Source organism: Tursiops truncatus, chromosome 5 (assembly GCF_011762595.2).
Source record: "Tursiops truncatus isolate mTurTru1 chromosome 5, mTurTru1.mat.Y, whole genome shotgun sequence".
Taxonomy (NCBI): Eukaryota; Metazoa; Chordata; class Mammalia; order Artiodactyla; family Delphinidae; genus Tursiops; species Tursiops truncatus.
The window spans coordinates 73,835,149-73,979,327 of record NC_047038.1 but is presented as its reverse complement, the minus strand read 5'-3'; the positions used below and the strand labels follow the sequence as shown (position 1 = coordinate 73,979,327).

The 144,179-nt window shown below is 42.6% G+C and overlaps 2 protein-coding genes across 6 annotated transcripts; one reads left to right on the top strand and one right to left on the bottom strand.

Moving 5' to 3' along the window:
* Positions 1 to 38,596: 38,596 nt before the first annotated feature.
* Positions 38,597 to 42,040, top strand: LOC101323276 (transcription factor E2F6). Of its 2 annotated transcripts, XM_033857035.2 has the most exons (2): positions 38,597 to 39,695; positions 40,597 to 42,040. In XM_033857035.2, exons 1-2 carry the CDS (start codon positions 38,853 to 38,855, stop codon positions 40,639 to 40,641), a joined length of 888 nt encoding a protein of 295 aa, XP_033712926.1. In that variant the 5' UTR covers positions 38,597 to 38,852; the 3' UTR covers positions 40,642 to 42,040. The 2 variants fall into 2 exon arrangements, with proteins under 2 accessions (XP_033712926.1, XP_033712928.1); XM_033857037.2 differs by lacking the exon at positions 40,597 to 42,040 and having other exon boundaries at positions 38,597 to 39,821.
* A 2,963-nt stretch (positions 42,041 to 45,003) lies between these two features.
* Positions 45,004 to 130,640, bottom strand: KIT (KIT proto-oncogene, receptor tyrosine kinase). Of its 4 annotated transcripts, none has more exons than XM_019928160.3 (21): positions 130,495 to 130,640; positions 93,277 to 93,546; positions 89,307 to 89,588; positions 88,097 to 88,233; positions 81,417 to 81,588; positions 77,351 to 77,540; positions 74,811 to 74,926; positions 62,216 to 62,330; positions 60,368 to 60,561; positions 59,081 to 59,187; positions 58,860 to 58,986; positions 58,478 to 58,582; positions 57,857 to 57,967; positions 56,464 to 56,614; positions 54,505 to 54,596; positions 53,846 to 53,973; positions 52,649 to 52,771; positions 49,071 to 49,182; positions 48,857 to 48,956; positions 48,403 to 48,508; positions 45,004 to 47,278 (listed from the first exon to the last, which is right to left on the bottom strand). In XM_019928160.3, exons 1-21 carry the CDS (start codon positions 130,559 to 130,561, stop codon positions 47,150 to 47,152), a joined length of 2,934 nt encoding a protein of 977 aa, XP_019783719.1. In that variant the 5' UTR covers positions 130,562 to 130,640; the 3' UTR covers positions 45,004 to 47,149. The 4 variants fall into 4 exon arrangements, with proteins under 4 accessions (XP_019783719.1, XP_019783721.1, XP_019783720.1 ...); XM_019928162.3 differs by having other exon boundaries at positions 60,380 to 60,561; XM_019928161.3 differs by having other exon boundaries at positions 81,417 to 81,585.
* Between the last annotated feature and the right edge of the window lie 13,539 nt (positions 130,641 to 144,179).

Below are 144,179 nucleotides of genomic sequence, written 5' to 3'. Positions count from 1 at the left end.
GTTCTGTTATATTGTGGGGGTTGGATGGGTTGGGGAGAGTTTCTCCAAAAATGCATAGGTGATGACTTAAGTGACACCTATCATGTACTAAGTGGTTATTATGTTTAGGGTCCTGTTTAGGATGAAATTTGACTGCAAGCAACAGAAAAATAATACAGTACTTAGATGAAATGTATTTCTCTCTCCCCTGCCAACTTCTGGAGGCAAAAATCCAAGGCAGTTATGGTGCTCTGTTATGTTAGGGACTTGAGCTCTTTCTATTTTGTTTAATTGTCATGTGTGGATTTCATTCACTAAGTCTCCTCATTGTTTAAGATGGCTTCAGGAGCTCCCACCATTGCATCCCAATTTTATACAAGACGAAGGATGAAAGGATAAAGTACAAACCTGTGACTTCCCTGGTGGCACAGTGGTTAAGTTTCCACCTGCCAATACAGGGGACATGGGTTTGAGCCCTGGTCCGGCAAGATCCCACGTGCCGCAGAGCAACTAAGCCTTTGCACCACAACTACTGAGCCTGAGTGCCACAACTACTGAAGCCCGTGCACCAGAACCTGTGCTCTGCAACAAAAGAAGCCACTGCAATGAGAAGCCCACGCACCGCAATGAAGAGTAGCCCCTGCTCACCACAACTACAGAAAGCCCGCACGCAGCAACAGACCCAACACAGCCAAAAATAAATTTAAAAAGAAGTGCAAACCCTCAAGTTAAAGGCACTTCAAGGAAATTACCCACACCTCTTCCACTTGCGTTTCTTTGGCCAGGACTTAGTCCCATGGCCACACTTAGCTGCCATGGAGACTGGGAAATATAATCTTTATTCATTCCAGACTGCCAAGAAGCCAGCTGAAAATCCAAGATTCTATTATGGAGGATAAAAAGAAGAAGAGATATTCAGTAACAACAATTGATCTCTGTCACAATGGAATGTGTGTGTACTTATGAAACAGCCATCATTATTATGTTACCTTTTTCGGATGAGGAAACTGAGGCTTGGTTTCTTCTTCAAGGGCCATAACAGCTAGGAAGTGGCTGGGGTTTGATCTGATCCCCAATATTTTTCTGCTACAATCTGTCCTCTTAACAAATAAGAGCGACTGCTTCTCACACAATCAAGGGTCCTCAAGGTGATGACAACAAGCTCCCAAAGTCCCACTGCCATCAGGTGGGAGATTATCAAGTTAGACGGCCATCACTTGTCAGACATGAAGAAGAACTTTCCACGTCTTACCACAATGATGCGTGGAAACGGGTCTTGAAGAAAAGTCTAACATCATCTTGCCCTTCCTGGGAGATGCTCAGAGATGGGCAAGAGAAAACTGCCTGGGATCTGGGGGTCCCTCTCCCCTGAAAGTTAGACTGCTAGTGAATCTGTGATTAGAAAGAAAGGGGCATATATACATGAAGAAAATAATAATAATAATGATTGCTGGATCTGGTTAGTGTAAAGGTTTCCAGGGAAAAATAAGTCTGACAGAAAAGCTGAAGGGTAAATGTTAAATTGGAATAGGAAAAAAAAAAGCTTTCACCAAAATGCCAGGGGAAAAAGAAATGCTGGGAAGTGAAGCCATTAACAAATGAGCGCTGGGTAAAGTTGGCGACAGTTCTTCAAGGGGAGAGCTCCTGGGCTACTTTTCTTGAAATGCTCATTTCTCTTGCTTTTTCTTCAGTTCATTTATAGGTGTCCATTACAGAACATCTACTCTCTTACAGGCAAATAGACTAACTGGAAAACATGAAAGAAATCTCACTCTGATGAATTAGGACAAAGCTGCAGCTCCAGGCAGCCCAGGAGACTGTACGGGGTGTTGGGAGTGAGAGTCTCAGAAAAAGAAAATTCTTGCCAACTCCAAAGCCATCAATGAGGGCAAAAAACCAACAGTGACGCATTGGACTAAGGGAGGATGCGTGGGGTGGAGGGTGACTGAATCCAGACACTGTCAAGGTACATGGACAAGAAAGAACAACCAGAATCTTGCCGGAAAGCTAAGATCTTTGTTGGACTTTTGTTTTAAGGTTTATTTTATTTTATTTTATTGAGGTATAGTTGATTTACAATGTTGTGTTAATTTCTGCTGTACAGCAAAGTTACACATATATGTAGTCTTTTCATATCCTTTTCCATTATGGTTTATCACAGGATATTGAATATAGTTCCCAGTGCTATACAGTAGGACTTTTTGTTTATCCATTCTACATATAATAGTTTGCATCTACTAATCCCAGCCTCCCAATCCTTCCCTGCCCCATCCCCCTTTCCCCTTGGCAACCACAAGTCTGTTCTCTATGTTTGCTGAGTCTGTTTCTGTTTCATAGGTACGTTCATTTGCATTGTATTTTAGATTCCACATATAAGTGATATCATATGGTATTTGTTTTCTCTAAGGGGTTCTTCAAAAAGGCCCGGACTAGCATATTCTTTCATTGGCTCAGAGGAGAGAAAACAATGCTAGGACTCATGGAACAGTGTCCCTCACATGCCAGGGATCCTTCAAACGGTGGCTGGGTGGCCCCGATGTGGTCTGAGGGATAGAGAGCAGCCAGTACCCCACACGGATCTGTCTCTGGCCCTGCCCTAGTGTCTGATACCTTCTTGTGCTAACCCCTCTTTGGGGTAAAGTGTTGTTCATTCAAAGCGCCTGTTGAAAGGCAACGATTCCCCAGGAGGCTAAGCCATTAGCCCTGCAGGGCATTTAGCAGGCCACTGTTTCTAAGATTAGAGAGCTATAAAGGCCTGAAGTTGGGTGAGTTGACCTGATTGGAGCATTGGTGAGGAGTAGGGAAAAAGGAGGGGCAAGGGAAGGGTCCTTACAGGGAGAAGCATTGGGCCCTTGAGGTGGGAGGGACTGGAAGAGGGTGAGATCAGTTATAAATGGGAATATGTGGGGTTCCTGAAGGTTTCCTATTTCTCCCCACAAGTTCTACCAGGGTTAGACCTGTTCCCATCTAAGGGCTCTTATTCTTCCTCAAGCCCGCTTATGAATTCACCTTGGGGGAGTCCCTGGAGAGCAGATGCCTCGCTTTCTTTTAATTATTAAAAGAATAAAATAACAGCACAATCATCAAGCATTAGTTCTTAATTTGGGAGGGAAGTGATCGATCATTCAACTCCTCTGGGAATCTAACGAAAGTTATGTTTTCACTTCTCAAAAAATGCATTTTATGTACAGCCACACAAAATATTACATATTTTCACTTGATTTATGGACACTGTGGGAGCCCATCTCTGGATCCCATAAGAAGTATAGTCCCCTGGTTAAAATGCTCTGATTTATTTTTTAATAACTCTAACAGAGGTTTCATTTTTGCACATTTCTTCTAAGTCTTCCATATGCATGCATAATTGTTAGCATGCAATCATAATCTACATACAATTTATGTGTTCTACTTTATAAAATCTAACATTATCTTGTAAACAATTTTCTGTGTTGCTGTATAGCTTTCATAATTATAAATTGAGTGAATGCATAATATTATATTGAATTGTGCAGCATACTTTTCTTAACTGTTCCTCAATGATTAGGTGTTTAAATGGCTTCTAATTTTGTAGTGGAGATAACGCTGCTTTGAATATCTTTATACATTTATCTTGCTTCTGTTGAATGTTTCCTTAAGACCAAATCAAAGATTAAAAGCATTTATACAGCTCTTGAAATATGATGTCACACTGGTTTCCAAAGGGGTTATAATTTTTGCTACTGCAAACAACATAGAAGTGTCCCAGTTTCACTATACCTTTTCCTATAATGGATATTGTTGGGAAAATTTTTATTCTAATTTAATGTTTGTCATACCATCAAGGGGACAGCCTGATGTTAGGTTACCGAGGGGTGAAGTGGAGAATGAGAAGAATGGGTTGAGAGAGTGGGAAAAATCTGAGTCTATAATGGGAATGGGTAAAACTTCTCTATTTTTAAAAAGAGCTGGATCCAGGCAGGAGACGTGCCTTAAGGAGAACATCTACTCACTTAGGAAACAGTGTATCCCCGTCGCCTGCTTGTTCAATGCCTTCTCAAGCCTTCTTTGTAAATTCCACCAGTCAGAATGGAAACTGGGAGCTGAGGTTCGGGCGGGACCAGCAGAATTACCCTGGATCGCTTTATAAGGCTACTATGATGTAGTCCATGTTAATGGTCTATCCTCATGGGTATACTGTTCTCAAAAAATTGCCTTTTGCTAGATAGCAATACTGTCCAATAGAAACATGCAAGCCACGGGTGGACTTTTCAATTTTCTAGTAGCCACATTAAAAAAAGGAAACAGGTGAAATTAACTTGACTAGTATATTTTCTTTAACCCATCATATCCAAAATACTATCATTTCAACATGTAGTCGATGCAATGATTAAGTGGATATTTTTCATTCCTTTTTTTCATACTAAATCTTCGAAATCTGATGTATATCTTTTTTTTTTTTTTTTTTTTTCTGTACGCGGGCCTCTCACTGCTGTGGCCTCTCCCGTTGCGGAGCATAGGCTCCGGACGCGCAGGCTCAGAGGCTGTGGCTTACCGGCCCAGCCGCTCCGCGGCATGTGGGATCTTCCCGGACCGGGGCACGAACCCGCGTCCCCTGCATTGGCAGGCGGACTCTCAACCACCGCGCCACCAGGGAAGCCCTGATGCATACCTTATACGTACAGCACATCCCAGTTCCAACCAGCCACGTGTCCAGTCGTCACCACTGCACTTGATGTTGGCCTGAGTGCGGCTCTGAGGGTCAGCCCATCATGGGCATGTGAGTTGCACCTTTTAATGTTCTGAGCTACTGGGAAATCAGAACCACGCTCTTTATTAGGAAGGAACACCTCATTAACAGTATAAAATATCCTGGATCAGAAAGTGGAGTGGTTGTAGGGGAGACCCCAGGAAACACTGGCCATGGGCTGTGATACTGCAAAATATAGAGACTCAGGTCCCACTTCAGACACTGAAACAGGATCTTTGGGGGGAGTCTGTACTTCTAAAGCAGATTTTTAACTGCAGATTTTAACACGATAATACATGGTACCTGTTATTAATAGGAGGAAATAGAGTCCCAGAGACAGTGAGTGACTCACACGTATTCTCACAGTTGAGGGTCAGCCAGCCCTTGAACCTCAGTGCAAACTACCAGGCTCCTTTCCACGCCAATAGCCCACCCCTGCCCCGCCCACTCTTCTGCCAGCACAGATCCTGCCAACAAAATACCTGCTGGCGTGTGACAGGCATCAGTGGTTTTCAGAACAGTCAAAATAACTTTCTGGGAAGGTAAAATATGTTTACCCAATTAACCCAAATAAGAGGGGGAAGAATGAATTTCTTCCTCTAATCTGGCTTTGTCTCCGGTTGAAATTGCTCTCTTGTCAAACAGTAATAAACAGATCACGTCATGAGATTAGTGGGCCAACAATGACACTCATGGCCTGTCTCAAACAAAATCTGTAGCCCTAGCCCCTCTTCTTGTTTTCACTGTAGAAATACGCAGTTGTATGCTTAGATCATAAGGTTTGAAATAACTGCCTCAGGGAAGTTTCAGTAACGACTTAGCCAAATTGCCTCTTTGGCTAGGGCCATGTGGGAAAATGCTCTTCAGACCCAAGTGTGATAATGAAACAAGAATGGCCACAACAGCAGGTCTGTAAACATCCTGAGGACAATGGGGGACAAACAGCTGGGCTGAGACCAAATCAGTTCAGGCGAGTGTACTCATGCTTTTGATCCAAGTGCAAGACGAACGGATACAGGGGAGGCGGCAGCTGCAACACAGCTGGACTCGGGATACATGTGATGGCGTGACTCGCAAATCATGCTTGAAAAATTCGTCCTACTGAGCTTGGACATGAACATGGCCACATGGGCCCCCCATTAGCTTACACACTGCAGCCAAGAGGGAGACAGAAATGCAACCAGGCTGATGAGAAGCATTGGCCCTCACTTTGGGTTGGACATGGCTGTCTTTCAGGGAAGGAACTGCCCAGGAAATGTACTATGTTTGGAAATGACCCTAAATTTAGAGTAATTTGAATGATGGACTGGTTTGGGTGGAGAGAGAGCTTGACTGAGAGATGCTTAAATGCATTCCCGAAGCATGTAAGGCATTTATGGGGGTCTCTCTCCCAGGGTCTGAAGTGAAAGGTGATTCTGAGCTCATCTATTGGTCCAGCACTTGGGGTCTGCAAAGAGCCTCACATTAACTTTCACTTCACAAATGAGGAAATGAGGCTCAGGGAGATTAAGTAAATACTGGGTGTTGTGTTGAGGGGGGTGGTATGCACACTGTTATATATTCACCCCATGAATATACACACTGTATTATACACACAGTTGACCCTTGAACAACACAGGTTTGAACTATGCAAGTCCGCTTGTATGTGTTTTCTTTCAATAAATGTATTGGATATTTTTTTGGAGATTTGTGAGAATTAGAACAAACTCACAGATGAACTGCATAGCCCAGAAATATCAAAAAACTTTAAGAGGGCTTCCCTGGTGGCGCAGTGGTCGAGAGTCCGCCTGCCGATGCAGGGGACATGGGTTCGTGCCCCGGTCCGGGAAGATCCCACATGCCGCGGAGAGGCTGGGCCCGTGAGCCATGGCCGCTGAGCCTGCGCGTCTGGAGCCTGTGCTCCGCAACGGGAGATGCCACAGCAGTGAGAGGCCCGCGTGCTGCAAAAAAAAAAAGAAACTTTAAGAAAAAATTATGTCATGAATGCATAAAATATATGTAGATATTAATCTATCCTTATGTAGGCATAAGGTGAGTGATATTTAATATAAAATGAATAACGTTTTAGTTTCCTTACTGTTTTATAACTTTCCTTTCAAAGAATTACATTAACCTACATATACCTCTCTCTAGTAACTGAAGAAATTGCATATCAGCCTATCATCACAGGTAAGTAGTTTTTTTAAAAAAATGTACCAATGTTTTCAATGCTATATTATGAATATGACTGTGATGTCATAAAAATTTTATAGTGATTCATTCATTAGTATATAGGCTAGGCTACCATGAAGCAACCACATCGATTACGTTAGGCTACCACAAAGCAATCATATTGCTGCTTCTTCGTTATCAGTGCATGAATGTTATACCTGTAAATATATATGAATTTCTTTCTCATATTATCTTTTTATTTTGATGAGTAGTGTTAATAGTACATACGGCATCTACAGTGTTCTGTAGCATATAGGACTATATTGATGTAGGTACTGACAGACAGACGATTCATCTTGTAAACGGTATCAAAAAGACAGTACAGCACTGAAAATGTATTTTCTCTTCCTTATGGTTCCCTTTATAACATTTTGCTTTCTCTGGCTTACTTTAAGAAGAGGGTATACAATACGTATAACATACAAAATACGTGTTAACCGACTGTCTATGTTCTCGGGTAAGGCTTCCTGTCAACTGAAGGCTATTAGTAGTTAAGTTTGAGGGGAGTCAAGAGCTATACACAGACTTTTCAACTGCTTGGGGGGGGGGGGGTTGGCGCCCCTAACCTCCACATTGTTCAAGGGTCAACTCTATTTATGCCTCCTACAGTATAGGACTATGTGCATACATGCTTATGTATAGTAGTATAGCATTCATTCAACAAATGTTTATCGAACAATTACTACATCGTAGGACCTGTGTAACTGCTGTCTCAACAAGGGTAAGAGATACAGGTATGGCCGCAGCTCTCATGGAACTTGCGATCTAGCCGGGAAGAAACCATGACATAAATAATCGCAACCTAAATATATAATTAGAGACTGGAGTAAATGCTCCAAATCAAAAGCACAGGGGTCCTGAGAATGTATCAGTATAAGAAGAGGGGTCTGGCCCCGCCTGAGGGAGGGGCCTTTGAGCTGAGATGTCAGGATGAGCAGGTGTTAACTACAGTCTCTACGTTGTGTCTGCTGAGGATGTAGAAATAAAAACCACTGGCTCTGGGGTTTCACCATGGATGAGGCAGGAGATTCTCCGCAAAGTTCCAGTTTCACAAAGCAAAATCGTAATTCTTAGCCCAAATCAAAAGGTAGGGCTTCATGGAAAACGAGGTTAAAGCCCAATCAATTTACTAAACACTAAGAATGGGACGCACTATAAAAATGGAAATCTGCGTGCAGACGAGGCGTCCAACTTGTTTGCTGCCCTTAGAAGTTGCAAAAAGATACTAGCAAGAAGCACATTGCTTAGTTCTGGTGCCCAGAGCTCTCCTAGTTTTGATGTGGTCTGTTCTCTCTTCTCTCCTTCCCTTCGTTTCTCTGCTTGTCTCCTCTTCCCTCTACCTTCTTGTTCACTTTGATAGATTCACGTCAGCCAGTCTATTCATCTTGACTATAAATAGTCATTTTTTCCATATTAAATGCTTATCAGGTGTTTCTAGGTTCCAAAATTTCAAAATGTGTATACAACATGGCAAAATTTTTATTTTATCACAAAAGCAAGTTTTATTTATATTTACACATGCACGCGCGCGCACACACACACACAGAGTAAATTAAGAAGGTTGCCTAGGTAGAGGCTAGAATCAAATAGTTTCTTAGTGTTCAACGCTTTGGGCCACACAAATTCTAGTTAGCTCAGCCTGTTTCTAGATGGCTATCTAATTAACCTTGAGGGTCTTTTTAAGCAACTAGTAAAATCAACATACTATCACAGCTATTTTCTCAAAAATAACAAGTTCGAATTCTTGTTGTAGTCTTCCTAAATTAAGGAGAGACTTCCTGCCCCTGGTTGCTCAAATTCAGCAGTTTCCAGAAAACAAGGGATGTCAACAATCTGGCAGAAGCAGAAGGAAACAAACCAAACAAAACAGCCAGTGGAACCCAAGTGAAGTTTCAACACAGTGGTTGCCTTGGAACCCATTTAGAGGTTAACTTGCTCTTATTTCCCCAGCATTTCCTTGCTTAAGGACACTTGTACTCCAATTCCAGCAAAAACTCCAATAAAATCGAGATAAGATGCCCTGGAGGGTTGAAGGCAGGACTGTGGTGTGAGCAGGGTCACATCATATCATGGGAACTAATGAGATGGGATTTTACAGAGTTTGAGTGTTAGCTGTTTTTCACTTGCCAACAGTGGGTTGTTTGTTCTAGTTGTTAAATAATTAAATAGGCAGTTTGTATTCATTTAACATACAGATTCTAGCCAATTCCTGCTGACAGCTACCAAAATAACCCCACATTCCCTAGCTCCGAATTGCTCAGAAAACTGTTTCCTGACCGCAGAGGCATCACCGCAGAGCGAAACTCGCCTCCGAGTCTCCAAACACCCTTTTTCATCACTTCAAACAATAAATCAATTCACAGTCTGTGATCCAAAAACAATAGCCCAGGTTTATTGGATGAGGATCCTTCTCTGAGGCTCTTCCCACTACCAGCGCTGAGCTGTCATGAAACTATGCTTGGCTGGGGACAGATGAAAAAGTCGCCAAGTTTTCCTCATTTGTGTGTGTCCAGTAAAGAAAGTGAATTTTGACCTAATGATTTAAAAAAGGAAAAAAAGGATGATAACTTGAAGCAGAAAGTAAGGAGTTTGGGAGAAGCAGACCGATTGGAGAGTCAGGAAAGGAAAATATTTAAATGCCACATTGGGTAGTCTGGGGAGCTTTGGAACAATCTATGGTAAAGTAAGGGCTGGTTCCCTGATGGGGTAACGGGAGAGGGAAAAAAACTGAGCCGCCAAAGACAGCATCCTCTTCATTGGTGGAGGATGATGGTAAGAAACATACTGGGAATATTTATATATTATTAAGGCTTTTACCCTATCACATGTGCAGAAACCGTTATCAAAGGAAATACAGACCAGACCCCTCTTGAGGTTTCCTGGAGCTCATACATAGCGTTTGGGGTATTTAGGCAGTACGAATTAAAGAGAGGTCTTTAGTAGGGGAAGGATGCTATTTGCCTTGTCCTATTGGCTACCCATCAGCCAGCAGCATGGCAACGTGTGGTACCACCACACTGTACCATCTTCCTCCTGATGCCCTCACTAAAGTGGGCACCAAAGGACCACCCTGGGGGAAGAAGCAACCAAAGGCATGAAGCAGGAAGGAAGATTCTTTTCCTTCTCAGTCACCTCCTCCCTGACTCTTGAATGGTCTCTCTACTGTGCAATTTGCCTTTGAGTGATTCTCTCGACTGGCGGCCGCTATGAAGGCCTCTGTGTGGTCAATATTAAAACCAAGCATTGATGAGTCAACATGGCTCCACTCTGGAACTGTTCAATTTCAGGAGCACCGCAGAGATTGGAACTCGGGTAAAGAAAACCGTTCACACAAGTAAGAAGGAAGCAGCCTGTTAGGGTGGCATCCACATTTCATCTGGACTGTCTGAAGCAGGAGGTCTCTCTCCCTATTATCTGTGCATTTTCAACCATCTGAACTCAGTTTCCTCATCTGTGAAGTGGGTCTGCCCCACTTGTCCTTGTCACTGCATTGTTCTGGGGGTAGAAATGGAAGAGCTCTGCCCTCTGTTATTCATCGTTAGTCCTGTCCTGTTAATCAAGCTTGAGGCAACACAGAGTTCATTCTACCTCTTCCAGAGATGCAGAACTATGGACGCAAGCTCAGAAGTCGATTATTTTTTTTTAATTGTCACTCTGCCCCTCATTTTCCATTTGTATTATAAAAGGAAGAAAGTTTTTAGTAAGATCTCCAAGGTTTCTTCCAACCTTAAAAAAAAAAATGCCAGCAGTCCATCCAAACATGTCAGTCATGGAGTCTTGACCTCCTTTGGAATAAGAGGCAATGTCTAAGTAAACTTCAGCCTAATCTCTATAACTCAGCCACAGAAACAGGTATTCTGGGCTTGGATGTCTCAGGAGCTGGGGAAGAGATTTTGGCGTATTTCTGAAGCATAATCAAATGGGTGTAGATAACAGAGAAGAGTGTCATCCCTGCTCGTTATTTGGGGCCATATTCCTAGGAGGCTAATTCAACTATTCAACAGCCAAGAAACATTTCTGATCACAGTCTCAAGTCTCCCACCAGACACCTGCTCCTGACATATCACCTAAGGTACTGTAATCCTTTCAATTCCCTGGATCATGAATCAAGTGACTGCTGTCGGAAGCAGTCAAGTTGCTGATGGTAGATTTTCTGGAAGGGTCCCTCACCTCTCTCTGCACCTGATTTCTTCTCTTCACCCCTTCTTGCCCCAGCCCCCGGGACCCTCTACAATCTTTATCATCCCCTTTCTCCCCTACTCCTTTCCCTCTGCTCCATGTCTTTCCTTCCTCAGCAGCTCTGATGGCAGATACTATCTTCCATAGTTCTAAGTTTCCACTGGGATTGACATAGCTTCGCTCACACTGCCCTCCACCCTTCCTTCCCTGTCCCATTTCAATTCCTTCCCATGGAGGACAAGGGGACTGTATCCAAACTGGGACTGAATATAATCCACAAGGAACCTAATGACCCAAGTCCCATGTCCACAGAGCACTATATTCCAGTGCAATATTCGGCAGATCACAGGACCAAAGATCAAGCCCTTATTAAGATGGAAGATTGTGGCTCCCTGTGGGGAATTAGCCTCTGTCAATTGAATCCCTGGACATCCATGATACAGAACTGGATAACGGGCAAAGAAAAAAAGAAGATGGCAAGTTGGACGTTATGGGAAAGAAGGCAGAGAAAGAAACCAAGTTAATCTAGATACTGAGGGAGAGGGCTTCCCTGGTGGCGCAGTGGTTGAGAGTCCACCTGCCGATACAGGGGACGTGGGTTCGTGCCCCGGTCCGGGAGGATCCCACATGCCGCGGAGCGGCTGGGCCCGTGAGCCATGGCCGCTGAGCCTGCGCGTCCGGAGCCTGTGCTCCTCAGCGGGAGAGGCCACAACAGTGAGAGGCCCGCGTACCGCAAAAAATAATAATAATAATAAAAAATAAATACATAAATACTGAGGGAGAGACAAAAAGCTGAATGAGATGGAGAAGCATTTTGTGGGAAGAGGGGCTGTTAGTGACTGGGAATGCAAAGTAATATGTGGTGCAAGAGACTCAGGGGAGCAAAAAGGGGAGATGAGTAGTGTCGCTCAGTTATAAGTTGGATCCTCATAACCTCTTTTTAAAGAGATACAATTTAGAGCCTGGTTTCCTTCTTGATTACCTTTGGCTGTTTGATCCATAAATCCTTGAATAAAAGTCTCTGTATAAACGGAGCCACGTGGGTCAAGGAGGCATACAGGTTACACACCGAAGTTCAGATAAGTATAGGGACTTCTGAGTTGTCTTTGGATTAAGGTCAGACCACTGAAGTTTAGAAACAAGGATACTTACAGGAATTTCCCCTACAGTACTCTCTCATCAGACAGATTTTTCAAAGGGCAGTCATTTCAGCAGAATTGGAAAGAGATAAATGGCAGCCCCCTGCATTTGATATTTGATACATTCTTCCTCCACTGAGAATCTAATGCTTTAGTTCCAGACTTACCTGAAGCCATCAGGAGACTCTCAAAGATGTAAAACTCCTGTGCTATGCTGAAAGGAAGTAGGTTTTAGAGTTAGAAGAATTGTCTCTTTCTGTAGTTCAAATGCCATTCAGAAATCCAATTAATGTTTGGTTTTTAAAGCAGAATCTGTAATTGTGTTCAATACTGCCAGCTGTTCAGTTTGATAATAAAATGGGCTATTCTAAAGATGGCTTATAGTCATTAGGGAAAGTCTCGCTCTGTAGGATAAACTTTCTCTTTGGAATAATAATATTTTATGTTTTTATAATGTCTTTCATCCAAGAATTTCAAAGCATTTTAAAAGTTTGGGGTGATGGGAAATGTAATGCTTCATAAGTTAAGCTACATATGTCAATACTTTGCCTGGGGACAGAAATTAATTATTCCATGGAAGTAATGCTGGTACCTAATTTTATTCCATTTACACTTTAAAGGCATCATTATTATTAAGTATGATAGCTATTATTTATTGAAAGCAGAATGCTTATTCAGTTAGGCATTGTGTTGTTTTACATGTAGTATCTCATTTAATCTTCATATGGATCTAATTCTTAATCTAATGTCATTCTAATGTGATTCTTTGAGAAAAGTACTACTTTTATCCTTCTTTCACAGTTCATGTAAATTAGGTTCAGAGAGGTTAAGTAACTTGTTCATTGTCATAAAGCTAGTAAAAATGATAGTGTCCTTTATTGAGTGAGGATCAGTTAGTAAACGTTCTGGTAGTCAGTTTCCTTTCCAAATGTCATTTGCATGGCATTTTATGATCACGAAGAGATGGTTTTCTTAATCCTGGAACAGTGTGGTTGCAATCTTTGCCGATCCTTGAATGTGTCAATGGTTTTGTTGTTCCTCGACACCTAGTAAGTAGAGAAAACTCAAGGGTGATTTAAAAAATGTAGTAAATGACACCCCTTCTCCACTGTCAGCCAGGTCTCTAGAATTACAATAACAGCACACACCATAACCAAAAATTCCAGGATTTAAAGATATAGGGCCATCAACTTTCCCCTGGATTGTTGCAACGTCCTCCCCGTAATCGGTCTCCCTGCTTCTACACTTGTCCTCTACAATCTAATTTCGATTGAGCATTTAGAATGATCACCTTAATGTGCAAAACCAAGTCAACTTCCCTGCTTCAAATCCCCCAATGGTTTCTCATCACATTTAGAATAAAACCCATGGCTAACTGCTCTCTGTGATCCAGCAAAACCTACCAATAATCTGATCTCATCTTAACATCTTTCTTTTCCTGGCTCGCTCCATTCCAAGCTGACTCACTCAGCCTTCTTCAGATCTTCAAGCACACCAAGTTTGTCCTGCCTAAGGGTCTTTACACATGCTGCCACCTCCTGCTGAAATCCCTTCCCCCTCCTCTTCTTCCGATTCCTTCCCCCTGTTTCTCAGGGCTCAAATGTTATAGTTGGTCTTCAGTGATACACACATCCCTCCTCACCACCATACACACAGACACACACCACATCTAAATTACATCCTTGCTACACTTTCTCCTAATACCCTGTGTTTTCCCTTCAGACCTCATTCATACGGATCATTTTCTATTTTTTTGAGTACTTCTTTGTCTCATGAGTGTCTCCTCAACTGGACTGTAATCTCCACGAGGGAAAATTCCTTATGTCTTTGATCACCATTGTATTCTTAGTGCCTGAGACCTTGTCTGAACATGTTAGGTACCGATGAAATATTTGATTAGTTGAGTGACTCTTAAGTCTGATTCCTTCTCAACCACCTCATTGTTATGTGACCTTTGGAAATATATTCAACCTCTTCTCTAAGTCTCAATCTTTTCATCTGTGAATGGACTTCATAATAACCATGTTACAGGATCTGTAGGGAGAAGATATATGATAATGTATACAAAATGCTTCATAGATCATTAAACCGTATTATAAAATTTCACACATTAGATCCAGCATCATCTCTTTGAAGCAAAGGGCATTCCCTCCAGTCTACCAAGCTAAACTTGCAGAAGAAGCAAATGTGGACAACACGTGGGCAATTTTTACAAGGCTTGTAACTGGGGTCCAGGACACTCAGAGGTTCAGTAAGGAGAGAAATTGACCCAGCTCGTGCCCCAAGGAATAAACTGGTCCCCTGACTGAGCCTACAGGCTCATGTTGCTGACTCAGTCTTCATAAACTCAACCACCTCCTGTCTGACCTTTTGTCCTCTTTCCTAACTGACTTCTCCTCCAAAGCACAAAGCCAAAGGGAAACCCGCAGGGGCATGTGTATCGACAGAGCAAATGCCCTTGGAGGATCAGAGTGGCTGGTGATTTCTTTAAGGGACAACAAAATGGAAAAGTTCTGCAGGTACATGACACATATGGTTTTCATCTGTCCTTAAGGTAGACATCACTCTCTTAAATGCTTAGCGAAGGAAGGGCTGTGTCCGATGTAACCTAAAACTTTTCTCAGGGGCTTTGATGAAAGTCTTCTTCCTTTTTGTTGATCTAGATTTGAAAAAGCAGTAGTATTTGTAACTATGTTAGGGAAAATGTCAGGATGGCTAGAGGTCATCTTCTGTGGGAAGGATCAGAGTAGGTAGAAGTCACCTGTGGAGACCAAAGTATAGGATATATGTTTTCCTTTGACTTCCTTCTTCTCAGCAGTGAGCAGACTGGTGACCTGGGCATCAGCATCCTTGGAACCTTCGAGAAGTTCTCTAATACCTTCCAGTATTTTGAGACGAACAGAGTGCCTCAGAACAGGCTCGATCCAGAGTTCTCCATTCCCCATGGTTTGGCTTCTGAAACAGGTAAGAAAATAATCCACAGTACAAGTGGTGTCCCAAATAGCTATTGGGGGTTCTTTTCTGGTATTGAAGGGGGGAAATCTTGTGAAGAGCCCCAGGGTCTGCTGGGCACTGGGAATCAACTCTTTCTTTTCTACCACCCCGAAACCTCATTCCAGGACCTCTCCTGACCCAGGCTCCCATCGTCTCTTGCCTGGGCCACTGCAATGGACTCCTAAGTGGGCTCCCTGCCTCTGGTCTGGCCTCTGCTCCACGCCACCCCCATCCATTCTCAACACTTCACCCAGAGCACTCTTTCTGAAACTTACCCAATCACACGGCTCTCCCGCTTCAAACACCTCTACTGTTCCCCATTGCACTTGAGACAAAATCCACGCCATCACATGGCCTAAGAGGCCTGGCTACCTCGCCAGCATTATCTCTTGTTAATTCTTCCCTCCAATCACCCCCCACCTCTGCCTGTCTCTATTCCAAGCCATGATTCCCTGCCCGCAGGTCCAAAACTGGCTCTCGTTCAAGAGTCTGGGGCTTCTCAGATGCTACCGTCCATGAATTATAAAGTCCATCTTCTCACTGCTGTTTATTCCATATGTTTTCCCTGAGCCCCTACGCTGCGCCTAACACTGTGCTTGCTAATGAATAAGGCAAAATTCCTGCCTTGAGGAGATTGCAGGCCAGCAGGGCAGACAGGTGGGTAAACAAAGAATAGTTCAAATGGGATAGAGGGAAATAGGTACAAAATGACAGGAACCCAGAGGAAGGGGCCACTGAGGGGTCAAGGAAGAGTCAAGGAAAACTTCACAAGGAAACTATAAGAAGAATACAAATCATAATAACATGCATTTATTGAACATTTCTTTAGCTCTGTGCTAAGCACTTTAGGAACATTATCAAATTTGTAAAACAATCCAATGAGAAGGGTGCTATTAGGAGGCAGGGGAGCATCACTGTTTAAGCACATGAGCCAGACCTGGGCTCAAACGGTCTCTTTCGTGTATCAGGTTTATGGCCTTTGGCGAGTTATTTAATGCCCAAAGCATTCCATTGTCTTGAAGATGAAGATGATGATTTTAAAATAAATCAGTGTTGCTTGTGTGTATTAAGAGAGAAAAATACATGTAAATAGCATGGTTCCTGGCACTAAGCGAGGGTCCATTAAAAGTTGGCTACTACTAATATCCTTCTTCTTGGTTTACAGAGAGCTTAAGTAATTTCCCAAGGTCACACAGCTAGTAAACACCGGAGCCAGGGTACAAACCCAGTATCGTCAGACTCTAGAGTCCAGGCTCTAATCCAGGATGTTTCTCGTGAGCCTGAACAACGAGTAGGACTTTGGGCTGAGTATTTGAAAGTATTTCTCCAACTAGGAGCCATAAAGAAAAAAGAAAAGGTGGTGTTGACACGGCACCAGCTTGGGAACAAATACTTGGAACTGAAATCTGCCAAACGGTGTGTCCTGCCTAGAGAAGCATGTGCTGAGGCTGATCCAGCTCAGGTGGGCCCACACCTGCTGGGCAAGCAGTCCGCAGTTTACACTGGGCCCAAGGCCAGCTGTGCGGGGCTTGGGCGGCCTCCAGGAACGCAGGACCAACTCTCTCTCCCGTCCCTCCCTCCCTCCCTCCCTCCCTTTACCCAGGCTGCTGCTGCTAGGATCTACCTTAGTTCGAAACAGCTCCCTCCTTAAATACCAGGCTGTGCCCTTCCCTGCTACTCTGGCTGTAATAAGAGCTGGAGGGATGCACCAGTGAAACAGCAGAGCCAGGCATCCATTCCACAGACTTTAATTGCTCCAAAGGAGCGGTTATGGTGTGTCTGTGTGAAAGACCCTAATTATCTGTTAACCCAATGAAACAAATTTCAGAGGGCCCACAAAGACCTATTACCCAAATGTGTAATCTGTGATTACAAATCATCCATTGGGCAATCAATAGACATTTTAACCCATTGTTTGAAAGTTATGCCCTTCCGTGGGAGAGGGTTTTCCTGAGGACTTTTATATTTGTTTATAAACTGAAATATACACAAAAATTGATCATGGGTATAAGTTACCCATTTTTTTTGAGCTGTATTTAGTTTATATTTTTATTTTTTTTACATCTTTATTGGAGTATAATTGCTTTACAATGGTATGTTAGTTTCTGCTTTATAACAAAGTGAATCAGTTATACATATACATATGTTCCCATATCTCTTCCCTTTTGCGTCTCCCTCCCTCCCACCCTCCCTATCCCACCCCTCCAGGCGGTCACAAAGCACCGAGCTGATCTCCCTGTGCTATGCGGCTGCTTCCCACTAGCTATCTGCCTTACGTTTGGTAGTGTATATATGTCCATGCCACTCTCTCACTTTGTCACAGCTTACCCTTCCCCCTCCCCATATCCTCAAGTCCATTCTCTAGTAGGTCTGTGTCTTTATTCCTGTCTTACCCCTAGGTTCTTCATGACATTTTTTTTCCTTAAATTCCATATATATGCGTTGGCAAGATGTGGCACATATATACAATGGAATATTACTCAGCCATAAAAAGAAACGAAATTGAGCTATTTGTAATGAGGTGGATAGACCTAGAGTCTGTCATACAGAGTGAAGTAAGTCAGAAAGAGAAAGACAAGTTACCCATTTTTATGGAACTCGCACATCAAGATGGAATATCTCAGCTCTGATGAGTTTATTGAAATAGATTATGATGTTGAGAACAGTCCCTGAATCATACTGAAAGCGATGGATTTGGGGCCTTGAAAGTTGAAATTGAGTCTGCACTAATAAAATGCTGGTCGTAATCCAAGAACTAGCTGCTTTCAGTGTGTCCCAGAACATGCAGTCCAGGCAAAATGATCCTGGCTCTTGGGCTAGTAATACCCCTGTGAGGCGGTTTCATTCACATATTCATTCATTAGCCCAACAAATCGCTCCCACTGTATCGTGTATTGTGGCCCCACTCCATGCCAGACCCTACACCAGGTAAGGAGGATTAGATGGACGAGGTCCTGCTCCCATGGAGCTTATATTTGGGAGTCGGAAAGAAATAAGTAAATGGATGAGATAATTTCAGAGAATGGTGGTGGCTATTAAGAAACTAAAAAGGTGATGAGACGGTGACTACCCAGTAGGAGGCTGGAGAGGGCCTCATTTAGATTGAATAGAAGGCCTCTTTGAGAACGTGATTTTTTTAGCTGAAGACTAAGCGATGAGAAGGATCCAGTAACATAAAGATCAGCTGCGAGCTTGCCATGTGTGAGAAGCAGAGGCCAATGTGGCTGGGGCATAGTGAGCAAAGTGGCAGCAGACAGTAGTGGAGGGGCAGGCAGGGACCAGCTCATCTGGGATTTGTCATGGTAGGGAGTTTGTATTTCATTTTTATTGCAGTGGGAAACTGTAGGAGTGTTCAAGTAAAGGGATGACATGGAAATATACATTTAAAAAGAACATTCTGGGGCTTCCCTGGTGGCGCAGTGGTTGAGAGTCCACCTGCCGGTGCAGGGGACACGGGTTCGTGCCCTGGTCCGGGAAGATCCCACATGCTGCGGAGCGGCTGGGCCCGTGAGCCATGGCCACTGAGCCTGCGTGTCCGGAGCCTGTGCTCCGCAACGGGAGAGGCCACGGCATCGGGAGGCCCGTGTACCGCAAAAAAAAAAAAAAAAAAAAAAAGAACATTCTGGCTGCTGAGTGGATAATGGATTCTAGGAGAGCAAGAGTAGACAGGGAGACGGCTGAGAGACAATTGCAATCATCCAGATGAGAAGAAAAGCATAGGCTTGGATTACAGTGAGAACAGGGGAGATGGTGAGAAGTGGCTGGATTTGGAATTTGTTTTGGCATCAGAGCCAACAAGACTTATTTTATACGGAAAGTGAGGAAGGTGACAAATGGAGGCTAATCCTTGAGATTTTTTTTTTTTTTTTTTTTTTTTTTTTGCAGTACGCGGGCCTCTCACTGTTATGGCCTCTCCCGTTGCGGAGCACAGGCTCCGGACGCGCAGGCTCAGCGGCCATGGCTCACGGGCCCAGCCGCTCCGCGGCACGTGGGATCTTCCCGGACCGGGACACGAACCCGTGTCCCCTGCATCGGCAGGCGGACTCTCAACCACTGTGCCACTCCTGAGATTTTGACGTGAGCAATTGGGTGGGTGATGGACGGAGTCACTGAAATAGGGGAAGATAGAGGAGGATGAAGTTTCAGGGATGCAGCTTCAGGAATCAACAGTTCTGTTTTGGAAATGCGTTGTAGTGCCAGTTGGACTTCTAAATGAACATGACAAGTTGCGCTAAAGGACTTAGAGCCCAGACGAGAGGTCAAGGCTGGAGCTTTAGCATATTGAAAATTATCCCCATTTTAAGAAAACTGAGACTTAGGAAGGTTAAGGGATTTACCTAAGGCCATGTGACTCATACGTGTAACCTGTAAAGGCCCCTAGAATATGGTCTCCTTCTGCCCCATCAGCCACATCCATGACTCCCTGGCCCGTGCTGTCTAACCTCTGGCCACACGGACTTTCACTCCATTTCTCAGAGGTATACAGCTCTTTCCTGCCTTGGAGTCTTATACACAATCTATCTTCTGCCTGGATGTTCTTCTAGTTTTCCATCTACATCTACCACAAGGTCGCTTCTCAGGAAAGCTTTTTCTGACCCCCTGAGATAGATCATGTATTCCTAAAACATGCATGCATGGCTCCTTTTATGTGTCACATGGCATAATCAAATATGAATATGTGTAATTATTTGATTAATTTCTGCTCATGTACTCCAATACAGGCTTCATGAATGGTCTCTTACTACTGTATACCCAGAAACCTGGGTAATCAAGAAATATAAGTTGAAATTGATCATTGATAAATAATGGTAATCAATAAATATGTGTGAAAGAATAAATAATTTTAAAAATTAATTGATGACTAGATAGATGGATGGTTTTATTATCTGGATAATGTTGGGGGAGTTATTTAGCTTATCTTCATCTTCTACCAGATGTATAAAATTAAAATGAAAAACAACAAGGAGCTACGGTATAGCACAGGGAACTATACTCAATATCTGGTAATAAGCTATAATGGAAAAGAATCTGAAAAAGAATATATATATATACATATATATATAAAACTGAATTGCTTTGCTGTACACCTGAAACTAGAAAACATGGTTAAAAAAAAAATTAAGACAAAAACATCTTCTTTAACCTTTTGGGGATATTAAAAGGTTAAAGATAAAGTGCTTTGCTAGTTTAAAGATAAGAGCTATATAAATACAGGGTATTTTTAAATCCAGAGGAAATACCAAGACATCAATTACTTAATAGCCACTCTACTTTACCAAACCTTTTCTTAGAGTTGCAAACAAATCCATTTCTACAGATTCCCATTTCCTTTGCCTCTATTCCTTTGTTCATTCACTTTTAGGAAGGAGAAATACTTTTAGAAAATGTACCAACTAAGAGCGGCCAGGAACGTCCCAAGTAATCCTCTAATAACTGCAGAATTAATCTCCAGCCAGAGGTTAGAAAAGCTGACTGCATTTTCCTCTCCTGTTACTTCTTTCACTGATGTCCAAATGACCTGGGACCCAATAAAGTTTTCATAGGGCATCTGTGGGCCATGAGAAATAAAGTGCCATTTATTTAATAAATGAAATGAATAGAAATAAACAGCCAGTTGGAACCAGTCCAGCTACCCTGCCGGAAGACCATGTGCAGAGGGAGAGGTCCTGAGAGTATGTGGAGAGTGAGAGAATGGCCCAGCCATCCCAGCATCTCATCAGAACCCAATCTTCCTGCCGTCCCTACCAAGTTACCAGAAATGTGAGAGAACAAAGTCTGGAGATTTCAGTCATCAACCCCCCAGGACTACGGGCACAACTGACACTATATGTGAAGCAGAAAGACTGCCAAGTCAGCCCCCAGAATCATGAGAAATTAAAAATTATTGTTCCTTTTACCCTCCAATTTATGTAGTGATTTGTTAAGCATCAATAAATAGCAGAAATAGAAATTGCTACCGGCAATGGGATGCTCCGTAACAAAAGCCTAAAATAGGTGGCTTTGAAACCAAATGGCAGGTAGGTACCAGAAGAGCCTTGAGAATACTTTTAGAAAAGGCTGGACGGACAATAAGAACAATTTTTACTGGAGCCTAGAGAAAAGGTGACCTGTGTTAAGCAGTTGCAGAAAGTTTGGCAAAACTCTCACCCGCTGTCACAGGGAAGACAGAAAGGGTATGTAATTAGTTAGTAGTTGGTCAAGGAAATTTCCAGGCAGAATGTTAAAAAAGCGTCAACTTGTTTCATCAAGCTGCCAATGGTAACGTAAGAAGAGAGGGTTTAAAGAAGGAACTGTGCAGTTTTCAAGCAGAATTTAGAGGAAATACAGAGATCCCAAAATAGTTTTTCCAATCTGAAAAAGGTTCCGAGAAATTAAGAAATGTTCTCCAGGAAAGATCAAATCCAAGGCACTGACTCAGATCAAACGCGGGGTAAGACTTTTTTGTTAAGACTCTGAGGAAGATATAAGGTAGTCCCTCCTAGATCCTCCCAGCTGCGGAAAAAAGAACTTCTATTCTTCAAGCACTGGGAAACAAAGGCAGGTTTTTGAGTGTGTAAATGGTGAGAAGAAAGAGAGGCTTCATAGCAATTCCTCTGGCAGTGGAATGTAGGATGGAAAATCCTGAGACATGAGGAGACCAAATAAGAAATAGCCACCTTGGTGCTGGAGGTTCCTTCTCAAAAACAGTTGCATGCTGTTTATAACTCTAAAAGAATACAGAAGCTTCAGCACCTATTGTAGTGCCTAACACATAGTAGACATGCAAGAGATATTTATCAAATTGATGAATATATGAATTATTCAAAAATATTACACAATATTAACTGCGAAGGATAAATGGGGCTAGATTAGCGCTCACAAAGACCCAGCTTCAAATCAGCTCATTGGATTAAGGTGATCCAACCCTAATCTAACTGCCTGCAGGAGCAAAAACAAACCTTCAAAATTTATAAAGCAGAATCTGACACAACTAAAAGAGGAAATGGAAAGGTTCACAAAGACAGTGGGAGACTTTAACGCATCTTCCCAGTTATTGATAAAATAAGCAGACAGAAATATTAATACAGATATAAAAGATTTGAACAACACTAATAAAATTGACCTAATTTATAAATATAACAGATGTAAATATATAAGTGGATAATGGATCTAAGTTGACCATTTGTATATATATACATACTCATATGAGCATACACGTATGTACACTATACCCAATCGTAGAATACATGTATTTTTTTTTTTTAAATAACTCCTTTAGGCTATTGGAGCACTTTTTTTTTTTTAATTTAAATTTATTTATTTTATTTTTTTGGCTGTGTTGGGTCCTCGTTTCCGTGAGAGGGCTTTCTCCAGTTGGCGGCGAGCGGGGGCCTTTCTTCATCGCGGTGCGCGGGCCTCTCACAGCCGCGGCCCCCCGTTGCGGAGCACAGGCTCCAGACGCGCACGCTCGGTAGCTGTGGCTCACGGGCCTAGGCCTAGTTGCTCCACGGCATGCGGGATCCTCCCAGACCAGGGCTCGAACCCGCGTCCCCGCATTAGTAGGCAGATTCTCAACCACTGCGCCACCAGGGAAGCCCCGAATACATGTATTTTTAAAATGCACATAGAATATTTATTTAATGTATCCAAATACTGAGCGACAAAGCAAAGTTCAAAAATTTCAAAGGACTGAAATCATATAGAGTATGCTCTCTGACCACTGAAGCATTAAGCTAGAGATCAATAACAAAAATACCCCCAAATGTTTGGAAATTAAGTGACTTGATTAGAAAAAAAGAGCAAATTAAAACTCAAGAAAGTAGAAGAAAGGTAATAATAAAGACAAGAGCAGAAATTAATGAAAGAAAAACAATATATAATACGAAAGATTAAAAGTTGAATCTTTGAAAAGACTAAAAACTTTATAAACTTCTTGATAACTGATTAAGAAAACAAGAGATGATGCTCAAACAACCAATATCAAGAATGAAAAAGTGATTGTCACTTATCTTACAGACACTGAAAATATAATAAAAGGATATTATGATCAATTTTTTGCCAATAAATTAAAAAATTTAGATAAATGACAACTAGAAAAGCAAAACCTACCCAAACTGATTCTGGAATAAATAGAAAAATCTAAACAATTCTGTATCTGTTAAAGTCATTGACTCTGTAGTTAAAACCTTCCAGATGGCTTCACCAGTGAATACTTCCAAATATTTAAGATATTTAAGTAAGAAACAACATCAATCTTATACAAAATCTTCCTGAGGATAGAAAAAAAGGGAGCATTTCCCAACTTGTTTTATTAGACCAACAAAACTTTGATAGTAAATCCTAATAAGCACATTGTAATGTAGGTCAGAGTGTTTCATAAACATAGATACAAAATCCCAAGACGATTATTAGCAAATTGAATATAAGAAAGAAAATACATCAGGACCAAGCTGGGTTCATTCCAAGAATGCAAAGTTGATTTAATATTTGAAAATCAATAGATGCAATTTACTACATTAATAGAACAAAGGAAGAAATAATATAAATTATCTGAATAGAAGCAGAAAAAGCATTTCACAAAATTGAACACTAATGCAAAATAAAAACCTCTTGCAAACTACAAATAGAAGTACACTTCCTTGATTCGGTGAAGGGTAGCTACAAAAATCCTACAGAAACTGTACCTTGAAATCAAGAGCAAGATAAGAATGCCCGCTTTATTACTTCAATTCAACATTATTCTGAAGGTCCTAGCCAATATCATGTAATAAATGCAATAATGTAATAAAAAGGAATAAAACGTAAAAGAATTGAAAGACAAGAAATAGAACTGTCAGTTTTTACAGATGATGTGATTTGTATCCATACCCAAGAAATCTTCATATAAATTATAAATAAGTTAGTTTAGTAAGATTGCTAAATATAATTATTTATATTTTTATATACCAGTCATAGTTAGCAAATAAAATTTTTTTCAAATATCATTTACAAAAGCATCAAAACAATCAAATACCTAGGACTAAATATAATAAAATCTGTTCAAGATCTACATTCTGAAAATTATAAAATTTTCCTGAGAGAAATTTAAGAAATCCTAAATAAATTGAAGCATATGACAATTTTCATGAACCAGAAGATCAATTTTATAAAGATGTAAATCTCCTCAAACTGATCTACAAGTTTAATGCAATGCCAATCTGAATTCCCATAGGTCATTTCCTTAAAAATTGATAAGCCAATTCTAAATTTTATATGAAAATACAAAAGGTCAAGAATAGCCCCTTGAAAAATTGGGAAGAAGATCAAATTTAGAAAACTTAGATTGTCAGACATCCAGACTTACTCTGGTGATAAAGACTATGTAATGTTTGCACAAGGATTACAAATAAACTGAAGGAACATAATTGAGAGCACAGAAGTAATCTATACATATATGGATAATTTATTGACAATAAAAGTGGCAAAATAGAGCAGAGGGGAAGACATTCTCTTTTCAGTAAAAGGAGCCAAGACAATGAGATATCCATACAGAAGGAAATCCTGCTTGACTCTTACACCACACACAAAAATCAGTTCCAGGTGGATTCTAGTTTTAATGTAAAAGGTAAAGCTTCTAGAAGATAAAATATGAAAATATTGTCATGGCCTTGAAAGAAGAAACTATTTCTTAAACAGAACACCAAGAGTAATAACCATAAAGGAAAAAATTACTATATTAGACTGCATTGAATCTCTGATTCATCAAAAGATATCATTAAGGGAGTGAGTGAAGAGGCCAGCCACCGGATAGAAGAAATTTGCAATATAGAAAACCAACAAACGACTTAGTCCAGACTATGCATAGACCTCCTACCAATCGATAAGAAAATCTCAGAAAAAACAGTAGAACAATACACAAAAGACTTAGACAGGAAGCTTACAAAAGTCGATGACCAAATGGCCTAAGGAAAGGTCCTCAGTAGGGAAGATGCATATTGAATCCACAACGAGGTTGTGTTATTAATGCACCAGATTGGCCAAGTCTTTAAGCTATAGTCAGTAAATTCTAAGTGTTAGGTGAGATGTGGAGCAATGGGAACTCTCACACACTGCTGGTGTGAGCGAAAATTAATATAACCCCTTTGCAAAAATGTTTGGCAATATCTACTAAAGCTGAACGTATTCAAAGACTATGAAGCAGAAATTGCACTCCTGGGAATGTGCCCAACAGAGGTACATGCTTAGTTTCAACAACTATTACAACTATTACTAATAGCCCCAAACTATCAACTCAATTTGTCAATCAATTGTAAAATGGATGTACTGTGTTGTATTTTAAAATGGAATATTATACAGCAACATGGATGGACTTAGAGAATATCATACTAAGTGGTCTGACAGAGAAAGACTAATATCATATGATATCCCTTATATGTGAAATCTAAAATAATGATACAAATTAACTTATTTACAAAGCAGAAATAGAGTCATAGATGTAGAAAACAAATTTATGGTTACCAGGGGGGAAAGGGAGGGAAGAGGGATAAATTGGGAGATTGGGATTGTATATGTCAATGTATACTACTATATATAAAATAGGTAACTAATACGGACCTACTGTATAGCACAGGGAACTCTTCTCTGTAATGTCCTATATGGGAAAAGAATCTAAAAAAGAATGGATATATGTATATGTATAATTGACTCACTTTGCTGTACAGGAGAAACTAACACAACATCATAAATCAATTCTACTCCAATAAAAATTAAACAAAAAGTAAAATGGAATATTATACAGCAGTGAAAATGAATGAACTACAACTATATCAATAATGTGGATGAATCTTACAAACATAATGTTGAGCCAAACAAGACAAATGGGTCAAAACATATATACGACTCCCTTTGTAAACATACAAAAATAGGCAAAACTTATCTATGATATGTGACGTCAGGTTAGCAATTACCTTTTGGGAAGGGGGAGAGAGGAAGGAGTGAATGAAAGGAGACCCAGGATGGGGTTTGGGGTGCTGCTAATGTTCTACTATGATCTAGGTGGTGACTATATGGGTGCAATCACTTTGTGATCTCCAACTGAGCAGTCCATCGATTATTTGTGCACTTTTGTGTATGTATATTATGCTTCAACAAAAGTGTTGCTTAAAAAGTTGCTTTGCCAACACGGGACAGATGGCTCTGCTCTGCCTTCAGATGTGCATCTTGAGACAAGCATGACATCACTCAGTAGCAATCCAGCCTGGAATGCGACCATGAATCTAACCTTGGGGAAATGTCACTCAGACCCCAAATGAGGAACAATCTACTAAAAAGGGGGAGGAAGGATTATATTATTTAAAAATATCAGTGTCATGCAAGAAAACGAAGGCTGAGGAAATGTTCCAGATCAAAGGAGATCAAGGAGACACAATGGCTAAATGCAATCCCTGATCCTACACAAAAGGAGTCCAATTATGAAAGGTATGAGGTCAACTGAGAGAGAGAGAGAAAGGGAGGGAGGGAGGGAGAGAGAGAGAGAAGAGCCAATAGATGGCAAATGGGGCAAGTATTAACAACAGGTAAATCCAGGTCAAGTATATTAATTGTGTTTTATATACCATTCTTTTTTACTATATACTATTCTCTTTTTTGGGGGGGCTGTGCCGCCTGGCATGCGGGATCTTAGTTCCCTGACCAGGGATCAAAACCGTGACCCCTACAGTGGAGGTGCCGAGTGCTAACCACTGGACTGCCAGGGAATTCCCTATATGCTATTCATATTCTTGCATATTTTCTCCAAATTCAAAGTCGTTTCCAAATAAAAAGTTTTCAAAATGCATTGGCTTATTGGACAACTTCACTGCACTGATGCTAGTTGACATGGTTTCTGAGTTTACAAGTATTATGAATAAATCAACGACTGAACGTCCTGCACAGCCCATTCTATTCCATTTATGTTACTGAGAAATACGCCAATCCCAGCCATACAGCGAAAGTTAATGAAAAAATTGTCCCCAGTAACCCTGTCAGACTCCTGCCAGGAGAATTAGCAACGATTCGCGAGTCATTTTTAATATCGCTTAAGTCTGAGAAAATGTAATGTCTGGGACACTTGAGTAGCTTTTCACACCATTTATTAATTCAATTATTGAGCAGCTCCTATGTATGTGCCAAGCCCAGTTTTAGGCACCAAGTGTAGTGCTGAAAAGTAGAGAGAATATATGCTACCTGAAGTCCAAAAGGGAACCTAAGAATGTAACAATATAAGAACAATAAAATGCAACCAGTATTTAATTTACAAATGCTTATCAACTGAATTCCAGCACAATGCAAAAGGTTCCAAGTGACAATTAAATACAAAGACAGTAGTGTTCTAAAAGTTTTGTTTCCCTAACTCTTACGGATCCAGAATTACCGTGCTAAGGAAGCATGTGTGTTGTCATTGTTGCTTTCCACCAGTATGTTCAGAACTACCCCATCACCATAGCTTCCCATGGAGTCCATACCAAAGAGAACGGAAAGAATAGGAGCAATCATTTATTGAGCAACTATTATGGACCAGGTAGTTAAAACAGTATCCCGTGTTGTGAGATAAATTGTGTTCCCACCAAAAGATAGGTTGAATTACTAACCCCTGAACTGTGAATGTGATTTTATTTGGAAAATAGGATCTTTGCAAACATAATCAAGCCAAGGTAAAGTCTTACTGGATTCGGGTGGCCCCAACCCAGTGACTGGTTTTTTTTTTTTTTTTCTTTCCTGGATCTATACCCAGGAGTGGAATTGCTGTGTTATATGGTAGTTCAATTTTTATTTTTATTTATTTATTTTTCTATTTTATTATTATTATTTTTTATTAAACATCTTTATTGGAGTATAATTGCTTTACAATGGTGTGTTCGTTTCTGCTTTATAACAAAGTGAATCAGTTATACATATACATATGTTCCCATATCTCTTCCCTCTTGTATCTCCCTCCCTCCCACTCTCCCTATCCCACCCCTCTAGGTGGTCACAAAGCACCGAGCTGATCTCCCTGTGCTATGCGGCTGCTTCCCACTAGCTATCTATTTTATGTTTGGTAGCGTATATATGTCCATGCCACTCTCTCACTTTGTCCCAGCTTACCCTTCCCCCTCCCCGTATCCTCAAGTCCATTCTCTAGTAGGTCTGTGTGACTGGTGTTTTTATAGGAGAAAGGAGAGGGAGATTGAACACAGAGACACAGAGACATACAGAAAGGGGAGAAAAGAATGCCATTTGATGTCAGAGGCAGAGATCAGAGTGACGCAGCTGCAGGCCAAAGAATGCCAAGGTTTGCTGGCAACCACTAGAAGCTAGGAAGAGGCAAGGGAGAATTCTTCCTTGAGCCTTCGGAGGGAGGCTGGCCTTGCCTACACCTTAATTTTTAACTTCAAACCTCTAGAACTGTGAGAGAATAATTTCTGTTATTTTAAGCCACCTGTTTGGTGGTACTTTGTTAATGCAGCCCCAGGAAACGAATACAACCCTGCTTTATAATTGAGGACACTGGAGCTCAAAGATCTTATGCAAGTTGCTCAGGATCGTACAACTAGTAATTAGCAGAAACAAAAGTCCAAGCAAAGCTGTCTGGCTCCCAAGCCCATCCTGCCAATTGCTATCTCCAATCTTGCCTACTCTCCTGAATCATACCTGTAATATAATCATACCTGTAATGTCTACTTTATATTGTCATTTGCATGAAGATAGGCATCTCTTCCATGCCATGCTCTGGGACAGTGTCTTGGAGATTAGTCTTTTCCTGCCTTCAGACTTGGACTGAAACTCATGCCACAGGACCTCTCGGTTCTCCAGCCAGCTAAGTGTAGATCTTGGCATTTCTCAGCCTCCATAATCATGTGACTTAATTCTAGAATACAATAGAATAGATAGACATCCTACAACCTATTGGTTCTGTTTCTCTGAAGCTTGCTTCAGTGACTGCAGGGACTCTCTCTGGAAGGCAGCCAAAGTGGCATTGGCTGCTGTCCAGTGGAAGTGTCCAGTGACAGGGATGGTAGCACTAGAAATGTCAGTGTCCAGCTGCTGTCCCTTGCTCTTGTCACTTTTCCACATATGTCCTTGACAATCCTGTGGGCTACCTAAGTTCCTTTCAATAAATTCCTTTTCTGATAAAATCGTCCAATCCGTCTCTGTTACTTACTATTAGTTACAAAGGGACTTGTAAATGTGTCTGATAAAACCCGGTCGTTTCCTGCTTATCCAGTTTCATCACATATCACCTCTCCACTAGGTCCCTACACGTCATCCCTCTGGGTCTTTTTCTCCAAACTCTTCCCACCTTGAGTCTTTGCTGCTCGCCTTTCCCCGGGTGTATGTGGAGGCTCCTTCACGTTATTAAAGATTCAGCTCAACGGATCCCTTTCAGGGAGAACTTTCCTGATTGTACGATTTAAAGTGAACACTTCCCCACCAAGATGCGTTTACTAATTACTCTATTTTATTTTCTATATTGCACTTGTAACTACCTACAAGTTTATTAGTCATGCTTTTACTCGTTCATGGTCTACCTCACCCATTCGAATTTATCCCAGCAGAGCAGGGACGCCCTCTCCCTTCTGTCCTGTCAGTGCTGCCTCCTTAGAGCCTGGAATGGTGTTAGGCACATGACCAACGTGCAGGAATCATTTGCAGAATAGAGAAAAGGGAGGCCCCTCAAGGGAGATGCCCAGGCCAGACTTCTCGGTGAGAAGGGATCACTCTTCAAGCTTGAGCATTAATTTCTGAGTGCAGTAAACTCGTGAATTTTGTCTTTCTGTGGAGCCAGGCTTTGTCCCCCTCAGGGTGTCAGCAGGGGTGGTTCTGTCCATGTCGACTGCTGCCATTTAAACCCTGAAAACTGCTAGAGTGTTTGACAGTAAAACGTTAGCAGGCCAAAAGCCGTGATCACCCCAAGCTACAAATGTCATCAAGAGAGCCCTGGCTGTGTTGGCAAGAAACACAGGCCTGTGTTGGCACCCGGGGCTACTTTTCCCTGAGAAGCAACAATAACAACAACAAAAAAGATTTATTTCTTTGCTCTGGTCTGCCTTCATTCTATTCTGATGCCGCTTGCTAGAGGAAGAGGGACGGACGAAGAGCAGAGGAGGGTCTGGTTTTCCATGCTTTGGAGAATGTTTGTAGGGCCAGCTGGGCTGGGATGGGTAGGGGCAGGAAGACCAGGGATACAGGGAGAGGGGTGGTGGGGAGAAAGGGAGGATGAAAAGAGCAGATATCAGAGGGCTGAAGGGAGTTGAAGGGAAGGAGAGGAGGGAGCAGAGAGAAAAATCAGACAGAGGGAAAGAAAAGAGGATGGAGCAAGGGAAAAAGAGAAGGAAGGGAGGTGAAAGAGGAAAGAATAGGAAAGGGAGAGCTGGGAAAGGGAAGGCAAATTCAGGGAACTGTGGATCGTGGGCCAGGTATTTTTGTGTTTTTTGTTTGTTTGTTTGTTTGCTTGTTTGGTACGCGGGCCTCACCCGTTGCGGAGCACAGGCTCCGGACGCCCAGGCTCAGCGGCCATGGCTCACGGGCCCAGCCAGTCCGCGGCATGTGGGATCTTCCCGGACCGGGGCACGAACCCGTGTCCCTTGCATCGGCAGGCGGACTCTCAACCACTGCGCCACCAGGGAAGCCCATGTTTGTTTGTTTTTGAATGCTGATAAGAGCAAGTTCCCTCTGGGAGTTACTGAAAGGAACTCCTGCGTTTTTAATCTGGATTCCATCTTCCCCTCCTTTCTCTACCCTACCAACCCCTGTTCAGTACCCACGGTCATTGGCACTGACCCACTGACTGCGTGCCAAACATTGATTTGAGGACCCCACCTGTGTTGACATTTAATCCTCATAGCAACTCTGTGAGGTGAAGTCAGTACTATTAGCCCCATCGTTTTTCAGATGAGAAAACTGAGACACAGAGGGGTTACGTAACTTGCCAAAAGTCTCATGTCTGATGAACTGAAGGAGCTGAGATTCAATTCTAAGCAAGTCCACCTTCTCAAACACCCCCTCATTCAGTACATATTTACTGAGGAGCTACTATATTCCACGCACCATGATTCCCCTTCCAATTCCCCAGGCAAAGCTAACTGAGCCCTTTGTGCTCCCAAGGCACCGTGTGTACCCTGATCCCCTGGTAATGGGTTGTACACGTGTGATCCATCTCCTCCAGGAGCCCAGACGTTTCTTGAAGGCAACATCCACGCTTTGTTTTTTGTTTGTTTTGTTTGTTTGTTTGTTTTTGCGTACGCGGGCCTCTCACTGTTGTGGCCTCTCCCGTTGCGGAGCACAGGCTCCGGACGCGCAGGCTCAGCGGCCATGGCTCACGGGCCCAGCCGCTCCGCGGCATGTGGGATCTTCCCGGACCGGGGCACGAACCCGCGTCCCCTGCATCGGCAGGCGGACTCTCAACCACTGCGCCACCAGGGATGCCCACGCTTTGTTTATCCCTGTATGCCTGGCACCCAGTCCTGAGCCTCCTACGGGGGAGGTCCTCGGAAAATGTTTGTTGGATAATTGGGGGGGGGGTCAATTATTGATTAATTAATATCACCTGCTGTGACTTTGAAGCCAGTGCCTCCGGTTCTAGAATGGCAGGCTTCACTTGGCTAGTAGGGAAACGCCAAAGCAGCAGCTAAGGTAGCCAAGAGAGAAAGCTGACAGTTGCCTGTCTGAGACCGGATGCATCTACTTCGAACCTGCGCAGCCCAAGGTAAGATTGCGGATGAGGGTGAGGCAAGCAAGGGAGAGCGATCGGATCGCCAAAGCCAGGCTAGGAGGCACTTTTCCAAAACTTATGTTTCCCAGGAAGCCGTGCACATCCCAGAGGGTTCAGTCCTGACATTGTGTGTCTGGGTTCTGAAGCCATGGCTGGGGCTGCACCTGTTATTTGCTCACATCTCAGAGAGGGCCTGGGTGGGACAACACACAAAAGAAAAGTCATTGCCCATTCTTAGCAGATGCTGCTGCATTCACAGAATCACAGACCCCAGAGATCAACCAAGCCAGTGGTTTTTACAACCTTTTCCTTGCTTTGGGTAGCAGACATCTTTCTTCTAACCAGATATACGGACCAGATAAACGTCAGGTAGTTCTGGTTAAACCAAGGGTGGGAACTCAAAGTCCCCCCCACTCCCATCCTCCTGTTTACTGAGTATTTTGGAAATCGCTGATACATTGTGACCATCTCATTTCAAAGATGGTGAGTCCAACCCCCCCCCGCCCCCCCACAAACACAGAGTTTAAACGACCCAGCAGAAGGCACCTGGGTGCCGAGCAGCCTTTGGTGGGATTGGGATTCGACAGATCTGAAGAGGTTTCCTCCATTATGTCCTGCTTCTTTTGTAATCAATACAAGTCCACTAAAAACAATGATGGGGACGGTGCCGTGTACTATCGAGCATGTGGCTGGCAGGGCCCACAACTGATGTGCTGCTGCTGGTTGGGACCAGCCGACAGACGGGTTAGACAGATAGTGAAGCCCTGAGTTATATTCTGTGCACTTGCAAAACACTTGACAGGTCAAAAAACTCTATTTTCAGATGCGGCAGTATAATTCGTTAGAAGGTTAATTTGTGTGACGGGCAGAAGCTGCTGGAAGAAAACATCCCCTCCCTTTTGGAGCCTTCCTTTTTTAAAGCCTAGATTCATAGAAGGCATTATGCTAGGTTTTTCCTGAAAGGGTGGGGAGGCAAGCGGGGACCTGCCAGGGAGGCTGGGGACGTATGTGGGGAGACTGTCTGAGACCCACAGGGTGGAGGAAATGGAAAGCCAGGCCCTCCAGGTGCTCCAGGAAGACCATGAATTGAGTACTGTCCTGCCAACACTTAACCTGGATTATCTCATTTAATTCTACAAACAGCCAGTGAGCTAGGAGCTGTTCTTATTTCTATATAATAAATGAGGCAACCGAGGCTCAGAGAAATTACATGACTCACCTGAAGTCTTAGAGCTAATAAATGGCAGAGCTGGGATTAACATTCAGGTCTTCTCAACTCCAAACGCCAAACATTAATCACAATAATGTTCTTTTTACAATTTCCTTAATCTAAGGTGGAAGCTGATGGAATATCCCAAAGTGTAATTTGGCAATGGTACGATATAGTCTCGTCCATGCACATAACATTCTTATGTTCATGGATAGAACTTGCATTTCCTAGGGGAGGAGAGATGAACTGATTATTCTTCAGACAATTGTGCATAAGCACTGTTTCCATCAACTAGGATTTTGATGGATTCAGAATGTCAGGGAGTTGGAGGTTATACGGCCTGAAAGTACCTGGCATACAGTTGTTTTCATCGTCGGTTAAAAGTGGGCTAAAGCTTTACTAATCAGCCCAGACAGGGGTAAGGACTGACATTCTTGGGGATAGGGGACTTAGAATCATTGGAGAACAGTTCAAAGAGAAAGTGATAGCCCATTGTTGTCTGAGCAGTGAATATCTAATGTAACCCTGGTGTGGTCTGGCTTTATTTATTTTTTTGCGGTACGCGGACCTCTCACTGTTGTGGCCTCTCCCGCTGAGGAGCACAGGCTCCGGACGCGCAGGCTCAGCGGCCATGGCTCACGGGCCCAGCTGCTTCGCGGCACGTGGGACCTTCCCGGACCGGGGCACGAACCCGTGTCCCCTACATCGGCAGGCGGACTCACAACCAGTGTGCCACCAGGGAAGCTCCAGTCTGGCTTTATTTTAATCATAGGCAAATGAACTGTAGATGCATATGTGTAATTGGAAAATAACTCCTTCTCTTCCAATTTCCTTTAGACATCTGAGAAAAGCTAATAATCTTCCTTTTAAAATTCACTGAATAAAAATCAATCCAGGCACACTAATATACCTTCTACTTTCTCAGCCCTTTTTTACTTACTGAAGGATATTATACTTTCAGATTTAATTAACCTTTAATGAGCACATGCACCTTACCTGGCACTGCTCTAGGCCTTCACATGTGGATTACCTTTATCTAATAAACGGACTAAAATCTATTATCACATACTTCCCCCTGACTCTGCTTTTAACCCAAACAAACAAATGCCTTCCCACCTCTACATTTGTTAGAAGTGGGCCCCAAATATAAGGTCTTAAACTTCCAGTAGCTAATGTGACGTTTCTTACCTGAAAATGCCAGGCTTTTGGTATGTCCATGCAATGCGAAATTATAAGTTTCATTTACATGTAGTGATCTGGAGTGATAATCATGATACAGTGGAAATTAAAAACATAAGTTGCAGAATATATAATCCCATTCCTTTAAAGAACAAGAAATATATATACAGAGAGAGAGATGAGAGACAGACAGATGATAGAGGTAGAGATATATTTGTATGAAATAGAAAGTTATGAAGGAACCATATCAAAGTTAACATCGATTACCTAAGAGAGAGTAACAGTTAATTTGAAAACAACAGCCTTTGTGCTGCAGAAGACTGGAAAACTTGCAGACAAGGAAGGTGTACTTCCTCCAGTATCTTTCTGTTGAGTCAAAAGAGGAGTCTCTGTTTAATGGCTGGGAAATGCTCCCCAAGTGCCCTTGGACAGGAAATCTTCCAGCAGGAGGAGACATCGTCGGCCAGTCCAGAGTTGGGACGGGATTTTTAAGCTGCTAGACTGCAGGGAACTTTCAGGGGTTTCCCAAATGTGGTCTGTGATGGACTAGAGAGTCTGGGGGCTTGCTGTGGGAAAGGGAGGGTAAGAGCCTGCCAGGTGGGCCCCTGGGACCCCATTGCCACTGAATGTTTTGCTTACTGGGATTTCCATTTAACTGGGGATTCAGCAGCGACCCAAGCAAAAGAAATTGTAAATTTCTGATTCCATTGAGAAGGACTTTGGAGTCAAACAAAATTTGCTTACACTCCCTGAGTCTTAGTTTCCTCACTTGTGTAATGCAGATGAAGTCCTACCTCCTAGGGCTGTTGCGAGGATAAGATGAAATAATGCAAGTTAAGTGCCTAGTGCTTGATAATTGGTTATGTGAAAGGAAAAAGGCTCACCTGAGTGGTAAATAGAGGCATGGGTAGGGCAAGTGACGGGCTTGGAATACATTCCATGGTACAATTATCTTCAACTTTTCCTGTCACCTTTAGACATTATTCATTTCAGAGACCTGGGTTTACCTGGACCTGTGGTTGTCACCCACACATGCTGTGTGCACCTGGGGACTTCCGCCTTCACTGTCTGTTTAAAAAAGCCATCTCGTTTTGCAAGGTCAGATATCTAAGTCCTGGTCATCCTGGGAGGAGGGAAGGGCCATAGAGACCCACAAAGTCCAGTAAGTAAGTATCATGGTGGAGAAGACCCCTTCTTGTATGTGATGCCAGGAAAAAATGTGAAGCTTTTATTGAGTGAGGCTAACCCAGGTAGTCTGACTTGATTATAATAGGACAATAGAGGCAGTGTGACACAGTGGTTCAGAACCTAAACTCTGATGCTAGACTCCCTGGATTCAAATCCTGCTTTGGCAATTTACTAGCTAATGAGCTTGGTCAAGCTACTTTATCTCTCTATGCCTTTGTTTCCCCATCTATAAAATATTACATAGGGTCGTTGTGAGGATCAGATTAGTTAATGTACGTAAAGCGCTTAGAACATAATTAGAGCTATATAAGGATGCTGTATGGGTTAGCACATATACTGCATTCCCCATACCAATGTCTAGGCAGACATAACTAATCAACAGCAGCATTCTTTTTCACTCAACCTGTTTGAGGTCCCTGTATCCTTCCCAACAGTCGCTCCAAGTAGTTGTTGATTGATTAGCTCACCCAATGAAAACTGTTTTCACATCCTAGTCAACTGGAATATTTGGATATAAGCAGTGGAGAAAGTCAGTTTACCCATACCAGTTTTCTAGACCACACACTCCCCAAGGATAAAGCGTACCCTGATTAGCGGCAAATGATGCCATTTAAGGGCTGTTTGGCCTTTAGGCCCAGGAACCTGTTGTGTCAACACAAGTGTTTTCAGCTGCCCTAGAATACATTCTGAGACAAGCAACCACGACAAGAGTGCTTGCCTGTCCTCATTCTTCATTACCTATAGAACAAGAGCAGCTGCTAAGCCACAGACCACAAAGAAAAAGTCAGTCTCACAAAATACACCAGGGTCCTGCTGATATGCCTGAAAAAGCATACACAGTTCAAAGCCAACCACGGACGGAGACATCTAGACGAGCCACTTGAGAACATTTATTTCAATTAGGAGCCTTTACCCTGAGGACCTAGCCCTTGTGAGGTTAAACCCCTCAGTCGAACCCACATCATAAAAGCTGCATTTAACCAACAAAAGTGGAATCAACAGTGAAGGAGACATATGGGCGACAGCTTAATTTATGAGCAACAATAACAACTGTTGAAGCAAAGGCAAGGTGGTATGTTCACCTACACGCTCACTGATCTGCAATTCTTGATTTGCCCTTTCTCCAATGCCTCTCTCTGCACTTCAGACCCCAGCCCCTTCTGCAAACCCAACATTTTGTTTTTCTCACAAGGCTCGAATGAACAAGACTGTTCTTTGAAATATAAAGGCAAAAATGTTCTTGAAGGATATGAGGAAGGTCCCATGGTGCATAAGGGAGGGGGCAGATCATGAACCTGGGAAATCAACAGATGATCCTGGAGCCTCACATTAACTTCGACTTCAACCACCATTCTCACCAACATTTAAAGGAGCTGGTAATAGGGAGCAAAATGGTTGATTTGCTTTCTCTACATTTTCTTGTATTTTTGAAGGGGAACTGAAATGGCTAAAACATCATCCAGAACCCAGAGAAAGACCATAAGGAGCTTGCCTATACACCAACTAGTTTATAGTGATTCGGATTCAGAGATCAAACAAACTAGAGCTTGCCTCTCAACTCCGCTGCTCATGGCTGTGAGGTTTAGGGCGAGGCAGTTTTCTCACCTTGAGACGGAGATAAATCACACCTACCTCCTAGTGTTATTCTGAAGCTTAAATAAGGTAAAATGTGTAAAACATCTGTTGGAGGACAGGGAGAACAAAAAATGCCCATCGAAATGAGAAATTGTCTTGAGACCGAAAAATGAGGCAGGCAGCTCGATTTAATCAACGGATCAGTTTATCATAGGGTAGCTTACTCACGGGGTGGACTGGGCAGACAATGATCTAGAAGCATTTGCAGCTGCACTCCACACTGCCGAGGGGCCACTGGGATACTTTTATAGATAACCTAGGGTATGGGGGTACGTGCTTGGGAGTGCATTCCTAAGTCAAGATTTATGAATGGGTAAGTAGTCTCACGGGCGCCGGGAATACATCAACAAAGGATTTCATCATGGTTTGGAGACTACCAGAGCATAGAGGCCACCTGGTTGTAATGATTAGTAAACGATATCTATTAACTACAAAGCCCTTAACAATAAAGAAGTGATTTACCGCACAGCATAATCCTGGGTAGGGACAGTGGAAGAACAGGAGGAACTGTGTGGGCCCAAGATGGCATCAGTGATGCTAACAGTCATACAACATCCGATGTAGGTCCAGGTAAAGAGTAGGCGTTCAACAACTGGTAGCCATCATTATCTTCATCACCATTGGCATCATCATCACCGATAATACCCAAACAAGGCAACCTATCAATTGTCACTGTTATTTATATGACCGAAACATCTAATCTAGAAAGATCCCAGAGACATAAATGACTGCGTGCGTGTGCTGTGAGCAAGGCAAGAATTATTGAAAATTAATTCATTTAAATTATTTGAATACTCATTAACTGCAAACAAGCATGAGGTAAAATTTTGGGATAATGTTCTAAAACTGTATCATGGGGATGGTTGCACAGCTCTATAAATTTAATAAAATCACTGAATTGTACACTTACAATGAGTGGATTTCATGGTATGTTAATTATACCTCAATAAAGGTGCTAAAAAAAAAAGTCTCCCTAGGCAGGCGCTGAAGGGGGATTCAGATGACAGGAAGAACAGAAATTACCTTGCATGCAGCATAGGAAGACAAAAAGAAGGAAAATATGAAAGATTAAGAGACATGGAGGGCAGAGTGAGGGGCTCTAAGATGCAATGAATTGGAATCCTACATGGAGAACTGAAACAGGATGGGCAGAGGCAATTTTAAAAGGGCTAAGGATTTGCCAGCATCAGTAAAAAACACCAATGCATAGATTCAGAGTCCAAAGAATCTCGAATAAGATAAATAGAAAGAAATTCGAGCTTAGATATATAATAGTGAAACCAAAGACAGAATGTTAGAAGCAGTAAAGAAAAAAAGATAACGATCTTCAAAAGAACAATAGACTGACCTGGCTTCTCAACAACAATGGAAACCAGAAGAAAGCATGGAAATAAGCATGCTGAAGTTGCCAACCTTGAGTTTTATATCCAGTGAATATATCTTTCAAGAATGACGGTGGATGCGGGAAGATGGCGGGCCTGGCGTCCTGAGAGCCGTGGGTCACCCTGCTCTCCTCCCGCCCGCGTTCCAGCTCCCGGGGTCGTGGGGCAGCTGCGCGCCCGTCCGAGGGCCGGCCTAGCCAGGCGGCGCCTCCGGGCAGGCCAGGAGTCCAGTTCGTGCTTGGCCCCCGGGACCCGGCGGGTCGGGGGCGGCGCCCGACCCGAGCGGGAGAAGGCGGGAGAGCTCGCGGGGTGCGAGGCGAGAGGCGGCCGGCTGGGCAGCATGAGTCAGCAGCGGCCGGCGCGGAAGCTGCCCAGCCTGCTCGTGGACCCGGCGGAGGAGACGGTGCGGCGCCGCTGCCGAGACCCCATCAACGTGGAGGGCCTGCTGCCATCAAAAATAAGGATTAATTTAGAAGATAATGTACAATATGTGTCCATGAGAAAAGCTCTAAAAGTGAAGAGACCTCGTTTTGATGTGTCACTGGTTTATTTAACTCGAAAATTTATGGATCTTGTCAGATCTGCTCCTGGGGGTATTCTTGACTTAAACAAGGTTGCAACAAAACTAGGCGTACGAAAACGAAGAGTGTATGACATCACCAATGTTCTGGATGGAATTGATCTGGTTGAAAAGAAGTCTAAGAACCATATTCGATGGATAGGGTCTGATCTGAGCAATTTTGGAGCAGTGCCCCAACAGAAGAAGCTGCAGGAAGAACTTTCTGATTTATCGGCGATGGAGGACGCTCTGGATGAGTTAATTAAGGATTGTGCTCAGCAGCTGTTCAAGTTAACAGACGACAAAGAAAATGAAAGACTAGCATATGTGACGTATCAAGATATTCATAGCATTCAAGCCTTCCATGAACAGATTGTAATTGCAGTTAAGGCTCCGGCAGAAACCAGGTTGGATGTTCCAGCGCCCAGAGAAGACTCTATCACGGTCCATATCAGGAGCACTCAGGGGCCTATCGATGTTTATCTGTGTGAAGTGGAGCAGAGCCACCCAAGCAGTAACGTGTCGGACGGTGTCGGCGCCTCTTCATCTGAAAGCAGACATCCAGAGCAGCCCGCCCCTGAGAAAGAAGAAAACCCTCCACAGCAAAGTGAAGAACTGCTTGAAGTGAGCAATTGATGGCATTTGAGGATTCGTGCATTGAGTCTTTTGGGGACATCCTGTGTGGATGAATTATGCATTAGATGTGATTCTCAGAGCAATAAATCATCCCAGACATTTTCTCAGTAGCAGCAGTAAGGCCAGGAGTACCTTCAAGTAGTTCACTACTTAGATTACTGGATAATTACGGTTTCTTCATTTGGAAACAACTCTTTTTATAATTATTCACTGCTTTTTGTCAGTGAAATAGACATTTTGCCTACTGAAATTACTAAATCACCCAGAGTATCACTGAAGCAGACAGGCAGGCTGGATGGACTGTTCTCAGTGGACCTTTTTGCCCTTTGCTGCGTGAATCATGTGTCATTATCACAAAAGAAATTGCCTTACACGGGTTCATGTCTGCAGTGGATGGGTGTACGCACGCATCTGGACATGATGTCTTTGTATATATTTGTATAATGTTTAGATCACTTATGAAGTACGTCGAAGCGAAACTTTTCACCTTTGTACAGCCAAAATGATGTATATATGGAAAGTAACAGACATATTCTCTAATTTCTGTGGTATCTATAACTTATTAGAATCCTCTGGATGAGGGTTAGAGGAGAGTTTTTCCCAAACTTCTACATGTAGAAGTATCATAAATATGCTATACATTTAAAGTTCATGGATTTAATGAAGGTATTTCAGTATGGTTCCCAGCGCTAAAATTGGACTTTAAGCTCCCTACAGAGTCATTGTGTCTGAACAGACTGGTGGCATGCGCCAAGCTTTAGGGGCGAGTGTACAGATGCCATCAGGTCATGGCTTAATTCCTTGCAAGACATGAATTCAATCATGATGAGAATTGGGAAGTATTTTAACCTTCCTTGCAAGCAGGGTTTATGTATGTTTCTGTATGCAGCCTTGCTCTTCAATCAAAGGGGATCTTTTACTTACGATGAGTTAGTGGTACCTGCCCTCTCTTCAGCTCCAGTCCCACGTTTCCAAGTACCTAGCTATTTCTACCTCATGGGTAAGTCATTTACCACTCTGTGCCTCAGTTTACTCAGTAGTTTACCATTAGACTGTGAGCTCCTTGAGGGGCTTTGTCTTAATCATTGTTAAACCCAGCGACTGGCACCACGCCTAGCACATAAAAAGTGCTCAGTATATGTTTGAACAAATCAGTGAGTGAGTGAGTGAGTGAGTGAGTGAATGGTCAAATTAGACTACAAATCCTTGGCTTATATAACGTACAAGGGTTTTGTGTCGTTCAAATTCATATTTTAAACTTCTCTTACTTTCAAAGAAAGAATTGAAGCAACGTGAAATTAAGACCATGTGTAAAGAGTTGGCATAGGAATCAACAATCAAAATACTGAAAAATAATGCTGAGCGTTGAGGACTGGCACGCCTCTGAGCGCCAGCGGCTTTTGCGGCCCTGTCCCTCTGCTGAGCTCCAGCCTCTCCCCTCCTCACAGACCGTGCCGGCTGCCTGTGTCGGCCCGGGACTGCTTGCCGTGCTGCTCCTCCTGGGCGCGTGTGGTGAACCCGAGAGTTCAGCAGAAGGGGCATGTAGAGATCAGGTGCTCCGTGCAGAGGTCCAGGCTCTGCCTTGTAGATTTGGCAGCTGTCGGTCATATGTGATGCTAAACATGAGAGTGGGTGAGGTCACCTAATGAGAGGGTACAGCAGAAGAGGGGGAGGCCCGTTAACATTTATTTTAAGGGGAAATACAGAAGAAAAGGCTTTTCCTGAGAAGGAATAATGAGAGGAAGGGAAAATAAACAGCTAAAGAAGGCGGTGCCCCGAAAACCAACAAAGAAAGCAGGGCCACAGGTGATAGCATCGTTTCTAAGCAGCAGTTCCTTACTTGTGAAATGTGACAAATGTTCTACTTTGCAAATTGCTCTGAGAGTAAAATGAGATCATGTAAACGAAAGTCCTTTGTGAACTGTAGACGTGTTGCATAAATGAATCTCTCTCCTGTCACTCCCACTGCTGGTGTTGGTTTCTTCTTTCTACAGCTGCTAAGGTACGCATCCCCAGAACTAGCGTCCAGGGTTCTTCCTCCCCCACTCTGCCCTGAACATCACTACCCATCTCTCTGTGCGTACAGGCGTACCTCATTTTATCGTGCTTCGCAGATGCTGTGATTTTTAAAAATTGAAGGTTTGTGGCCATCCTGTGTCCAGCAAGTCTGTAGGCGCTATTTTCCCAGTAGCGTTTGCTCATTTCATGTCTCTGTGTCACCTTTTGGTAATTCTTGTAATATTTCAAATGTTTTCGTTATTATTATGTTTGTTATAAATATAAAACTTGAACAGAAAAAAAAAAAAAAAAAAAAAAAAAAAAAAAAAAAAGAATGACGGTGAAGTAATTTAGACAGCAAAAACAAGATTTCCCACCTACAGACCTTCACTAAAATAAAGTTCCTCCTCTGTGTTTTACAATCACTTTAACTCTTCATTTCTTCCACATGCTGGACCTTGAATATTCCCAAAATCTAGACAAGGGTTATTAGATTTAGCAAACAAAATACAGGACACCCAGTTAAATTTGAGTTTCAGATAAACAACAAATACATCTTTAGCATCTATGTGTCGCCAGTATTGTATGGGACATTTAACTGGGTGTCCTCTGTTTTATCTGGCAACACTAGTATATACAAGGGGAGAAATGTTAGAGACAGAATTGGAATCGTCTGTTTGTAGGTGATGGCCACATCCCAGGGATGAGATGAAACAGACTAGGGCTTGATGGGAGATGTCAGATGAAAAGACATGAAGGGCCAGACTCTGTGCAACTCTGACCTTTGAAGGGGTGATGGAGGAAAACAGAGAGGAGGAGAACCAGTGAGGGCAGGCCAGGGGGCAAGTTCCAAGGAGAAGCATAAAACTTCATTCATTCAACAAGTATTGAGTGTCTGCTACAGACCAGGTACTATTCTAAATAATGAAATAATTGAAAAGAGTGCTCTGAAATCGGCACAATGAAACGTAGTGATCATTTAAGGGTTACGGGTAAGTCTCTCCTTAGGCTACCTCCAATTGCGAAGTACAGGCTTCCTGGAGAAAGCTGAGACTTCGATGCCAGCATGGGAAGACCAGGTACTTGCCGCCACGGAGGTGCAGAGACTTCACATACCACTAAGCAAACTTGGGCAAGTCTTTACCTCCTGCAAACTCGTGAGCAATTTAACCTCTGGAGTGTCTAATTTTAACAAGTGAATGATAACCAGAGAAACTAGTGACCCACCACATATAGGTATTTTATGTTAATTAATTTTAACACTGACTGTAGTATCGGTGGGGAGCAGATAACACAAAAAATCAAAATAATTACAGTACCAGGCAGAATAGATTGATAAGAGCAATAAAAATGATGGGTACCAAATGTCATGGGGATTCAAAGGCAACTTCCAATTGAGTTTATTTCCCTGGTCTTGAAGGGTGGGGGGCTTGTTGGGAGAGAAGAGACAACAACATAAAGTCAGAATGGATGGAAGCAGAAGAGTGGGGCATATTTATGAGTCGAGGGTAACATGAGAGAAGCGTGGAGAGAAGGCTGGAGCAAGAATAGAGAGCCTTGAATTCCTGGCTAAAAAGTTGGGATTTTAATAAAACACAGAAATCTCTATAGCAAAGTCAATTTTCACCAGCAAACTAGTATGGTACTGTTCGCATTTTAGAGAAAGACAACAGGTAGAAGCACATTTTTGACCATAGAGTTCTATGCGGGGTAACCGGGAGCATCTTCTTCCTTCCTAACGAGCCTCATCAGCCAGGACAAAGGTCACCATTTTTTTATTTTTATATTTTTGCGGTACGCGGGCCTCTCACTGTCGTGGCCTCTCCCGCTGCAGAGCACAGACTCCGGACGCGCAGGCTCAGCGGCCATGGCTCAAGGGCCCAGCCGCTCTGCGGCATGTGGGATCTTCCCGGACCGGGGCACGAACCCGTGTCCCCTGCATCGGCAGGCGGACTCTCAACCACTGCGCCACCAGGGAAGCCCAAAAGTCACCATTTTTGAATGCTATTTATGTAATAGGCATATGAACAAGGTGGTCTGACAGCTTCATTTTAGTACATTGAGGCAGTTACCACGGTTTTGGAAAATGAGATTTCAGGAGTTCATCTGCCCAATGTCACAGAGCAATAAGGGGTCGAGACAAGGCTGGCACCTTTGAACCCAGTGAGAGACTGGACACCAAGCATCTACTTTGTGATTAAAAGCTGGACCAGTGAAGGTGACAGCTACATTAATAATATAAGGGCCAGGGATTGCTTCTAACTCTTGATTACACACACATGAGAAAGTCTAAATGACAATGAAACCATTCATAAAGGATTTCTTTGTTTTGTGGTCAATTAGCATTCATTCCTGTCAGTAATAATATAATGGAAAAACGCTTGACTGAGTTGTGGGTCTGTTTTTCATTGATTATTGATGTTTCTGGCCACACCATTCCCTCCTGATTTTAAAAGGATTCTTCTTCATTACAGTTCACCGTTCACCCCTTTTCCCTCTCCTTCCAGGAGTTACTTCTGCAGATGTAGATGCCATGTCAAAAAAGAAAATAAAACTGATGGTGTTTTGTGTGCTTAACTCATTTTTAATAGGATTTTGTGGTTCGGGGTGATTCTTTGTTTTAAGCTGGAGTAACACTCAGGCTCTATGCAGGTTCCAATGGTCTGGACAGTCCCTGCTGATCACAAAGGTTGCTCCAGCCAAAGGACAGTACCAAATTAAAAGGCACAAGTCACCTCCCTCCAAGCAAGTGATAGAACTTCATTTTGTTCCAGAAGCAAGTGAGAATGAAGATGAAAGGGTGGAACATGGACATGTCAGAAGGGATGTTAAAAATCCAAGCCAACAAGAATACAAACCACGTTCTTGGGATTCCTCATGTCAACCTTGTGAATTACTTTACTGTTCATATTAATTTTTAGACAATCTCTTTTAGGAAGAAACATGCCAGTTATATTAGATTGAACCACATAAAATTGCTGCCAACCAGGATGGTCATTTCACATGAGTCAACCTAATAATCATCACAGCACTGTGCAGTCATCTCAATGTGTTCTACATTTATTTCTCAATTTAAATGGAGACCTTGGGCTGTAGAGAGACAATGAGAAAATACAGCACATACAAATTCTTAACAGATGTCTGTTGAATCTTTAAGTATATGAATCCTAGCAATCTGGTAGCCTCGCGTGTATCTTACGCATCCTAGGTACAAACCATTCTAATGTCAGGGTGAATGCACTTTAACACTTTCAAGTTTAATTTCCCTGAGTCTGAAATAATTAAAAATTCCACTTGATTTATATATTTACACTTTTATTAGAATTCTTCAGAACTGTGAACAATTGGACAACATATCAGAGAAAAAACGTAGAACATCAACATCCTTTAAACTTGCACCGCTTACATATTTACACATAAAGTTACTTACTGTATATATAAAAAATATTTTCAAGGACTCATGGGCTTGGGAATATTCAAAAGACATTATTGCTACATTTCAATATTTACCAAAAAAAGCCACAAAATAATTTCAAACATTAAGCCACTGCCAAAGAAACATGGGATGTAAAAAAAAAAAGAAAAAAATTATAAAAATATAAACTTTCAAGAATATCCAAGACAAAACTCTCAGTGAAGTGCCCCTGAAGTACCTAGACATCTACAATTAACAACCATTTTTCTTACTATAATCAAAGTCAATAGAAACACAAAGGAAATTTTCAAAGTATGGCAAACAGCGACAACTTCTTACGTGACAACAAAACGCCCCAACCTGTTACCTTTGGAAAGGTGCGAGAGCATAGAACTCCAGTGCAAATGGTTACTTCCAGATAAATGGCCACAGTTCTCTAAATGAAAGCTAAGAGACCTAGGAGGAGAAAACCGTGAGGGCAGCATACCTGAATCTCACGAGACAACACACAAACCTTGCCATGTACCCATGGATCTCTTCCAGTTGGGTAGGAAAAAAAAAGGTAAACTCTAACAGTAATATCCAGGCTACAGCCTAAAGTGTAAAATTTAAATCTGTTTCAGTGGGAAAGTAGCATTAATAAGGTCTAAGGAACAGGTAGAGTATGTTGAGTATAAATAACAGAGTGCCTTAAGTGCAGGTGGATTGCAAATCAACAGGTCCTTAAGCACTGCACTTCCTATATGCCTCTATGTAAGCTTTGGTAAGCTTCTCTACACAGCTAGGTGGAGTGGAACAAGAGCTGTGCTGAAGAAAGCCAAGCGACTTCTTGGGTACTGAAGGACCCTCTTGGGCTCAAGGCAAGACTACTTCCAAAATATTTGTCTACAAGCATACACACGCGCGCACGCACACATACATACTTATATAGATACTGGCCCAGTGTCTAGGACATGTCTGTGATGGAGGCTGAATCTGAAGTTTATTTCCGGCTACAGAAGAATCCAACTGAGACAGTACTGTTTTGTCACTTCTGCCGGAGTCATGCAGTAAATCGGTCACTTTTTCAAACGGCATCAAATCCACTGAACACAATGCCATTCTGAAGCCGGTCAGCTTGTTCTGGACAATCTCTAGAGCAAGTTCATCGGCTACAAAGGAGATCTCTGTTAAGACTGTGCTTGGCAATTATGTGTTTTCTTTAAAAAAGAAAAAAAAAAAAGCACTAACGGTTTCCTTCAAACTTGTCTGGCTCTTCAGCTATCCCTACACACAGCAGACTCAAGCCAGAATCGTATCCAGAAACTACATCGTGTGGGTTTCCCCCCTCAAATATGTGAATCTGTACAATTTACAGATGAGTATATACAAAATGCAGGCTGGGGAGGCCTTCTCTCCAATTCAGCTCCCTAATTGTGAACTCTATTTAGAAAACAGGTCAGGACCACAAAGGCTCACACCCAGCAGTCTTTATTCGTGCCTGGAAAGCATTTTTCCAAGGCCTACGTCTCACTCCCAGCATGAAATTCTAGATTTCTTGAGCCCAGATACTCATAGGCTTCTGCCCTTTGAATAACATTCTATTTTCCACATCAAGGGATGAGCTTTCGGTTTCTAATCCTGCCGCATCATCGTATCATTACGGATGGTTATGAGGAATGAAGGTGACTACTGCCATGTATTCAAATAAACTATCAACTATACTTTTCAGGCAGAAATTGGAGAAGCCCTGGGAAGGACTCAGGGTGTCTATAGCCCATCCCACCCACCCTTTCTCCAAGTCTGAAGTTATTCCGTTAACGGGGGCTAGCTTGCTATTGGGAACATATGCAGCTCAATGGTAGCGGATGACAGAAATCATCGGCCACTAAAGTATGCTCATAAAGACAGGAGTACAGTGGGGTGTCCATTACCCTGGAGGAGGATTCGAGTCGAAGGAAAACAAAATAACCATTATGAAAACCAAAAGAATGGGGGCCGTTCTTGTCGGGGAGCCCCCCAACACCGACCCCCAGATGTGCATTCTGTTTCAGACGTCTTCGTGGACAAGCAGAGGCTGCGTGGAGGATGTGCTGCTGCCCACCGAGTTGATCCGCACGGAACGGTCCACCGAGGGGGTCTCCCGATGGGGGCTGCAGTTCGCTAAGTTGGAATAAATCTGAGGAAAACAAGTCCGCAGTTAATACACCAGCCCCCATAACGAGCACAGCAACAAAGGGGCACGTCTGCAGCCTCAGAATCACAACTCATGAAGACTCCTAAAGCCAGAAGGTTTACAAGACCTTACAGCCAAGAACCAAATCATATTGACCAAAGACAAGCTTTGTTCTATCCCTCATTTTCCCCAAGGTCTGACTACCTAAGAAGTGATGGTGCAAAATGTGCTTTTCTGCTGGGACACATCTGGGAAAGAGAATGATCTAACTTTTATAAAAGGTGTATAAATCTCTACAGCCAACTCCAATCCAAAGGCCGATGTCAGTCACTAAGAAACCGGTGGTCCTTCCGGGGGTCTTCCATTGAGAACCGGGCTCTTGGGTGTGAAATGCTGTTTAATTCAAAATGTGCTTTGACACCCGGAAGAGCAAGCTTCAACCCAAAAGTATCAGTGGTATATGCTGAAGAAAAGACAGTTCTAAACACACAAACCAGAAAAAAAGCAGGTTAAAAAAAATCTGAGTCAAAGTAAGGATCACTCATTCTTCCTTAAAAGCCAAACAAATGATGGATTTGAGTTTTGATTTCCCCCCTCCTCAAATCACTGGGAGGGATCTCCCAACTTCAAACAACGTCTTCATTCTCTATGGCTTGTGGCCATGACAGCTATCTGCCACATTCTGGCTATGCTTTCTTGAGCAGAAGGTTTATTTTACTGCAGCAACAAGCTGTCTTTTCTCTGATTTTATTCTAGTGCACATCACCCCAACCCTCCAAAGGCTGAATAGCCTGACACGTGAGGCAGAGCGCATGCCGACCCCATGACCAGCACTTGGGGTGGAAGAGGAAATGTGGCAAGTCCTTATGGAAACATCTATGTCCACACTTCTGAGTGCCAAGCCCTCTACTCTTTCACCTCCTTATTTCATAGCCCTTGGCCCAGAATGGAGGGGTTGGGTAAAAAGAAACTGTTTCCATTGCTTTACTTTCCTACCCAAAGCCCAATTTACAGCCCAAGCCAAGGAGAGAAGGGGTGGGTAGCTTAGTCCTCACCCCCAGAGCCTGAGAAGGACACGCTTGGAACCAAGAGAGCAGAGGTCCTTTGCCCGGCTAGAGTGTACTCACGTGATTGGTGCTCTCTGAAATCTGCTTCTCAATCAGCTGCACAATCTGCTTAAATGTCGGCCTTTTCAGGGGATCAGCATCCCAGCAAGTCTTCATGATGTCATACCTGCAAAATGAGGGCCATTTATCACTCCTCAATGCCCTTAACTGGTCCTCAGGTGTATGCCATGCAGCAATTTCAAAAATAATTCCAGGGCTACGCAACTGGACATAGTGAATGACATGGGCATAAAATAAAACTGTGTCTATGAGATGCTGCCAAACTTTCTGTATATTTGGTGACAAGAATTATGAAAATCAGCTACAGAAACGACCTTTGACCAAGATGTCATAAAAAAGGAACCAAGCGACATTTTAAACTGTGCTAGTGAAAACCCTCAACATCTGAGCTTGTCTTTAAAAAGGAAAATAAAAGGGGAAACATTATCTGAAGGAAGAATGTCCGGGCCCTTACATTTCCGCAGGTGCGTGCTCAGGGCTGAGCATTCGGAAACCTTCCTTGATCATCTTGTAGAATTTAGAATCGACTGGCATTCCAGGGTAGGGGCTGCTTCCTGAGGCACAAACAGTTTGCAATCAGTGTAACAATACGCAAGCAGGACGCTGACAACACCTTAAAGAAGATGCTCTAAGTCTGATCAAGGAGGCTTTGGCAAGGCTCGTTTTACCTAAAGAGAACAGCTCCCACAGAAAAATCCCATAGGACCAGACATCACTTTCAAACGTGTACACACAGTTGAAAATGCTCTCTGGTGCCATCCACTTCACAGGTAGCCGAGCCTGCAATGGAAGCATAACAGAGTCAACAATGTTAATTATGAAGCTCAAAAAAAAAAACAAAAAAAAAACGGAACAGAATATATTCCTATAAATGTTGCTTCTGCTGAGAGGTGGAGGTGAGAACTTGACGGGCATCTCACGAAGGCCTTCCACCCACATAACCTCAGATGACCCCGACTGCCTCTGAAATAGGTGGATCACAAGTACAGCTGACCCTTGAACAACGAGGGTTTGAACTGCATGGGTCCACTTACACATGAATATGTCTCAATAATAAATTCTACACGGTCTGCGGTGAGTCGAATCCAAGAATGCAGAGGAACCGTGGATACGGAGGGCTGGCTCTAATTTATACTGAGATTCGTCCCTGCATTGTTCAACTGTATACTATCCCCATTTTCAAGATGGGGACATTGAGTCTGTACAGTGTGGTGGATAGGAGCACAGACAGTCAGACACAGATACATGGGTTCTAACCCTGGCTCCACCACTGGCCTTGTGTAACACAGAGGTTAGTTACCACTGAATGTTATTTACCCTCTTCCCTTGATAGAAACCTGGCCTCCCACGGTAAGGACTGCATGGCCCAGCTCCTTCCCAGCTGCGTGCAGCCATGTGGCTCAGTTTTGGCCACTAAGGTATATAAGTGTTGTGTGACAGCTTTAGGAGAACTTCCTTAAAATGAAGCTGGCATGTGCCCTGTGGCCTTTTCCTTCTTGTCTCTTCTGGATGTGTTGGCTGGCTCGCTCATGGCCATATCATGGACCATGAAGATAAGGGCTACACCAAGGATGGTAAAAAAAAAAAAAAAAGAAACAAAGGTGGAGGAATTCGCTCCCCCTAGTACATCATGGAACCTCCATACCAGGCCCGGCCTGCTACTCCTATATTTGTTTTACTTTTTTGGGGGTGTTCTGTCATATGCAACCAGAACTATCCCTTACTAATACAGTGGGAAAGTCACTTATGCATCTATAATTAAGCCTCAGGATATTCTTCTGTAAAGCAAAAATAATACTTCAGATTCCATGAGTTGTCTTGGGGGTTAAATGAGATAATATGGGTACCAGTGCTTAGCTGGGTACTGCTGACTCACTAGCGTCTGAAAACTTGCCCTGTACAAGCAAGCACGTGATAGAGAGTAGCGGATATGCTGACTATGACTATTCCAATGTGGTGAGTGGCAGATTTGGGGTTGAAATTCAATGGCCGAACTTCACATCCTGAACTCCTCCTGCTAACCTCGAGCCAAACTTTCCGTGACTAGTCCTCTTAGAGACATTTCTGAATTCCTGGATCTTAATTTACCGTAAAAAGCTAAATCAATCCTTCGCTTAATCCATTTAGGATTGAAAACTGGGAAGACAATTTTTTCTGGTCTTAAAGTTATTTTAGTCAGTAGGAAAAAAAAATGCTTTCCAGTATCCCCTCCCAGATTTTATGCTAAAACTCTTATAGAGGCCCTTAACCTGAGATTTACAATGTGTCTTGAATTCAGGAGCTTGTGAACTTGGAAGGGAAAAAATTACATTCTTGTGTTGACTAACTAAAGTTGAGCATTTCCTTAAATTATAAATTCAGGCAATAAAGCACCAGGTCTTAGCAGTGCCTGTGACTTTGTCACCAACAGTAACATAGATACCTTCACATTACAGTTTTATATTCATCACTTAGACATTACAGTAGTTGTTAGACCCACAGTTAGAACATGTTATTCTGTGTAACAAAGAAGCACGTGTAATGAATATCACAGAGGTACTTTTTAATATTTTAATAACTTCATTTCCATTTAATGGCTTTTCTCAGTATCCTATGTATTTTATGCATTTAAAACAGTGTTCTGACAAGGGATCCACAGCTGTCACCAGACTATGATAGGGGCCACAGCACAAAAACGACCAAGAACGTGTGTGAAGAACTTTCAGAGAAACTGACACAACGAGGAGGTCTCAAATGACTATGATGTAAATTTGGGGCCAATAACATGTTGTGTGAGTTTCCCTGCTTTTAATTTTGTCCCATTAGGTCTCCTTACCCAGTAGCCTGGTGAAGGGTGATATCTGTGACTGGTTAGTAGAACTGGCTTAGCTGGAGTCCACAATCTGAAGCCTGGTGGGACCTAACCACCTGACCCATCCTTGTTAATTCCAACTAAGGTCACGAGCCAAGAATGGGCTATTAAGAAGCTGCAGCATAACCACTGTCATGATTACTTAGATTCTAAATAAGACATCTAGCCATAATAATAAGTGCCTCATATAAGTATTAGCCACAGTGTGCCTGGCACTATTCTAAATACCCTACTATGTATATTAACTCATTTAATCCTCACAACAACTTCACGAGGCAGGTGACAGTATTATTACCAAAAGGAGAAAAACGAAGGTTCAGAGGTGCTGGGGTAATCCTTGCCAAATATCACACAACCACTAAATGATAGAACCAGGTTCGAACTCAGCAAGACTGGGTCCAGAACCCAGTAGCCTTCTGTCAATACTCAAAGGCCTGGATAGAGAACCACCTTTCATTCTTCCTTCCAATAGTGTACCAGGACGGAGAGGACTTGGTGTTATTAACACTCCTAGCCTTAGGGAGTTACTAGAAACGCATGCTATCATCAGGAAGTAAATCCAGGAACATTTCTGCAAAGCAACAAGTCTAGTACAGCCCACCCACAGAGATGCCATAGTGATGGAGAAGGAAATATTACATCATTATAAGGCACACAAGAGCTACCTCCAGGAACAGCTCTGGACCATAGGTATGGGCCTGGGAAAATAGATACAGAAGAATATATGTTCAAGACTATTCGCTTCCCATACTAATGGGATATTCCTCAGGAAATCATAGGCTCCGGTTTCAGCCTCTACTGACCCGTGTCATCTCAGACAAATATCACGAAAATACACTGTTTTTAGTTTCTCCAACTTTTAAAATGTGAAGACTTGCATTCTAATGCCAAGGGTTTGTCCTGATGATACAATGAAAACTGGCAATGAAAGCACTTTGAAATAAAATCACTATGTTCCGTAAGCCAATTATTCCTTATGAATGTCTTTAATAAGCTCTTGATTATAAGATTCAACATTCTATATACCTAACTCTGAACATTATCTTAGACTTAACATTATCTTTTTCACATAGCATGTCAATCTCAAAATAAAATTCTCCTGCTGTGACCTTCAGGTCCACATTTGTTTCACTTGAACAAAATCAAGTTCATTGCTATTCTCAGGCTATAATGAAAATTAAGGCTATTTCTGTTTCCTTCACATGCTCCATAATTACACAATTAGAATTAGGAATTCTATTATCGGAATTTTGCTAAAGTACACTTAATTTGACTGCTAAAATGCATGGTACCGCAAAGGTAGGATTTGCATTATGAAAATCCTAAAAAGCAATACTTAAGAAAACTTGAAACAAAAATCCTTCACTGGACTGTCAAGAGAGAGTGGGTACTCACATTTCCTTTGACCACATAATTAGAATCATTCTTGATGTCTCTGGCTAGACCAAAATCACAAATCTTTGTGATTCGACCATGAGTAAGGAGGATATTTCTGGCTGCCAGGTCTCTGTGAATACACTATTAGGAGAGTGGGAGACAAAAGAAAACCATTTACATTTATTTTAAACTTTTAAAGAGTGAAAGCTATGTTTAATACTAGAATGCTGCTCATGTCATACAGTGCCAATACTTTTGCTTTACGTTTAAACTATTCAGTGCACCAAAAATAAATATCTAGATTACACTTTGAATGATGTTCAAATTTGTGTTTCACATTGTTAGGACCTTAATTACTATAATCACTTTCAAAACCAACTTGAATAAATGCTTCTTTTTTTCCTTAGGACTACTTTCATTCATAGGAAAATACATTATAAATAGTCCCATCATTTTTTTAAACGGAAAACTCATTTTACATGCTTCTCTTTGAATGTCCTTTTAAAGAGTTTCTAAAATGTCTACAACTTCAATCTGATACCTCCTAAGGACAAAGGGAAGAGGCTCTTTATCTCAGCCATCCTATATCCTCTTTGAGTTTGGTAATTGTTTGGAAATGTCACCAATGATAACTTAAGGGTAGGTTCTGTAACCTCATTCTATTCTGCTTGTCCCATTTCCTAAGGAATTCCTCTCACCCTTCCGGAGACCATGTTCCTTGTTTTGGTTCCATCATTCTCTTCCCACCCCCAACCTTCTGATCAAATGTTTATCGCTCTCTCTTGATTCCTTACTCCCCTGCACTTTGTAAACCATACATGCAATATTTGAGGTCTAACTTCAAAAAGACCCAAGTATATGCTTCACCGAGCACTGCAACTACATGAGGTACCCCCTCCTTTGGCTGATCAAATAATTCTCTCTTTATTTTCTAAGAGCAGCTCCTATATCCTAAAAGCCAAGTTTTAAATGAATTCATTGCATATAAAAAATATATTCATAGAAAGCTTATTTAGACAAGCTTGCACTTTAAAGCTTACAAATGAGAACATGAATTCCAAAGAGACAGCAGTTAGAACATGAAGAAACTGTATTTCCTCTGCTTTTGGTTACCACATTTCAAATGACACTCTGCCTTCTAACTATGGCTCTAAAATGCCCCTTGGGGGCCATGGGGGCAAGGAGAGGACTCTTCTGAGAATCACCCTCACTTACATTCTTCGAGGCGAGGAATGCCATGCCCTTTGCCACCTGGTAAGAAAAGCTCAGCAAGTCCTCCAGGTCTAGGGCCAACTCATCATCTTCCATGATGGCAGGAGTCACGTCTCTTTCTATGTATGAACCTGGTAGGAGGAGAAGGGATTTTCCTAGCAATTAAAACCTTCAAGTAAGGACAGTAAAAGACAGTGACAACAATACCTCCAAGGGCTGGTAATCAAGGAACTGATGTTGAACTTGCAGGCAAATCACCTCCCCAATGTTAAGGACAGGTAGGTACTGAATCACAAAGCTAATATTCCCAATCCTGGGCTAAGTTACAAAATCTTCAGGGAACAAGAACAGTGGATGAATACAAAAGTCTCATATTTTTTATATGCAAAATATGTATTTGATATATTTTGATATGCATGTTATCATATATGCAGTAAAATGCTCAGATACAATAACACACGCTCTGACCCCAAATATCCACTTGCAACCCTTAACTGCCATTGACCACTGGCATTGCCACTGGATCCCGTGGCAATGGATCCTAGGCCATTGGATCCTATCCTAAAGGAGAACCGGTCACTACAGGAATGGTGTTAGATTCCACAGTGGTATGACAAACCCTCTGTCAATGAAGTTGTTTTTATTGCTTGATAGGTACCCACCTATTCTCGAAGATCTCCTTTTGTCTGCCTTGGTTGGTACAACATAAGAAACTCCGGGTTTCATGTCCATGTACTCATTAGTACTATCACCACTGGGAGAGATGAAACATGCATCAAATCATGATTAAATAAAATGGGAAATGGGGGAGCACACAAGGGCCAGGCTCTATCTCCCCATCCCTTTTTGAACATAAGAGGCTGCTTTTATTTAAAGAAAGCATTGCCAAGTTTCAATAAGGAAAATCTTGTTCAGTAAGATACGAGTTTTTAATATTCAACATTCGGGTCCAATCCCCGGGAATTAGATGGCCGTTTTTGTGTTCAATTGTAGATGGAACTCAGGTCAGAAATTTCCCATCTCTTGACGCCAGGGATTTAATGAGAAGCAGAGAACCAAAAGCATTATCCCACATTTCTTCAAACTCTCTAAATTAGCCTCGAGAGAGACAAGATGAAAGAGACAAAGAACCAGAGCTTCTGAGATGTGTTATTAGTGGGGGAAGACAGAGATCACTAACATATAGCAACTGATGGAAGAAGGGTTAAAAAAACCAAGTTTGGTTCAGATAAACACCAATAATTTGGATGATTTTCTGAACCATCTGGACCTCTTGAATCTGCAACATTTGGCTGGAGAGTCTTCAAGATTTCTAGTACTTCCTGCTTCTGATTAGCATAGAAACACCATGACAACAATCTCCTTCAGAGTGTGCTGGTGGTTCCAATCCCATATGGGATCCCAAAGCACAGAAAACACTACACAGGACTGAACAATTTAGGCCATTACTTCAGAAAGTTAAAAAATATACAAGGGGCCAAGGTTTTAGAAATAAGGCAAAGTAGCTCATTTATTCATATAAAGAGGATGTGCGCTAGAGAAACTAACAAAAGATGGTTTGGTTTATACTGTATTTTACTTCCACTTGTCACTACTCAAAGTTTACAGGATTGAAAAAAAAATTAAAAAGCTTCACCTAGGATTTAAAACTTTAGCCAGAGGTATAGAAAAACACTTTAGGAGGTAACCGCCTATCAACAATATTTACCAAGGTTTCCTTGAGGGCCTGGGGTTAAGTTTAGGAGACAAGTCTTGCCTTCTCAAAATGTAGGGGATATAGCAAATAAAAAGGAAAGAGGAAACCCACCACACAACTGCAGAAATATAAAGTATAAGGGATTAGGCACAATTACTAGGATTTCTGTTGGGCAGGGTGATCTAGGAAATCTTAAATGGCAGATCTTAACAACACTTGGAAAGAAAAGGCAAGACGCGGCACAGAATTCTATTCTGGTTGTAAACTACACCGATTCTCCTTAAAGGAACTTGAAGCCCTTGACACATCATTCAAGTTCAGAATGGTATCAAGGATGAAAGAGATGAAAATAAGGCACAAGTTTTTAAAATGTGCTGGAGCAGTTGTGCCTTTGAGAGCATGAGTTAAGAAAAGAAAGGGTAAGGTATACAGAAATAATTCAGAGGTGGATGGAGAGAAACCTATGTGCAGAGAGCTGTCTGGAGCTCTTTGCCATTCTGTTAAAGGTTTTAAAGGAATTTACGGTGACAATTTGGCAGCCCTTCCCACTTTCCCTATAAACAGTGTCTCACTGTAAAGACGCATACAGTACCCGGCTCAACAGTATAAAGAGAATGACACCAAGAACAGAACGATGAGAAGAGAAATAGGTACAGAATTCACTCAATTGAACAGAACTAAAGCTTAGAAAAACACTAAAGATGCATTTTTAAGAATCAACAGAAATTTAAGTTCAACACTATTTCAAGCCTTAAAAACACCATTTGAACTTTCTAAACCGTTCATCACATTTAAATGATTTACTAATTCTGATTTTGTACCTCCAAGTACCTCAGGTTCACTTTTTTAAAGAATCAACCTTGATTGTAAACCCTCAGACTCCATGAACTGCCTGTCAACAGCTATTTATGTAAATCAGTCTTACCAGGAAGACTCCTTTGAATGGAGAAGGTTTTTATAAAGCGCCGCTTCTGCGTGATCTTCCTGCTTGGAGCAAATAAATGAATCACGCTTTCTTCTCAAAAAATTCAGAAGATCACCGTAGCAACAATATTCTGTAATGACCAGGGTAGGCCCTACGAGCATTTAAGAAAAGGTTAGAAAAAGGTGAGATATACAGACCATCCAGCCTCCCATAAAAATACCCAAGGGTGATCACGGCCATTCACACTCAGGTTCAAGGCTAAGCCTACTTAGTACAAGTACGATCCTATCTATTAACATTGCTTAGCAAAAAGCAGCAGAGTAACCTTTTTACCTGAATTTTTAAGTGATCAGGGGCCAGGCATGACTGCTGGTTTTAGACAAGAGTTATAGCTTTCACTGTTATATTATTATCAAGCCTGCTATTTGAAACCTTTGATTCACTTCTGTTTACAGTGGGGGCTCCATGCCTCTTGGTAACGTTATTATGGAAATGATGATGAGCACACACACGCACACACACACACAAAACTGTGGCATAATAGGAAAACCAACCACCAGAACCACCAGCTGAGACGAGGAGGTGGGGGAAACCCTGAAATGACAGGGCATCGCCTGTGTTCCAGGGCCTATCTGTCGAACTTTTTTTTTTTTTTTTTGGTGTTGTGCACACCTAAAGAACTGTAGCTCTGAAGTTAACAGGCAACTAATTAACTCGGGCAGAAATCTCTCAGGAACAATTGGTGATGTGGTGAAGCAACATTTATGGGGGCTGTTTTGAGAAATTATATAACCCTGTCAACTTGACAGTGGGTCTCTCCAGACCTTGAGGAATGGCTCATTTTACACATCTTTGTTCCTTCTGACCAAAATGCCTTCTGGCAACATCCCAGAAAGCCTTGATGAGAGGACTAATGACTGCTTCCGAATTGGAAATTTCTTTTTTATAGAAGTGAAATGTTTGCTCATTTGGTGTATATTTGAGGGCTGGAAGGCTTAGAGGACTATTTTTAATGACGGTATGTATATGAACATTAACCCTTTAGTGGCTAAATGTCATCCAGCAAAATATAAAAGCTCACAAGGTAAAAGAAAAGCTTTCTGGAGGAGATGAGACATTCTCGAGGTATTCAAGAGGTCAATGTCGGTGAGACATACACGACTGTAACTAGGGTATGTCCTGGGCTGTCCTGCCCCATGATGATAAAACCTGAAATATACATTTTTAAAGTACAATAGCTTGGGTGGTGGGGTGCAGGAATCCAGCAAGAGGTTAGCCGCCTGGGTCAAAATCTTGCAAGGAGCTTAATCAAGCATTGTCAAAAACCATATCAAAATCTCCCATCTTTTGATAATTTGACCCATAACAAGAGTCAGGTTGGCCATGGCCTTACCTCCAATGGTGCACGCTCCAAGAAGATTCACAATATTCACATGATTACCGAGGTAGCTTAAGACTTTGAGTTCAGACATTAGGGCTTCGCGTTCCGTTAAATGGGCACTTGCTAAAATTAGAAACATCTTATTTTAGCAAAAAACAAATCTGGAGGGGGGGGGCTTGGGATGAACTGGGAGATTGGGATTAACACGTATACACTAATATGTATAAAATAGATAACTAGGGCTTCCCTGGTGGCGCAGTGGTTGAGAGTCCGCCTGCTGATGCAGGGGACACGGGTTCGTGCCCCGGTCCGGGAAGATCCCACATGCCGCGGAGCGGCTGGGCCCGTGAGCCATGGTCGCTGAGCCTGCGTGTCCGGAGCCTGTGCTCCACAACGGGAGAGGCTACAACAGTGAGAGGCCCGCGTACCGCAAAAAAAAAAAAAAAAAAAAGATAACTAATGAGAACCTGCTTATAGCACAGGGAACTCTACTTCTCTTTGCTATATGGTAGAAACTAACGCAACGTTGTAAAACAACTATATCCCCCCAAAAAAACCCAAAAAACAAAGCCCAAAAAAAGACAAATCTGGGACACTGGTGGTGAGCACGCACAGTAGCCTGCGGGAACTTACGTTTGAGCATCTTCACAGCAACAGTCATGGCCGCATCTGACTTAATTAGGCCGTATGCAGTGGCCTCAACAACTTTCCCGAAGGCGCCGGCACCCAAGGTTTTCCCTATAGAAAAGAAGACAAGGAAGTAAGGGGCAATGGTGTGGTGGGACTGAAGGACTATTTGTGTCATTTCAAAACCAATAAAGGATTTGGGACAAATTTGTCCAGATACACTTCCTTAAAGTGTGCTTGATGCCAAATCTATCAAAGGTGGTGACATCTCACAAAAAACACTTATTGTTTCAGGTGGAATAAAATAAAGGAAGCTACTGGGGTTCCCTAAAGTCACTGTTATGTGTACACAGAAAGGTTATGTGGAAAGCCCCTGTTGCATACTGACCAAAACTCAGCCTGTTTCTGGGAAACTCCCATTTGTGATCATAAGGAAGTTGCGTTGGGTCTATGTAAACATAATTGTTTCCATTTATCTCCTCAACAACCTTCCACTGTACTTCATACATGGGTTTCTGGTGGAGGGAGAAAGGGAAAGAGGCATCATCTTTTAATGGTTAATGGTTCAGCCATTCCAGCGTTCAAGGCAGAGAACAAATAAATGGTTACCTGCAAATATTTGTATGTAAGAATCATCACGATGATACACATCATACCAGCTGCGATCACAAAACCAATCAGCAAAGGCGTGAACAGGGTATGGGCATGGATTTGTTCTAAAATGAAGGAGGAACGTGGAATCACAACCTGTTAGTGGGGTCGGATCTTCACCACGACCACCTTGCCCCCAACTCGCCCACCTCCCACCTTACTGCCCATCACGGCAGAAGTCAAACCAGTTGCATCTGAGCTCCTGGCTTTGATTATTATCATACTCTTGTTATTCAAAGGAATCTTTTAAAATAACAGCTTTAAACCAGACGACTGTGGAAAAGAAGTTGCGATTTCCATAGCACAAGAATAACGTTACGCTGTTTGTCAGTGAAAAGCGACATCTCAGTGAACTTTGCACTTCAAATTCCTGCCTTGAACTTTAAAGTGTTTCCTTTATGGATATCTTATAGTTTCTTCTTTATGTTTTCCTGACTTTCCAAATTTTCTACACTGAACATTGAGCTTCTTTCACAACCGAGAAAAACACTTTTAAAGTGTTCTTTTCGCTGCACTCCCTGAAAAAAAACCTATGATGAAGAACAATGTAAGATTCTTCCCCTCGTTACTCAAAAACTGAACAAACACCACTTTCTGGCACTCATCTTTGCCAGCTCAAGAAACAAAAACCGAGCCCTAAGAATGTAGGTGTCTAGTTCCTTTGTCTTCTGACTTCATACCAATTCATCAATTCGTCCACATGCATGGTTCAACTTGTTAGGAGAGCTGGTCACTCATCAATCAAATTTTCAAGATGGTAAAGAAATAGCTCACTAACATGATTCCATAAAAGGTAATGTTAACTTTGTGATATGATGTCTGGCAATCTGTTAAAATAACTGATTTTAAGTCACAACTTAAACAATTTTTCATTGAATTTAAATCTTTAAATTGTCCCAATTCTGTTTCTGTTTGGATATAAAGTAAGTCTAGTTCTCCTATTTTCTGTCTCTACCCCTTCCTAATGGAAACCGCTGGAAATACACCATTAATTTTATACAGATACATATGCACACACATACATACGTGCACGCACGCATAAAATACATATAGTACATGGTTACTGCACACATTTTATTAACAAACTAGCACAGGATGAAACTGAGTAAGTTTGATGACAATCAAACGTGCAATGTGACTATTACCAGAAATGACATGGCCAGGGATGGAATGGACTTAAAATCATGATGGACATGGCAGGCCGAGCCTAAACATCCCCTTAAATTGGATTAAAAAGAAATATACCTTTGCTGTTACCTTTAAATGCAAAGTTAAAATAGGCAGAACTCTTGCCCACATCGTTGTAAGCCCTGCACTCCACCGTGCCATTGTGCTTAAAGGCGCTGTCGTCAATGGAGCTGTAAACCACTAGTTTTCCAAACGGTGACACAGATGAGTTTTGGATCTGCACATCCACTGGCCCAACAGGGACAGAACATCTAGCGGGAAAAAAACAGCAGTGCGGACTTACTCCAGGAAAAAGAATCAATCGATCAAACACATTGGATGTGGCATACTTTTAAAACTAAGTCAGAGGTTTGTAATCAGACATTTCCTTTTACAACTGAAGAGTGTGACGACGGATGAGCACGTCTGTGGCACCGTGAACAAGAAAAGCGCTTGGAAAAGAAGAAAGAGGTTTCAGAGTGAGATGTGGGTTCGAAATCTGGACTCAAACACCTATTCTGTTGACTTCCGACTAGTACTTACACCCTCCAAGACTCAGTTCCTACAGCTGCAAACTTGGGGTGGTAATACCCATCTTGGAGGGTTATCGAAAGGATCAGAGATGAATTCAATAAGACGGTTGGTTCATATCCTGGCACACAGTAGCCTTTTATAAATAAATGGTGAAAGAACGTATGAAGGATTGAAAAGGAAGAGCGTGGAGGAGGAAAGCAGTAAAGTCTATGAGGATGAAGACAGGGCCAGCTGCCAAACACCAGACGTGAGGACCCTACGGCTCGAGGTACGATCATGCCGCTGGGCTGGACTCCAGGTGGCAAAGACTCAGATGACCCTATTTTAAATTATCCCCCTCATATGCCTGGCAATTTTCTATCCCTTACCTTGCTCTTTACTTTCCCCCTTTAGCACTTAACACCTGCATATGGTAGTTATTTATTTCATCTTCTGCCCATCTCTGCCCATTAGAATATAAACTCACAAATGGGACTCAGGTGTTTTGTTCACTAGACCCATGTCTGGCCTAGAGGTGGAACTCCATAAATATTTGCTCAACAGATGTCTAAAACTACTGTGGTTGCTTTCCCTGTGGGCATACTTTCCAGGGGTCTTGAACCCCCTATTACTCCCCAAAGAAAACACTCCACTAAAACTCAGCTGAGAACAACAATCCTATGTAACCTCTTCCAACTTGGTGTTGATAAAAAAGGTCTATTCCGTGAAAAATGAAATTTCTATTATTATCCTGACTATTTAAATGATCGTGACGTTACACTGGCCTGAGTGTAAAATAGCATTTGATGGATAAAAACAGCAATGCTGACCCCATTTTCATCTCCAGGTAATGTGAAAGGACAGTTTAAGGTTTAAGTGTGGATTGTGAGGGAGAGGAAGTACAATGCCAGATGTGCTCTGCTCAGGGCCTGGGCACCTCAATCAAGGAGAAAACCTTTTTAAAACACATAGCTCCCAAACGCCGCATGTATGTGGTAATTGTGCGATCATTACTTTTTGGTAACTTGGCAATTAACTTCCGAGGTAATTTTTTTCATGATAACTACAGCCACATTTCCCACATATATTACCTCCTGTGTATAGATTGGAAATCTAATTACTCTGTCCTGGAAAATTGCTTTATCTACCTGCAGGGTGGAAATTGCATGATAAATCCAAGAAGATAACCACCAAAATAGAGAAGTCATTCAGTAATCATGTTTCAGCAAACAAAATTCATGTCTACCAAGAAAAATATAGCAATTATGTCCTTTAAAAAGCCACATGGATAGAAAAAAAATTAATCAAAACAAAGTTTGGTTTTTTTTAAAATCTGAAAACATATTTGAAACTCAAGTGAATTGCAGTCCTTTCCTTATGCACGTTAAGTAGTACCCAAAATAATCATCTCACCTCTGCTCGGTTCCTGGACAAAAATACCAATCAATGGTGGGCTCTGGGAATCCTGCTGCTACACACTGCAGCATGCCATTCATGAGCCTGTCACGAGTCAGGATTTCTGGCTTTGCTGCAGGGAGAGAGAAGTGGCCTTATGTCAGACTGCTGGAAAACCTCACCAAGGCTCACTCCACTATTTCTGAATCCTCAAAAACTTTCTCGAGGCCGAAGGGGACCCCGAGGAGCATGTTGTTCAAAGGGGAGAATCTGAACCAGTGAGTGGAAGGCACAGGGAAGGCAGATGTGAGGGTCTGACCAAGAAAGGCTTTCCCGGTTAGAGCTGCCCAGTCCACATGTGGACTGTCCATCCTACGGATGCCGGGGTCTCCGAGATCTCCCTGTCCCGGGGATGGCTGAGGTCGCAGGACCACCGGGCAGGGTTTCTGTTTCCAGTGAGGGGGAACCTGAAAGACGGCATCTAATCAGGATTCTAGGATTCCCAACTATCTTAAAGGTGGAAATCCGGTTTAAAGGTTTCCTGCCATCAGGATTTCAAATTATTGAAACTTTCATAGGAATTTCAAGTTATTGCAGGAACTAGAATACTTCCCCTTTTTTTTGGGCGTGGGTGTGGTGCAGATAAGGAGCTGAATCACCCTTTTACAGAGAAGTCAAAACATAAGAGTAAAACCCAATATGGGCTTTTAACTCCAAACTTTTATTTCAAATACAAAACAGGAACAGAAAATGAGAAGAGGAAACCAGCTCAAGAGTTTTATTTATACATATGTCTAAACCTGAGTATAATCACTGAAAAAGTAAACTGTATCATCAGCAGGAATGCTCTAATTTGACATTTCTGTGTAACTATAATAATCAACTGATGTTCAATCAAGGGTGCCCTAAAGCACTGCAAATTCTTGAGATTATTTCTAAAGTGAACGGAAGATGAATTTACATACAGTTGTTCTACTGGTAATATATCTGAAGGATTCTAACCCTTTGAGAATGAGTAAGCTCCACTGTGAGCACCTGATGGCAGGGATGGTGACGTGCTCATCCTGCATCCCCGGTACAGCATCGCATGTGCCGACGCCAAGCACGAGCACAGAGCTACAGGCGGCGGCGTGCGGCAGACAGACCTGCACCCCAGCTCTGACACTTAGAGGTTCTCTGCCTTCCACCAAGTCTCCTCGGGTGTCCAGTGGGGAATAACAAGAGTACCCATTTCATAGGGATGCTGTGATAACTAAATGAGATGGCGCACACAAAGAACCAAGAATGATTCACAGAGGTGAAACAATAAATGTATTAATTACTAATTTATTAGTTATTCAGTTACTCTTTTCTATTCAGAGTACCCACCCTCCTCGGTTAATCAAGTTTGCTACCAATTAGGTTAACTGTATTTGCCACTCTAAATATTCTCTTCAATATCTAAAAACTGCTTCAAGATAAGCATGATAACGTGTGTGTTTTAACCCGATGCATTGGGAATTTGACATTGATTATGTTGCAACTGACAGGAAAAATATACATGGTCAGAGGAAAAGACTGACAGATCAGAAGCTTATTTCCTCGAAGGAAGGAAATAAGCTGATAAATGACATCTTTGTAGAACGACCTCTCAGCACCTCACCTCCTTGCAGGCAAATGGCTTGGCAGGGATCAGAGTGTCTGCATGCATGGCACACCCACCTGTCATTCAACCTGGCCCTGCTGATGCGCAGGCCATTTGGCTAATACACACAAAAGAGCAACAATCCACAAGCAGTCTCAAGGTAGGGGCATCCTTGAGAGTTTGGATCCAATGCCAGCTTTCACAAATAGAGCAAGAAGACAAGCCATCGTCTTGCGAAAGCATCCATCTGGCAAGTTTCATTTAATTATCATGGGCAACTGTGTGATCGGGCTGAAAAGTAGGACGTAACACAGAAAGCAGCGGAACTTTAGGAGAATGCTATTTGCTGAAGACTGCAGGCACCATACGGCAGGTCTCTCTGGACTCAATTCAAGTGTCATCTTCTTTTCCAAGCCGTCCTCAACTCTCCAAAGCCAAGTTGGTCAGTCTCGCCTCCCTACTCCTGAAGCCCTTTAGAGCACCTGACGCGCTTATACAATATCCTGGTGTGTCCCCTCCTCCGTCAGACTGTATGTTCTCAAGGGCAAGGACCATGTCTCACTGACTGTACCTCTGACTCCTAGCAGAGTCTGACCTATGGCAGACATACAGTAAGAGCTGTTGAATGATTAAGTCCCCCCAGAGGCACAAGTCCCTCATACTCCAAAGGAATTCAATTAGAGTCACAAAAAGGGACCTGGAAGAACAGCCTAATGGTGATTTTCCTGTGTAGCGGCAGGATTTACACTATGTTTTCAACAGTGGGCCAATGACATAAGAAATCCACACATATACCTGGCTGTGTGATTTTTTTTTTTTGCATACTGAGATTAATGATGAGAGGGGAAGGTCTACACATAGACAGTAAAGATAACTGGATAGGACTCAAATGGGAATCAAGTTCATAAGACAGATCTCCTCATACCAACCTTCCTTTTGTCACTCATTCTTCCTAACGCTACATGATGGATTTTTAGTGGAATTAAATATTACTCAGTACGGGGGAAAGGGCTGAAAGGATGCCTGATGACGTTCACAGTGGTTATCTCTGAGTAGCAGGGTTATGGATAGTTTCTATTTCATTCTTTTGACTTTGTTTCTAAATTTTTTTTCTTTTTTGACAGTGAACACATAGCTAATAACAAACCTATAAGACATTTTTTAATTAAAAAAAAATTGGAACAGCTGAAAATTACATAATCAATTGCACTTAGCTTTGGTTACAAGATCCAAGCCTTCTAGCATGACACCTGGTAGCAGTTATACAATGGCCAGGGCTGGCAAAAGGCACAGTCAGGCTGACCTACTTGTTCCTGTGTGCTGGTTAATTAGGCAGATGTTTAAGCTACTATCCCAACCTAATCTAAGGCTAACAGAGCAGCTTTTGTCCTGTTGGACCTTAGGCTGGCAAACCAAGCTCAGAGGGCTCCTCAAACTTCAGTGTGCATTTGAAGCATGAGGAGATGAGGTTAAAATGCACGTTCCTGGGCCCCATTTCCAGAGATTTAATAAGTTGAGCATCTGACCAAGCAAAGGGCTTTTTTAGAGAATCTTCAAGCGACCCTATCAGGGCTGGGACTAGAGTGAGGCAAGAAGAGCACCTAAGGCGAGGAATTTAAGAAGCTTCTCACCCTCTAGGTCTTGCAAATACAGGTTGGCACCCTGAGCGAGCACCTCCTTAAATTTGGCAACCTAGGCATCTCTCCTGCCTCATCCTAATTCCAGCCCTGTCCCTAATGTTGGTGACAAGAGACCTCATTGTGAAAAGGCTAAATTACATGAGTCCAGTTTGGGCTGTACACGGCAAGTTGCACTACAAAAAAATGTTTAATGCATAAAGAATGAGCTAGGTATAATTCTGATTCCTAAAAATGAAAATCTGGGCTCATCTGCATTTTGTAAGTGCCTCAACGCACCGTCTAAGGCATTAAATATACATTTTGCTTTTAAAGACACATAACTCCCTGCAATTCTCCAGGTTAAATCTGAGCTGTGTTTCCTTAGATATTCTGCAATCAGCAGTATACCAAATGACACATTCCTTAATTCCTCCCAAGTTGGAGGTTTAGATAAGCCTAAGAGGTGTATAAGCTACGTATTTCCCGTGGAGATAAAAATTAGCCTTGTCTCCTTTCAAAGCATTGTGGACCTCAGTCATCTGGCGTCTCCGACAACACTGATCAGCTCGTAGGCAGATTTCAGAGTGCTTATAACTCTTCTGAGAATTTATTGCTCATGCAATTAAAAATCCCAACCATTTCCTGACTTACCCCCCAGATATGTGATCTTACAAAATATTCCTTTTCACCAACATCGTGTCCATACGGAAGGCAAGAACAAATCGAATTTTAAAGAACACAGCACAGACAACAAGAGCTGGGGGGTGGGTGGGAGGAGGTGCACAGGTAACTGGTGGGGAAGCACTGAGTATAGTTCTTGGCTCAACTTAACTACCTCCACCAACTCCTGCTACAAATGCGTATCTGCCCACACTCTCTAATCAGCAAAGAACACAGACTTAAGTGTCCATACAACAAAGGACAAAATGAAGAGGGATCTTACGGATGAGTATGTTTTTACAGTTGTAGGTCCCATGATATTTAATGGCAATACAGCAATGATTTGTAGCAATTTGTCACTATCATGGTTTGGGTCTGAGTCAAATCTACGTTCCTGCCATAATATCGTTATAATAAAGGAATTTAAATCAACTAAAATAGAAGTATTAAAAAACTCAGGTTAACTTTTACTTATGAAAGGAGTATCATACTTTTTTAATACTTGAAAAAAAAATCCCCAGAACAGATATTTTGAAAATACATTTTGGATACAAACAATCATATATAAAATGGATAAACAACAAGGTCCTATAAGGGAACTATATTCAATATCCTATAATAAACCATAATGGAAAAGAATATGAAAAAGAATATATGTACTATATATGTATGTACAACTCAATCACTTTGCTGTACACCAGAAACACAACATTGTAAATCAACTATACTTCAATAAAAAAAAAATTAAAGAAAATACATTTTGTTTTATACATTCTTAAAGATATCCAGCAACTGGTGTATGGGTACTTTAATAGAAATTTGTTTAACAAACGAAACAAAACTTCAACTATAGTGTCCTACATCCAGTTCTGTTTAGCAGAGTGTCTATCATTAAAAAAAAAAAATCATTCTCCTACTGAACTGATGTCCCAAATGAAAGGTATGCAAATTTTTAATGTAAAAGGTGAAACAGTAATATTTTACATTTTAGAGGCCATAGGTCTCTCACAAATACTCGATTCTGACACAAACATAACATGTAAGCAAATGTGCAAGGCTGTGTTCCAATAAGATTTTATTCATGCACACTGAAATTTGACTTTTATTTTCACATCTCACAAATCTTGGTTTTTTTTTTTTTTTCCAACCATTCCTACCACCCACCCGCCACCCCAAAGAAAGAAAGAAAGAAATTCTCAGCTTATAGGCCATTCAAAAACAGGATACTTGTCAAATCTGGCCAGAGGGCTATAGTTTGCCAATCCTTATTCTAAACAGCCATCAAAAAAGATCTCCCTATCCTGAAAGTTAGCTTAAAAAAAATGATGGAACTACTTGGAGAAAGGCTTCCTCAGCCAGAATCACTGCGCCCAATTTACAGGAGCACCATCGCTAGGTGACCTAGACGGAGGGGGGATGTGTACACATATCACAGTGCAACCCTCCCTGCTGCCAAGGAGTGCAGGCATGTGATAAAGTGCTATTTTTCTACTCTGTATGACTAGTGAATTCAATGTGCCACATAATTCAGAAGTGGAAGAGAAGGGTTACTGACACAATGCCCATGGAAAGATTATGTACCTATTCTTGGATTAATTTAAATCTCCACTACATTATAGATGACGCTGTATACATTTGTAACTGAAGGGGGCTAATCTGATGTAAGAACACATGTGGCTCAATTGGGAAGGAAATTTCCATAGAGCAGAAGTTCCACTAATATGAAAGGGACTACTCATGTTATTTTTACAAAAGTATATCCCAAGTCCAGGGTCAATTCTAGCTGAAGCTTACATGGTTCCAAACCTAAACCTCTTCTGCTTTTCCACCATAAACATGAAATAATGGCTAGACCACACCAACAAAGGGCCTAACGATCTAGATGGGTTACCTGTCCTCCAATTGGTTCAGTGTTTTAACAGATCTCCAAATTACCAAGAGACCCCACCAGACCAACTTTCTAATGAGACATGAAAGAAAAATGATACCAACACGTTTCCTAAATTTTTTCAAAATATAAGAGAATCAAACTCTGAAGTAGGTTGCCATGATATTCCTTTTTTCTTGCAATTTAAATGTCTATAGCAATTCTTACATCCACAGAGATCCTCTTCATAAGAAGGAGATATTAAAGTGCCACATCAAAAACAACACTCATAACTCCCAAGCAATTTAAGAACAAAAACTCATTTCAAGTTCAGGAAAAGAAAATAAAAACAGACTTTAGATACTGTCAAGTATCTCAAATCACCTATAAAAAAATTAATGTAGAAAGATAAGAAACTATTTTTACATAGATTAACTACCCATACTAAGAAGATCTGAAAATTATTCCTTAATTTGGAACTGTCCTGCAAGCCAGCACAGTGTATCTTCCGTGACATATGTTCGAGACATAAGAGCATGAAAGATGACAGATGATAACCTTATCAACTTCCAGGCACTTAGCTGAGGTCGCTCATTTGAGATTAAACAAGATAATTATAAACTTTAAATAATCATTTGGTTGGTTTCTTTAAAAACTCAGTCACATCATTTCAGAGTCCCACCCTCACACACCACAATGTCTCAAAATGGTATCAGATACGGGTTAAAGAAATTATGAAATAGCCATGCAGTGAGATTACCAAAGCAATACTGTAGAAGAAATATTATGGTATGGAAGATTGCTTACAATGCATTCACTGCTCAGCACCGAAGCACACAAGGTTAGCAAAAGAACCTCATTCTTGTTCCACCCCCGCAAAAAAAAAAAAAAAAAAAAAAAAAAAAAAGTTTTAAAAATGGTCTGTAAAGATATATATGAGATATATTAGCACTGGTAATCCACAACATGTAAATAAACTTCAAAAGGTACATTAAAACTTGTTTGATTCTTATTTTTGCCTATTTGTATTTTCAAGTTACCCCATCCTTCACATAACATTTTTATAATAAGAAAAAATTGTTTAAATCTAAAAACACATGTATACAAATGTTTGCACAAACCAGGCTACATTCTGGTTACTGTGGTAGCCTTACAGCAAACTCTCAAAAGCCAGTAAATAAATCAGAGAAAGGAGGTCTACTTAGCACTAGCTTTATTTAATGTTGAAGAATTCCAGTAATTTAGTATAGGAGTAGGTCTAATAGAATCCACCTAGTAGGAAAAAAGAAAAGAAAAAACAGAAAAACACTAAACAGCAAAGCTTCTCAAGTAAAACTTGATAAGTGTGTTAGCGGTAATTTAGCCTCTACCGCAAGTATGGTGTGGACACCCAAAGGTTTGGAAGGCCCTATCATCTTTAAAAAATGGAAACAGAAAGGCTAACAGGTTAAGAGGTAGGAAGACATTTCCACCTTCCCAAAAGGCAAAGTCCTCGTAACTTTGTTCTCTTGACGCATGAGGATCTGGAAAGGTGCCCCAAACCCCCAAACTGGCACGGCCACCCCGGGTATTATTTCACCCTGGATAAAGTCACTGAAACTTCCAGCCAGGTGGATGACCCAGATGGCTGGCTGGCTGGCTGGCAGACTGTCCAAAGCCATCTAGCTACACGGCTGTCCTGTTAGGTCTGCCCTCACCTACGGCAAATGGTGGGCTGCGCGTGTGCTGTATTTGCACAGTGTTGCACTCAGGGTGGCTTCTCCCTGGAAGAAGGATAGTTTAGCTATCCATAACTGGATTTAACTATGACCCCAAATAAAAAATACATAAAGGGCAGCTCAGATTCTGTAGATGTGGTCAAAGGGAAACATTCCCATGAAGAAGCCTCGTTCCGGATGATTGATTACTTTGACCGATTTGGGTATATTGTATGATCTATAAATAATCGCTTACAGCAGACAGGATGTTAATTATATGATGCCGTGGTTTAGAAATAATACAGTATTTAGCATTTCCTTAAATTGTTTCAATCCCCTGTTAACACTCTGCCATAAATGGAGGGAAATCGGTGATTTAGAGAATTAATTTGGTGTAGAGTTCAGCAGTTGTTTGGATATCCAATCGAGCTTAACATTCCCTGTGTTCCGTGTAATCCCAAAGATGAAAGGCAAGCGCTTTCATTCTCTAGACCTTACTTGTCCTGATGGCCTTGCTGTACCACCACCTGAGTACCACCACACTCTCACTCAACTGATAGGTCTGTCATTAAAGGATAGACCTTTGAGATTGGAGAGGGATCTATTTATGGCTCCCAGATAACATTTGCTACAAATTTTATATGCATAATACTGATCTGGAAATGCTACCAGATAACATTTTATAATGCTACTAGTGTCATTTTAAGTTACTGGCCAATCAAAACCATAATGAGATATCTCCTCACACCTGTCGGCATGGCTATTATCGAAAAGACAAGAAAACAAGTGTTGGCGACAATGTGGAGAAAGAGAACTCTTGTATCCTGCTGGTGGGAACGTAAATTGGTATAACCATTACGGAAAACAGTATGGACGTTTCTCGAGAAATTAAAAATAGAACTACCATGTGATCCATCAATCCTACTTCTGGGTATAAATTCAAAGGAAACAAGACTATTATCTCGAAGGATTATCAGTCCTCCCACGTTCACTGCAGTAATATTGACAACAGCCGAGGTATGGAAATAACCTAAATTTCTTTCAGTGGATGAATGAATAAAGAAAATGTGGTGTGTGTGTGTGTGTGTGTGTGTGTGTGTGTGTGTGAGAGAGAGAGAGAGAGACAGGGGGGCCAAGTGGATAATCAGGGTTAAAATACGTGTTTGGCCTCTTATTTGTCCTGGATCTGATAAAAACCTTTACTGTATGACATTGATTGTAACCAAAGAGACCATAGGTTTCTAATCCATTATCACAGGCTACCTACAGAATCTTGGTGATGTTACTTTTTCTAAACATTTGCAGGAATTTTGGAAAGAGTAGCGCCTATTAAGAAAGCACTTTTGGGTAGTTTTATAGTTCTTAGAACTCTATTTTCCTCCCGATTTTGATCTGAAAGGGAAACAAATGGCCATTTTCACCGAAGATATCAAACTTCTTTTTAGAACTAAGAATCTGATTTCTGTATATACCTTCAATAAGCAATTCAAGACTAATTATAGTAATGCAAGTTCAATGCAAAGAATCACTGATTTTTTTGGCCATTATAAACCACCTTTAATGTCAGTGAGCCTACTTACCAGACCCACGTAAATCATGGCTTGTTAGAGAAGTTAAAAACAGTATTAAAACATTTTCAAGGAGCTTTCCTGGTGGCGCAGTGGTTGAGAGTCCGCCTGCCGATGCAGGGGACACGGGTTCGTGCCCCAGTCCGGGAAGATCCCACATGCCGCGGAGCGGCTGGGCCCGTGAGCCATGGCCGCTGGGCCTATGCGTCCGGAGCCTGTGCTCCGCAACGGGAGAGGCCACAACAGTGAGAGGCCCGCATACCGCCAAAAAAAAAAAAACATTTTCAAGTTTAACATGTACATATTTCTCTCTTAAAGGTTACACGTAAGTGATTAGAACACAAACACACACACACACACGCACGCACGCACAATATCCTCAAATCTACATGTGGAATTTTCAAAACAAATGGGTTCTTCAACCACCAAACATTTAACTCTTCAAAATCAAGGATCTTCCTGAGCATTTCTCATAGCTGAATCTATTAAGCAATTATGCATCCCTGTCACTGAGTGAAAGTAGCCTGAATTCCTACACTAATAGCATGCATTTATTATTCTGATTTTTATTCATTCTAGTTTTTGCAGAGCACAATTCCTTTCACCCTTGGGGCTAAGCTTATTTACAGAATAAAACATGCAGCAGATCTACATACGTAATTTGGCTCAGCTAAAACGGTATGTCAAAATAGACACAACTGGTCCAAGTTTAAATTTTAAAACTATTTTTAGCTTTTGATTTTAAATGTAACATCTTGCCCCATGATACATCAACTAGAATTTTTTTTTCAATCCAAAAAATAAAGTCAACAAAGAAATTAGCTAACTATATCTGTGAAGAGCAATCGGGACATACTTCATAAGAAACAGATAAAAGATTCACACAAAAATGCTAGCTCTGTCAAAGCATTTGGAGGTCAAGAAATCCAACATGTTAGGTAAGTGAAATAAATGCCTTTAGCGTCAGCTTAGTGTTTGTAATAAACTGACATCAATGAAGAGACTCCCTGAAGAGCTTAACCTACGAGGGCAGACACTACACACCCTCATCCGTGTGCCCAGTGCCATGAAGCAGGAGCTCAAGTACGTGCTGGGAGGTATCTGCGACCCAGGCCCCAGAATATACAATAGAAAAGGCCTCCTGCGCTAACAGGGAATCCAAGAAGGGATCATTTGGGACAGTTCAGGCCATTTCCTCTCTAGTTTCAAACAGGCGTGAATTCACCAGCAGAGGTCATTAACACCGATCCTATGGATGGCAAATTAGGCTGGTAAGTAAAAAGGTAGCAATTTTGTCACCCTGAGAAAAGTAAGGGTGACTTCAGAGATGTCTTTCTAAGGTCAGTGACTCATGACTGACTGGCAGACCACACACACTGGCAAATGGAAGCAGGAAAAAGGGGGAAAGAGACAGATCTTAATGCACCCTGGACCTTGAAGCCAGGGAAAGAGAAATGCAAACGACATAACTTTATAAAATTCCCAACTACTAAGCTTCTCAAAGTGAGGTCTGTCGAGTAGGCCATGTCCATGATCTACTGGTACTGGGGACCTAAGCAGAGAAACCGAGACTAAGCAATTTGACTTAATTGTATCTGTTGAATCTAATAATAAAAAAAAATCCATTCTTGGATTTTACATATCTTTGCTCTTTTCCATCTCACTTTTCTAGTGGCTGGTTCTTTCTGTATTTTATAAGAAGTATTGATCCAGAAGGAACTGGAAATTAAAAATACAAGGTCCCTTACCACAGACAGTTTGAGAAGTACTGCACTACAACACCCTAAATAAAGTTTTGTACGGACAGTACGGATATGACGCTTGCAAGGATACTGATTTACCTGCAATCATCTCTTCAATTACTTGAACAGTAAGCAGGTAGTTTTGCCCATGTGTAATACACTAAACTCTTCTGATTAACATCTGAATTAATCTAGAGATATTTGAATTGCAGGCCAATGAGATACCACATAATCAAAACTGTTCCCGGGAACTGAGATGTTAATTAACGTGTTTCCCTTGGAAAAGGAGAGTTCTGTGGTCATACAAATGTGAGAGATATGCTCATTTCCATGCCTCCTCCTGGGCAGGCAAAATACACGTTAGCGTATGAAGGATGCCGAGAAGGTCTGCAGTTAAGAAAAATGTTTATGCAGATGTGATGCTCTTTGTCTAAATACATGTTAACACCTTGTTCAGGAAACACAATTTTGGAAATGCTGGAATTGACAAAGGACTCCAGATTAGCAATCAAAAACCTGTCTTGAGTGTCACTTGCTAGCTGCTTCCTGTCTTCATTTGTAAAGGGATCACGCTCACCACCCCACCACGCTAGTGAGCGGCTGCATCAGTGAAGGAACGATGGAAAAATCACTCTATGCAGCAAGTAATAAGCTCCTGGAGGACACGGAACTGGCTCCCATCCTGCAGCCCAACACACACAAACTGTTACTAAGCTGCTCTCTAGGGAATGTTCCAGGTTGTCTCCTCACGCCCCCCCGCCCCTCCCTGCCATGCCCCGGATGGCTAATTCCGATGGTCATTTTGTGGGCTGGTCCCTTGAGATTCCGTGCCTCTGGAGGCCTCCTGCCTCTGGTCCCCTGGCTGGTGTGGTGTGGTAGGCACCTGCCACCCTTCCTGGGAAATGCAGGGGGCCCCAGAGCAGAGCCAAGAGCGGGCCCTACACTTGGCAAAAGTCCCAGCTAGTGAGCACAGCCCCAGGCATCAGCCTCTGTGCAGAGAAGCTGCCCCAAGACATTGTGGGATGTGGGCCACACAGGGCTCAGGTGTTCAGGTTCCCACGTCCACTGCCATCCTCCCACCCTAAACCACCTGCGCCCTTCTCCCACAGCCTCCACGTGACACGCAGTAGGGACCCACTGAGCTGAGCGATACTGCATTCATCTCACACAAAGAATACCCCAACGTGGGCTTCCCTGGTGGCGCAGTGGTTGAGAGTCCGCCTGCTGATGCAGGGGATGCGGGTTCGTGCCCCGGTCCGGGAAGATCCCACATCCCACATGCCACGGAGTGGCTGGGCCCGTGAGCCATGGCCGCTGAGCCTGTGCTCCGCAACGGGAGAGGCCACAACAGTGAGGGGGCCCGCATACCGAAAAAAAAAAAAAAAAAAAAAAAAAGAATACCCCAACCCGAAAGAGAAAGCGTTGTAACAAGAAATTGTTTGTCAGGGCTTGATAGCACTTCTTTCCCACCTGATACCATAATCTAGCTCCTATTCAACCTCCGGCTCCCCATTTCAACAATCAGTAAGAATACATTCTCCCTCAAACTGTTTGCTATTTTTAACTTCTATGGCTCCTCTGTTGACTTCAAAGGCAACACCCAGCATCTGAGCACCAGCTACAAGGTCATGTGGTTAGTGAAATGTAGGACAAGGAATTGGTTTTTGTACACAGTCTTCCAACCACCAAACCACGAGGTCTTTGTTAAGGTCAAATTATCATGAAACGTTATTGACCCAGTACACAATGAACTCAGTGCAGCAGCTGTTACAAACACTAGCCACAACTTAAAAGAATAAAAAAATAAAAAGATAAGCAGCCATTCGTTCTACTCACTGTTCACGTAAACATTAAATGTCACGGAAGAATTCGCATCAGAATTGGACACGAGAAACGTGTAAGTGCCTCCTTCGGTCCCTTTTAATCTGGTTAGATGAAGTTCACTTACATATCTACAAAGAAAGGACAACCCATCAGTCACCTGTGGACGGCCTGCCTCGGGGCGTGTGGCTTTATCAGTTTCTACCTGAAAATACATGCTTATTTTGGAAAAATATGCCCCACTTAATTCAGTATTAACAAGATCCACATTAACAAACAAGAACACACACATATATTTCATTGGGGACAGATGCCTGGCGTGTGAGAATACAGAGTGGGGAAAGGCTCTCTCGGCATAAAGGCAACCTCACAGAGATGGCAGCCTCTTCCGCTTCCTGAGCTGTCCCCACGGCCGCATCCTTCTCTGCCCTGGTCCTCTGTTCAACCTCCCTCTCATCGGTGTCCTGAACTCGCCTGCCCTGCTTTAACGGCACCTGCCTGGCAAAACGCCAGGCTGGCAGGCATCTCCATGTAGGTGTCTCCCTGCAGATGCTTCAGGGTCACACGGCAAGGTCAATACCGCTGCCCTCACCTTCCTTCTTGTGACACCACCGTCTCCCGGCTTTCCTCCTTCCTCCCCGCCGCTGCTTCTTCCCAGTGTCCTCTGCAGCATGTGCTATTCGACCTTCTGTTTCACAGCAAGGACATCGTAGATGGCTGTGATAACTGAGCACGCGGTACCACCATCGGGGGCGTTACTGACACGGGCTCCAGCATGGACGGAGCACCCTGGGCGCCCCTTGACCCCCACAACCGATTCGACACGCGGTGGGTGGTTCAGTCTCTCCTCTCACACTGCATGTGCTCCCTGGGCAATCCATGCTCCCCTGAACTACTTACTGTCTGCTCACAAATCCTGACCTCTAGTCCAGACCTCCCTGTCCTATGCCTTCCTTCCTCTACAGACCTATGCTCACATCCCACCCCCCCAGTCCAGAGTGTCCCTGTGACTGGACTGTGGCTCACCCACACCCTTTCTTCTCTCCTTTCCCCTCTCTACCCTGTTCCCCCCAACTCCCCGCCAGGTCTCTCTCTCCTTTAATGAAGACCTTGCCTGTGAATCCCTCCCACAGGCGCTGCATCCAGGGAACCCGACCTACGATACATTCTACCTGAACATCCCGGCTCAAGATCCCACAGTCAACCTCAAATTCAACAAACCCCAAGCCGAGCTCATTGCCTTTGCCCCCTCCCTCTCCCCTCCCCCTCGAATAGTATTGCCTCTTACCATCCAACCTGGCTGCCACAACCAGACTCCTGAGAGCATCTTCAGCTCCTGCCTCTTTCCTAGCCCTTCGATCACCTTTAAGGAGGAATCCTGGACACCTCCCAATACATGCTCTTCCCTCCAACCCTTAGACCGAGGCCCAGGACAGCATCCTTTCTTATCCACACTCTTACAACAGCCAAGAGCTCCTGACTAGGAAAAAGTACTAACTCTATCTAGGCACCTACCTCTTATCAGCCTTGGGCTCTTGTTCAGATTAACACACCTAGGTCTCAGATTCCTCTTCTATAGAAAGAAGGGAAGTAAGAGTGCCTCCTCATCGAATTTGTGAGGACCAAAATTATTGAGTTAATGTACATGAGGGACTTTGAACAGCACATGGCAGGAAAAAAGCACACACAGCTTACATGAAATGTCACTATTGCTACTGTTTTTATTGTAAGTGTTTTGAGGATCAAATGAGAGGTCTGGGGCTTCCCTGGTGGCGCAGTGGTTAAGAATCCGCCTGCCAATGCAGGGGACACGGGTTCGAGCCCTGGTCCAGGAAGATCCCACATGCCACAGAGCAACTAAGCCCGTGCACCACAACTACTGAGCCTGTGCTCTACAGCCTGCGAGACACAACTACGGAGCCCGTGTGCCACAACTACTGAAGCCCATGCGCCTAGAGCCCGTGCTCCTCGACAAGAGAAGCCACGACAATGAGAAGCCCATGCACCGCAACAAAAAGTAGCCCCTGTTCACCGCAACTAGAGAAAGCCCGCGTGCAGCAACGAAGACCCAACACGGCCATAAATAAATAAGTAAGTAAGTAAGTAAGTAAGTAAAAATTAAAAAAAAAAAAGAGAGAGAGAGAGGTCTGATGTAAAAGAAACTTGGGTTCACCGCCTGGCCCAAAGATGCTTAATGATTCTTAGTTTTCTTACAGTCTTAAAAAAAATGATTAAAGGCACTAACATTTCTCTTTCTCTGAAGAGAATTATTTAATGTGTCCCTAGTATATGCTAGTCACTGCTTTGAACTATCCTCAGAACTCTAGGAGAGAACTATCCTCCAATTTACAAACAAGAAAACTGACGCATGGACTTTTCTGTGTGCTCTAAACACACAGCAAAATGAAATGATGATGACTCAGGAAGCAGCCCCAAACTTCCTTCCGTATCAGCTGTCCTCTCATACACTGACGGGTCACAGAAACAGGATCCGGTAAGCCAAGGGGACAGGGTGGGGGGAACGTGTAATTCCCCAAACAAGGCCCTTTTCTTACCTGATGTTACTTTCATTGTCAGACTTGGGGTAATCTTCCCACTTGTCAGTGGAAGTTCTGTTCATGTATATCCACTGTCGGTGTTCAGGTTTGGGATATGCCTCATACTCAACAACCAAATCCACATTCTCGCCATCGTTTACAAATACTGTTGTATTCATCATAGGGAAGATATTAATGAATCCTTTATCTAATCACGGCAGAATGAGACAGAAAGAAACTGTTATCCCCAAAATCTTGACAAATAACAAAACTTCACCTTTGGATTATAAAGATATTGAATGATTTCCAGTATTAATTGGCAATGACAAGTAAGAATTTTGACTAACCATTTTACATTTTATTTTGCTCTTGGAGAATCACAGTCATAAAGTGAGAAAGGACACACGTTGGAAATGTTTATTCTCTTATCTCTGCCTCTTAAGCAAGTCTGTTAAAGATCTATCACCATCTTAGAAGTCTTCTAGAACTACCAGTCCTGATGTTTATTAGGCTAAAAAGTATTTGGACTAAATAGTTAGCCCATACCCAGATCCAATATAATTGTATATGTGGTAAGAAGATGTCATAAATCAAGAAGGGGAAGAGAGCCCCGATATTTAATAAAAATGTTGCAAGAATGTCATTTAGTATTTAGAGAAAAATAAACTTAGATCTTCTTATCATATCATATATCACAAATGAATCAAGGACAGCATTTTAATAATTAAACCATATTTTTAACTAAACAACGGAATTTACTTCTATCAAAACTTTGTGGAGGGGAGGGTGACGGGAGTTTTCTAGGCTTTTTAGAAGCAGCCAAAGAAATAAAAATCCTAAAAGACAAATCTAAATACATAAACATTTTCAGAAAGTATCTATATATAGGAAAATTAATTAAGGTAATAGGAAAAAGAGGACATAAAAATATAGAAGGAAAAATAAACTGCTAATTTAAATAAGGCATTCCTTTTCACATATTGAAAGTAGCAAAACTTCAATAAAGCTGTTAAAAAATAATGTATATCCACTCTATGGAAAAATAGTAAAACTAATCTGAAATAAACTCAATAATTTTGCAAGTGTACTTAAAGTAGCACACTGAATTACACTTTGTAAATGGGTACAACTCTTGTGGAAAGCATTTAGCGATATAGATTTTTAAAAATTATCTACTTTTCAATTTAATCCAGAGAACTCTTCTTAGTGAGGTAGATGGCCACGTGCAAAAAGAAGTGCTATTTACACTAGTCATAATAATTTTAAAAACGAGAAAATAGAGAACTGGCTAAGTAAATAAATCAGCCCTTAGAAATTATTATATAATAATAATAATAACAATACAAGGAAGAGCTTGGAAAAGACCATCATAAAATAATTGCCAATATCATATTTATAGCCTCCATTTATGGAATGCTTTTTAGCATACACTTTGTTTAATAATTATGACAAACATTTAACTTATAATGATACTGAAAGAGAACGCTTGTAACCCCTAATCACAGATGAAAAAGAAATCAAGTCCTGGAAAGCCATATAGGTGGCGACCCAAAGCAGAGCCTACATGTGAATACAGGTCTGTAAGAAGCCAAGGCTGGTCTCTTTACTGTTGCACAGCCTAGAGTCTCCACATACTTCAAATGAGAAAGAGAGAGAACATAAGATTGTATGTATAATTAAAATCCTGTTGCATATAAAAATATAACCATATACCAAATCCTAAAAAAGCTTATATCAAGTTAGTGGAATTATGGAAGAGTTTTAATCTTCTATTTATTTTCCAAACTTTGAAAATTAATTATAACATTTTATATTGTCATTTAACCAAACAGTGCCATTGTCTTTGGCACTGTTTGGTTAAATATATTGATAGCCCCCATGATGTTGACATGAGAGTATTTGACTCTCCTTTAGTTTCCTACAGATTCAGAATAAAAAAATGGAGTCAAACTGTCCTTTGTATCAATGGAAAAAATATTTTTCAGGTGAAAATCAAAAATCATCCAAATGAAATTAAAACACCACTTTGTTCTAATACCTGAATCATAAAAGGTACACCCCTGCCATTCTTTAAGCTAATTTAGATTAATTTTGAGGAAATAAATGTTTTGTCTGAATGTTACGTTAAATTTTCAGGTACTCAAGATCATAAATTCAAAGATATCACACAATGCAAAATATTCAAACACCACAGACAATGATATTTCCACTGATTTCTCTCCCTCTCATCATGTACAAAATACTAAAGTTCTCCTGTGTTTTCTATAGTCCAGTTTGCTCAATATAGTTTTATGTCCTATAATAGGACACAGCTTCAAATTCATGAAGTGTAAGAATTATTAGACTCAAAGAACCCCACCTGGGTTTGTTACAGAGGATGATTTAAGAAATTGACGAGACATTAACATTTAATCAAGGGCAAACACTGTGCCGGGCACATCTGCAAAATATATGGCCTTTCTCCCTCCACAGCCTTGGGAGTTAGAGGCTATGTTTCTTGGAAGAGAAAATGCAGGCAGAGTTAAAGTGGGGTGTATTTGAAAGTTAAGTGCCAGAGCTCCAACTCAAAACCAGGTTGGGGCCACCCAGAAGCCTTTTTTGCGCCACTCCACACTGTGTCCAAATCCTACTCCCAGCCCCTAAAGAAATTACTTTTCTCTTTGTCTCTTACTGTTCCTCCCATCCCAACCCACTCCTGAAATAGTACAAAGCCAGATTCAGGTTTCACGGCCTCCAGTCTTTCCAGTTATATTCTTGGAAATTGATGAATGGATTTTAAAAATCTGATTACATACAACAATAAGCTCCAAACATCCTTACTAATTGCTTTCTGGAGCTGAAGCTGATATATCAACATGCTCCCTAATCAACTTAGCAAATTAGCACTTATGGAGTTTAATATTTTAAAAGCATAGCCTTTTATTCAAATTAATAAATGGTTCACAATCACATTTAGGGACAGAGTAGTGCCCTTTCTCTGGGCTGGCTCTGTAATCGCAAGTAAAGTGTCTTTTTCACGTTCAGTCTGGTGAGATACTTTCCATTACAACATGGGCAGAAACGCCAAAATCATATGAGATTATTGTGGGATAAATCGCAGACTTCTAACATTGGTACATAAATTATTGAAGAAATATGGGGGAAAGGAGAGAAATGAAAACAAATATCACACCATTTTATTATTGCTCATGATGAATTTCACCACCCTACAAGTACTTAAAGTCAAGCGCTGAGAATATGGTTGCATTAAAAAGACAAGAAAATAGATTAAACGCAAACAGTACTAAAAAGACAAGAAAAGTATAAACAAAGTAATTTTAAAATTATTATTATTTTCAGTAATTCAAAATACCACACTCTGATCTCATTAAGTAGATGCTTGGGAAATAAATATTCAGTAAGATCTAAAGCATGGAAGACTAAAGCAGTTGTGTATGCCAGACATGATGGGGTTAGGGCACAGGTTACTATGTTTCAGTTTACGCTCTGTAGAATCAATGACCCATGCCTGGTGGGCTGTCTTCCTGAAGGTTTATGCTACAGCCTATAAGGCTGGAGGACAGGGTGAGGTCAGGGGTGTACTGAGGAGGAGAAGCCAATTCAGTCCTTCCTGCTACAAAGGGTGACTAGAGCCCATGAATCAAAAAACGATAAACCAAAAGGCTGAGGAACCTCACCAGAAGATTCAGAGAAATACATTAAGCTCTAAGCATATGCCTTCCTCCACAGAGAAAAGTCTCCATCCATTTCCAAAGTCAAGTCATTCAGCAAGGACTAGAGTTTCTGGAAAGGCTCAACCTACATTGTATTTGTTGAGGTAGGGGAGGTAAGCAGAGAATGACATGTTCAAACAGCTTCACAGTTACAACTTTCCACTTGCCTCTATTAAATTGGTAGAATTTGCTTTTGTGCTCTAGTTGGAAGAGGCTACGAAGATCATTTTCTTTCATATATTCATCCATTCATTCAGTAATAATAAAAACCCTAAGAATCTGTTCAACATTCCATTAACGTAAAAAGGAAACCATCTAGTAATTCCTTCATTCACTATGCCAGTAATTTATCCATTCCCAGAGATATTTACCTACTACTTCTAAGGTTGTTGTGACATTTGCTGATCCAAAAGTATTATTGGCATAACACATGAACACGCCAGAATCATTAACTCTTGCTGAGCTGATAGTCAATCTCTCCTGACGAAGAAAATTGAAGTCACCCTGATGCCAGCTATTCCTCTTCACCTGTTCTTTAGTCTGCTGGTTTCAGAAGGAGAGGGGAAAAAAAATCAAAGATTACCATAAAATTTATATTCAGGATCTTTCCTAGATAAATTAAAAATAGCAGCAATTAACTTCTCCGTATTAGCATTCATTATACACTACTTAAGTAAGTATAATAAAACATCATGACAAGTCTGTCATTGGAACACTTCATATTACAGGATTATATTGAAAGATAGTTATTACTGATGATTGTAAAAAATGAAAATTCATTTCTTAATAACCACAGCATACGTAATTCCAAATTCTCTGCAGTGCTAAATATTTTTTAACAGTGCCAAATTTTAGAAGTTCTTATATAAGAAATAATACAGGACACTGATATTTTAAAAGTCAGCATATTTATATCCTATCAATACTTCCTGTTATATATATATTTTTTCTATTCTACATCCCACTGGTTGAAAGAAAACACATCACTAGTAACAATCGTTCTATTATATTAACATTTATATTATTTTCATGAATAAAAATAGACTTACAGTGTCTAAGACTAACTCGAAAATTCATCCTATAGTTCTTACCCAGCAGAATTTTGGCAAGTATTAAAGGGAGTTCTAAAGTATATAAGATATATAAGACAAAATCCCCAATTATTTACACATGAGCTGAAGAGAAAAGGTTGTGCATTTACTCTTGTGATATCACCATGCCACTGTTAATATTTATCTGCAGATAAGACATGGAGAGATTTCTTGTATGGAAAACGTCATGGGGAAACAACCATAATACAAACTATAACCACTCTCTGAGAAGATTAAAAGAAATAGCATAGAGCTTTCTGCATCTTCCAAATTTTCTGTAACATGAACACATTCCTATTACGATGGGGGGGGGGGGGGAGGGAAGCAACTAAAAAAGAAACTAAACAGGAGCTGATATTGACATGAAACAAGATCAAGGGTGATTCCCTGGCCAGGCTATGGTGAACCTATTAGCATTAGACCATTCTGACAGTACTGTAAATCCGAACAGTCCTTCTGGAAAGCAACTTGGAAGCATGGTTCAGACCACTAAGCAACTCCAGCAAATTTATCTCAAGGAAACAACTCAACAGAAAACAAAAGGTCCAAGATATTTACTGCGGTGAAAAATTGCAGATGACCTAAATGTATACCAGGTATCAGAACTATGAATACGTGAAAATAAGAAAAATGCTTCTTTTATGTAAAAAGCATAAAATGAGTGTACCTTAAGACAGCAACCATGTGTTAATACATATGCATGAGGGGAGAGAGAAAATAAACATGAAAAAAAATGTGGGCAATATAGCATTTGTAAGGACTAACCACTTGAGACTACTGAGCACTTGAAATGTAGTAGGTCCAAATTGAGTTGTGTTGCAAATATAAAATATGTCCCAGATTTTAAAGACTTAATATGAAAAAAGTAGTGTAAAATATCCCATCAAAAATTTTTATGTTATGGATTTGGTAAAGTAGCAAGATACAAAATTAATGCACAGAAATCTCTAGCATTCCTATACATTAATGATGAAAAATCTGAAAGTGAAATTAAGAAAACACTCCCACTTACCATTGCAACAAAAAGAATAAAATATCTAGGAATAAATCTACCTAAGGAGACAAAAGACCTGTATGCAGAAAATTATAAGACACTGATGAAAGAAATTAAAGATGATACAAATAGATGGAGAGATATACCATGTTCTTGGATTGGAAGAATCAACATTGTGAAAATGACTCTACTACCCAAAGCAATCTACAGATTCAATGCAATCCCTATCAAACTACCACTGGCATTTTTCACAGAACTAGAACAAAAAATTTCACAATTTGTATGGAAACACAAAAGACCCCGAATAGCCAAAGCAATCTTGAGAAAGAAAAACGGAGCTGGAGGAATCAGGCTCCCTGACTTCAGACTGTATACTACAAAGCTACAGTCATCGAGACAGTATGGTACTGGCACAAAAACAGAAATATAGATCAATGGAACAGGATAGAAAGCCCAGAGATCAACCCACACACATATGGTCACCTTACCTTTGATAAAAGAGGCAAGAATATACCGTGGAGAAAAGACAGCCTCTTCAATAAGTGGTGCTGGGAAAACTGGACAGCCACATGTAAAAGAATGAAATTAGAACACTCCCTAACACCATACACAAAAATAAACTCAAAATGGACTAAAGACCTAAATGTAAGGCCAGACACTATCAAACTCTTAGAGGAAAACATAGGCAGAACACTCTATGACATAAATCACAGCAAGATCCTTTTTGACCCAAGTCCTAGAGAAATGGAAATAAGAACAAAAATAAACAAATGGGACCTAATGAAACTTCAAAGCTTTTGCACAGCAAAGGAAACTATAAACAAGATGAAAAGACAACATCAGAATGGGAGAAAATATTTGCAAATGAAGCAACTGACAAAGGATTAATCTCCAAAATTTACAAACAGCTCATGCAGCTCAATATCAAAAAAACAAACAACCCAATCAAAAAATGGGCAGAAGACCTAAAAAGACATTTCTCCAAAGAAGATATACAGATTGCCAACAAACACATGACAGAATGCTCAACATCATACATCATTAGAGAAATGCAAATCAAAACTACAATGAGATATCATCTCACACCAGTCAGAATGGCCATCATCAAAAAATCTACAAACAATACATGCTGGAGAGGGTATGGAGAAAAGGGAACCCTCTTGCAGTGTTGGTGGGAATGTAAATTGATGCAGCCACTATGGAGAACAGTATGGAGGTTCCTTAAAAAACTAAAAATAGAACTACCATATGACCCAGCAATCTCACGACTGGGCATATACCCTGAGAAAACCATAATTCAAAAAGAGTCATGTACCACAATGTTCATTGCAGCTCTATTTACAATAGCCAGGACATGAAAGCAACCTAAATGTCCACTGACAGATGAATGCATAAAGAAGATGTGACACATATATACAATGAAATATTAGCCGTAAGAAGAAATGAAATTGAGTTATTTGCAGTGAGGTGGATGGACCTAGAGTCTGTCATACAGAGTGAAGTAAGTCAGAAAGAGAAGAACAAATACTGTATGCTAACACAGACCTACTAGAGAATGGACTTTAGGATACAGGGAGGGGGAAGGGTAAGCTGGGACGAAGTGAGAGAGTGGCATGGACATATAGACACTACCAAAGGTAAAATAGATAGCTAGTGGGAAGCAGCCGCATAGCACAGGGAGATCAGCTCCGTGCTTTGTGACCACGTAGAGGGAGGGGATAGGGAGGGTGGGAGGGAGGGAGACACAAGAGGGAAGAGATATGGGAACATATGTATATGTATAACTGAGTCACTCTTGTTATAAAGCAGAAACTAACACACCATTGTAAAGCAATTATACTCCAATAAAGATGTTAAAAAAAATTTTTTTAATGTTAATTATATAAAATATTTTGGATATATTGGGTTAAATAAAATACATTAAAATCAATTTTACTTTTTTTTTTTTTTTACTGTCATGTGCCTACTAGAAAATTTTAAATTACATAGGAGGCTCACATTCTATTTCTACTGCACAGCGCTGCTAATGTACAGTGGTAGAATTCTAGCTATTTCTCTTTTTTTCTCATGGTATTATATTTTTGGAAATTTTTTTCACTAAAATAAGCATACATAAAAGCTGACTGCCAAAGTTGAATGTTTTGGAATCAAAAAGAAGAGAAACCTGCTTGGTTAACTAACTGTGAGATCTTGGCCAAGTCAAGGATGCCACTATGGTCTCAGCTTTTGTTTCTAAAAGGCAATGAGAGAATAAAGGTCTTTAAAGGCCTTTCCGGTTTGGAGCACTATGTCGACTTGAAGATAATCCCTTCTAAGAGATTCTTCTAATAATTGGCAGAAAGCTGACATTTTCCTGCCTAAGAGTAATTGTTAAGAAGAGACAAAGGGGAAGTGACATTTTTCTCTGGCCTCTTCCAGTCCATCATACAGACTTCTCCTCGGCAAAGGCAGAGTGACAATGGACAGGTCACAGACTATATTCTAGATTCCCGGTATGTTCCTTCTAGTTCCTGCAAGAGCCCAGGAGTCCCTGTTTAGGGAGCTAAACAGGACAATGAATACATTGGTGCTAGAAGGAATAGTTTGTTAATAATTGATACATCATCAGCACCCAAACCCGAAGGCCATAATTTAGGATACTGTCAAAGATCATAATAAAAGCAAGCAAAAATACGAGGGTTTAGAAGCCTTAGAAAAGCTAACCAAGATTCACAGTGTTGAATAAACTCCAAGACTCTCTTACGTTTTAAAACAAACAGTTGCAAAAATACCACAAGAGTCGTTTTACCCTAAATTTCATTGTGAACTAAACTTATTCTAAATGATCCAGATCAAATACTATGGATTTTTGAAAGAATCTGATAGTGCTATAACAGGGCTAGGTATTCCAAATTAAGCCAAAGGATATCAATAAAAGATTCATGGAGGAACCCTGGCATACAGCCATGAGCCCCATCTGCAAGTCACACATTACATATTGTTTGCATGTGATTTGCTCTTCCTTAACCCTTGGAGGTGCTCACTGGGATTTCCCCAAAGAGTTCCCAACACTGCAGGCTTATCTACCAGCACCAGCGGATTAATTGGGAATGGCATGCACGACTCCTGGGAAAAAGTGGTTCAGAATCAAACTGCCTGGGGCAATTTAATTCTCATCTCAAAAAGGCTAATTTTCAAGTTATGGAGAGGCTCAGTTACGCACCCCGTAAATTGTTCTCTCATCTGAAATCAAGGATCATAGAAAGGCAATTAATATGGGACTGTGTTCTATAGGGTTAGTCAGAAATTCATGTGTAAGCTGTTGGTTTTATGATAGGACTTGTTTCTCTGACCCACTGGTTCCATTCTCCTGTTAGTGGCAGGCTTCACTTAGCAAGGTATCCATCACTGGTCTACATGAACGCCATCATAATGGTTTGCATTACGCTAATCACCATAGTTACTTGTTTAGCAAAGGATTCTCTAAACAGGCATGAAACTGCCAATGTTGAATACAGAGCATGAGGCGGAAGAAGAGGAAGAGGAGGATGAAAAGACAGTATTTCCTTTCTTCCAACGTAATACGCATGTGTGTACTCAGGAAAAACTACCATGAGAGCAAATTAACTACTTGGCCAAGATCATTCAAACAAAAATTATTAAAAACTCAGTCACGGGCTTCCCTGGTGGTGCAGTGGTTGAGAATCCACCTGCCAATGCAGGGGACACAGGTTCGAGCCCTGGTCTGGGAAGATCCCACATGCCGCGGAGCAACTAGGCCTGTGAGCCACAACTACTGAGCCTGCGCGTCTGGAGCCTGTGCTCCGCAACAAGAGAGGCCACGATAGAAGCCCGCGCACCGCGATGAAGAGTGGCCCCCGCTTGCCACAACTGGAGAAAGCCCTCGCGCAGAAACGAAGACCCAACGCAGCCAAAAATAAACAAATTAATTAATTAATTAATTATTTTTAAAAAGTAACAAATGTTCAAGTACAGTTGGCGTCTTTAAAAAAAAACTCAGTCAATGGGAATCTTAAGGCAAAATATTAGGGAAACCGGACATTTTAAAGACCTTGTTATTAATATGAGTATTAGAGAGGGAGAAAAACCTTCAAATATAACTGGCTAAAATTTATTTAATTTTAAGATATGCCTAACACGGTATCTGACATACAGTAGACATTCAATATGCATTTGTTAAACGAATGATAACCTAAACGTTAACCAAATGTTTCAGATTGATGACAACCATTTTATTAATAGCGACTAAAACAAATAGAAAACCATTAGCAACCTGATCTCGGGTAAGCAGGCTCAAAGGAGGAAATCAGATGCATACAAAAAGAAATCTCTCAAAGGGACAGGCCTCTCTGTGGCAGAGGGAAGGGCTTCTTGGCTGACATCTGAGACCATTGATTTATGTTTTTAATATGGAAGGAAAAAAACTGGCAACTTTCCCCAATATTTTAAATAATCTGGTCTGAACAGTTGCCATAGTAGCTTTAAAAATCAAGGTAGTTACTCACTGAACCATTAATTTTTTTTCCCCCCCACAAAAGTCATTCAAAAGAAACAGCATGGAGTAGTAACAAGTCTGAAGTTTTCTCTACGACTTTCTCAAAATAAATTTACAAAATGACATTTCTTTGTTACTCATAATGAATATACACATCTACCTATGGTGCAATGAAAGGGGTAAATACACATCATCTGTACACACTCCAGAGAGTTCCACCTCTGACAGACACACCAGCTGAGCCATCCCCAGGACAATTAACAGACTTTTCTAGAATATGTAAAAGAATGTATATGTATGTATAACTGAATCACTTTGCTGTACAGCAGAAATTAACACAACATTGTAAATCAACTCTACTTCAAGAAAATAAATTTTTTTAAAAAATGGACTCTTTTAAAGAAAAACCTTCAACTCTCCCACACAGAGAGAATGATACTTTGAGGCAAATGGAGAAAACAATCCACTCACCTGGCTGTTTTCCCTTATCCACATTGATTCCACAGAGCTAGACACGTCTTTTATCAAGCACATCACTGCAAATTCTTCCCCTTCCCTGAGAAGATAGCTGGCTTTGGACACAGACACAACAGGCACAGCTCTGATGGCTAGAATAAAACGAAACGTGGCCCTCAAATAACTGGCTGTAGTAGAGCATAACGTTTTAACTTACCATTTTTCCTCAGCTCACTTTGTGGTCTTTTAAATAAGATATAAAGTAGGGTACTAACCGATCTGTATTACTTGTATATTTGAAGACATCAGCAATGAAATTGTACATCCCTCAAGTAACTTCATTAACACCGAGTGAAAAAGATAGACTGTCTACTTTGAGATTATGATAATCCTGGGCAATGCGATTTTGAAATAGGTAGAAGCCCTGGCATAGTGAAGCTGCATTCATCTTTATTTGACTTGCTGGTTTCATGAGAATGTGACCAACAACTAATTATATTCTTTTAACCAAACAGGCATCTTTCCCACGCGCTATAAAAATAACGTCTTATTTCTTAAAATCACAGGTTTTAAATAATCAAACTTGCCTTAATTCCAAAGAGCATCCTTTTTCAAAAGCCTTAATAAAAACTACTCAATAGCTAAATGCCAACTGGTGTTGAGTTAGATGATCTCTGAAATACAAAAATCTGGGTATCTTCCAGCTATCAAAATATTCTACATAATGCCACATTAAGAACAAGGTCCAAAGTCAGCTGGTACTTTCCTCCTCAGATTGTGAATAGTTTGAGAGGTATTAAAATTAAATAGCTGAGGAGGAATCAATTCATAGATCAATAGTAAATCAAGGAGTGAATTATCTGTATGCTAATCTTTTCAGTGTAACTAAGGCTTCCCAATGAGTTTCTCTTGGAAGGAACAGTTTGTGCAATTATGAAACTTTGGGATGTCCTGATGTCAGTAGGTTTAAAGACCGTCCCCAGGACCATCTGAATGCCCATCCCTGGCAGACACACCCAGCTGGAGGTGGTCATGGACCCAACACATGGGATGGAGGCTGTGAAATAAAGTATTCACAAGCAGCCAGCATTATTTTGAGGCTGGGCGAAACGATCCAAGAAGCTACCTGAGTGACATACTGAGTTGGACCAGTGAGAAGCGAGAAGTCTTCTTTTAGATCAAAGGATGCTCCGACTCCCAGAAGAAAGCAAACAAGGGCCCATACCTGCCCTCACTTTCAGGGTGAATTTCTTCGACAGCACGGACTTGCCCTTCTGGTTCGCCGAGCAGTGTAGACAGAGCCGATGATACTCGCGCTTCACATTTCTGATCGTGATGCCGGCCTTGGGGTCAGCGACAAACGTCAAGTCCTTGGGAAGAGGTTTCCCCTCGCACCCCGTGAGGGAGTAATTGGTCACCTCTGGGTCTGTCAGAGGACAGCGGACCAGCGTGTCGTTGCCTTCCTTCCCGTACAAGGGAAGCTCAACCAGGAAAAGCTTCTCAGGATCTACAGCATATCAACAATCAGTAGTTTGAATGGCTGGTCACAGACACTGAAAACATTTTGTAAAAATCTAAAATATTGCCGCTCATAACAACAATCCCTAGTGGCCCAAATGGCTGCTGACTTTATTCTTTGCAAACAAGAGTAGAATTTATCCGAGTCATACTAATAAGGAAGAGTTAACACCTAGTAAACGCTTTCCATGTGTCAGGCACTAAGCCCGGACCATTACACACTTCTCACTCTCATTTAATCCTCAGTACACCCCTATATGACAGGCGCTATCATTATCACCATTTTATCGATAAACTATAGTCTCAAAAACAGTAACTCTCCTTAAGTGACACAGCCCAGAAATGGCAAGACAGAACTCAAAGCCAGGTCTGACCGATACCACAATCTGAACTCTTAAAGCTCTGGGAATATTTTATTGTAATAGTTACTTTTTTTCTACAGCAGGTAACACTCCAAAGAAACTGGGCCAAGAATAAGCCAGCCTGATGGTATCTAATAGGGTGGGAAAAAGTGGAATTATACCTTGTTCAGGACTTTCCCACCCACTGTCCAACCTGTAATTTGTTTTGATCTTATCTAATTGACACAACTTCTACTTTTGTGTGAGCCTTTATCACTTTTTTGAAAAGTGTCCAAATATACTTCCATGTTGTACCAGTTTCCGAATTAATCATATGTTTTTGGTTTTTTTTTTAATCTATTTAACAAGCAAGAAGACCTATTTAGTTCAGAAAGGTGAAATAATTTCCCTCTGGTGATACAATAACTTGCCTCATTTGTCCCCAAGTGTGCTTGACTTCAAAGTCAAATATGTACTCTATGCCTCCAAGACTAAGGGAGAAGCATGGGAAAGAGTCTATGAATTAAAAGAAGAATACAGGGCTTCCCTGGTGGCGCAGTGGTTGAGGGTCCGCCTGCCGATGCAGGGGACGCGGGTTCGTGCCCTGGTCCGGGAGGATCCCACGTGCCGTGGAGCGGCTGGGCCCGTGGGCCATGGCCGCTGAGCCTGCGCGTCCGGAGCCTGTGCTCCGCAACGGGAGAGGCCACAACAGTGAGAGGCCCGCGTACCGCAAAAAAAAAAAAAAAAAGAAAAAAAAAAGAACATAGAGGTTTAGAGGCAGGCAAAATGACCACGATCTAGGAGTCATGTGAGGGTATTCAATGAGACGAAAGGGAAAAAAATAAGAAATGTTTAAAAAGGGGACTAACTCATGTTATCAGTACTCAAGATGTGCTAAGAAGAAAGGAATATGGGAACCCCATGGGTCAGCCTGAAGCCTGGATGATAATCAGTAGTAACAGTGCAGAGTACATCAATGTGGAGAATGAGCTGCAGGGGTCCAGATGTTTTTCCTTATATAGTGAGAGAATTACCAGCATCTCCATTGTTTGTAACAACACGGGTTTCAGAAAGTTCCTAAGAACCACCAGCTGAACACCCTGAGCACAGGGACTTTCCACACAATTCTTTCTTCATTAAGATAAATTTCAATCAGCTTATAAGTAACAATAGAGTACAATTAAGACTGAAAATGAACAAAACTGAATCACCATAAAATTGTCGTTCAGTGTTTTCATTCCTACAAAACCCTAACCCCTCTGCGGGGGCCTCCTTCCAGAGTTCCCAGTCTCCAGGATCCTCCAGTTTCTGAATAGAATCTAGAAAACCATCAGGAGGCCACACAGTATAAATAACACGTGGGCCCCACTCTATTCATATTCTTTGAAAGGTATGTATAAATAGAACTTCTAGAAATCAAATAAACCTATATGCAAACGGGGAGCTTATGAGTTTCAGAAATGCTATGGCAAATACTTGATCGTCCAAACCAGGATACTTGTGACTGAAAGGGGTACTCTTAATAATTATGCCAGGACACCAGGCATGGACTGGGAAAGCCTCCGGTCGACTAGGATCTCATATAAGCAAATACAAACCTCATTCTGTATACACAATATGCTGCCGCCTCTACTGTGTAAAGGTAATACAGATACAGGGTTGGGCCCACAGATTACACTTAAAATATTTTTTAATTGTCCTTTCCATCTGTAAACCGGGTGTTCCACAAAAATCAATGACATAATTGAAATATACTTATCATAGAATTTTGACCAATTTTCAAAGAGTTTTCCAAAACAAATTATGCACCTCCCAGCCTTACTAAGTTATTCTGCAAACAAATTATCTCATAATGGCTGAAATATGGTTCGAGGCTATAGCTGGTTAATTTTCCATCTATTCTTTCTCAGTCACTTGAGTCATAGTTCCTACAGCAATGCCCCAATTTCCTTCACTGCTGTCTAAGACAAATTACTTAAGCATCCAAACATCTTAAATTGGTAATAATTAAGTATAGTCCTAAGTTACTGGGGATGACGTCCCCCATCAAGAAAATCTGTGAGCCCTGTGAGACTGATTTGGCTAATGCAGCAGTTTCCCTATTTAGTCAGCTGTCTACCCACCCTATTAATAAGCAGAATGATACTTCATTACCACCTGGAAATTACAGAGTACCTTCCTGAATGTCAAAGAACAGAACATGGTTGGCTCCACAATTATGGAACCAAATCCGGAGGCTAGCTGTGGCTTTTCAACGCGCGTCTTTCTTTGCAGCGACCCACCCAGGAAAGAGTAAAAGATAAACTAAGGAGAGGCAGCGTCAGTTTCACGGCAACCTTCTGTACAGAGAACATGAGAGTCAATTTTACTAACCCTTGACAGAACTAGAATTTGCACAATTTTGTCTCCCTGATAACAATTACATAAGAAAGACAGCGCAGGCGATCTTATCCAAGCATTGCCATGAGGAACTGTGACTCTAGGGGTGGCTCAGATCCACAATCTAGGATAAGTTTATTCGGCCCTCTTCCACAATACCATGCATGAGGTTGCAAGGACAACCCCAGGCCAGGTACAAACCCAGGACTAGAACCGAAACTATTTATCCTCCTATAATGTGGGTCTGTCTCTTAAGCTTTAAGTGCTTCAGTTTTTACATCAGCAGAAAGAGACTCCTCCCTTATCCCTGCCCCTAGCCCCCTAGGAAATTTCCTCCGGACAAGGATATTAAAAGCACAAACACAGATGAATCACTGCATTCATCACATGAGATGAGGTTCAGAAATCCAACCGTCACATTTTCCTTTTGTTTCTAAGAGGTCACAATTTTTTAAATGAATGAACTGACTTCTATTAAGAACCTAGGAAGGACAGGAGGTGCTTAGCCAACTGAGTTATTTTTCTGGAATTTACTCCCTAAAAGTGGGTCAATTCATTTGAAGCTTTGGTCTGTTTAGGCCTTTAGAGGCCTTTAGTTCCCTGAAATGTTTTTACTAAGTGGGAGTATCTGGAATCTCAAGGCATTAAAATGCCGCCTTCCCAAAGGGCCTAATTTATTCTCAGGGTTTACTCACATCACCAGGACAAATGGGCTAAACCATATTGCAATCTCATTAGGAAGAGTTACACAGCCTTGTAGACCTCCAGCTGGAGTTATACCCAAAGCCACTATGTATCAAAAGATGGGGGAAACTAACAATAAAAATTTTTGTCTTATGCTTCCTAGACCCAGCCAGTAATATTTTATCCATGACTCAGCCATGTGTATGTCATCCCTAATTAAGGACAGGATATAAAGTTTTCTAAGTATAGCATCAAAGAAAGCTGAGCATTTACCTCTAACAAACACATAAATGGAACCGCTCAAGCCGCCTTCATTGGTGCACGTGTAATTGCCTGTATTTGTGGCCTCTGCTTTCTTGGTGATCCATTCTGGGTGTGTTTTCTCTCTCAATTGACCCAGAGTCTCAAAAGTCCACTTGACAAATCCTGGGTCGGTGCATAACAGCCTAATCTCATCGCCGACACTGACAATTAACTCTGATTTTGCTGGATGGATGGATGGTGGAGACGGTTCCCCTGGACTCACAGATGGTTGAGAAGAGCCTGCCAAGAAAAATGAAAATCGTGTTGAATGTGATCTTTTTCTTAGGCGAAATAAGGATTTCTTCCAATATTGATTTCCATCTTCTGTGTACTCGACAATAAAAATAGGACAAAGCTGCCCGGCTATTTATGGGCAGAGAGTTCTTTTTAAAGTTTCTCAAGTTCATCTAGAATATTAAGTTATTTTCTGCAACCCTCAATTAATCCTGAGGGTCACCCTTGGTATGCAAGCCAAGACTTGCTGGATGCCATGGCCTTCGCTGGGTTAAACACAGAGCGGGGTCAAGTTTCCACTCTGAACGTGGGCCATTGCAATGATACTGACATGCTGACACCCAGTCCAGAAACAACAAAAACAAAATCTTACACTATTAAAAAAGAAACTACTGGGCTGTCACTCTTTAATCAAAATGTACATGGTCATGATTAACTTGGCTTTTTCTTAAAACTTTGTGAATTCAGTTATTTCTATGCAATTCTCCTTATATGGTGATGGTCATCAAAAAAGGACTATCTCGAAGTTTCAAATAATAAGTCATAAAATGAAAATCTTATTTTAATGATCAGATCGTGAGATTTCCTGGCCTATGTTGGTTTGCAGCCTGATCTACCTACCTAATGCCTAGAGAGGTTTCCTACACAGGAAACTAGTTTAAAGATATAAACTATAGACTCTGAATATGAAACTTGAACCTTAGAAAATTCACAGCAGCCAATTCATTCATTCATTTGTGCACGCCTGCATCTGCAGCATGAAGGCAAGTATCTGTTCATTACTTGTGATCTACAAAAGCATTGTTAGGTGCTGGGAGAAAATCCCCATAAATGGACACACAGTCCTTACACTCCAGAGCTTAAAGTACACAGTGTTCAATGTCAGAATAATGAAACCAAGATACAAGGTTTAGCTTTAGGCTAAAGAAAAAGAAGTGGGCTGGATTTTCACAATATCAGAAGAGGAGAAAGAAAAGACAGACAGGTACCAGAGATATATACCACAGAGACACTCATGCACAGTGAGATACCAGAGGTCAACTAGATTCACGGAAACCAGTGAAAAGCTCTGGTCCTCAGGTAGGCAGGAGCCACAGAACCCAACAGCAAGGATTTGAGATGAAAAGAGGAAGATCTGAGACTGCCAGAGGAAGAGCACATTAGTGGCTAGAGTGCCACGAAAAATACAAAAGGTTGACTCACATATGACCTGCGTGAGATGGGCTGGGGCACCAGGATAATAGAGCCCCCTGGGGGGCTTTCAGCTACTTCTGCAGGATCATGGGGGGAACGGTTCATGTGCCTGGGATTCGTGCCCCCTGCACACATACAAGGTCAGCTGGAGAGGGTGTGGAGAAAAAGGAACCCTCTTGCACTGTTGGTGGGAATGTAAATGGATACAGCCACTATGGAGAACAGTGTGGAGGTTCCTTTAAAAACTACAAATAGAACTATCATACGACCCAGCAATCCCACTATTAGGAATATACACTGAGAAAACCATAATTCAAAAAGAGTCATGTACCACAAGGTTCATTGCAGCTCTATTTACAATAGCCAGGACACGGAAGCAACCTAAGTGTCCATCATCAGATGAATGGATAAAGAAGATGTGGCGCATATATACAATGGAATATTACTCAGCCATGAAAAGAAACGAAATTGAGTTATTTGTAGTGAGGTGGACGGACCTAGAGTCTGTCATACAGAGTGAAGTTAAGTCAGAAAGAGAAAAACAAATACTGTATGCTAACGCATATATAAGGACTCTAAAAAAAAAAAAAAGGTTCTGAAGAACCTAGGGGCAGGACAGGAATAAAGACGCAGACGTAGAGAATGGACTTGAGGACACGGGGAGGGGGAAGGGTAAGCTGGGATGAAGTGAGAGAGTGGCATGGACTTATATATACTACCCAATGTAAAACAGATAGCTAGTGGGAAGCAGCCACATAGCACAGGGAGATCAGCTCGGTGCTCTGTGACCACCTACAGGGGTGGGACTGGGAGGGTGGGAGGGAGACACAAGAGGGAGGAGATATGGGGATATACGCACACATTTAGCTGATTCACTTTGTTATACAGCAGAAACCAACACAACGTTCTAAAGCAATTATACTCCAATGAAGATGTTAAAAAAAAAATGTTACTGAGCACCAACAGTATGAGAAGTGCTATGGACGAGACTCTGTGGACGAGACTGTGCCCTCTAGACTGAGCATCTAAATGGAGGAGCCAGAATGTGGGAATGAAGCGGTTAGGATTATTTTTAAAGTCATACAGTGCATTAAATAATGAAAATGGGCACAGCGGTAAATAGAGATGCTATTATTTCAATTACTTATCCCCTTTTAAAAAAGGAATACTTCCGGGAATTCCCTGGCAGTCCAGTGGTTAAGACTTGGTGCTTTCCCTGCTGTGGGCCTGGGTTCAATCGCTGGTCGGGGAACTAAGATCCCACAAGCCACGTGGCACGGACAAAAAAAAAAAAGGAGTACTTCCTAGTCCATATGAGCAACGTTGACAGTAAACTGAATCCAAAAATTCTCAAGAATTTATATTGCAATATATTCCAATCAATTCAATCTTCTCATGAGTGGGTCTTAAGGGCATATGCAGATACTACAACCTGGTTGAATAAATACTGTTGACTTCCGGAGACCTGCCACCCCAACGTAGGCAAGGCTTAGCTGTGTGACCTAAGGCAGGCCACTAGAGCTTTCTGTGCCCAAGTTTCCACATCTGGAAAATGATGATAGAAATACCCTAATTTCACAGAGTCCTAATGCAAATCAAATGCGATAAATACACGCAAGGAGCTTAACACAGCACTGCGGTTTGTAATAAATGCTAGTTATTACAGTGAAGCAATAAAGCATCCTAGGTAAGAGCTTGACTCAATTTTTGAGGTTTCTAAATTGTTTTTGAATTTATTTTATTGAAGTATAGTTGATTTACAATGTTGTGTTAATTTCTGCTATAAGCAAAGTGATTCAGGTATCCACATATATATTCTTTCTCATATCCTTTTCCATTATGGTTTATCACAGGGTGTTGAAATTATAGTTTCCTGTGCTATATGGTAAGACCTTGTTGTTTATCCATCCTATATATGATAGGTTGCATCTGCTAATCCCAAACTCCCACTCCATCCCTTCCCCTTGGCAATCACAAGTCTGTTCTCTATGTCTGTGAGTCTGTTTCTGTTTCGTAGATGAGTTCATTTGTGTCATTCTTTAGATTCCACATATAAGTGATATCATATGGTATTTATCTTTCTCGTTCTGACTTACTTCAGTTAGTATGATAATCTCTAGAGATAAGACTGTACAGATTTGCATCCTGGCTCTCTCTACCACTTACTAAGTGGGTGATCCTTAGGCAAGTTACCAATCATCTCTGCCTCGGTTTCCTCATCTTGAAAGTAGGGATAGTAACAGCATCTGTTCATAAAACTGTTATGTAAAGCACTCAGAATTGTGCCCAGGCACATAGAAAACACATAATAAATACGAGACAATTATTCTAAAAACAGAATCTCTTATCTTCCCTCCAATCAGTCCTGACTTACTTCCTATGGATGTGAATGGGTCCATCATTTCCCAAACAGATTTCTGCCTACTTCGCCCTCCTTGGCAGTAAAATCATAGCAATCTTTCCCCAGAGCCTCTGCCCCACATCCTTGTATGCCTTTCCACTCCTGCTGTCCCACCCCAGACTAGCCACTTACAATGTCATGGAGAGAACACCCTCTCCTGAAAGATCTCCATGCCTCCAGCCTCCACTCACCCCACCCCCAAATCATCCAACCTCATAACCCTGAGACCCATCAGCCTAAAACACCACTTTTTCAACAACCCCACTCCCAGCCTCAAAACCCCTAACAGAGGCAGCAGCAGCTAACACTGACATCATGTGCGGCTTACAAAGCATTTTCACGGGATTAATTTCTAGCTGTTTCCTCTGGACCCAACCTGCCTCTCCAGTCAGACAGACCCTTAGGCTAAGGATGCTGCAAACACTCTTCAGTCCTTGCTATGCCCATCTCTCTGCCCACGTCCCCAGGACACAGCTACTCCACCAATTCACCTCTTTGTCATATGGAAAGCCCAGTCTTCATGGCTGTTGTTCCCTAACCACTCCGGGTCGTGATCACCTGTCCCCACTAAATCCCTCTAACGTGTTCAGCCCCATCACCCATTTGGCTTCTACTGCTGTACCACAGTGGTCTACATCTATATCTTACCTTCTCTACCTACTGCAAGGTCTTAGGGCCCTCAGGGTAAGGATCCTAAATTGTACTTTTTCCCCTAGCATAGTCATAAAAAAGATTCCCTTCAATCCCTGAACATATAAAAGATTGGAGGAAGGACAGGTTCCAAAACACCCAGCTCCTGTAACAGATGTTAACAGTCTTCCGACCTATCCCCAAAAGAGCACAACTGTCTATTCTGCTGCTCCACTAAGAAAAGGGAGTGGCTTAATTCATCCATTAAAACTACTATGGAGGGGCTTCCCTGGTGGCGCAGTGGTCGAGAGTCCGCCTGCCGATGCAGGGGACGCGGGTTCGTGCCCCGGTCCGGGAGGATCCCACATGCCGTGGAGCGGCTGGGCCCGTGAGCCATGGCCACTTTACCTGCGCGTCCGGAGCCTGTGCTCCGCAACGGGAGAGGCCACGGCAGTGAGAGGCCCACGTACCGCAAAAAAAACAAAACAAAACAACAACAACAAAAAAACTACTATGGATACCTCCAAATTTGATATCATTAGTTTGCACTTTACTTCTAGAGTTAGTTTTAAAAAATAAATTTTTTAAATAATCCCCACCAGAAACATTCAGGGTTTTATTTTCAAAATAAATGATAAGTTCAACCCTCAAACTCATACTATAAAATGAAAATAGAGCTTATATCAGAATGGGACTGTGGATATTATTCTCTTGTCTCCAAATAATGCTCTCACAAGAAAAAAAAAACCTAGAGATTCCTGTTAAAAGATATATATGTGTGTATATGTATATAAACAAACACACAGACATATATACACACATACTTTTATTATATTTAAAAATCAGGGCTTCCCTGGTGGCGCAGTGGTTGGGAGTCTGCCTGCCGATGCAGGGGACACGGGTTCGTGCCCCGGTCTGGGAAGATCCCACATGCCGCGGAGCGGCTGGGCCCGTGAACCATGTTCGCTGAGCCTGCGCGTCTGGAGCCTGTGCCCCGCGACGGGAGAGGCCACAGCAGTGAGAGGCCCGCGTACCACAGGGAAAAAAAAAAAAAAAATCAATACCAATAATTTATTCCAACTGGCCTCTGAAATTGCTCTGGAATCACACATTTTGAAATATATCTGGTACATAGCAAGTTCTCAACAAACGTTTGTTGAATTGGGTTTTATCTGTATCAGGACCCTTTGCATTTGAACATATACTTCCCTAATTATGTTTGGCTAATAAAAATATCAAGAGTTGCTTTCTGTTTCCTGAACACATGTTAATTAATGAGCCCCCCCAAAAATGACAGATGGCAAAACCCACCATTCTGGGGACCAAGTACTATAATGAATGATGGCTCTGGGCTAGGAACTCCAGGACCTATTCAGCAAATACTTATCCCAGGTACCTTGCCAAGCGCTGGACCTAGGAAACAGTCCTTGTTCTCAAGAAGCACAAATGAGGGAGGAAAAGGGCACTTAGGAACAGTCAACAATGCAAGATTTTAACAATAGTTCAAGATAAATACCAACATACCCTCTGTAACCTCCTTCTAGTATAAAATTCAACCATACCCCAAAGAATTGAAATCAGGATGCAAACAGATACTTGCACACCAACGTTCATAGCTGCATTATTCACAAGAGCCAGAAGGTGGAAAAACCCAGTTGTCCATCAACAGATGAGTGGGTAAACAAAATGTGGTATACACGTAAAACAAAATATTATTCAGCCATAAAAAGGAATGAAATTCTGACATATGCTGCTACAACATGGATGAACTCTGAAAACATTATGCTAAGTGAAATAAGCCAGACACAAAAGGATAAATATTGTATGATTCCACTTATATGAGGTATCAAGAATAGGCAAATTCAGAGACAGAAAGTAGGATAGAGGCTACCAAGGGCTAGGGAGGAATGGAGGGTTATTGTTTAATGGGTTTCTGTTTGGGATGATTAAGAAAAAAAAAGTCCTGGAAATGGATATGGTGATGGTTGTGAATGTACCTTAATGGCACTGAATTAGACCCTTTTAAATGGTACGCTTTATATTATGTATATTTTACCACAATTTGTTTAAAAACTAAAGTTTTTAAAAAATCAGTAATTCTTCAAGGCCCGGGGGAAGCCTCAAATTTTCTCAGCTACCTGGGCTCTTTCTTATCTGACCACTCTGACCTCTAGTAGTAGCCTCTGTGGGCCCCCCAAGTTTATCTTAAATCACAGCGTTAAAAAATTAATCACTGTTATTATTTTTATTTGTTCCACACAGCTGTGTTGGAGGGCTTGAACACCAGCTCTCTTTCTTCCCAGTTCTCTACTACCTTATACAGAGTAGCCATTCACAGCAGAAGCCTCTTTTATTAGTGCTCTGGGCTGAATAAGCTAGAAATTTTAAACCACACTGACTACTGCCCAAGAGACTTGAACGCTCAGGGCTACTAGAGTTCTTCTCCTGTACATCTGTGCTTTTCTCCTCACACCATCTGAGTCCTTTGGTTTTATTCTCAAACCTGTTTATGGAAGTTGGACTTGATTTTATATTATATATAAGTACATGTTATGAAAATCGATGAAATGAGTGTGTGTGAGTGTGTGTGTATGTGTGTGTGTGTTTGGGGAAGGCTGTTGATTCTCTGATAACTAAGCAACACTCTATAAGGTGGCTCAACTGAAAAAACCCTACAGGTACTGCAAGTTAAACGTGGGTGAAAAATGAGAAGATTGGGGGAGGGTCTCCACTTCACAAACACGGTGGGGGGGGGGTGGATTCTGCGTTCTGACTCTCTCACAGGCACTACGTTTAAAGAAACTGAAATTAGAAACTGCAGGCCTTATATTGTGGGTGTGGTGTACGGGGAAGACAGCAGCTCAGACTGCCTGAGAACTCCCATCAGTCAACCCAAACTCAAAGTCAACCAAAACTCAAAGAAAAAGTTCTGTTTCTCCATCAAAAAGAACAAAGCCATGATCTTTCTTTTCTTAAGTGAAATAAACCATTCAAGATAGACCTGTATTTTTTGTGATCTGTGGCTTAAAAGACTCGAGTCCAGAGTGGGCTTCCACAGTACAAGCTTCTTAATGACCTGTGTAAGTCGGGGCGACTGGCTTGAGCACAGGGTGCTCCCCAATCACCTTCAGTAGTGGTTGGACCATGTCAACTGTTAATCATTCTGGAGTCTCAACTCTCCTCCTAAGGTCTTTATACCCTTCACAAATATCTAAAGCTGCAAAGACTGAATTTATAGCTGGGGTTAAAAGTAAGGAAGTCGTTTCAAAACCTTCTCCTCTTTGGACACAAATGTAAGGAGCCAGGCAAAATAATGGCAGGGAAGAAACCCTACATAGACAGGCCTATTCTAGTTTGGGGGAAGTAGAGTTGTGAATAAGGCAAAGCTCAAAGCTCCATTGTAGTTCAGCTCCTCTCTGGTTCACATACTGTTCAACCACAGTTCATAATAAAAGGGCTAATGATTTGTATATCCTACTGTTTCTGACACACTTTTATATTCCCATAGGAGTAAACTGGATAAAAATCAAGATGGAAGGATCGTAGTAATTGCCCACAACACCCATGGGGCTTTAAAAACAAGTAGATGATACTGGAAATAGAATAAAGCTGGGGTGGGAGGTATGAGCTCAGTGAAAACCACACAAGTCCTTAAAAATGCTCTTGCCCAGCGACAGGGAGAGTGTGAATCCACTCTGGATCCCCACGCAAATTGGAGGAAGCCACGCCATGGAGGATCCAGCATGGCCCCCATTCCACTGTGGTGAGGCCACGCCCCCAGAACCATTAAGAAATCTTTCATGTCAACGTGCATCTATTGCATAATTTTTACCATGGTGGTGAACGAGATGCTGATGGGGAACTCAGCCTTGTGTAGGAGACGAATCTAATACAAATGAAACAAAAATACTGAGAGGTCACAAACAGGTCCCAAGACTCAAAGGAAGCAGCTATCATTCTGCCCAAAAGGACCATGAAAAGCTCCAGGGGGAGGGGCCACGGGAGCTGAGCCAGGAAGTCTTTGTCTGTGTGTTTGCATGTGCCCGTGTTTGTATGTGTATTCGAGGAAAAGCTCATCCTATGAGGACCCCATCCCACCCACCCCAACCCCCCAAACTGTGAGCTCTCAGAATCCAAAGCAAGGTCTGTAGCCATCACTAGCCTCAAAGCCTCAGAGGGCATCAGGAATACAGCATGTGCTCACTAAGTGCACAGCGAAGGAATGACTACATATAGGAAATGCAGAGGTGCAGGATTTAAGAAGATAATCTGAGACATCATCTTACAGAGCAGTGCTTTCCTCATCTAGGGTGTTTGCTAACAGTCTTCTTTTTTTTTTTTTTGCGGTACGCGGGCCTCTCACTGTTGTGGCCTCTCCCGTTGTGGAGCACAGGCTCTGGACGCGCAGGCTCAGCGGCCATGGCTCACGGGCCCAGCCGCTCCACGGCATGTGGGATCTTCCCGGACCGGGGCACAAACCTGTGTCCTCTGCATCGGCAGGTGGACTCTCAACCACTGCGCCACCAGGGAAGCCCACTAACAGTCTTCTTGAAGGTCAATTTCACTCAGTGACAAATAACAGTAAACATCCTTTTATATTATAATATGTAGCATAAAATAGAAAGAAAAAAATCAAACACATTTTTTTCGGGGGAAAACATGAGCTTTCAAAGAAATTGAACTGCTTCACGACTCCATACTCACAAACACACCGCCCAAATCCCGACCATCTCCAACCTTTAAATGCACCTCCACGGACAAGTTTGAGAACAGTCCTAAATGGATCACTTGAATTCCAATTGAACACTGTCCAAAGGATTTTCTGGGTAACAGAAAAGTTCAGATATATCTTTAATCTTATAACATAGAGATTTAAAGTACTCAACTGAGAAGAACTCACAGCTAAAATCTACTCAGGTTTAGACATGAGATGAACAGTAGGTAATTGACACAGTCTCCTCACCATCCTTTAAGTCTCTCACTGTAATACCCCTAAGTTCGGGGCCTGAAAAAACCAATTCCTTGGTACAATGCAAATTTGTATTTATCTTTTAAAAATAAAATTTCTCTCTGCATGCCAGGCCTTGGTACTACATTAGGTCCAGGATATTTAGTGATTATACAAAATCTGTTTCCATATTCGAGACAGCTTAGGGTTGCAAGCAATGGCAATAGACCATTATAAAATGATCAGCCATTTGAAAGTCAGTTTAAAATCACAAAATATCAATAACAAAGACATCCCGCAGCACAGTCTTTTTTTAAAAAAGCAGCTCCTTGAGCATATTTCAATGTTGGTGTAAAGATTATGAACTAATTGACAGAAGGGAACTGAAGGACAGAGAAAGAAAAACTGGAGCATTAGTCATTAGTGGCAAAGAGAGAGGGCTCAATAACAAAGCCAGCACTTCAGAAACGTGTCTTCATGGATGCAATGGTAATTGAGCTCCTACCGTTTGGCCTGTGTGGGGCCTGGGTCCTGGGAGGACCAGGAATACAGAGCAGGGCATGACAGCCCAGTGGGGAAGCTGAACTCACACACACAGTGACCATACAATGAAGCAAGTGCAGACATAAAGGGCAACGGGGGCCTTCCCTGGTGGCGCAGTGGTTGAGAGTCTGCCTGCCGATGCAGGGGACACGGGTTCGTGCCCCGCTCCGGGAAGATCCCACATGCCGCGGCGCGGCTGGGCCCGTGAGCCATGGCCGCTGAGCCTGCGCGTCCGGAGCCTGTGCTCTGCAACGGGAGAGGCCACAGTGGTGAGAGGCCCGCGTATCGCAGACAAAGAAAGAAACAAACAAACAAACAAAAAAAGGGCAACGAAGCATGTGGGCAAGAAGAGGGGTCAAGGAACTTCCCTGGTGGTGCAGTGGTTAAGAATCCCCCCGCCAATGCAGGGGACATGGGTTGGAGCCCTGATCCGAGAAGATCCCACATGCCACGGAGCAACTAAGCCCGTGCGCCAGAAGTACTGAGCTTGCGCTCTAGAGCCCACGAGCCACAACTACTTAGCCCTTGTGCCACAACTACTGAAGCCCACGTGCCTAGAGCCCGTGCTCTGCAACAAGAGAAACCACCGCAATGAGCAGCCCGCGCACCGCAACAAAGAGTAGTCCCCGCTCACCTCAATTAGAGAAAGCCTATGCGCAGCAACGAAGACCCAATGCAGCCAAAAATAAATAAATTTTTAAAAAAAGAGGGGTCAGAAAGGATTCCTAGAGCTCAGATTAAAAAATGTGTGCGACCTGGCCAGACTGCAGGCGCAGATGGTCTATCGAGTGGGGGAACCACAGGAGCCAATGTCACAGAACCAGCAAGACGCACGCTTAGAAGTCAGGTGTCACTCAAAATCCCTGCAGCATCAAGGTGTGAGGCCAGAGACCCAGCAGGGTCTTTGTCATGGTAAGGAGGGGAGCCTGCCCAGATGGGGAGCTATTGGTGTGTGTCTTGGGGGGACCCCTCTGGAAGCAGTGAAGGATAGTACTGACAGAACAGGACTAGAGACACGGACAGCTAGGAGACTAGGTCCAGACAGGAGCTGATGAGAACATAAGCCAGAGGTGTGGGACGGACAGGAGAGGTGGGTGTTTACTGGGTGAGTACGGGGCCTCGGCATGGGCGGATCTAGGCAGTAACGAAGCAAGAGGAAGGAAAGAAGACACCCCTGTTTTTGGCTTACACCTATGAGAAGATGGGGTGCCCACAGACTGGAGGGGGAAAAAACTGATTTAGACGCATTTGGATCAGCAGGTGGCAGCTGGAAGGTTCTGCAAATTGATGGGTGTGGGAGCAGCAGGGGAGGTCAGGGCCACAGACACATTCACCAGCACACAGGGGGTGGTATCCCGGGGTGCCCACAAAATCATCCAGGGAGGGAGTGGAGAGTGCAAAGAACAGAGGGGCCGAGAGGGAAATGACAAGGCCCAAGGCGGCTACAGTAGGGTAGAGACGGTGATGACTCGACTGGTAAGAGAGAACCAGGAAATTCCAGGCTAGAGGGTGCGGAGGGACTTCTAGAAGGATGCTAGAATCTTGGAGGACATGGCAGCAGGTGGCGGAACAGAAATGGACAGAGAACCAGCCCTAAAGCCTTCAGCACAAAGGATTGGTCACTGGCAGTAGGGAGGAGGGATGGAGAGTCATGGAAGTTATATCACTCATTTGCAACCCTGGCTGCACACCAGAACCCAATCCTGCCAGAATCTCTGACAGTACTGCAGGCCTGGGGTGTGGGACAAGAGGAGCCTTGACTGCACGTCAAGGAGAGGAGAGGGAGGAAGGGAGGGAGGAGGAGGAAGGAGGACTCCTTAAGTCAGTGAGCAGAAAGGCAATGGCTGATGGGGAAATGGAAGACATGCAAGCTGCCAGAGGTCTCGCATGAAAAGCTGGGCGGGGATGAGTATCCAAGGGGGCAGGCAGCCAGGGAGAACAGCAAAGGAAGGAAGGAAGGAAGGAATGGGATTTAGGGACACAGAGGACTGACTAGCAGAGAAGACCACAACACAGACTGGCTGGAGAGGCCTAGGCGGCTACTGCCTGGCCTCAAGGGCTGATGAATGTGGCCATGAGGTGACTGAGGCGGGGTAAATACACTATTTTTAAGCCCCTCTTTCTTTTTTTTTTTTTTTTTTGCGGTACGTGGGCCTCTCACTGCTGTGGCCTCTCCCGTTGCGGAGCATAGGCTCTCAGCGGCCATGGCTCACGGGCCCGGCTGCTCCGCGGCAATGTGGGATCTTCCCGGACCGGGGCACGAACCCGTGTCCCCTGCATCGGCAGGCGGACTCTCAACCACTGTGCCACCAGGGAAGCCCGCCCCTCTTTCTTTGAACACGCTCTTTTCAGAAAAACATCTGTGGCACAAAGGAGCTGTGCTACCACACGTGGGTCCCACATTCTCGTGGACGTCCGAGCAAGTGTGAGTCACCAGGCTCCCTGGTGCTAAAAAGGGATGCCCCAGTGCAAACAGGGGTGCCCTTCTCTGGAGAGGCAGGGTTGGGCCACATCACCCCAACTCCCACCCCACACTGGCTCACCTTTCTGCAGGCTTTCAGCTGGGGTGGGTTCACCTGTGGTTTGGGCCCTTCCGGCCTCTGCTCCTGAGAGCGGTTTCCTCCTGGGGGCCGAGTCAGCTCCTCTATTTTCTGCCTTAACCACATGGACAAACCCAGCACTAATAAATCACCTGTGTTGATCACACCTTTCCTGTAACATGTGTATTTTCTGCTTTTCTGGCTGTTACTGTGATCCCTGGGCCAATCACGCAGGCCTCGTTCTCTGCTATTAAAGCACATCCCCACGCAGATCCCTCAACGATGCCCAACCGGGAGCTTCCTTGTACTTGAACCCTCAACTCCTTCTTTTCCATCAATTCTCCATTCACAAGCATGCCATCTGGGGGCAAGAGAAGCTGCCCTCAGGCTGCTTTTGCTGTTTGAAAAGCACACCCAAGATCAAGGAGATGTTAGATGTCCTGCATTCTTCTGAGGAAACTTACTAAGAGGACTCAGCAGCAAGGATTCAGGCTTCCAATAAATGCCTTCTAAAGGCACGACATCTGTCAAAGCTTTTCTCAGGTCGGAGGCACGAGCAAAATTACTGTTTGGTGTCTGCTAAGATATTTAATACTTGTACGTTTTACATAAAATGTGTAACTCTGTACTTTTGCTCTGAAGCAGTTAGTGAAGGAAAAATGTAATGGTGGGGACATAGAGAAATTCTGGATTCTAAATTGGGGGCAAGTCCCTTAGGTTCGAGGCGTCTGCTTCCTCTGCTGAAAAACTAAAAAGAGGCCATCAAAAGCCCTAAGATTCTAGGATCTGTAATCAAATAGTTAGGCCATAATAGGGTCAAAATAAAGAAACCCTTTATTTTAAAAAAAAACAAAACTGGCTGGACATAAAAAGTACTCAACTATTTATGGCAATAATGAATAGCAGTGATTCTCTTATGATATAAATAATATAACTAATCACCTGCTTTGTTTTTAAACCACTGTTTGAACAGAATTAAATAAGGGCCTTAACATGGAACTTGATTCCTGGCTCTTATATCTTATGAAGTGAACAGTAGTGTGGAGATGCATGTATCACCCGTTCGACAATGAAAGGAGGATCCTTCTCAGCTTACGATATTGCAAAACTTCTTCTAGACATGCATACATCCCAAGCAGCAAAGGCTTACATAGGGCTACTTAATATATTTCCTACTCAGTCACCCTAAGAAAAATACAACCCGATGTTTGAGGGAGCAGGACGTCCCCTTTTTTTTTCGTGGTACGCGGGCCTCTCACTGTTGTGGCCTCTCCCGTCGCGGAGCACAGGCTCTGGACGCGCAGGCTCAGCGGCCATGGCTCACGGGCCCAGCCACTCCGCGGCATGTGTGATCTTCCCGGACCGGGGCACGAACCCGCGTCCCCTGCATCGGCAGGCGGACTCTCAACCACGGCGCCACCAGGGAAGACCCAGGACTTCCCCTTTTGATCTCAAAGATACGCATGGCCATTATGAAGTGGGTCTTTGGGGAGTCAGATGAGGTCTGGATTTGACAAACATAATGTAAGAGGATCCATCCCTGTAGCAGAAAAGAGGAATGTCCTAATTTCCAGTGGGCTTTTCCTGATAGCCCAGTGCAGCTTCTGTTGTAAATACGGAGATTTCCACGTTTGGAATTCTGTAAAGCACTTAATGAAATAAACAGCAGATAAGAAGCAGAAGGACTGAAATCCAATAAACAACAGAACAAGACCCTTACCATCTGTGAAGCTGGGGTGGGGAAGCTCCTGACTGCTTTCAACATTAACTTCCTTGACTTGAAGAACAATAAACAGCCAAGTGAAAAGGAACACGGCAAGAAGAGCGTGGAAGGTCGGCCTCGCTAGTCAAAGGCCAGCTTCACCCCAGACCTACCAAGTACCAAGGAAAACAGACGCGTGCGCGTCTCACCTCCAAGCAGACCTCCTGGCTGCACGCTCTACAGAGGGCAACAACTAGACCCTTGAAAGGACCTGCAGAAGGACGTGTCAGGCGTAAACTGCCTTCATGTTAGCGCTGTCCTGGACATGTGTGGTGGAGTGTGGGCCTGTAATCACTACGCCATTTCCTCCAACCAAGAAATTGCCAATTCCTCAACATGCCAATGCCCAGGCTCAGGAGGGGAAATGAGTTTGTGTCAGCAGCAAATGAAAACTTGAAGAAATAAAAATATGCGACACCCATAAGCTCTGGTTCTAATTCTATAGCATTTCATTCTAATGACATCAAATGTAACACCAATAAGCAAGAGATTGTCTGGTCAATATTTTTACACTCGCGAACATAAATATATGCCAACTGGGGCATTTAAAAAACATCTTTTGGTGGTAAAATATACGTAACATAGTATCATGTTAAACGTTTTTAATTATACAAATTTTGAGTGGCAATAAATACATTCACAATGTATCTATCCATCCCCAGAGCTTTTTCATCATCCCAAAGTGAAACTCTGTACCTATTCAAGAATAACTCCCCATTCCACCATCACCTCCTCACCTCAGCCCCTGGTGACCACCATTCTACTTTCTGTCTCAATAATCCGACCGCTCTAGGGACCACGTGTAAGTGGGACCATACAATACTTACCCTTTTGTGTCTCGCTTATTAAACTCAGCCTAACGTCTCCAAAGTTCATTAGCATGGGTCAGAATTTCCTTTTTTAAGGCGGAACAGTATTCCACGGTATGTAAATATCATATTTTAGTTTATCCATTTATCCTGATATTTGAGGTGTTTTCCTGAGGCGGTTTTTAAACTCTGTCTTCAAATGTGACCTACATTTTTGAAAGGCCTCTCTGCTTTTCTAGTTCTGAAAGATGCCTGGAATAATACTTGGCTTAAATAGATATTTAAGCTAATTTTCACCATAATGGGTAAATCAATACATTTTACTAGTGATTATATACTAAATTCTGCTTTTAATACAACTGTCAGTTAAGGGAAATTGTACTTTCCCCTCCATCCCATACATGGAGCAGAGAGAATGTTTTTTCCTTCTGTTCCACTTTCAAAATGTTGTTTTATAGCCACTGGGCTGGTTTAAAACAAAGGAAGTAAAAACAAAAGTATTAATTAAAAACAAACAAACAAAAAAAAAAGGCAATTTTATCTGAAGCAGCTGACAGAGAAAAGGTTACCAGAATTGGTAACTGTCTTGAAAAGAGAGGTGAATTAGCAGGGGCCAAACAGTTTAGCTGCAGCCCTGGATAACAACCTGGGGCGAGTCCCTGGTCTCCCACTTTTTCACGAAACAGGGAGCCCCCTGTTGTTTGCCTGTGTTACCCTGCCATAGAAGGGGTTCTGTTTGTTAGGTGCTGGAGAGAGCCAATTTCCAGAAAGGGAGTTGGATGGGTTTTAGCCTCTGAATTAAATTTAAAGGGCTGGGACTAGGGCTGAGGGCAAAAGTGAGCTGAGCGTCCCTCTTTGGAGCCAGGCCCCAGCCTAGCGGCCAGGGGGAAGACCACACAGGTGGGGGGCAGAAGAAGGAACTCAGCCTGGGTGGCCTCAGTGTTCTCATCAAACCTAAGGCTGAGGCCCAGATGGGTTTTCAGAGGAGCATGTTAGCAACTTACTCTTAATCGGGTCAGAAAAGCCAATATGTATATACATGGACAAGGTAAATGTGGGGAAATGTTAATTGCAGTCTAAGTGAAGGGTATCCTGAAGTTCTTTGTAGTCATCTTGCAACTTCTGTAACTTTATTCAGCAATATTTTAAAGTCTAGAAGCAAGCTCAGAGACTGGAGATTGATGGTGTTTTTCTGAGCTTGGATGAGCACAGGAGGCAACAGGAATATAATGGAAAAGGTGTACGTTTTGCAGATTCCAAGCTGAGTGTTGTGAAACTTTGGGGAAGTTACCTGACCTCTCCAAGCCTCAGAATTTTGTTTTTGTTTTTTTGTTTTTTGCTTTTTTTGGGTTTTTTTGCGGTACGCGGGCCTCTCACTGTTGTGGCCCCTCCCGTTGTGGAGCACAGGCTCCGGATGCGCAGGCTCAGCGGCCATGGCTCACGGGGCCAAGCCGCTCCGCGGCATGTGCGATCTTCCCGGACCGGGGCACAAGCCCGCGTCCCCTGCATCGGCAGGCAGACTCTCAACCACTGCACCACCAGGGAAGCCCAAGCCTCAGAGTTTTGACATCTATAAATTGGGGGTGAGATACATCAGGATTCATACATTATCTCCAAATCCTATACCTACCTTATGTCCAATAAATGGTTGCAAGTGAGAAATTATGATGTTTGTTCCAAAACTTACTGTGTTTATTATGTTTCACTAAATCTAACAGAGTTTACACTGGGTATAAGAGAGTATGCTGAGGGGCTTCCCTGGTGGCACAGTGGTTAAGAATCCGCCTGCCGATGCAGGGGACATGGGTTCCAGCCCCGCTCCGGGAAGATCCCACATGCCACGGAGCAACTAAGCCCATGCACCACAACTACTGAGCCTGTGCTCTGGAGCCCACGAGCCACACTACTGAGCCCATGAGCCACAACTACTGAAGCCCGCGCGCCTAGAGCCCGTGCTCCGCAACAAGAGAAGCCACCGCAATGAGAAACCACCGCACCGCAACGAAGAGCAGCCTCTGCCCGCCACAACTAGAGAAAGCCAGCGTGCAGCAACAAAGACCCAACGCGGCCAAATACATTAAAAAAACAAAAAAAATGGAAGAGAATATGCTGAGCCCCAAATGTAAAACAAAAACAATTAATTGGCAAATAGCAGATTATCTGTTCCTCTATCAAAAGCAAGGTTCCCGCAAGCCACTCTAGATCTTAAATCTCCATCTTTAAAAAGAATTTGAGCCCTTGCTCTCAGTACGTGTATTTTTATAAATTACACCCATGTGTGCCATTGTCAGCCCTTCCATGAATTATCAATGTAAGGCTTACTTAGTTTCTGACTGGAGGTAAAATGCCCCCCACCTTGAAGCTGTCGCCTCTGGGAGTAACTCCCATGCTGTCACCTTCTAGAATAGGAATGAAAACCCCTGGCTTTACCCAGGTCAGGACAAATTGACCAAAATGAGGCAAAGGAGCGCATCTCTGTTCTTCCACCAACTAGATCTGAAAGTGGGTGGGGAGAAAGAAGCTGCCCCCAAATCATCTTCTAGGAGCAGAGCGGGCAGCTCTTCCAGGAAGCCCTGAGGGGACTGGGGACAACAGTCATTTCCCTGGAAACGTCGCAGGTGCCACCTTTACCACTCGGGCTGCTGGCTTCGGCCTGGGTATTATGAACATCTCCAAGGTCAGAGGATTTCCCTCCTTTCCCATATCCCTGGAAGCATAATACTCAAGAACTTCTCCTGGGGGGTCCACAGGCCAGATCCCAAATTAGAACCAAATCATAAGATTCTGCTGCCACTGTGCAAGGGACTCACTTTTCTAGCAGGAGGATTAGATGATGGTGACAAATACGCTCTCGTTAGGTGACGCCTCCATCCAAATTGCATACATTCACCAGCCCGCATGTCCTAGGGATAAAAATGGGACTGCCCCTCCCCCCCGCATTCATGCATTCAACTAAAAATGTTTCTTGAATGCTTGCCATGGGCTGGGCCCTTGGGCAGCAGGGAAACAAGGCAGGGTCTCTCGTGGAACGTATATGAATTTATATTTAGCTCCACGGGTGAGCTGTAAACCAATAATTATACAATTATATAATTACAATGTGCAGAGTGTGGAAAAGTGCACTGTACACAAGGGGCGCTGACCTGACCTACCCTGGGGGGGTCAGAAAGGACTGCAAAGGAAACATGCGAGCTGGGGTCTGAGGTGCACTAAGAGACCAGGGAGAAACACAGTGCCCCTGGCAGTGGGCAGAGGGGCAGGGTGGCTCCTGCAGCTCCAAGGAACAAGGACATCTTTAAGGAGTGAAGAAAGCACGGACGGCGACGGATGAGGCAGGGAATCTGCAAAATGGAGATCAAGAGGAGGCACTGGAGGCGTGGGATGGGATCTACAAGGACAGACCTTATTCCAGGAACACTGGGAAGTCTCTGAAAGGTTTTAGTCAGAGAGGGACACGATCACATCTATTCCTTTAAAATATCACCAAGAGGGGCCTTCCCATCACCCCTCCCCCTGGTACACGCGTGTTTTCTGAAGGCCCCTTGCAGCCTCTGCGAGGCACTGTCCCACAGTACTGCAATTGTCTGCTTTCCTGTCTGGACCAACTGAAACTCCTATCTATCTTTTTAGTGCCACAGAAAGATAACCGAGAATTGCACCCTCGCCTGACATTCAAGAGGTCACACGAACTTTAATATTTCTTTAACGATCACTGCCCAACGCTGTGACACAACCCAATCATTTTTGCATTGAAGACTGGAGGTTCTCAAACTTTAGTCTGTACCAGGATCACCTGGACAGCTTGGTAAAAGGGACCGCTGGGCCCGCCCCCTGGTCTGGAGGGGAAGGGAGAGTTTGCATTCGGGTCCAGGACCCCACGTAGAGGACCAGTTATCCCCTCCCCCACAAGGCAGGCAGCTACCAGGAGAAACCCGTGGCATTAATGCAGTAAAAAAAAATTTTTTTTTTACCAGAATCTGTATCTTGGAATTCAAAGCAAACCTGCAAAACAGATTTTCTTGAGTGAGCAAATCTGCCTGGCTTTTACACCTAGAAATCGGCCTCACACTGGGTCCCCCTGACAAGCTTTGGCAGCCAGTCGGGCACAGATTTCTCGAATCCCCAAGCTTGAGAAGTGGGAAATGTTGCAGAATTCACCAGTCACAGCTACAGGACTCTGGAATAGTGACACTGGGTGGCAAATACAACTTCTGTAGCACATCAGACCTCAATCTGGTACGTGACATCCGAGGGCCCTGAGCCCATGTCCACAGCCCATGCTAACCCAGTGACGGCCTCTGGGCTCTCATCTGCCGTGGGTGAGAACCAGAGAAAAGAGCACAGGCTTCTCCTTGGACTGTATGTGGTCCTGCACCAGCCGTATCAAATGCCAGGCATTTCTTGGTGAGTAGTCAGATACTATTCACCAATTTTCTAAATTGCTGATCAGATAATTGCTGCAATCGTAAATTCTGCAGCCATTCTACATTTGAATACACAAAATAAAAAATAATTAGACCAAAACAATCACTTTGGTCTAAAAGCACACTAATGGACAAAATTCGTTTATTCAAATTTGTTGCGACATTCATCAAAACACTTGGCTGGTCAATTTGCTTAATGAGTGTTGACTTTTCCCTTAATTTTTCTTGGGTGACATTCACTTCAAGCAATACATTAAGCCTGCTACCCGTTTACAAAGAATTCTTAATGACCAGCCCCATTTTGAAATGATTTCTTCTCAATCTCTGTAGAAAACCAGAGGGAATGTCTGAAAATGATTTACTCTATTTTCCAGAATAAAAAAAAAGTTTCCAATATACCCATTGAGAAAGTTTTACTTCTTCCTTCTATGGCTTTAGAATAATGGCTATCCCTAAATACAGGAGGAAAAAAGGGCCAATTCTAAAATTGTCACCTTTTAGTATGTAACTTAAATCAATGGCCAACTGGAGGAAGCTCAAGTTGGAGGAAGGAAATTTAGTATTTTTGGAAATCTAAATTAATATTATGTCAAGTCCTGGCAGCACTTTTTTTTCAAATGACTATAATTAGAGATATGCAAATGCTTCACTGGGGGAAAAAAAAGGCTGAAAGAGAAAAATGCACCTAATTAAGTAATGATTTTATCTTTACTAGATGGTTATTAAAAGTGTAAATGTGGTTGAACCCTTTTAAAACTATAAAATAGCATTATCTCCTTCAGAACTCAAGGAATATCAAACCAAACAAATAATGGCAAAAGTGTGTCACTCTTTACACCTTTTCCTCAGATATGGGCTTCCTGGTACTCAGATGATTTCAACTATTACATTTTGTTATAAACAATAAGCTTAGAGTGGGATGAATTGGGAGATTGGGATTGACATATATACGATAATATGTATAAAATAGGTAACTAATAAGAACCTGCTGTATAAAAAAATTAATAAAATTCAAAAACAAAACGAAACAGTAAGCTTAGAATATGGCTTAGGTCGCCCATAAAGTGGCCAGTTTTCAGATAGTTAAAACCATTAAGTTTCCTCTCTACTTTCTTATATTTTGGAAGAAAATTATTTTTAAAGGCAGGTACTACTGATTTAATGTTTCAAGACTTTGCTACTTTCATCCCGACTTGGTAGACCCAAAGGTCTACAAATTTTATGTTAAAATGTCCATACAGATTCTGGCAAGATGGTGGTGGAAGCATAATTATTGAATATCCCCAACTCACCCTAACCGTAAAAACAAATAGAGCAGAACCAAAAACCCTATGGATAGCATCTACAAGAAAACCAGGTGATAAGGTATCCCCTACCCACAAAACCAGGTGATAAGGTATATCCCCCTCCTATGTATGAAGGAGGTGGGGACAAACTATCAACAGCTTCAAGAACTGCCGTTAGGTACGCACTACAATGCTCAGAGGGCCATTCTGGGGACACCCACAGAAGCTGGCAGAGGACTCTGCAGGTTCCAACTTCCCTAGGAAGTACAGAGGGGATTGTGACCCATGTATTTCTAATGGGCTGGAATGTTCTGGGGTGGGAGAGGTCTGATCCCTATAAACTAACAAACTAGGTCAAAGCCCCACACTGAGGAGAAACTGCTAAAGATGAATCTAAGATGAGTTAAATAGGCAAAGGAAAGGAAAGGTTCAGATAAGTAGGGGCTGAGAACGGAGACTAAAAAAAAGTAAGATCTTAGGTGTAGAAAAGACAAGACCATTTTTTTCACCACTTTGTGAAAACAATGTTAAGTGGGTACTCTAGAACTGTGAAGCTAGAAAAGCTATAATGGCTCTAATAAGAGTATACGAAAACTCATAGTGAACAACAGAAAAGAATAGCAGTTGAATTCCAAATACGTTCTTTAAAGAAAAAATAAGGAATAGAATGACATCCCTAGTATAGAAAATAAAATCATGCCAGAAAGACACCAAAAAAATGAAAACTATAACCTAATATTTCAAAAATGAGCTAAAAGAAATTAAATAAAAAGAAGGTATAAAGAACAGCCTAAATCAGAATTTTTAAAACTCAGAAATGAGCTGATTGAATATATATATGTAATTGAATCACTTTGCTGTACACCAGAAACTAACACAACCTTGTAAATCAACTATACTTCAATTTAAAAAAAAAAAGGAAAAAAAGAAATGAACTGGAGAAAACGAAGATTTGAAAATGGAGATAAAGAAATAAGAATTAGAAATGAAAGAAAAAAATCATTTCAGAAATAAAGGGTAAATAAAAAGAACACAAGAGCAAATAAAATGAATAATGTCTCAAAAGAAGGAGAAAATGGAAAGGAGAAAAATTTTTTAATTCAAACGAATTATGAAGACATTAAAAGGATTTGAGAGAAAAAGATCAATATAAAAAGACAGGCAAAGAAGATCTAACATACACACAATGGGAGTTCCAAAAGCCAAGAAGAAGAATAGAACAAACAGCAAAGGCTACACTACAAGAAAGTTTGAAATTACAGTCAGCTCTCTGTGTCTGCAGGTTCCACAACCACAATACAGAGAGCCGGCTGTACTGTGCCATTTTATTTAAGGAACTTGAGCATCCAGGATTTTGGTAGCCGTGGAGGTCCTGGAACCAACCCCTTGCAGATATGGGAGGATACTGTACTTACTAAAGTAGCACAGTATGTCCCTGAAAATATCAACCCAGAGCATCTAACACTACAGAATTACTGGACTTCAAAGAATAAAGGCAAAAAACAGGCCTTTGGGTATCTAGGCAAACATACCAAGTTAAATAGGAGGGAAAGAAAATCAGATTGCCAGCAGACTTTGACAACACTTTATAGCAAAAGACAATATAGTAAAATATTAAAGATCCTTGAGCAAAGAAAAGATGAGCCAAGGATTTATATCAGACAACCTGACTTTTAAGTATAAAAGCGAAGGCTACAGACAAGCTGTTGTGAACATAATTCAGGAAGCACTTCCCATGAATGCTTCCTGAGGTATCTGTTAGAGGATGAGCTTCAGAAAACCAAAATGTCAGGAAAGACAGAAGAACATAAGAACTAGTGGCAAGCATTAAACATGTATTTACTTGTAGAACTAAGATTAAATGGTGGGGGCTTCCCTGCTGGTGCAGTGGTTGAGAGTCCGCCTGCCGATGCAGGGGACACGGGTTTGTGCCCCGGTCCGGGAGGGTCCCACATGCTGTGGAGCCCGTGAGCCATGGCCGCTGAGCCTGCGCGTCCAGAGCCTGTGCTCTGCAACGGGAGAGGCCACAACAGTGAGAGGCCTGCGTACAGCAAAAAAAAAAAAAGATTAAATGGTGATAACAAAGGAGACAGCAGAGTATGTGACTGCTGTATATTCTGGTAGTTTTGGTGCAGTTATCAGAAAAATTAGGGGAGGGAGAGCATCTGCAAAGTAGAATATGCTTGCTGACGGCCTTATAGTAAAAGGCTATTACTTCAAATCCCAAGCAGGGGAGAAAAGGGAGAGGAAAGAACAGGCTGCTAGCTAATTTAAATTGTTACTCACAGAAGGAAACCAATAGAAAATAGAGCCCCAGAAAGAGCGAACCAAGGGTATCATATAAAGGTAGAAGTATAAAGGCAACCATTAGAACAGAAAGCACAAATCTTTTTAAGTACCCAACGGTATATCCAAAAAAGGGAAAGAAAATAGAATAATAGAGGAACACACCATCTATTAAGTCGTCTTACTAAAAAAGAAATCAAACCTGAGTATGATCATACCTCTAAACGACCAATTTACAGGAAATTCAGGGAACAGAGAACATGTTCAACAGCACCACAGGAATGCAGCCAGCAGCATTCGGACTGTGGATAACTGCACAGGACTAATCCTCAGTTTTCTTCAACAAACACTGGAGAATAGAACCTATAAATAAGAAATGACTTAAAAGGCCATATCAGCGAACTGCCATATATGGCTCTTGCTTAGAGTCTATCAAATATTTATATATTCGTATATGTCTTTATATTTATTTTCAATAAGGGAAATGTGAATCCTGGCTACTCAATGACACTGTGGAATTTTATTGCTTTGGAAGGCTGTGACATTGGCATTATCATTATGTTTAGGGAAGGGAACCTTTCTATTTTAGAGCTACATACTGAAAATGTTCACAGATGCAATTCTCTGATGCTTATGTTTCAAAATAATGGGAGGGTGGAGGGAATTCCCTGGCGGTCCAGTGGTGAGAACATGGGCCTTCACCGCTGTGGACCCGGGTTCGTTCCCTCGTTGGGGAACTAAGATCCCACAAGCCGCGTGGGGCGGCCAAAAAAAAATGGGAGGATGAAGTGGGTAGAGGTGAAGCAGAAAGACTGGTGTTGATCCAACTGCTGAAGCTGGATGACAGGTATATGAGGGTTCGTTCACTATTCTCCGTGTGTGAGGTGGTCCCATGATAAATACATATATAATTACATTTCTATGTATTTTAAAGTTACATATTTTTTAAAGTTAACGTGAGATTCAATTCCTCCATCTTGAAATAAAATGGCTGCTAATAGGTTTTCAAATAACCCAGCCTAGAAGTCAAAGGACACCCCCCTTTTTCTTTAAATCCTTTCCTAGTCAACTGATAGCAAACTTAAATAGGGTCTATTTAAATTTAGGCCCTGAAATTCTCACCCAAAACAATAGGTGCTAACCAATGATGATGACACCAGATAAAAAGAATTCTCTGGCTTAGAAACACTACAGTCTTTCGTCAAATCTAAACCAAGTGCTTTAAGGCAACTGATTTCATAATGAAGCATCCACACTTGTATACCTAAAGCTGTTGGTTTCATCGAAATTGTTAACTGACATGGTACCAGGCACCTGAGTATCTACCTTAATGCCTTCAATTCCAGCTGTAGTCAGTGGATGCCTTCCTGCCCATAACTCAAGAGGGTACCACTTTCTGTCCCTGGACAGTCTTTATCTTGGATTCCTTCCTAAGTATCAATACTAAAGGCAGCACGAGTCCTACTCCAGGCCTAAGACTTGACAGAGAAGGAACTTTCCAGTTCTGGGCACAAACAGTGGCAATTCTCATCTGGGGGAGTCCCCGATTTGAAGCTGGAGGGCTTATCACTTCATGGAACTCTGAAAGGCCACCCTAAGGCTAAAATGCAAAGTCAGATGAAGTCACCCTGTCACCTCACCCAGGCTGGCTGCAGCAACACGGGAGTTGACACACCATGCCCAGTATAACAGACGGTGGCTAAATGGCGCTCTGTCAGACTCAAAAGTGCCATTAGTTAAATACAGGTATATTAAAAACTGAAGGTGGTCAGATTTCAACAAGAAACAGATGAAAGAATTTAAGAAGGAGGTGCAGTGGCTTCCCTGGTGGCGCAGTGGTTGAGAGGCCGCCTGCCGATGCAGGGGACGCGGGTTCGTGCCCCGGTCCGGGAAGATCCCACGTGCCGCGGAGCGGCTGGGCCCGTGAGCCATGGCCGCTGAGCGTGCGCGTCCGGAGCCTGTGCTCCACAACGGGAGAAGCCACAACAGTGAGAGGCCCGCGTACCGCAAAAAAAAAAAAAAAGGAGGTGCAGAGCCTCCAGTGCTTGGAGACATACTGGAGAGCATTCAGCCTGGACCCCTGAAGCATCCTCTCTCAGCTGTGAAAAAGCATTCTGGTCCATTCTGGGAAAAATGGTCCTAAAGCCACAGATGGACGATGCACTTTGGCACATTCAAGGCTCCACAAAGTCCTGAAAGTGAAGACACCTATCTGTGTTCCCCCGGCGTTGCAGACATTTCTGCCACCCCCTTCGGTACATCCTTCATCAGTACATCCTCATACCTGCTGGAGAGGCTGAAGTTACAAAGACTGGAGCCGTGACAAGCTGGAAGGCTGGCGTGTGATGCTCAGCCCTTCCAAGGGCACTGGCGGGGCGGACAGGACTCAACTGACCAACATCTCACAGAGCTCCTCCTGAGTCGGCCCCGACCCAGGCCCTTCCCCAACCCACCCCTACCTAACTTCATTTTTGCGTCCTCTGGTCCCTCCTTCCCTGTGAACCCCGTCCCCCAACCCTCTGAGAAACCTTGCTTTTCTCTGCATCCTTCCTTAATTGACCATAATAAGAAACTGAAATAAATCTAAAGGAAGGCGCTTTCTCTGAGAGACTCTAGACTTTTTCTTCCTTCTGGGCTCTTTGCGGACCTGGACTCATGAAAGAAAAAGAATTCACTAGAACATAAGCCTCAAGAGGACAAGGATTTCTGCCTGGTGTATTTACAGCTATACCACTCGCCCCCCTACTGCGTCGATAATTATTTGTGAACAAATCTATAAATTCCTGGTACGTGTAGGGTCCGTTTAAGAGATACTGAAGGGACTAACAGAATGAAACTGTAAATCCTAAGCACTACAGCTTTATGCCCAGAGTTGCTGTTCCAAGTTTTCCAAATGGAGAGAGAAGCCATCTGCACCTGCCTTGGATTTGTCCTCACCTGATGGCATGCCACTCACTACCTGAGCTCTTTCGGCAACCTGACCAGCTCCTTCTTAGAAGGCAGTCATTCTGAAACGAAGGTGATCGTTTAAAATACTATCCCTTGAAAAGACTGGAATGGAAATGAGGCTACACATTCAAATCTCCTAAAAAATTCATAAACCCTTCTACATATGCTAGTTTATTTTAAAAAGCTGGAAAGGGGGGTTCTTTTTCATGAAAGTGATACATTTTGCTTGAGCTAGAAACGTGTCTACTATTTCCCTGTAGTAAATATACTGACTATACTAAAATAAGGAGAAAAACCTTTAAACATCCCAATTAACTGTTTTCAAGTGGTGATTCTAATGACATATTTTTGGAGTAAGAATCCTGGTTTGACTTAACAATGACGAAAAGCCGAAAGGCCAGTCCATGCAGTTTTACCAGACCATTCCTTGAAACGCAAATCTTCCATCAGCCGGTAAAAAAGAAATCTACATTGTGAAAATTAGGATGGAAATGCATTTTAACATTTATAAACTTTAAAACTTATCACTTTATAACGTACCCATAGTCTTTCCAAGTAGTATAATTTTCAATTTTTTAAACAATAGTTTTTTTTTTTTAGATGTACGCGGGCCTCTCACTGTTGTGGCCTCTCCTGTTGCGGAGCACAGGCTCCGGACGCGCAGGCTCAGCGGCCATGGCTCACGCGCAGCCGCTCCGCGGCATGTGGGATCTTCCCGGGCCGGGGCACGCACCCGTGTCCCCTGCATCTGCAGGCGGACTCTCAACCACTGCGCCACCAGGGAAGCCCGTAGTTTTGTTTTTTTTTAAGCATGCACTAGCCAAGTAGAATAACAGCCAAATGCCACACAAAATCGCTAGTAAATGTTTTCCTCAGAAGTCACACCTACATTAGATCCCTTTCTATAAATACTTCCTTCCAATAAAAAGAGACACCAAATAATTTCCAAAGTTCTTTGTGACAACGCCACCTTTGTTCTAACCCTGCAAAGCAATTCCTCTGCTAACGAGTCTGCATAGGCCATCATATTTAAATTACTGGCAGCCCTGATTGCTTTCAAGAATTTTATAACACCCTTTGAAATAACGTGAGTCACCTGGGATAAACCCAAATGAAGTGGGATGTTTTGCCTCACTGAAGAACTTAAGAGACACAAGGGAAAAAGTAAGGATTTCTCCTTCTTTCATTTTCCCTATTATATTTTAATCCATTAGGTCAAGAACAAGGCATTCCCTGGAAAGTACCATCACTCACACTCTTTCCTTAAGTGATAGATTTCTGCCCGCCACAAACAGCCACCTCCTCCCCAAAGCTCACTGCTTTGGGAAGGGCAGTGACCAGCACCCCTCATTACCTTTTAATTACCTTCTAAACGCAGGGCTAGGGAACCTACAGCAGAATCCCAAGATGGCCTAAGCCAGTCAGGACTCTTAGAAACCCCTCAGGCTTGGGGGTTTCATTTGTTGCCAGTTTGGTTGGTTGGTTGGTTGAACAAGTGAATTTATGCAGACTGTTACATTCCTGACTTATCATTTTAATAAATATTTAAAATTTGTTAAGAAGCAGAGACTCAAAGATCATCTCAACTCAGATGTTGAGCCTACAAAACCTGTGATCTTGGCTGGGGCGGGGGGGCGAGTAGGAGGTAGGGGAGGGTAATTAGCCCTGGACTTAAAAGCAACTCAAAGTACACATCCGTGGATCTCTCTGGATTTGCATTGTGCATACCATATATGTAATATCATGCAAAAGTGAGACCTATACTCTTCCGTTTTTTAAAGTTATTTCTCTGAGGAAGCACCTACTTGACCAGATGACACATACAAAAATCTCATCACATATGGTACCGCAGGAGACACTGCAGTTACTGAAGAAAAATCCAGGTGCCCTAAAACTTATCCTATCTCATCTTCTGCTGGTCTCCACAGAGGTTTTTTTCTATGGGAGTCTTTCAGCTGACTGTAAACCTCTACTTCTGCTGTTCACATCTTGACCAATTCCTGCCCCATTCCTCGAGATTCAACTCAGGTCCCAGATCTTCCTTGGAATCAGCCATTCTACTCAAGAAATGATGCTCATTCCTCCAACCCAATGCAAATGAATATGTGTCCTGGCTTCAGGACCAGCACAAGTATTTAAATCTTATTACAAATCTTAACTGTGTGAACATCTACACCAAGCACTTACGTTTCCACAGATCCCAGGCTCCTTGAAGGCAGGGATCACATCTCAGAAATCATCATGCATGTTGACAGGACAAGTGAAATGATGTAATCAACCAGAGACTGCCCAATTGCAATTTCATTTCTACCACCTTCCCCTGCTGGACCACTGGCTGATCTAACGTGCCACTGAGCCATGACCACGAAATGACCAAAGGGAAGGGACAGGTGGGAAGGGAAGTGAGGGTGCTGGGTAAACCCCAGACTGAACAGTCCATCCCTGAGTAATCAAGGGAAAAGGACTTCCTTCACCCTTACAGATCTGTCAGCCTACATGCAGCATGGCTGGCTGTGTCTCAGAATCAACAGTCAGTCGGGTGATCACAGAGCACAGTCATTCTTAGGTTAGGGCTAATTATGGTCGATTATAGATTTCTCCAGACCTCGAACTTCCTTGTTTTGGGCACTTATTTTGGCACTCAGCTTAAGCTATCGTGCACTTGCACAATTCATTCTGTGGTTAGATCCACCGTCCCCAACTCCAATAGATCGATCAATAACCCCTTTTTAGGTGTGAGTTCTTTATTGGCTATTTTCAATATAACCAAAAACTGTAAGGATCGTGTTAGAGTCTACCCAGAATTTATAAGAAACAGTCCAGCCCACAGCCGAGGCAGTGAAGAGAGAAAAACAGCTGGTTGTTTTATTTAGAAAGATTTCAGCTGGGCCCTTAAAGGGTCATCAAGCCAACTGAGGTGGGCAGGACCTAACCATTTCAGAATGACAGTTACTTTTGGCTTTTCTCATACCTATAGCCAAGGCCCTATAACTCTGGTAACACAATAAAGTCTTTTCCAACCCTTCCAATCAAAGAATTTTCCCTAAAAACAAACAAACAAACAAAAAAAAAACACCTCAATTTCTTTCTGGGGCAATTTCAACTATTCTCATTTTGTCCCATTCTTCACTCACATACTACAAATATTTGAAGACTGTCATTCACTAAACCTTCCTTTACCTTATCTTCTCCAGGCTTCATAAATCCAATTCTTTAAGTTGCCCTCAAAGGGCCTATTTCCCAAAGCTTTAATCAACTCTACGTCCTCTTCTGTGCCTAAAACATCCATCTTGTTCTCTGAGAAAACCAATAAACATACTTTTAAAATAGTCTCATGCAGAGACTAAATGAAGAATTATCTTCCTGCCATCGACTTCTTTTCACGAAAATTTACTTTTCATTACACAACGGGTACACAACACACAATTCTTTAAAATCCCCAAATCCTACTGTAATATTATAGAGCCATGGTCTGTGACCTTTGAGGTTTAGTTTTTAACATGGACATGACCCTAAGAAGATTTTCATTTATATCTATCATCGTGTCTGTGAAATTAAGTGTCAAGTAAATGCAGCCTGTAAATAATCAATAAACAAACATAGCGGAGTCCAGCATCTTATGGCCTCTTTCAAACGGGCTCCTCTTCTTGGCTTTATTTCTGTGAACTCCACAGCACCCCCAGATCTCCGTTACCACACCCACAATAGTTCCTGTTCCCCTTCCCCACAATCTCGTAGTGTCTGGCACATCCAAGATGCCTGTAAATTTGCCAAGCGAAGTAACTAAGTCTGCCACCTTTATCTTCCTCATGTCTCTTAAGTGTTCCCCCTTCTTTCCAGAGCATGCACCCCAACACGCAAGCACTCACTCCTTCATCCAGAGACCACCTAACCATCTAAAGAGTATGATCAGGCTTCCCTGGTGGCGCAGTGATTGAGAGTCCACCTGCTGATGCAGGGGACGCGGGTTTGTGCCCCAGTCCGGGAAGATCCCACATGCCGCGGAGCGGCTGGGCCCGTGAGCCATGGCCGCTGAGCCTGCACGTCCAGAGCCTGTGCTCCGCACGGGAGAGGCCACAACAGTGAGAGGCCCGTGTACCACAAAAAAAAAAAAAAAAAAAAAAAAAGAGTATGACCGATGGTCCCTCTGCCCAGCTCCCCACCAACACATAGCTCTCAGCCGTGGGCCTAACCATCCTAACAGAGGCCCCTCAGAAACTCTCCGTTAGACATTTGTACACCCATGTTCATAACAGCATTCGTCACAATAGCCAAAAGGGGCACGCAACACAAGTGTTCATCGATGGATGAATGGAGAAAAAAATGTGGTCGGTACATACATATACATATACATATACATACACTGCCTTCCTTAAAAAGGAAGGAAATTCTGACATGCGCTGTAACACAGATAAACCTTGAGGACAGTATGCTAAATGAAATAAGGCAGTCACGAAGACAAATACGGAATGAGGTCCCTAGAGTGTCAAACTCATACAGACAGAAAGTAGAATAATGGTTGTCAGGGGCTCAGCGTTTCATGGGTAGAGAGGGTTTTGGTTTTGCAAGATATATGTGTTCTGAATATGGGTTACACAACAATGTGAATGTAATTAACACCACTGAACTGTACACCAAAAAAATGGTTAAGATGGTAAATTTAATGTTATGTGCATTTTACTAAAATTTAAACACACACGCACACACACACACCCCTCCCTTAGTTTTGGCTGCCCACAGCAAGGGGATGTCCAAGTTTTTGAAGCAGGTTGGGGAGTGCGCTTAACAGGACAGAACAGTAGAGCGAACAGCCCTGGACCAGCAAGCAAAGCTGGGAGGGCCACTACGGGGTCAAGTCTACCGTAGCCTTGACTTCAAAGTTCTTTTCAGAATCTGGACCAAACTCAACACTAAATATACCCTCCCCCTCCAATGCTCCTTGAGGCTAATCAGAGTCCACCTTTCCAGCCTCTTCGCCTCCAATTCTCTACCCCCAGTCCTAACACCAACTGAAAGATCCGAAAATCTTCAAATAAGATCTTAATCTCTTGCTCCCTGTTTCAGGAGCTTTTTCCAACACAAGCCTCAACTACAGACACTCTACCCTCTTTTAAAGTTTAGAAATTAATGTCAAATATTATCTCCCACGTGGACTGATCCCTGATCTCTATCACATGCCCACCAAGACGTAAACTCCTCTCCTGTGAAATATGGCCTGGGCACTTTGCACTTCTTACGACACCAATTCTCTCTTTGAATTGTTGGCTCTGCTCTTACTCTGTTCCTATCCCACCCCCAGAGCCCACACGTATAGTCCCTACAAGGACCAAGGCATAAGGATTGATCATCCTTTGTTAAACTGAATCTGAAATGTTGGCTCAGCATTCACTAGTTCAAAGCTCTGTACAAGTGCTGGAGAACAGGAGAGAAGTTAAACCAGTACTGCCTGAGCACTGCTGTGTGTCCAGCCCAGGGCAACGGACAAGTTCAGCTTGGTCCCTCACAGCTAGGGAAGGGCCTCATATAGTCACGGAAAAGCTCCTCCCTTCTCAAGGTGCTTTCAATGCCACTTTACAAGGCAATAGGGTTCATGGACCCTCTGTGAGCTACACTTACTTATTCATTGAGGAAATGGGCCATTGACAGAACTTTCGCCTCCTAAACTTTTATCCAGAAAGCTATATTCCCTTTGGTGGAAAGCAGCCTGTGAATAAGGTTAAACAAAGAATCAGGGAGAGAAGTATGCATTAACACTAACTGTGAACCTTTTAAAAAACTAGACATTGAATGGATAAGCTTCATCTTAATACTAAAAGAAACCCCTCTATATAATCTGGTTTAAAACCATTTCCAAATTTCTTTCCTAAGAGACAAACGCTGAAAAAGAAACATAAAATCAGCCTGATGGTGGAGTCCCCATGCCTTCCCTGTAAGGGACGGTATGCAAAGTGTGTTTCGTGCATGATCTAATTTACTCCTTTCAGTAGGCCTATGCCATCATCCCCATTTTACAGATGAGGAATTGAAGCTTAAGCAGAGGTGAAGGGTCTCGTCCCAGGTCACAGAGCTGGCAAGAGGCCAAGCTGGACAAACTTGTCAACTTCAGAGCCCAAACTCTTAACTCTGATGCCTCATGCCCTGAATAACAATTTAGCTTAAACTTTAAAGTTTGCAAAAGCCTTAAAAACCTAACTGTCAGAAAGGTATGCAGCGGAAAATACCCAACCAACACATTTCATAACCAAAATGTAAGCATCAAGGCTAAAGCATAAGATGAATGGAAAAATTAGAAGGTATGAATGTTTCCACTAGAGAAATCTTCTGGGAGATATATGTATACATATAGCTGGTTCACTTTGTTATACAGCAGAAACTAACACAACATTGTAAAGCAATTATACTCCAATAAAGATGTTGAAAAAAAAAATCTTCTGGGTTTTTCTCCCCCCCCCCGTGGAAAAAATAGTCAAAGGTCTGTTCACTCTTTAACACTAGTGATTCCCAACTGTTTTGTCAAAAGCTATGTAAAACTCAAGACAAAAATTAAAGTTTATTTCATTTTAAAAGCTGTCAAGTTAGTACCTATTGGTATCTGCGTGCAAGGATTATAAAGAGAAATAGTCAGATTCTACATACTCATGGAATTTCTTCATTTGTCAGGTGCCTATGCCATCCCAGACCCTGTGCCAAGTATCTTTACAAGAATCTGTTTCTAACCTTTAGAGTACTCATATTAGAGAAGGCATCATTCCCATTTTAGGGACAGCAATAATTCCTAATTTACAGATAATAAATATGTACAGAGCTTGACATGTGTTGAGCTTATACCATGAGCGTGCCGGGCAGTACCATTCTAAAAACTTTATATGTAGCCACACATTTACTGGCACAGAGAGGTTAAGTAATTTTCCCAAAGTCACACAGCTAAAACTAGGATGAAAAGAGTGCAGCTCAGCAAGGGTAAGCAATTTGTTCCGAAGTCACAAAGCTGTCGGTCATGGAGCCAGCAGACTAATACAAGGCTGTTTTCATTCCTTAGGCCTGTGCTCCTTCCACTAAGTACCTGCGTGGTCCCACCTGTGCTCACCGGGACCCAAGGCTAAATGCCTAAAAGCCTGGCTGGCAGTATAGAGTGGTACTGTCTAGAGCAATGGAAAGAGTAGAGGTCCCATCTAAAGATGGGGAGTTTTCGATTCTTCGAGAGAATAAAGAAACCTAGATCTTGATATAAATTCTCCATATTTTAAATACTGCCCCAATGTTTTCTAAAAAAGCATCAGGTGGGCCAAACGAAACACAACCAAGCAAGGGCTATGAGTTTGCAATTAAGAGTCTGAAGTCAAAAGATGGGCTGTCTCGGGTCCAAAATGTCAAGAGACTAAGAGCTGCCAGGCTAGGCTTCCTCACAAGTCCTCTCTGCTTTCAACAAAGATTTACACTGGATTCGGCCTAGATTCAAACTTTTTCCTCTGGTGACTCCCTTGCAGGCCCTCTTCACTCTGGATTTGCAGCCACGAAAATATCTATTCAAGTTACAGAGACTGCAGGTGAAATTTTGCATGCTTAGGATTTCTTCAAACGTCCTTCAGTCCCCTTTTTTAAAAAGTTCCCATATGTGAATGAAGCAACATTAAGCACTTCCCTAGCCCATCAGCTGTTTAAACTAAATTCATTCTGGAGAAAATGCCGCTGCAGCCTTGACCGCTGCCTTTGAAGGGGTCCCTGCACTGCAGTCCAGCTTCAAGAATTCCCGCTCAGGACACCGCGGCTCATTTCCTGGTGTCCTTCTTTAATCAGCTGGGGGAGACTTGAGGAAATGAGTCAAAATCCTCAGGGCAACTTCTAAGGGCCGTCAACAACAGCAGCAAAATCCATCACAACAACATCTGTACATAAACGTGCTCCAAGGGAAGCCCACAAAATAACTTGGCACATTTCTGATGAGCATTTGTTTTGGAAAAAGAAAGGCTTGGAGTGTTGAGCTGCCATTATATCTCACTGTGCTCGTCCAGGGTAAACAGCCAATGATGTCACCCATCACTGGGGCTTTTCTCTCTCACAGGTACCCCACAAGTATATAATGCTAAGACCACTTTTAGTTTTTTGCAGTGGGGATGGAAAAAAATTTCAACTAACTTGCACCATCATGTTAGAGACAGTGCATCTTCATTTTGGAGGGACTCTACCTGGAATAGGACAGCTAACACCTAAAGCCCTCATACCCAGCGTCAAATGCCTACAAACGCCTCAGGGAAGCTATCACTGAATGACTCCCCCTTCAATGAATACTTCCCTCAAATTGAGAACACTAACTCAGACATCGTATGACAGGAAACCTAGGTCTTTTTCACCAACAATGGGAAAGTAATGATCTTGGCCATCCTATATTCCCAGAACCTCCAACAATGCCTGGCATATGATATAAACAGTTTCAAATAAATCTCAATTTATAACTGATTCTTAGAAATCATGTGACTGGAAATACAGCTGGGCATATGGGGCCAACCTCAGGCTTCACCCCTGATTATTCTGGGAACTCGCTTATCCTCAGCCAGTTTCTCCAGCTTTAATGGTAGGGATGGTAACAAGACTACGTCCAGGGCTTGCTGAGAGGACTGGAAATTGCAGGCAAAGGCCCCAGCATTGGGTCTGGCACTAACGTGAAATTGGAGGCACCCTAGAAAACGTGTTGCAATAGCACAGCATGAATGGTTTATAAAGTCTGAAGAAAAAATGTGTGGGTGGGTGGGAAACACCAGAAAGTGGATAAGTGAATTATCTGGGTTCCCTTTTATAAGACCATCATGTTATTTCCAGCAGGACAGTCATTCAGAATGTTATGTGTCCAGCTGCTGGGGATGACTCTAGCCTCACACCTGCAGGAACGAGGGGAGGGTATGATTCACTATTCACTGCAGGTTCATCCTGCTGGGCACAGGAGTTGTAAACACTGGGGCGGGGCGGGCCTGGTGACGATGGAGGGTCCTGCAGAGTTGGCACCTCCTAAGCCTCAAAGGGAAACTGTAGGGGAGCATGTTTGGACTGGAGAAACACACATCTCCCTGCTTTAACCAGAGGCAGACCAGCAGGACACCACCAAGCGGTCGCTGTGACCAGGAGGCAGTGGAATTTCAAGGAGGCAGGAAGGATTCAGGGAAAGAGTTCAGAAGAAGTGTAGAGTCTACGCGCTCATAACACTGGAAGAGGAGAATTTGGGACCCAAAGGATCCTTCATGGTGCAGACCCCTTGCTGCCCTGTTGAGGACCCCGGGCTCCCACAGATTTAAGGGACTGGCACAACGGCACACAGCCAATAGAAGCTGAGAAAAGGAGAACCAGAAAGGCAGCACAAGGCTTTGTCACTACACCACACTGCCCCCCAGGAGCCAGACCTTAAAATCCCCTTTGCCAAAAAATCTGTTCGATGGAGCCGGCTAATTATGAGGAATAAGGGAACAATGGATTCATTTAATTTAAAAAATGGGAAATAGTATGTGTAGTCTACCTTTCTTGTGTGCCCGATGGGTCCACTGCACACCCCTTCACTGAAATTAAAATGTCAAGGCACAAAGATGGAAAGGACCAAACGTCTAATTTGAAGCTTAGGCAGTCAAATCCGCCACGGGAATCCGGACACTCATTCATGATCCCTCCTACCTCTCTTCCCCCACAGGAAAGCCCTCACAATGCCTTATAAGACCGGGAAGGGGAAGGCTGCATCTTAAGACTTTATGGGAAAACTGATCAGCAGTAGATAGAGTCCCACAATAGTCACAGCGATGCTTCCTTTGGAGCCCTTGAATTCCAGTTCAGACTCACTTTCTATCCTTACATCATCAAGTTAGCCTTAAAGGTTAAAAAAAATAAAAATGACCTGGGAAAAAGCAGGGCTTCAGGGGTTAGTCGGGTGACCTGCACTCGCTTGCGCACCAGCGACGCCCAGAAAAAAAGAGAAGGGGCAGGAATCTGAGGCTTCCAGGAGCCTGCAAATCCTCCTCCACCTGAAGACCCAAGTTCCCGCGCAGATATAACGGATTTTCATAACAGCTTTAAGATATAAGTAAGATTTGCAGAAAGTTCCACTCCATCTCCCACCCCTCACCTCAGGCAGCTCTTCAGTAGAGATAGCATATGGGGGGTGTTGCGAATCTCAAAATTCCCAAAGAAAACAGGGACCTGCGATTACAGGTCGCAGACACCGTGTAGAGGGGCTTGCAGAGCCCTGCCAGCCTGGCCGGGTACTCCGGCCGTGCGTGGATGGCGGCTGGGGTCAGGAACCGCAGGGTGCCGGCGCACCGTCCCCGCCTCCCCCGGGAGCAGGCAGCAAACGCAGCCCTCAGCCGCTCCGAGGCGCGTTGCAGGAAAGAAACGGCACCCGGCAGAAAGGGGCGAGCCTCGGGCACAGAATCTACAAAAGCAAAAAGTCTGCAACCTAGCGGCTGCTTTCCACACGCCCTACCCAAGTTGTCTCCGGAGCCGCACCTCCAGGTTCGCGGCCACAGAGCCGCACGCGGCACGCTCCCCGTGCAAAAGGCATAACCGGAGGACCCGAGGACAACGCAGTCTTCGACTCGGGTCCAGGATGGCGCCTGGAGCAGAAGAGGCAGCGGGGTCCGTCCCCTGCTCTGGGGCACAAAGAGCGCCGCGGTTTGGAAAGCTGCCGCCGCAGAGCAAAGAAAAGGCTCTCCTCCAACTTCGCCCTCCGCGCGGCTGAGAACCTGCGGGCCGGTCCTCCGGTGCGCCGGTCACACACGCACAACTTTTAACAAAAGGAAGCAGCGGTCGCGCCTCGCCCGGCGGAGATTAACGCGCTGCATGCGAACCACCTCGCCGCCCGCCTCTGCGCCCGCTCACCCTCCGCACAAAAGCATCCCCAAACTCGCACGCAACCCGCTGCCCTCAGCCTCACCTCGCTCAGCCAAAGCCCCCCTCGCCGCCCCCATTCCCGGAAGACCCCCGGCTCAGTGCGCCCACCACCAGCGACAGGGGGCTCCCTGCGCAGGTGAGCAGGGCAGGGCGCAGGAGAGTCCCAGGGCCGCCCCGAATCTTCCCGGAGGCTGAAATGCCCCGGCACCAAAGGGCCGGCAACCACCTCTCCCGACACACCCCAACGTGTTCGGGCCCTACGGGGGCACAGGGTGAGCCGGGGGACGCGGTCCGGGTGCCCGCAGCGCCCTCCCACCTGTCTGGACGCGGAGCAGGAGCACCAGGACGAAGAGGAAATCCCAGGCGCCGGGAGCGCCTCTCATCGCGGTGGCTGCGCTGGGAGCGGAGCTCCGTTCCACGTTCCTGCTCTCGCCCAAGTGCACTGAGCGCGGCAAAGCCGGGCCCCCAGAGCTGCGAGCGCCGAGCAGCGGCCCCTCCTCCCAGCGCCCTCCCACTGCGTGCCGGCCACGCCCCTTCTCCGCGCCCCTCCTCGCCTCCCCTCCCTCCCTCCCCCACTCCAGGGTCTTGCTCCCTGGCTGCGGCGTCTGACCCCTGCTCCTTCGACGAGCTGATCCCGGGGGACCGAGCCCGCGGGTAGGGAGCGGGCACACCGGCCCTCACCGCCCGCTCCTGACCCCAGAGCCCCTTCATCTCTCCACCTCTTCTCTCCTGTGATATAGTAGGGCTGCCAGAGGCGGTTCCCGGACGAGAGTGGCGCTGCCCACGCGCTTTGTGAAGCTGGGCGCCACGCGCACATCAGGGGACCGGCCCGCCACCTGGCAGGTGCTCCCCAGACAATAAAGGTCCGCCTCCGCCCCTCGAGCACGCTCCCGAGGGAGGAGGCTGGACGCCGCTAGTGGTGGAAGGTGGTGCGGGGGACAGGAACGGGGGGGGGGGGGCGATGGGATTGGGCCCCGACATTCTTCTCTATTCCTGTTAGTCGAGGGGGATCAAGCGTGGCGCCAGGCGCCGCGGTAAAAAGCTGAGCCCAGGCGTGGGTAATTATTAATGCTCTGTTTCTCCACCTGCTCCTCAACCTGTAAGATCACAGTTGGTTTCTGTTGGTCGGCGTGGCCTCTGCCCAACAAGCCCCTGCTGAGACCTTTCTGGAGACTGGGGCTTTGGGGTGGGAAGGGGCCTTGAGAAGTTTACTCTGGGAACCCGAGTTTTTAAATCCATTTGCGCCAAAGTCGTTGTTCTGGAAGCCCTCTGGGCGCCTTTTTTTTTTTTTCCTGTAGGGTTTCTCTGCCTCTCTATCAGACGACAGTTACAGGGGTGGGGATTCTTGTGTTCTTAGCTGCCCTAGCCTGTACCAAGGCAAAACAATAGTAAAATGATCCTCTTAAGCCAAGTTTCACGGCCTAGGAAGTGCTTTACCCAAGGAAACAACAGTATCTGTATGGGGTTTTATAGTTCCTCCTTAGGCTGAATGCTATTTCATGCTCACAGTAACAGCTCTGTGAGGTCGCGGAACAGATATGTATATTATTTCAATTCTAAAAGTAGCCCAAGATCACACAGCTAAAAGAGGGGAGACCCAGTCATTATAAGACTGACCCCAGGTATGATGAGCTTTCCCTGTGCATTCTAATAAATCAATAAACACCTCTCCAGAAATCTTCAGAATGGAAAAGAAATGGGAAGTGCCCATAAGAAAAAGCTATGGAATAATTTAGATACACCTAGACTCTTCTCTAAAGTAGCAGCCAAAATTTATAATTAACCAATTCTCTGCCACCCCCTTTATTTAATATTGCAAGCTCACCTGTTCGATGTTGATAGGACCTAAATTGGTTTAAGAAAAGTGACTTTTAAAGCTAATCACTTGGACTTCCCTGGTGTGGCGCAGTGGTTAAGAATCCGCCTGCCAATTCAGGGGAGTTAGGAGTTCGAGCCCTGGCCCGGGAAAATCCCACATGCTGCGGAGCAACTAAGCCCATGCGCCACAACTAACTGAGCCTGCGCTCTAGAGCCCACTAACCACAACTACTGAAGCACACGCGCCTAGAGCCCCTGCTCTGCAATAAGAGAAGCCACCGCAATGAGAAGCCTGCGCACCACAAGAAGAGTAGCCCCCGCTTGCTGCAACTAGAAAGCCCGCGCACAGCCACGAAAACCCAACGCAGCCAAATATAAATAAATAAATTTTTTAAAAAGCTAATCACTTAAAAATTATCACTACTTCATTAATATATATGATCGCCTCTCTTTAAATGTTTTTATTTATTCATTCAATAAGCATCTAAGTGTCTACTGTGAACGAGGACGGGCTAGGCACTGGGAGGACCATTGTTCATAGACAGGTGTGGGTCCTGCCACAGTTCTTACAGTCAAGTGTGGGAACCCACACCCCAATGTCCTAGCAAATGGTTCAAGGCACACAGCTGTGGGAGAGCTGAAATTTAAAGGGCTCTGTGCTCAGGACCATCAGACCACATCTTCTTCTTAAAATGACAGAGATAAAACCTACCATGCAAAGCAATCATAAGTTTCTAGGATCTTGATTTATTTCTAAAATCATTCGTAGTGGGGGAAAAAATCACTATGTGTTAAAAATATCAACATTTTGCCTGAAAGAAAATTTACAATTTTCTTCTTCAATCAACTGATATTGGAGAGGATAACAAGTCTTCAGAAGAGTGGCTGAAAAGAGACCATATTGCAATTTAATTCTAGGCAGGAAACGTCTATCAGAAAAAAAAATAAAAAACAATAGGGAATTATACAATGCTGGACTATCATTCATGTTCACCATTCAAAAACACCTATGAGCACCTAGGTAGGCATACGATACAAAAATCAGTGAGACAGAGTCTCTACCTAGAGGGTTTCTTGTTCCAGGAGGAAAAACAGATACCCAAATAAGAAACTATAATATCTGTTAACAGGGCTCGTGTTCAGCCTGTACATACCCAGGCTGGCCACATCGGTTGGTAGAATATTGAAATCTTTCTGTACTGATTGGAAAAAAACCTACCTCCCTAAACACCTTAGTACCCTCTCACTCCAACTCCTCCCTTGAGATACCCCAAATCTCCCCAGATCCAGCAATTAAAGGTTTAATGACAGGCACAACAGAGAGCTTCCAGTCCTTGTGGCTTTAGGGTTATTAGCTATTTTTAATAGTACCCCCTGCCAGCTATGTACTAAAAGGAGGCATATAGAAGGTGCTACGAGTGAACTTCCAGGGGAATGAACTATACTTTAGATCATGTCTAGTAGAAACATTTACAATAATGGAAATGTTTTATATCTCAGGTATGATTTGTGGGACCAGTTCTGTACTCTGTTTTGTGATTGGCCCTGGACCCTTTCATGGATTATACTTTATGTATTTTTATTGTTTTTGTAATTGTATTAATGAGAACTCTTGATTGCAATTGTAGAAGTTGTAAACTAGTTTATGCAAACAAAGAAACCTAAAATGTATTAGCCCAGATAACTGGAAAGTCAAGGGGTGATAATGTCCCAGACTTGCCTAGTTCTGAGAGCTCAAAGTCATCAGACTCGAAGGTGGGGTGTGTGTGTGTTTGTGTGTGTGTGTGAACACACATGGATTCTTTTTCATCTCCATCCTTCAGCAATGCTTTCCTGTATTGCTTCCCTGACCTCATATGCAGCTCTAGACTTATAGCTCATTAGTACCAATGCAAGCAGAGCTTTTCTGCCCTCAGGAACATCTCCTGCAGAAGTACTGATTTGGCTTAAGTCACATGCCCATCTAGAACCAGTCACTGAAGCCAAACAGATGGAACATGAGGATGGGCCAGGCCTGGGTCACATGCCCATCCCTGGAGCTAGGGTTGGGGGCCCACTTCATCCACATCACGAGGGAATGGGGAGGACTGTGTTCTCAAAGAAAAACCGAGGTCCTCTCAACAGAAGAAGGAGGAACGATGCTGCAAAAAGAGAACCAAAAATGTTCAGTATAGTCTCACACAGCCCAAATCTGTAATTTGAAGATTTTTTATATTTCTGATTCTAAAAGTAAAGATGCTTATTGTAGAAAATTTAGAAAATACCAAAAATTATAATGAACAAAACAAAACAAAAATCACCCAAGGTATAATTACTGAAGAGTTCATTTTGGTATGTTACTTTTTTTTTTTTTTTTTACAGAGCCAAGCAAAGCAATTCTTTCTTTCCTTCTTTCTTTCCTTCTTTCTTTCTTTCTTTCTTTCTTTCTTTCTTTCTTTCCTTCCTTCCTTCCTTCTTTCTTTCTCTTTCTTTCTTTCTTTCTTCCTTTCTTCCTTTCTTCCTTTCTTTCTTTTTCTTTCTTTCGCTATGTTGGGTCTTCGTTGCTGCTCACAGGCCCTTTCTAATTGCGGTGAGCGAGGGCCACTCTTCATTGCGGTACGCAGAAGCATGGGCTCTAGGCACTCGGGCCTCAGCAGCTGTGGCACGTGGTCTCAGTAGCTGTAGCTCAAGGGCTCCAGAATGCAGTTCCAGTAGCTGTGGCGCACGGGCGCATCATGTGGGAGCCTCCCGGACCAGGGTTCAAACCCCCGTCCCTGCATTGGCAGGCAGACTCCCAACCACTGCGCCACCAGGGAAGTCCCTGTTGTGTTTCTTTCAAATCTTTTTTCTCTGCCTATTCTAAGGGGTTTTTTTTTTTCATTATATGATTTGATTTTACAATATTTGCTAATTTTCTTTCTAGCTTTTTCACTAATCATAACACAAGCATTGTCCCAAATCATTAAAAATTCTTTGGAAACATACCATATAATGCTAATATAATGTTGTCAGTCCTATTTATATACCATAATTCTGGATGTTTAATCATTTCTCTATTTTTTTCCAGTTTTCTTCTATCATAAATTACTTAGTGATGAAGATCTTGGTGAATAAAACTTCCCTGCCTCCTATTAATTATTTAGGGTAGATTCCTAGAGGTGGAATTCCTACATCGAGGGAATAATCCTTTTCACGTTTGCTCCTTAATAGACCTTGTTTTTCCAGTAACGGTTTGAAAGTCTTTTGTCCATCAAATGGGAGAAATGAGTACATGATCCTTACTAGTAGACTCTGTACTGATGATAACCCTCACAGTTTGTGAGGATGAAAAAAGATAATGTATGTTCTTAGTTCAAGCTTTCACTCAGTATCGATTGAACACCTTCCATGTGCCAGATGTGCTCTATTTGGCGCTGGGAATGCAGAGTTAGACAAGACAGAGATGCTGTCTTCATGGGATTTACAGAGAAAGAAGAGAGACAAGGGGTCAAATTGGTTACAGGTGCTCTAACAGAGCTCTGCACAGGGTGATGTTTGAACACAGAAGAGCACCTCGATCATGTCGTACGGTGGCCTCATGAAGCTCCCCCAAAGAGATGGCAGATTCTGAGGCATCCAGAGGAGAGGAAGGCAAAACAGGGAGAGGTAGGAAACATGCATGCGAAGGGCTGGAGGCAAGAACCAGCGTGAGGCATGTGAACCACGAGTGGTGCAGCACAGCTAGGAAGCGGGGCCTCACGGGGAGGGAAGAGTTGAGACAGAGATAAACAAGAGCTATTCGTGCCAGGAATCATGAACTTCATCCTCTGATGAAGGGTGAAGCTATGAAGAGTCACTAAAGGACTTTACTCTGGGGCCAGATGTGATAAGCTTAACATTTTGAAAAGATAGTGGGAAGACTCAGCGAAGGATGTATGGAAAGGGGCCCAGACTTGAGAAAATAGGAGCCTAATGTGGCGATCCACGGGAGGAGTGGTAAACTGCATTAAGTTTGTGGGGGTGAGAATGGTGAGAGGGGGTGAAGAAGAGAGATGCTGGGCAGACCTGTAGGCCTCGATCCCCAACAGTACTGTGGAAGATGAGTGGAAAGAGAGACCCATTTCTGATGTCAGCTCCAGCGTGCTTCCTTCCAGCAAGACACGGGAGCAGGTTTTTAATGGAAAGTGAAGGATGTGCCGTTGAGCCTGGTGGCTTTGAGGTGCTCGTGGATGTCATGCAAGCTAGACACCCAGGCCTGGAGCTCAGCACAGGCCAGGCCATAGGGAGGTGGCTGCCGCCGAGGGTTTGGATGAGGTCACCCCAGATGGAGTGTCCCCCCTGAGGAAAACAGAGGGCTGATGTCAGCACCTAGGGAAACACCCACATTTAAGGGACAAACAGAAAAAGAGGACCCCACAGAGGATCCTGATAAGGAAGGGTCGGAAAGGCAAACACAGAGAGGGCTGTGGCACAAGAAGATTTCAGGAGAGTGGGAGTGTTCAGGTGTTGCCTATCTCTCAGGGAAGTCAAATAAGATAAAGACAGAAAAGCATCGGTCGGTTTGTTATCATAATAAGAACTGGCAACGCCCAGCCAGTTCCAAATTATTTACATAAACTAGCCCGTTTCATCCTCACAGTAACTCTACCAGTAGGTACTCTTGGTCTCCCCTACTTTATAGCTGAGGAAACTGAAGCTCAAGGAAGTTAAGTAACTTGCACTAAACTTACACCAGGATGCGAACCCTTGGAGGCTGACTCCATAGCTCCTGCCCTTAATTCCTGTGATAACTCCCCTCCCTAGTTAACCTAGAGGTCATTGGTGACTAAATCTATACTCTTACGCTCAGACACACACCCAGACACCCAGACAGACAGAGTTTGTGACGGCTGCAGTGGGTTGAGCAGTACATTAGAGGTGATGAGATGGATCGAAGATGTATTGCTTGGTACGTTTTCAAGAAATTGAATGGTATGAAAAAGGAGGGGATGGGGTAAGGGATCAAAGGGAGATTGGGAAGCCTTGAGCAGTTTGTAGGCTGAGGTAAAAACACCAGAAGAGGGAGAGTTGGAAGATCCAGCTGGTGGGGGAGGATGATTGAGAAGGGGAGATGAAAACAGAATCTAGGGAATTCCCTGGTGGTCCAGTGGTTAGGACTCAGTGCTTTCACTGTCTTCCGGGTTAGATCCCTGGTTGGGAACTAAGATCCCGAAACTGGGCAGCGTGGCAAAAACAAAAAACAAAACAAAACAAAACAAAAAACAGAATCTAAAGTCAAGATGGAGGAATTAACATTAGAAAACAGAAGGGAGGAGTCCAGTGAGAAATGGGAAAAGTTGCAGGGGGGTGGGAGGTGTCAGTTTTAAAATCCTAGAGTCATTTATATGTAAATATAAATATATACATATTCATATATTTTAGTACTTAATATTTAATACTTAAATATGTATATATATATATTTTTTTAGTACTTAAAAGATGACACTAAAAGATTACTTAATCATACTTAACAGCAATTGCTCCTCCTGGGGCACCGTACAAAAATGAATAAACAGAAAACAACTCAATAGGGCCTCTTATCTAAATCCATGCTACTTCCCAGAATTAGAGTATTTCTAAACTTCAGAGTCACATCTGTGTTCCATAAATCCCCACAGCACATTGTTCAGGCATCTCTTAAAGTCATATATCTTTCATTGCCTTTTATTAGAATTATTCGTAACCTTGTCACAGCCTCTCTCCACTAAATAATACATTCTTTGAGGAAACTGCTGTAATTCAACTGTGGATCTCACTCAAGGGCTTGCCCAAAACGAAGCCATGATGCACACAGTAGTCACCGAATGTCTGCAAGATGGAATTACGGACGAGCTATGTAACTGGGTGTCTTTTCCTATAATTTTTATTTTACCAGGGCTTATTCAGTCTCCATGAAATCCAGCTTCTTTTTCTGGAATTATTATTGTCATAAATTTGTATAATCCAAATCTGTCTTAATCTCATACTGAATGCCATGATCTTTTCACCTTTTGACGTTTTGCTTAGGATCTGATAAAGAAGTCACATTGCAGGAGTAAGGAAGGAAGAAAAACTTGCTTTACGATTAAAAGTATTAAATGGTCAGGAAAATACTGGGAGGAAAAACGTATTTAACACACACAAAAACGAGTACATGTAAATCAGGTCTCCTGATTGGTGAGGGAGGGAGGGAGCAGAATTGTTTAATCTACTTACAGTTCTTGAAATTTGCAACTAAATAATCTCAGATTAGGGACCCACTCCTCATTCTTTTGTTTTTAAATTGAAGTATAGTTAATTTATAATGTTGTGTTAGTTTCAAGTGTACAGCAAAGTGATTCAGTTATACATATATATATTCTTTTTTCAGATTCTTTTCCATTATATATTATTACAGGATATGGAGTATAGTTCCCTGTGCTACACAGTAGGTCCTTTGTTGTTTACCTATTTTATATATAGTAGTGTGTATGTATTAATCCCAGACTCCCCTCATTCTTTCTTTTTTTTTTTTTGTCCGTGCCACACAGCATGCCGGATCTTAGTTCCCGACCAGGGATCGAACCCGTGCCCCCAGCAGTGGAAGTGCAGAGTCTTAACCACTGGACCGCCAGGGAAGTCCCCTCATTCTTGATTGATAGGAACTATTTCCACAGTTGAAGGAATAGTAATGCGAGCATGGCCCTTGTTACACCAGTGCTGCAGCAGAAACCATTTCCAGCGACAGAGTAGCTCTGCTCGTGGCTTGTCCTCAGGTCTTCAGTGGTTGAAGTGTCCGTGGAGATGGGGGTATATACAGGGCAGGAAGGGGTAGGGACGAGCATGAGGAAGGGGTCTGAGACACTGTGGGGAGTGAAAGGGGGCAACAGACATAAACCAAACCCTCCAGGATGAATAGTTATCCTGAGCATAAAGATTATAGCAACCTCTTGGCAGCCACCTCATTTCAATTAGGAATCAGATCCCTTCTATCCCTTGGGCCCTTTAAGACAGAAACGCCTTGGACATGTGTCTGCAGGGATTGAGTCCTTCAGCCCTCAGCTTGAAGGAGGTGTGAACCCAGAGAGGGGGAGAGAGAGAGAGAGAGGATGCAAGTTCAAAAGCACTTGCAAATTGTGATTGACAAAGTCAATTCATTTTTTAAAATACATTTATTTATTTTATTTATTTATTTTTGGCTGCATTGGGTCTTCGTTGCGGTGCGCAGGCTTCTCATTGCAGTGGCTTCTCTTGTTGTGGAGCACAGGCTGTAGGTGCACAGGCTTCAGTAGTTGTGGCTCGTGGGCTCTAGAGCGCAGGCTCAGTAGCTGTGGCGCACGGGCTCAGTTGCTCCGTGGCATGTGACATCTTCCCGGACCAGGGCTCGAGCCTGTGTCCCCTGCATTAGCATGCGGATTCTTAACCACTGCACCACCAGGGAAGCCCCTAAAGTCAATTAATTTTCATTGACTTGCACATTAAAAAAAAATCAGTCCTGGCCAAAATCATCATCATCATCATCCTCATACATAATAATTATTATTGTGTATTATAATTATTCATGCCATCATAACCAGAACTGCCCACCTTTCTACTATAAAATGCCTTTAAGACTTATTAATGGGTCATAACCATTTCAGGATATAATAATAATAGATAATGTTTATTGAGTAATTACGATGTTTCATGTGCTGATTGAAGTGTTTGTATTAACACATTTCTTTTCCAAACAACCTTTAGAGGTCATTCTGTCATTCACCCCATTTTACAGATGAGAGGAAGGCACCGATAGGTCAAGTGACTTAGTTACAGTCCCCTGATTGGTAAGCGGTGGAGGTAAGCTTGAACCCAGGCAGCCAATGAGCAAACATCCATCCTGTGCTGCTTCCCTCTGCACACAGTGCATGTTTGTTTCACGTTGATAATAGGTTTTCAACTTCATCCTCAACTGTTCAGAACCAAAGGGTGGGGATTGTTTCTCACCATCTCTGTGTCTTCCACAGTGTCTTGTACTTGTTGAAAGTTCAAAACTTGCTTGCTGCAAACTAACTGTTAAAAAAATGTGCGTTAAATGGGGCAAGCAATTTGAACACTGACAGGTTGTTTGATGAGATTATTATTATTTTTAAGGTAATAACATTGTGCTAATATTAAAAATAGAGTCCTGGGACTTCTCTGGTGGTCCAGTGGCTAAGACTCTGCTCTCCCAATGCAAGGGCCCCAGGGTTCGATCCCTGGTCAGGGAACTAGATCCCGCATGCATGCTGCAACTAAGAGTCCACATGCTGCAACTAAGACCCGGTGCAGCCAAATAAATAAATATACATATATATATATATATATTTAAAACAGAGTCCTTACTCAGCCATAAAAAAGAATGAAATATTGCCATCTGCAGCAACATGGATGGACCTAGAGAATATTATGCTTGGTGAAATAACTCAGAGAAAGACAAATAGTATATGATATCACTTATATTTGAAATCTAAAAAATAATACAAATAAATCTATATGCAAAACAGAAAAGGACACACAGACATAGAAAACAAACTTATGGCTACCAAAGGGGAAAAGGAGGTGGGATAAATTAGGGATATGGGATTAACAGATACAAACTACTATACTTAAACTAGATAAGCAACAAAGATTTATTGAATAGCACAGGGAATTATACCCAACATCTTGTAATAACCTTTAATGGAATATAACTGCAAAAAAAAAAAAAAAAAAAAAGAAACCCCAAATCACTATGCTGTACACAATATTGTAAATCAACTATACTTCAATAAATATTTTTTAAAATTGGGACTTCCCCTGCCAATGCACGGGACATGGGTTCGAGTCCTGGTCTGGGAAGATCCCACATGCCACGGAGCAACTAAGCCCATGTGCCACAACTACTGAGCCTGCGCTCTAGAGCCCGCGAGCCACAACCACTGAGCCCGCGTGCCACCCGCGCGCCTAGAGCCCGTGCTCCGCAAAAAGAGAAGCCACCGCAATGAGAAGCCACCCACGGCAATGAAGAGTAGCCCCCACTCGCCACAACTAGAGAAAGCCTGCACGCAGCAATGAAGACCCAACGGACCCAAAAATAAATAAATAAGTAAATTAATGTATTAAAAAATATTTTTTTAAATTGAGTCCTTACAGTTTAGATATATACTAAACTATTTATCATGAAATGTATGATGTCTAAGAGTCCCTTCAAAATTACCCAGTGGGCACTGGGAGGTGGGCAGTGGATGGGAATACAGACAAAGCCAGATTGGCCAAGTGGCTGATGAACCACAAGAATGGCTGAGGGCAGTGGGCAGCAAGATTAACGCCTCCACAGGCTCATCAGCGAGATTTTTTTTTTTTAAACATCTTTATTGGAGTATAATTGCCTTACAATGGTGTGTTAGTTTCTGCTTTATAACAAAGTGAATCAGTTATACATATGTTCCCATATCTCTTCCCTCTTGTGTCTCCCTCCCTCCCACCCTCCCTATCCCACCCCTCTAGGTGGTCACAAAGCACCGAGCTGATCTCCCTGTGCTATGCGGCTGCTTCCCACTAGCTATCTATTTTACATTTGGTAGTGTCTATATGTCCATGCCACTCTCTCACTATGTCCCAGCTTACCCTTCCGCCTCCCCATATCCTCAAGTCCATGCTCTAGTAGGTCTGTGTCTTTATTCCCATCTTACCCCTAGGTACTTCATGACCTTTTTTTTTTTCTCTTAGATTCCATATATATGTGTTAACATACGGTATTTGTTTTTCTCTTTCTGACGTACTTCACTCTGTATGACAGACTCTAGGTCCCTCCACCTCACTGCAAATAACTCAATTTCGTTTCTTTTTATGGCTGAGTAATATTCCATTGTATATATGTACCACATCTTCTTTATCCATTCATCTATTGATGGACACTTAGGTTGCTTCCATGTCCTGGCTATTGTAAATAGAGCTGCAATGAACATTTTGGTACATGACTCTTTTTGAATTATGGTTTTCTCGGGGTATATGCCCAGTAGTGGGATTGCTGGATCATATGGTAGTTCTATTTGTAGTTTCTTAAGGAACCTCCATACTGTTCTCCATAGTGGCTGTATCAATTTACATTCCCACCAACACTGCAAGAGTGTTCCCTTTTCTCCACACCCTCTCCAGCATTTATTGTTTCTAGATTTTTTGATGATGGTCATTCTGACCGGTGTGAGATGATATCTCACTGTAGTTTTGATTTGCATTTCTCTAATGATTAATGATGTTGAGCATTCTTTTATGTGTTTGTTGGCAATCTGTATACATATGGTCACCTTATCTTTGATAAAGGAGGCAAGAATATACAGTGGAGAAAAGACAGCCTCTTCAATAAGTGGTGCTGGGAAAACTGGACAGCTACATGTAAATGAATGAAATTAGAACACTCCCTAACACCATACACAAAAATAAACTCAAAATGGATTAAAGACATAAATGTAAGGCCAAACACTATCAAACTCTTACAGGAAAACATAGGCAGAACGCTCTATGACATAAATCACAGCAAGATCCTTTTTGACCCACCTCCTAGAGAAATGGAAATAAAAACAAAAATAAACAAATGGGACCTAATGAAATTTCAAAGCTTTTGCACAACAAAGGAAACCATAAACAAGACCAAAAGACAACCCTCAGAATGGGAGAAAATATTTGCAAATGAAGCAACTGACAAAGGATTAATCTCCAAAATTTACAAGCAGCTCATGCAGTTCAATAACAAAAAAACAAACAACCCAATCCAAAAATGGGCAGAAGACCTAAATAGACATTTCTCCAAAGAAGATTTACAGACTGCCAACAAACTCATCAGCAAGCTTGAGCCCAAGTCTCCTGAATGCTCTGGGCCCAGCATCTTTCTCCCTTAACCTGAGAGGTTTACCCTTGACAGTCTCTGAGGTTCCATCCTGCTCCAAAATGTTGATGATTCTCTGATTTGGGGGCAATAACTGAAAGGAAAAATACCCCACCAACTCTTTGTGCTGGTGGCCAAGAAGAGATGGTAGAACCGCTCATATTCTTTTAGCTTCTTCAAACATTGCACCTCTGGCTTTCATTCCTGTCACTCCCTGGCTATGTGACTCTGGGCAAGTTATTTAACCTCAGCACCTCAGTCTCCTCATCTGTAAAATGGGGTAAAAATAGGGCCAGAGGCACCTCACACGGCTGTGAGTTAATATATGCAAAGTGTTAAAAGCAGTGCCTGGCATATAGTAAGCACCCAATAAATGAGAGATCTTTTTTAGTATCTTAATTTTATAGCTATTAAAACGAACTGTGGTTCAGTGAGGAGAAGTGATTTAGCCGAAGTCTATCCATTTTAATAAACAATGGAGCAGACATTTAAAGGCAAGTTTTCTGATCATAAATCCAAGGCTGCTTCCACTCAAATTGCCCTCTGAGGGCATTATTATGAAAAATAGCAATTATGAAAAATTATACTAGACAACAATCTAGGAGGATCAGCTACTAGCCTAAGAGTCCGGCAGTCATCAGAAACCAAGTTGACATTTGTTGTTAACACAAAAACTTAGTCTGAGTTTCAGACTACGGGCTCTGGGTCTTGGAGCCAGTCAGCCTCTCTCCCAGACAGCCTGGAGCCCGGCACAGTGCAGTCGGAAAACGCTGGATGGCTGAAAGGTAAATTACATGAGGCAGCAAGAGCCAGCCCAGCACAGGGGAGGGGATGGGCCGTTCTTTTGTTTGCAAACTGAAAAGCTTCTTAACCATGCACGCTGGGTCCCTTGGAAAGCACGGGGGCTCTGGTCAGGCTGACCTCAGGCGAGCAGTTTATTTTTCAAATGGTAGCAAATGATGAGTAACTTTTCCAGCAGCTCTACCATCATCAGACTTAATCTGTCATCTCAAGATTATTTTTTTAAATAATCCTTTTAGAGATGTTATGTGACAAAGAAATAAGGTTGATCTCTGTTTATTCACATAGAGTTTAAAGATATGCTGTTGAAGAAAAAGGGAGGTCACAGAGTAATACATGTAAGATGACTCAAATCATGTTAAATATTAGGTGGAATCCTACGAAGGTACTGATAATTTGACCATTTTTGACCAACGGAAGCAGCAATTTTGCATGGTTCCACCTAATATGGAACTACGTTTCTGAAAGGATACACATCAAACTGTTAACTGTTCATGTTAGGCAAGGAGGGTAGATTTGGAGAAGGGGGAAGGAAGTAAGGGAGT

What these genes read in the sequence shown, in the direction of transcription:
- LOC101323276 (XM_033857035.2), top strand. Translation starts at nt 38,853, where the DNA reads ATGAGTCAGCAGCGGCCGGCGCGGAAGCTGCCCAGCCTGCTCGTGGAC. An exon ending in AAAGTGAAGAACTGCTTGAA is followed by an intron (nt 39,696 to 40,596) that starts GTGAGCAATTGA and finishes TTCTGTATGCAG; the next exon opens with CCTTGCTCTTCAATCAAAGG.
- KIT (XM_019928160.3), bottom strand. Translation starts at nt 130,561, where the DNA reads ATGAGAGGCGCTCCCGGCGCCTGGGATTTCCTCTTCGTCCTGGTGCTC. An exon ending in CACCCTGAAAGTGAGGGCAG is followed by an intron (nt 88,234 to 89,306) that starts GTATGGGCCCTT and finishes GTTTTATTCTAG; the next exon opens with CCATCAGAGCTGTGCCTGTT. An exon ending in ATTATGTGGTCAAAGGAAAT is followed by an intron (nt 49,183 to 52,648) that starts GTGAGTACCCAC and finishes CTTCCATTGCAG; the next exon opens with GCTCGGCTACCTGTGAAGTG.